At 40.6% G+C, this 144,179-nt stretch overlaps 4 protein-coding genes across 4 annotated transcripts in view; all 4 read left to right on the top strand.

Annotated features, from left to right (window-relative positions):
* The window catches only part of LOC139537231 (NALCN channel auxiliary factor 2-like), a 56,997-nt gene extending 2,942 nt beyond the window's left edge, over positions 1–54,055 (top strand). Inside the window, exons 2-3 of the mRNA XM_071338324.1 lie at positions 47,731–47,902; positions 50,891–54,055. Of these exons, the coding sequence (XP_071194425.1) occupies positions 47,731–47,902; positions 50,891–51,201 (483 nt within the window). The 3' untranslated portion in view covers positions 51,202–54,055. The remainder of the gene's footprint in view (positions 1–47,730; positions 47,903–50,890) is intronic.
* A 16,337-nt stretch (positions 54,056–70,392) lies between these two features.
* Positions 70,393–132,038, top strand: LOC139537233 (ectodysplasin-A-like). Its single transcript, XM_071338325.1, has 8 exons — positions 70,393–70,834; positions 107,622–107,730; positions 127,663–127,698; positions 127,972–128,157; positions 128,269–128,291; positions 128,380–128,431; positions 128,894–129,024; positions 129,704–132,038. The coding sequence occupies exons 1-8, from the start codon at positions 70,529–70,531 to the stop codon at positions 129,962–129,964; spliced, it is 1,104 nt and encodes a 367-aa protein (XP_071194426.1). The 5' UTR covers positions 70,393–70,528; the 3' UTR covers positions 129,965–132,038.
* Positions 132,039–136,593: 4,555 nt separating this feature from the next.
* LOC139537230 (protein Wnt-11-like) lies at positions 136,594–139,780 on the top strand. The gene is made up of 5 exons (XM_071338323.1): positions 136,594–136,834; positions 137,674–137,909; positions 138,030–138,307; positions 138,494–138,786; positions 138,944–139,780. The coding sequence occupies exons 1-5, from the start codon at positions 136,761–136,763 to the stop codon at positions 139,116–139,118; spliced, it is 1,056 nt and encodes a 351-aa protein (XP_071194424.1). The 5' UTR covers positions 136,594–136,760; the 3' UTR covers positions 139,119–139,780.
* A 2,426-nt stretch (positions 139,781–142,206) lies between these two features.
* Positions 142,207–144,179, top strand: part of LOC139537229 (immunoglobulin-binding protein 1-like) — a 5,936-nt gene continuing 3,963 nt past the window's right edge. The window contains exons 1-4 of the mRNA XM_071338322.1: positions 142,207–142,472; positions 142,906–143,208; positions 143,455–143,650; positions 143,748–143,824. Coding sequence (XP_071194423.1) covers positions 142,261–142,472; positions 142,906–143,208; positions 143,455–143,650; positions 143,748–143,824 — 788 coding nt within the window. The 5' untranslated portion in view covers positions 142,207–142,260. The remainder of the gene's footprint in view (positions 142,473–142,905; positions 143,209–143,454; positions 143,651–143,747; positions 143,825–144,179) is intronic.

Genomic DNA, 144,179 nt, shown 5'->3' with positions numbered 1-144,179 from the left:
TTAGTTCTCACATGTCTCATCTCCTTCGCTGTGGATATTCTTGTTTATATGATCATACACTGGGCTTATGTTGGTTGTAGAGCTTAAAATATGGAGACAGATAGAAGGTGACAGCCCATACAGGCTAATTCCTCATCTTTCCTCTTATGTAGGCTAGAGATGCTGTTATTTCAGACAGCCTCTCCAGGCCCTTGTCCAAAACTCCTAAAAGCCTTCCCCTGTGTGACAGAATTGTTGCTCTTTCCAAGGACAAACATTTTGCTCACAGTGTGACCTTACAGATCAGTCTTCTTTGGTGACGGGACACACAGTGATCCTTCGGGCATAACTGTTATTGATGGTGTCAACCTCTTGGTGGGGTCAGCTACAGATCATTTTCAGTTATGTTTTAACATTGCTAGTGCCAAGTCGTAGCTCCTCCCTCTAGGATGTAATGTATCCCCTGGCTACTACTTTACACAAATGAATGGACACATTTCATAGGTGCAGTGGATTAGAGGGGGATTGTCAGTCTAATGCTTGACTCATACACATTTACTCTTAAAACTGCTTTGTGTTTTGTAAAACTACTCTGTCCATACAACTATGAATTGTATAGTTCACATTTTTCCAGTTCAGTTTAACCTGTAGGCCTATCCCAGTTGTTTTCCTATTACCATATCGTTATCAGAGTAGAGTGTAGGGCTTGAAGGAGATGTTTGTTACCTTTTGATTTTACATACATATTTTCTAAGACCAGTTCTCACTATTTAAAACATGACATGGTCAATTATTTATGATCCCCTTCTGCTGCTGCTACAAAAAGGCAGCCAGTAAATACAGCCTAGTAGTGAACACTGTGTCTAATCAGAATCAATGTTTAATCACTGTTAATCTTATGTAACATCATCTTTCTTGTAGGAATAACAGGAGCAGCACCTGTGCACTCTGCTTTTAGATATGATAGTAGTCTACGCTTGTACATTCACTACACCAAGCTGCTTTGATACCTATTTCCTATTCCAGAAAGTAGGGAAAATATTGTAATCTTGAAGCTGCAATATGCAACTTTTTGGGCGAACCTACCAAATTCACATAGAAATGTGACTTATAGATCTGTCATTCTTATTGAAAGCAAGTCTAAGAAGCGGTAGATCTGTTCTATGTTATTTGTATGCTTCCTGTTCTTAAGTTTCGTTTTTGCGTCTTTTACTTTTGGTTTTGTACACCAGCTTAAAACAACTGAAAATACAATCTTTTTGGGGAATGGAAAATAGATTTGACAGCAGTTTAGATGGTACAAGGATTCTCTACACTATACTTGCTTGTTTTGTCACATAAACTGAAATTCGGTGAACTATTAGAATTGTAGCAACCAGGAAATGGCAGAACGATTTCTGCATAGTGCATCTTTAATGAGTACTGTTTATATTCAACCCATATTAATCCCTTTAACACATTTTCACACACGTTTTCAGCAATTTAATGTTTTCAGTTATTGGTGTGAATATGTGTACTTACTTATTGCATTATCAAATATACATCCTTTACATCGAAGTAAAATACTCCAAACAGCCACATGATAATTTGTGTACCAGAGGGCTGTGTTTTGGAAGTAACATGGCTGGCTCAAAGAGAGTGTCAGAGTATGAACCAGCTGACTCACAGCACGCTAGAATATCAATGAGGCAATGAGCTTCCTGAAGGATTTACAACAGGGTTGTCACGTACCCACACCCCTAGTATTAGTCCAGACCATTGGCTGCTGATTGGCATCATCTGACCAATAAAAGGGTGCTAACCTGGACCATCTCTTTCATAAGCTTGCGGTCATCCTTTACCACATGCATTGAGTAACAAGCATACTGCATCACATCTGTGCAGTGGATACCTGCAGTATAAGTAGAAACAACATCTTGCATTGTGATACCATGAAATTTCTCCTAAATGGAAGTCATATTGATACTAATAGTAACATTGCGAATTATGTGCTGCTACAGTCGTTGCCCTGATAGTTTTTGATATCTTCCTGAAAGCAGTGAAGCCTACAGGGCCCTACTGCTGATGAGTTATTATGTGCTTGCCTTCACGGAAGGCCATGCTGTCTGCCTGCTTATCACCCTGGTGAATGGGCTCCATCAGCTTTGTAATGTGGCCTCCCTCCGTTGTCCTGGATGGCAATATTATAAATGTGCTCACAGAGGAAAGTGGCACCACAGAGAGAAAGACCGTTTCTAACGTAAACAAAGGGATATTTTATTTATGCAGTTAATCAATTCCGTGCCTAACGTTTGAGGTTTTCAAGTAATATCTGATCTTGAGATTGTTTGTATTTTTTGATTTTGGCTTTGCATTTATATTATTCATTACACTTTGTTTATTTACTTACATTATTATTCAACCAAATTAATGGAATAATCTATGACTATTGTCAATTTAAGAAGCTTTTTTCCCCTCATGATTAAGGTTATAACAATCTTCAACAGCATATTGTGGCAACTTCTAATTTAATACAAAAGTATGTAGACAACCCTTCAAATTAGTGGATTCGGCTATTTGAGCCACACCCGTTGCAACACTCACTACCGAGTTCCAAACTGCCTCTGGAAGCAACATCAGCACAAGAACTGTTCGTCGGGAGCTTCATAAAAATGAGTTTCCATGGCCGGGCAGCCGCACACAAGCCTAAGATCACCATGCGCAATGCCAAGCGTCGGCTGGAGTAGTACAGTGGCTTGCTTTTCTATTTTGTTGCCTTACAACCTGAAATTAAAATATATTTTTTGAGGGGTTTGTATCATTTGATTTACACAACATGCCTACCACTTTGAAGATGCAAAATATTTTTTAATGTGAAACAAACAAGAAATAAGACAAAAAAACTGAAATCTTGAGCATTAATAACTATTCACCCGCTCCTTGGTCTTTATTTAATAAAACATTTTATTTCACCTTTATTTAACCAGGTAGGCTAGTTGAGAACAAGTTCTCATTTACAACTGCGACCTGGCCAAGAAAAAGCAAAGCAGTTCGACACATACAACAACACAGAGTTACACATGGAATAAACAAACATACAGTCAATAATACAGTAGAAAAAGTCTATATACAGTGTGTGCAAATGAGGTAGGATAAGGGGGGTAAGGAAATAGGCCATGGTGGCGAAGTAATTACAATACAGCAATTAAACACTGGAATGGTAGATGTGCAGAAGATGAATGTGCAAGTAGAGATACTGGGGTGCAAAGGAGCAAGATAAATAAATAATGGGGATGAGGTAGTTGGATGGGCTATTTACAGATGGGCTATGTACAGGTGCAGTGAACTGTGAGCTGCTCTGACAGCTGGTGCTTAAAGCTAGTGAGGGAGATATGAGTCTCCAGCTTTATGGTGCCACTTGCTTGGTGGTGCCCCTTGTTTAGTGGTGTTGCAGACTCTGGGGCTTTTCAGAACAGGTGTATATATACTGAGATCATGTGACACTTAGATTGCACACAGGTGGAAAAATTATGTGACTTCTGGAGGTAATTGGTTGCACTGGATCTTGTTTATGGGCTTCATAGCAAAGGGGTTGAATACATATGCACACACCACTTTTCCGTTTGTAATTTTTTTTAAACAAGTTATTTTTTTCTTTTCACTTCACCAATTTGGACTATTTTGTGTATATCCATTACATGAAATCCAAATAAAAATCTATTTAAATTACAGGTTGTAATGCAACATAACAACATAATAGGAAAAACGCCAAGGGGGATGAATACTTTTGCAAGGCACTGTATAAAGCTGACCGCCATTGGACTCTGGAGCAGTGGAAACGCTTACTCTGGAGTGATGAATCACTCTTCACCACCTGGCAGTCCGACAGACGAATCCGGGTTTGGCGGATGCCAGAAGAACGCTACCTGCTCTAATGCATAGTGCCAACTGTAAAGTTTGGTGAGGGAGGAATTATGGTCTGGGGCTGTTTTGCATGCTTCGGGCTCGGCCCCATAGTTCCAGTGAAGGGAATTCTTAACGCTACAGCATACAATGACATTCTAGGCAATTCTGTGCTTCCAACTTTGTGGCAACAGTTTGGGGAAGGCCCTTTCCTGTTTCAGCATGACAATGCCCCCATGCACAAAGCGGGGTCTATACAGAAATGGTTTGTCGAGATCGGTGTGGAAGAACTTGACTGGCCTGCACAGAGCCCTGACCTCAAGCCTATCGAACACCTTTGGGATGATTTGGAACGCCGACTGCAAGCCTGGCCTAATCGCCCAACATCTGTGCCCGACCTCACTAATGCTTTGGTGGCTGAATGGAAGCAAGTCCCTGCAGCAATGTTCCAACATCTAGTGGAAAGCCTTCCCAGAAGAATGGAGGCTGTTATAGCAGCAAAGGGTTACCAACTCCATGTTAATGCCATGATTTTGGAATGAGATGTTCGACGAGCTGGTGTCCACATACTTTTGGTCATGTAGTGTATTTAATAGTATAGTTTGAGGTGTCTATCTGAAAAAATATTTGTTGGTGACAAAGGTCAATATTGCTAGTTATAAAAGTTTTATTACACTTTCATTATGCTTGGGCATCATATAAAATCCCTTGTAAAAAACTGCAGAATTGGAGCAGTTTTATTTTCAAAAACAAATCTTTCTATGAACCAATTTCAATAATTAGATAAGATGAGTTTCAAACAGTTTTGGCATCAGCACTTCAAGTTGAAACAAACTCCAGAGAACACCTGATGACTAATTTACCGTAGAATACTGACACCTTGCATTTCAATTTGTTGCGCAAGGGCATTTTATTGAGTGAGATTGTATCCATCTGTGTTTATCTTAAGATTTGGCACAAATAACTTTGTATCAAAGGGTGCGAAGATACTGTGACAAATGGAATTATGTCACATTTTCACATTAGAGTGAGTTCCTCACGAAACCAGGACAAAAAGAGACCAAGATTTTTTTCACAAGATTTAATCCATAGAATGGTCTTTTGGAGGAAGGATTGTTGACATATATTTGACATTTGTATCTAAAAGCACAATTGAGAAATAATTAATCAAAGTTAGCATATTTATGACATTTTGGTCTCCTGCTACTTTGAGTTATGATCCAATTTGTAAGCATTGCAAACAGTGAACGTGAAATTGGATTCAAAATTCCCTCTGCTGGTGATTTGCAGAATGTGCAATAAAAATAAATCAAATAAAATCAAATTTGATTGGTCACATACACATGGTTAGCAGATGGTAATGCGAGTGTAGCGAAATGCTTGTGCTTCTAGTTCCGATAGTTCAGTAATATCTAACAAGTAATCTAAGAATTCCCCAACAACTACCTAATACGCACAAATCTAAAGGGGTGAATGAGAATATGTACATTTAAATATATGGATAAGCGATGGCCGAGCAGCCTAGGCAAGGTGTAATAGATGGTATAAAATGCAGTATATGATATGAGTAATGTAAGATATGCAAACATGATTAAAGTGGCATTATTTAAAGTGGCATTGTTTAAAGTGACTGGTGATCCATTTATTAAAGTGGGCAGCAGCCTCTCTGAGTTACTGATTGCTGTTTAGCAGTCTGATGGCCTTGAGATGGAAGCTGTTTTTCATTCTCTCGGTCCCAGCTTTGATGCACCTGTACTGACCTCGCCTTCTGGATGGTAGAGGTGTGAACAGGCAGTGGCTCGGGTGGTTGTTGTCCTTGATGATCTTTTTGGCCTTCCTGTGACATCGGGTGCTGTAGGTGTCATCGAGGGCAGGTAGTATGCCCCCGGTGATGCATTGTGCAGACCGCACCACCCTCTGAAGAGCATTGTGGTTGAAGGCGATGCAGTAGCCATACCAGGCTGTGATACATCCCGACAGGATGCTCTCGATTGTGCATCTGTAAAAGTTTGTCAGGGTTTTGGGTGACAAGCTAAATTTCTTCAGCCTCCTGAGGTTGAAGAGGCGCTGTTGCGCCTTCTTCACCACACTGTCTGTGTGGGTGGGCAATTTCAGTTTGTGTGTGATGTGTACACCGAGGAACTTTTCCACCTTCTCCACTGCTGTCCCCTCGATGTGGATAGGGGGGTGCTCCCTCTGCTGTTTCCTGAAATCCACGATCATCTCCTTTGTTTTGTTGACATTGAGTGAGAGGTTGTTTTCCTGACACTACACTCCGAATGCCCTCACCTCCTCCCTGTAGGCTGTCTCGTCGTTGTTGGTAATCAAGCCCACTACTGTTGTGTCGTCTGCAAACTTGATGATTGAGTTGTAGGCATGCATGGCCATGCAGTCATGGGTGAACAGGGACTACAGGAGGGGGCTGAGCACGCACCCTTGTGGGGCCCCAGTGTTGAGGGTCAGCGAAGTGGAGATGTTTCCTACCTTCACCACCTGGGGGCGGCCCGTCAGAACGTCAAGGACCCAATTGCACAGGGCAGGGTTGAGACCCAGGGCCTCCAGCTTTATGATGAGCTTGGAGGGTACTATGGTGTTGAATGCTGAGCTGTAGTCAATGATCAGCATTCATACATAGGTATTCCTCTTGTCCAGATGGGATAGGGCAGTGTGCAGTGTGATGGCGATTGCATCGTTGGAGTGGAATGCAAACTGAAATGGGTCTTGGGTGGCAGGTAAGGTGGAGGTGATATGATCCTTGACTAGTCTCTCAAAGCACTTCATAATGACAGAAGTAAGTGCTACGGGGCGGTAGTCATTTAGTTCAGTTATCTTTGCCATCTTGGGTACAGGAACTTGAAGCATGTGGGGGACAGCAGACTGGGATAGAGAACGATTGAATATATCCGTAAACACACCAGCCAGCTAGTCTGCGTATGCGCTGAGGACGTGACTAGGGATGCCGTCTGGGCCAGCAGCCTTGCGAGGGTTAAAACGTCTAAATGTTTCACTCACGTCGGCCACGGAATAGGAGAGGGGGCGCACTCCTTGTTAGCGGGCACTGTATTATCCTCAAAGCGGGCAAAGAAGGTGTTTAGTTTGTCTGGAAGCGTGACGTCGGTGTCCGGGACGTGGCTGGTTTTCTTTTTGTAGTCCGTGATTTCCTGTAGACCCTGCCACATACGTCTTGTGTCTGAGCCATTGCATTGCGACTCCACTTTGTCCCTGTACCAGTTTTGCGCGAATGCCACCATCCATCCACGGTTTCTGGTTAGGGTAGGTTTTAATAGTCACAGTGGGTACAACATCTCCAATGCACTTCCTTACTCACTCACCGAGTCAGCGTATAGATGTGATTGTTTACATTGTCTACAACAGGGTTCCCCAACTGGCATTTAGGTGATTTTATTTGGCGCCCCAAGTATTCGGAGAAAAAAAAGTAATAATATGTATTTTTATTGTTGGGCATAAAATACTATAAAAACACCAGCAAATCAGCTCCAAGTCATTTTTATTTTGGAAATCTGTTCCAAACTATTCCCACGCATAATAGAGAGATACAGTACCAGTCAAAAGTCTGGTCACACCTACTCATTCAAGGGATTTTCTTCATTTTTACTATTTTCTACATTGTAAAATAATAGTGAAGACATCACAACTATGAAATAACACATATGGAATCATGTAGTAACCAAAAAAGTGTTAAACAAATAAAAATATATTTTATATTTTTGATTCTTCAAAGTAGCCACCCTTTGCCTTGATGACAGCTTTGCACACTCTTGTATGTAAAGTGGTAGGCAACAAAGAAAGAGTGAGATATAACTAACTAACTTACTTAACCATTAGTTTGCCATGTTCACAGACTGTTTATTCTACTATTTTCAAACTGAGAGGACTGTGTTTTTAATCAGCTCTCCCATCTCAGGGTGCCTATTAGTGGAGGGGACGTGACTGTGGAACTCCTTTCTGCAAGGATCAGAGACTCACATTAAATGAAGACATCTCGCTCTGTTCCTCTTCCCCTAACTTTGCACATCTATCACCACTGTGGCCTATTTATTGCCTTTCCTCCCTTATCTTACCTCATTTGCACACACTGTATATAGACTTTTTTTCTATTGTGTTATTGACTGTATGTTTGTTTATTCCATGTGTAACTCTGTGTTGTTGTTTGTGTCGCACTGCTTTGCTTTATCTTGGCCAGGTCGCAGTTGTAAATGTGAACTTGTTCTCAACTAACCTACCTGGTTAAATACAGGTGAAATACATTTAAAAAACTTTGCATGCACAAGATTTTCAGGGTCATGACACAATTAACCATCATCCTCCCTCCAGAGTTGGCGTGTCCTTTATATGCTTTCAGTTAACACAGGGAAGTTCTTAATTCCCCATTCTCCAATTACCTTGTGTATCAGAGATACCTCTGCTGACTAGTTCGTGTGAACATGTTCCTATAGGGGTTCATTACACAGACTTCATAATGTTAACTGCCCAATCACACACCATTGTTCTTCCTCCAATAGTCTCTAGTTTCAAATTTCACATTTCATTAGTCGTATCAACATGATACACATGGTATACAACATCCAACGCAATGATTACTTACAGGTTCCTTCTCAACAATGCAACAACAATAAGAAATAAGAATACAAACATAATGTAAATGGCTCAGTAGAATAAATATAAAACAGGAAGGCACAATTTATAGTCCAATATTTACACGTGTTTTTGGGAAGGGGGGTTTGGGGGGCAAGTGTTTTCATTGTGCAGTATTTAACAATACTGATAAGTCTGGTAGCAGCAGTTGTGGTGCGTGTGTGTGGATGAGTGTGTGGATGATTGTATATCTGTATGGGTGTGGGTGTGAGTGAGTGCATGTGTGCTAAGGTGCAGAGAGTCAGTGCAGGTGGTCAGTCCAGTGCAAGTGTTCAGCAGTCTGATGGCTTGTAGGTAGAAACCGTCTCTGAGCCTATTGGTATCATACCTCATGCTCCGATACTGTCTGCTTAATATGGCTGCATCCCGCTACCGGGATCGATATGACAGCAGCCAGTGAAAGTGCAGGGCGCCAAATTCAAACAACAGAAATATCATAATTAAAATTCCTCAAACATACATGTGTCTTATATAATTTTAAAGGTAATCTTGTTGTTAATCCCACCAAAGTGTCAGATTTCAAATATACTTTTCACCGAAAGCACTACAAACGATTATGTTAGGTCACCACCAAACCACAATAAGCACGGACATTTTTCCAGCGAAAGATAGCTTTCACAAAAAGCAGAAATAGAGATAAAATGAATCACTAACCTTTGATTATCTTCATCAGATGACACTCATAGTGTCACGTTCTTGACCTTATTTCCTTTATTTTGTCTTTGTTTAGTATGGTCAGGACGTGAGCTGGGTGGGCATTCTATGTTATGTGTTTCTATGTTTAGGTTCATTGTTAATTAGCCTGATATGGTTCTCAATCAGGGGCAGGTGTTTTACGTTTCCTCTGAATGAGAACCATATTTAGGTAGGCTGTTCACACCGTTTGTTTGTGGGTGATTGTTCCTGTGTTAGTGTTTATGCCACACGGGACTGTTTCGTTTGTGAGTTTGTTCCTGTTCGTGCGTTCTTCGTTGTCTGTAAGTTCTCATGTTCAGGTCTGTTTACGTCGTTTATTGTTTTGTAGTTTGTTAAGAGTTTTTCGTGTTCGTCTTTCGTTAAATAAATCATTATGTCTTCATACCTCGCTGCATATTGGTCCGATCCTTGCTCCTCCTCAGACGAGGAGGAGAACGAACGTTACACATAGGACTTCATGTTACACAATACATGCATGTTTTGTTTGATAAAGTTCATATTTATAACAAAAAATCAGAGTTTACATTGGCGCGTTACATTCACTAGTTCCAAAAACATCAAGTGATTTTACATAGCCACATCGTTTCAACAGAAATACTCATCATAAATGTAGATGATAATACAAGTTATACACATGGAATTATAGATATACCTCTCCTTAATGCAACCGCTGTGTCAGATTTCAAAAAAACTTTACGGAAAAAGCAAATCATGCAATAATCTGAGACGGAGCTCAGAACAATAGCCAAATTAGCCGCCATGTTGGGGTCAACAGAAACCAGAAAATACATGATAAATGTTTCCTTACCTTTGATGAACTTCATCAGAATGCAGTCCTAGGAATCCCAGGTCCACAATAAATGCTTGATTTGTTCGATAATGTCCGTTATTTATATCCAATTAGCTACTTTGGTTAGCGCGTTAGCGGTAAACAATTCCAATGTCACAAAGCGCATCCACTATAACGTGACGAAATGTCCAAAAGTTCCGTAACAGTCAGTAGAAACATGTCAAACGATGTACTGAATCAATCTTTAGAATGTTGTTAACATACATCTTGAATAACGTTCCAACCGGAGAATTAGATTGACTTCAGAAGAGCGGTGGAACGGAGGTCCTCCTCATGTGAAGGCGCGTGTTCAATGCGTGGTCACCTCATGGCAGTGATTACTAATTCCTGTCTTCTTCGGCCCCCCTTCGCATTAGAGTCATCAGACAAAGTTCTATTGACTGTTGACATCTAGTGGAAGTCGTAGGAAGTGAAAACTCATCAATATCTCGCTGTAATTTCAATGAGAGCTTGGTTGAAAATCTGCTTCCTCAGAAACAATTTTAAACAGGAAGTGGAACTTCTCAGGTTTTTGCCTGCCATATGAGTGCTGTTATACTCACAGACATAATTCAAACAGTTTTAGAAACTTCAGAGTGTTTTCTATCCAATACGAATAATAATATGCATATATTAGCAACTGGGACTGAGGAGCAGGCAGTTTACTATGGGCACCTCTGTGCACCTTTCATCCAAGCTACTCAATACTGCCCCTGCAGCCATAAGAAGTTAACGGTAAGGGAGTGAACAGCTCATGGCTGGGGTGTGTGGGGTCCTTGATGATCCTGACGGCCATCCTCAGGCACCATTTTGAGTAGATGTTCTGAATGGGTGGGAGCACGGTCCCAGTGTTTTACTGGGCCATCATCACCTCCCGCTGGAGAGCCTTGAGGTCGCAGATGGAGCAATTCCCATACCAGGCCGTGATGCAACTGGTCAGGACTCTCTCGATGGTGCAGCGTTAGTATTTGGAGAGGACCCGGGGTGTCATGCTGAATTTCTTTAGCCGCCTTAGGAAGTAGAGATGCTGTTGCGCCCTTTTGACAAGAGTGTTAGTGTTGTTGGTCCATGTCAAGTCCTCAGTGATGTGGACACCGAGGAACTTGCTGACTCTCTAATGCAGTTTCATTGATGTGGATCGGGGCATGTTCCCTTCTCTGCTTCCTGAAGTCAACAATCAACTCCTTTGTTTTGCTGACGTTGAGGGAGAAGTTGTTGTCCTGGCACCACAATGCCAGTTCACTTACCTTCTCCCTATAGGCTGACCACTGCCGACAGTGTGAGACGATCAAACAAATGTTCAGAGCCCTTTTTTACTATGAGGCTGTGCTCTGTGTTAGGCCACCAGGGATAACATAGTATAGTAATGACCTTCTCTGCCCACAGCTGGTGTAACCCTCACAAGGTCTTGGTGTCTTTTCTGATTGGTGCCCACCTGGAAGAACCTGGGGCCTCATTTATAAACTGTGCGTACGTACAAAATATACCACAAAAATGTGCGTGCGGCAGATTTCACGCAAAAGTTAGCATTCATGCAAATTTTACTTGACAAGAGAATGTGCTCATCTCTCCGCAAACCTTAGACCATGCGGACACACATCTGCTAGTGGTTGAAATATTGTATTGCAAGCTGACAAGTAAGTGTTTTGTGCAAATGGGGGATATGATGAAAAGCTTATTCATAAAAAACGAGCGAAAAACACAGATTTATTTTTAGAATCTAAAATAATTAGACATAGGAATCTTATAATTAGACATACAGTACCAGTCAAAAAATGTGGACATACCTACTAATTCAATGTTTTTTCTTTATTTTTACTATTTTCTACATTGTAGAACAATACATTTTATATTTGAGATTCTTCAAAGTAACCAACCTTTGCCTTGATGACAGCTTTGCAGACTCTTGGCATTCTCTCAACCAGTTTCATGAGGTGGTCATCTGGAATGCATTTCAATTAGCAGCTGTGCCTTGTTAAAAGTTAATTTGTGGAATTGCTGTCCTTAAGGTGTTCTAACTAATCAATTGTGTTGTGACAAGGTAGGGGTGGTATACAGAAGATAACCCTATTTTTTTAAAGACCAAGTCCATAATATGGCAAGAACAACTCAAATAAGCAAAGAGAAAAGACCGTCCATCATTATTTTAAGACAGTGAAGGTCAGTCAATCCGGAAACTTTCAATAACTTTCTTCAAGTGAAGTCGCAAAAACCATCAAGCCCTATGATGAAACTGGCTCTCATTAGGACCACAACAGGAAAGTAAAATCCAGAGTTACCTCTGATGCAGAGGATAAGTTCATTGGAGTCACCCGCCTTAGAAATTGCAGCCCAAATAAATGCTTCACAGAGTTCAAGTAACAGACACATCTCAACATCAACTGTTCAGAAGAGACTGCGTGAATCAGGCCTTCATGGTCTAATTGCTGCAAAAAAAACACTACTAAAGGACACCAATAAGAAGAAGAGACTTGCTTGGGCCAAGAAACACGAGCAATGGACATTAGACCTGTGGAAATCTGTCCTTTGGTCTGATGAGTCCAAATTTGAGATTTTTGGTTCCAACCTCTGTGTCTTTGTGAGACGCAGAGTAGGTGAACGGATGATCTCTGCATGTGTGGTTCCCAAAGTGAAGCATGGAGGAGGAGGTGTGATGTGTGGGGGTGCTTTGCTTGTAACACTGTAGGTGATTTATTTAGAATTCAAGGCACACTTAACCAGCATGCCTACCACAGCATTCTGCAGCAATACGCCATCCCATCTAGTTTGCGCTTAGTGGGACCTCCAGGCTGTGTAAGGGCTATTTGACCAAGAAGGAGAGTGATGGAGTGCTGCATCAGATGACCTGACCTCCGCAATCACCGTACCTCAACCCAATTGAGATGGTTTGGGATGAGTTGGAACGCAGAGTGAAGGAAAAGCAGCCAACAACTGCTCAGTATATGTGGGAACTCTTTCAAGAAATTTGGAAAAGCATTCCAGGTGAAGCTGGTTGAGAGAATGCCAAGAGTGTGCAAAGGTTTCATCAAGGCAAAGGGTGGCTACTTTGAAGAATCTCAAATATAACACTTTGTTGCATCCCAAGTTATTCCATATGTGTTATTTCATAGTTTTGATGTCTTCACTATTATTCTACTATGTAGAAATTAGTAAAAATAAAGAAAAACCCTTTAATGAGTAGGTGTGACCTAGTAGCCTAGTAAATAGATAGGCTAAATATATTTCAAGTTTTGCAATATCATAAGCAGCACGGTTTATAATACCGGTATACAGTCGAATTTAACAGCTGATCTATTACATAGAAGTAGGCCTATGTATCAAGTTTCAAGTTTTTATTGTCATGTGCACAAGTACAGTGAACTGTAAGTGCTGTTATTGTGAAGTGGAAACGTCTAGAAGCAACAACATCTCAGCCGCGAAGTGGTTGCAAGCTCACAGAACGGGACCGCCGAGTGCTGAAGCTCGTAGCGCATAAACGTCTGTCCTCGGTTGCAACACTCACTACCGAGTTCCAAACTGCCTCTGGAAGCAACGTCAGCACAAGAACTGTTTATCGGAAGCTTCATGAAATGGGTTTCCATGGGCGAGCAGCCGCACACAAGCCTAAGATCACCATGCGCAATGCTAAGCGTCGGCTAGATTTGGGTAATGTTTTGCCGCCATTGGACTCTGGAGCAGTGGAAATGTGTTCTCTGGAGTGATGAATCACGCTTCACCATCTGGCAGTCCGACGGACCAATCCGGGTTTGGCAGATGCCAGGAGAACGCTACTTGCCCGTATGCATAGTGCCAACTGTAAAGTTTGGTGGAGGAGGAATAATGGTCTGGGGCTGTTTTTCATGGTTCGGGCTAGGCCCCGTAGTTCCAGTGAAGGGAAATCTTAACGCTACAGCATACGATGACATTCTAAATGATTCTGTGCTTCCAACTTTGTGGCAACAGTTTGGGGAAGGCACTCCTGTTTCAGCATGATAATCCCCCCGTGCACAAAGCGAGGTCCATACAGAAACATTTTGTTGAGATCGGTGTGGAAAAACATGACTGGCCTGCACAGAGTACTGACCTCAACTCTATCGAACACCTTTGGGATGAATTGTAACGTCAACTGCAAGCCAGGTCTAATCGCCCAACATCAATGCCCAACCTCACCTCCAGAAAGTGAGGTCAGTACAGATGCATCAAAGCTGGGACCGAGAGTCTGAAAAACAGCTTCTATCTCAAGGCCATCAGACTGTTAAATAGCCATCACTAGCACATTAGAGGCTGCTGCCTATATACATAGACTTGAAATCACTGGCCACTTTTTGGGGGGGGGGGTTTTAATGCTGGATGAATGGAAGTCTCTGCAGCAATGTACCAACATCTAGTGGAAAGCCTTCCAAGAAGAGTGGAGGCTATTATAGCAGCAAAGAGGGGACCAACTCCATATTAATGACCTATATTTTGGAATGAGATGTTAGACATGCAGGTGTTCACACACTGTTAGTCATGTAGTGTATTTGACAGTACGGGTAGGCTACAGTATTGCTGTGCGATAGGAGCATTTTCTATTTTCTATTTAATCACATAGCCTTTACCAATGCAGGACATATAAACCTAATGCCAATAGTTCCAAATTATACAGCAGATAAAGGGCGTTATTGTCACCATAAAAGGTGATTGGAGGCGTTTTCCAGGCAGAGTTTTAATGCTGTTCACTCGCGCACAGTTTTACGACAGGTCTGATTTATAATAGGAAACATGCATACAGACTGTATGTATGGCGAGCGCCAAGTTTATTAATCTTAATATTTTTTCCGGGAGCAGACTTTTCAGAAATGGCGCAGAAATATTGTGTAAAATTTACGGAATGGTTACAAATGAGGCACATTTACTTTCCACCTTGTCTCCTATGCAGCCCGCCTCTGCTTTAAGGGACATAGTGATCCATCATCTGTCAAGATCATTTTGTTTACTCATAATGTTCTTGCCAAAGCCAATCAGTTTGTTTACAGCTTAAAATCACTTGCAACACTGAATTCTTATGAAGCCCTATTTGTAACTTTAAGCAGTATACTATGACTTCTATGCTGCAACTAATCTGTATGGCAACTAGCAGAATGGACTGAACATGATCCTTTACTATCTATTTACCATAACCTTTACCAGATTTCATACATTTCATTCTGATTGCAATGAAAACTTTTGTCTTCAGCACGTAGTAGAATATTAACACCTGGAAGCTGGATCAACTTTTCTGGGGCTCCTGCCCTCTAAACCAGTACTGATAGGATTGTACTGTGGTGGTGGCATAACGCATGTCAGGAGAGGACTCCCATTTAGCTGATCAATGTAAGCTGTTAATGAATCCAATCACAGGGATGTTTAATGAGATCTATGGGGACTTCAGCATTACAGATTGACCTGTCACGCTTTAATGTCTTCATATGGCAGCAGTTACATTAGACTGCTTACTCAGATATGAAATTATGTTATATTTTGCCCCAGAGCAGTAACTGTCTGATATTCAGACCACTAGTTCCACCACTGAGGACGTCTGTGTGGGTGCTTGTGTGTGTGTGTCGTTTCTCTGCTACATGGATATTCCAAAGATCTTGACAACAGTTGTATAACAGTGTAGCTGTGTTAATTTACATGCAAATGTGATTCCCGTTACCATTGTCCAGACACCCCATCTCACATCACTGTAGGCTATGTGTGGCCTGTGCTCAACTGCTCCACTCCATGTGAATGGCCCTGGGTAGGGTCTGTCTATGAAATGTCTGCAGTCAGTCAGTGTTGTTATTGTATTCTGTGAGGTGTGGGTGGAAACTGTTTGCATGATCCGTTTCCTCAGTCTTTATTTAGCTGTCCAGGCAGCTGACTGTGTCTAAAGGAAGGGTTGGCAGTTCACAAGCTCCCAGCCTTCCCTCGGGACTCCCGTTCGGGGGAGTCTGCAGTTACCATAGATACGACAGTCCATGACTAGCAACCTTCCTTTGTATGGCTTAGAGAATAATCACAATTAGAAAGGATTTGTTTAAATTTAAACTAGCCTCTGAAGGGTTTACCGGCAATGCCCATTTTCAGATATTTAGATACCTTCGACTTGGTGCAGATGAGATAAGTGGTGAATGGTGATAGGGAGAGGATTGTTCAATTTATTATCAAGAATTGACAGAATTGACATAAATATTACTGTCACATTGATTAGATTGGCACCACTCAATCTGCAATAGTTTTTTTCTGGAAAATGTCTTGGGTGCATTGAGCTTGAAGTTCTATCATGGAGTATAACAGATTTGATTTCCCTTTTTAGAGATAAATGTCACGCCCTTACCATAGTTTGCTTTGTATGTTTCTTTTTTGTTTGGTCAGGGTGTGATCTGGGTGGGCATTCTATGTTGTATGTCTAGTTTGTCTATTTCTATGTGTTTGGCCTGATATGGTTCTCAATCAGAGGCAGGTGTTTGTCGTTGTCTCTGATTGGGAGCCATATTTAGGTAGCCTGTTTTGTCATTGTGGGTTGTGGGTGATTGTCTATGTGTAGTGTTTTGTGTCAGCACTATTATTCGATAGCTTCACGTTCGTTGTTTGTTATTTTTGTATAGTTCGTTCAGTGTTCTCTTTTCTAAATAAATTCAAGATGAACACTTACCATGCTGCATATTGGTCCTCCGATCCTTCCAACTACTCCTCCTCAGAAGAGGAGGAAGACGAACGTGACAATAAAGTAGAGTCAATATTAAACACCATCTCACAGTTAAAGGGATACTTCCGGATTTTGGCAATGATGTCCTTCATCTACTTCCGCAGAGTCAGATGAACTACTGGATACCATTTTTATGAATCTGTGTCCAGTATGAAAGAAGTTAGAGGTAGTTTTGTGAGCCACTGCTAACTGGCAAATACTGGAAGTCTATGGGTATCTGCTAGCATGATAGTCAAATCAAATTGTATTTGTCACATGCTTTGTAAACAAGCAGTGAAATGCTTATGGGCCCTTCCCAACAATGCAAAGAAAAATACAATTGAGAATGAATAGAAAAGTAATAAGATGTTATAATAAAAGTAATAATAAATACACAATGAGTAAGGATAACTTGGCTATATACATGGGATACCATTACCGAGTCAATATGCAGGTGTACGAGGTAATTGAGGTAGATATATACATATAACTAGGAATAGAGTGACAAGGCAAAAGGATAGATCGTAAACAGTTGCAGCAGCGTATGTGATGAGTCAAAAAAGTTAGTGCAAAAAGAATAAAAATGATTTTAACAGTCTTATGGCTTGGGGGTAGAAGCTGTTCAGGGTCCTGTTTGTTCCAGACTTGGTGATCGGTATCGCTTGCCGTGCGGTAGCAGAGAGAACAGTCTATGACTTGGGTGGCTGGAGTCTTTGACCATTTTTTGGGCCTTCCTCTGACACCGCCTGGCATAGAGGTCCTGGATGGCAGGGAGCTCGGACCCAGTGATGTACTGGGATGTACGCACTACCCTCTATAGTGCCTTGCGGTCGGATACGAAGCAGTTGCCATACCAAGCGGCGATGCAGCCAGTCAAGATGCTCTCAATGGTACAGCTGTAGAACTTCTTAGGGATCTGAGGGCCCATGTCAAATCTTTTCAGCCTCCTGAGGCGTTGTCATGCCCTGGTGTGTTTGGACCATGATAGATCCTTAAGGATGTGGACACCGAGGAACTTGAAACTCTCGACCCGCTCCACTACAGCCCATATTTGCATTTGAGGTTTGGTCCAAAAAAAGTTTGAGGTTTGAGCATAAAAGACACATTTTTATATAAGGAACTGGCAACTTGTAAACATTGAAATTAGGGCAGAACTTCAACTTAAATACATTGACCTAACCTGAGTAACAGGTTCTTACGTCAAACTAATTTCATCATAATCATCAAAACTCTGTATACGTTGAAATTGCTGATCATTTTACATAGAAACAAACAATATTTTTCATCCCATATTCAGTATATGTTGGTTGGGTGGTTGTAAATATGTTTAATTTTATATTTGATTACAAATATTTGATTTGACCTTGTTTCAATGTTGGTACTAAAATGTTATGTTTGAATCAATGACATTGTTTCAACGTCATGCCATCAACCTAAATAAAGAGGTACTGTATATTGAAATAAAATGTGAAGCCACAGTCCAAAGATTGACTCCTACTGGTATATGCAGTTCAGTAAGAAGGAATCCACCATCCAGATGCCTACCTCTGTGTACCCTGTTTAGCTTTGGAAACAAGCTGTGTACGTTTCAGCTGAGCAGGTTTCAGCTGAGGTATCATGTCAACACATTTAGACATTGATCAGCTTCCTCATTTGCGAAAACCACCTAAATAACATTGAATAGTTGAGAGTAACTCCTCATTTTTCTTACACAAGCTGTATGTGAAAGTCAATTCTTCTCTCCAATAACCGTGATCCAAATTCCATGACCGTCACAGCCCTACCTGTGTTTATTTTCTATTATGCCTGCTACAAGAAGTTGGTCATTATTAGTGGATGTGAACTTTGCTTGGTTCTGGCTACATTTTTTATGAAAAAGGGCATTTTCATAGAAAGACTTGAAAGCCAGATCAATGATTATTGCAAGCATGTTAAACTATTTTGATAATAATTTAATTATTAGTGGGTCTTATGGTTGTGGAAGGCTTATATTTAGCCCTGAGATTATTGCTGACTGTTTGAAATGCAGTGTTTTGAGCTTTAATTTGCAACACCGCTTATTTAGAGATTTTTTTTAAAATCGAGATATATATCGTGAATCGCCCATAAATTTGAAAAAAATCTAGATATGATCTTTAGGCCATATCGCCCAGCCCTATGTAGAGCCCTCTGGCAGCATTATGGAAAGTCACCCTTCCATCACATGTTTGCCCTTGATGCAATATAGAACATCAACATCAACATTTTATGCAGCAATGTGCCTTGAGCACGAGGGGAGAACGGTGCTTGTTGTTCACCTTGTGGGCTAATAGCCTACCTATAGCTATCAAAGTGCTAGCCTGGGGGGGTTCTTTCAGTCTGGAAAACCTCTTTCGACTGTGACACCATTCGGTGTAGCTGGTCAGTTCTAGTTAACAGAAAAGGAGTGAACGCAAAGTGTGTTGAAAAGAGAGGTAAGTTAGCAATTCCACCGAGATTCTATCCCCTTCCTCTTTTTGTCCTGTTGTCGCATAGAGATGTACAAAGTTTGCGAAGTTGAATCGGTCTCAATGGCACTGCCCATGCGCTCACAGACGCGATAATGGGATAGACACAATGTTGCGATCTCTATACATGTCTATGCGACAACGGGACAGAATAAGGAAGGGGCAGTGCAGGGTCATTGTCCTGTTAAAAAACAAATGATAGTCCCACAAAGCACAAAATCACAGACAGTGTCACCAGCAAAGCACCCCCACACCATCACACCTCATCCTCCATGCTTCACGGTGGGAACCACACATGCAGAGATCATCCGTTCACCTACTCTGCGTCTCACAAAGACACAGAGGTTGGAACCAGAAATCTCAAATTTGGACTCATCAGACAAAAGGACAGATTTCCACCGGTCTAGTGTCCATTTCTCGTGTTTCTTGGCCAAGGCAAGTCTCCTTTAGTAGTGGTTTTTTTGCAGCGATTCGACCATGAAGGCCTTTGTCACGCAATCTCCTCTGAACAGTTGATGTTGAGATGTGTCTCTTACTTGAACTCTGTGAAGCATTTATTTGGGCTGCAATCTGAGGTGCAGTTAACTCAAATGAACGTATCCTCTGCAGCAGAGGTAACTCTGCGTCTTCCTTTCCTGTGGCGGTCCTCATGAGAGCCATTTTCATCATTGCTCTTGATGGTTTTTGCGACTGCACTTGAAAAAACGTTCAAAGTTCTTGAAATTTTCCAGATTGACTGACCTTTATATATTAAAGTAATGATGGACTGTCATTTCTCTTTGCTTATTTGAGTTGTTCTTGCCATAATATGGACTTGGTCTTTTACCAAGTAGGGCTATCTTCTGTATACCACCCCTACCTTGCCACAACACAACTGATCGTCTCAAACGCATTAAGAATTAAGGAAATTCCACAAATTAACTTTTAACAATGCACACCTGTTATTTGAAATGCATTCCAGGTAACTACCCCGTGAAGCTGGTTGAGAGAATGCCAAGAGTGTGGAAAGCTGTCAAGGCAAACGGTGGCTACTTTGAAGAATCTCAAATATAAAATATACTTTATATAACACTTTTTTGGTTACTACATGATTCCATATTGTGTTATTTCATAGTTTTGATGTCTTCACTATTATTCTATAATGTAGAACATTTTAAAAATAAAGAAAAACCCTTGAATGAGTAGGTGTGTCCTAACTTTTGACTGGTACTATATATAGACACACCCTATGTGTTTGAACTTTTACTGAACTTGTCTGATGCTTTAAGTACGCTCTTTGATTAAATAATGAAGACACACTAATGACCCGAGGGAGCCAGAGATCAATATAGCCTAACCAGAAGAAAGAAACCTGTTTCTGAGCCTCCTCACGCTGCTGCTGGCCTTTGCAGATTCTTCCATTATGCTCCTGAAGTAACCCGGTAATATGCTACATCATCGGTCGGCAACCATTTCTATTTGGAGTGCCAATTTATCTTACCATTTCTACCAATCTGCATGCCAGTTATGATTTTCATATGCACATTTTCATGGAACAGTTTCACTTCTTTTAGAATAATATTTGTATCTCAAAATCATTGTGTGTGGTTAATCTACATTCAGTCTAAATCTATATAAAAATTATGCAAATCTAAAAGTAACCTGTATTGCCATTGCCAACTATGTAATAATAACCTACATAAATCCTACAAAAAAACATTGCAGCCTACAGGTAGAAAATATCCTGATAAAAATAAATATCCTTTAAATCACATTGGCTACGCATGGCCTGTCTGCAACGATCTTGAAACATTGTATCAACTATCAACTGAGTCACCCCAAAACTTTACCAAGCAAACTTCAAACATTGTATAAAATATTCTGGGCCCTCAGTTTCCTGTGCCAGTGAGCTCGAGACAGACACAGGTGTAGGCTATTTGTGGAAGGGATAAGAAGTAATCAGATATTTTATGACATTTCCACTGGATCAGAGCGTTACATTTTTTTGTTTCATGCCAAGTGGTTATCGAAAGAGAGAGAGCTGAAAATGTTGTTCAAATACTTTGAGGAACTATTGTCATTCTCAATTGATTCTAAAAACAGACTTTGTTTACTTGCTGTTTGAGGTGAAGAAAAAATACTTTGAGAAGCTCCACAGCTCATTAGTGGTGGTGAGTTAAGACAATCAGATATACTATCAGACATCCCCAAATGGGCACATTCATAGGCCTACAATTGCACGCAGGCCAGGTAGACTAGTCCTACTTCTATATGCGTAATCAGGTGTGCATCCTTACGCAACATAGACAGGAGCGTTTAACACAAAAGATGATGAATAAACGGACAAAACTCGTAAATGGAATGAAATTAACAAAAACTTGTTTCTCACAAGTGTAGTATAGGTTGTGAGTTCTACAAAACACATGTCCACTCTGACAATGAGAACGGTCAATTACTGTAATAAAAATATATTTAATGTATTAACAGAAATTACCATAACCAAACAAACATTGCAGATTAGAAATTATGTGAATTAATAGGTAAATGTCGGCTACTACTGGTGATGTATCTAATGGGGAATTGATAGACACAGTAAACAATGCACACAATGAAGTTATGAAACAATAAATACTCACAAAATGGTGGGAGAGAGCGCATTCTGGAGAGAGACGTGCCTTATTCATCTGAGCCACAATCCCCATATTCTTGGACCGTGGCCTCCTCAATGGATTAGTTCACTAAAACAGGCACAAATCACACAGGTGTCTCGTGTGCCATGAAAGAAAAAAAGTGTTCTATATTGCACTGTCAAAATGTACCGGTCTTCAAGGGTTTGCTGGTTTCATCGTTTGAGGCAAAAATAATACCTAAAGTTAGTGAGCTAGCTAGCTAACGATAGCAAACTTTTGGCTAGCTCTAATGGTAGGTACATCAACTGGTGAAAACTAGCCAAGTTAATTTACTTCTGTTGAAACGGGACAAAAAGGCTATAAAACATTTCCATACACACAACAGCACACTCTAATATACTTGTCCTCTTGCTCAGTTGTGCACCGGGGCCTCCCACTCCTCTTTCTATTCTGGTTAAAGCCAGTTTGCGCTGTTCTGTGAAGGGAGTAGTACAAAGCGTTGTACAAGATCTTCAGTTTCTTGGCAATTTCTCGCATGGAATAGCCTTCTTTTCTCAGAACAAGAATAGACTGACGAGTTTCAGAAGAAAGTCTTTGTTTCTGGCCATTTTGAGCCTGTAATCGAACCCACAAATGCTGATGCTCCAGATACTGAACTAGTCTAAAGAAGGCCAGTTTTATTGCTTCTTTAATCAGAACAACAGTTTTCAGCTGTGCTAACATAATTGCGAAAGGGTTTTCTAATGATCAATTAGCCTTTTAAATGATAAACTTGGATTAGCTAACACAACGTGCCATTGGAACACAGGAGTGATGGTTGCTGATAATGGGCCTATGTACGCCTATGTAGATATTCCATTAAAAAATCTGCCGTTTCCAGCTACAATAGTCATTTACAACATTAATGTCTACACTGTATTTCTGATCAATTTGGTGTTATTTTAATGGACCAAAAATGTGCTTTTCTTTCAAAAACAAGGACATTTCAAAGTGACCCCAAACTTTTGAATGGTACTGTATGTGAACAGACATTTTCAGTGAGGAAATATAGAAAGTCAAGGCACAGATCGTCTCTTACTGTCTCTCACCTCTCAGCAATCCTGTGCATAGCGACGTCAGAAACTATACCTGACTTCACTACTCTAGTCAATGCCCATCAGAGACTTCACTCCTCACACTGATTGAGTAGTTTAAATGTAATGTTGAGCTCTCTCTCTTTCTTGTGCATACCCGTTAACAAGAGTTCTGTCCGTGGTGCTGACCGTGGTGCTGAATGCACAGTGTACTTTCTCCTCTGTGTAGTTCATTGCATGTTTAACAATGAAAATACCTACCAAAAGGAGAACATGGATATGGTGTATTTCTGTGCATGTTAAAAATGTAAAATAAGTAGCATATCTGAATGTGATTTACAGTAGATATATCTGTCAACACAGTCATACACATGATGTATAATCCTGTAATATGATTCTGGCCCGCGATGGCAAAAATATATTCTAATGTGGCCCTCCATGGAAAATAATTGCCCAGGCCTTCTCTAAAGTCTAGATGATCCTATCCGCCAATCAGGGCTGTGTATGTATATATATTAACATTTGTATCAACACAATAATTTTCTTTTTTAAAAGACAGAAATACATACATTGACATTCATTGTATTGTTGAATGGGATGGCAAATTTAGAGGACAAAACAAAACTTAACTCACACATACAAAAATAATAAATACAAAAATCTTATTAGGTGGTACATATTATATGAAGACAGCATATAGTCATTACAATGTCACGTTCGTGTGTAGAGATGGACCAAGGCGCAGCGAATGTAGAGTTCCACATAATTTATTATAAAGTGAAACTTAGCAAAACAAACAATAAACAATAAACGAACAACAAACCATGACTACAGAGGTGCAACGTGCACTACTCAAAACAATATCCCATAAAACACAGGTGGAAAAAATGCTACTTAAGTATGATCCCCAATTAGAGACAACGATAGCCAGCTGCCTCTAATTGGGAATTATACTAAAACACCAACATAGAAAAAACAAACTAGAACCCCACATATAAACTAGACTAAACCCCTAGTCACGCCTTGACCTACTCTACCATAGAAAATAAAGGCTTTCTATGGTCAGGACGTGACATACAAGCAGTGTAGTTAAGCCAAATGTATATATTGAGTGGAGTACAGCACAGAGTAGCAGCAGTTCATCAACCCAGTTATGAAGCTGGACTAGACCATTTATCCTGTATAGGCTTCCATATTTTGTAAAACATTGGACTTCTATTGGAGGTATTGTATCGAATCTTTTCCATATGTATTACATTCCCTAAATCCTATAACCACATTTCAAAGGTAGGTACAGTCTCCAATTTCCAAAATTGCAATATGAGCCTTTTGGCTAATAGAGTACAAAGAGAGACAGCCTTCCCTTCCTGGTTATTCCCATCAACTGTACCAAACAGAGCGATCAATGGGTCTGGGGCTATAATTCTATCAAAGGCTTTAGATAAGTAATCAAAAATGAGAGCCCAGTAAGCATGTAACTTAGGACATGTCCAAAGCATGTGGGTCAAAGTCCCCTCCTCCTGCTTGCACCTCTCACACAGTGGTGAGGTGTCTGGGAATATTTTATGCAGGTTACATTACCTTTGAGTAATGTAACCTGTGTATCACCTTAAACTGAACAAGGTTGTGTCTGGCATTCACTGAACGGTGGTTTATATTCCTGAGAGCTTCTACTGAGGCCTCATCTGAGATTTCTGAACCAAGTTCCTGCTCCCAAGCCATTTTAATAGTGCCTGTGGATACCTCTATGTGGGCCTGTAGCACATCATACAGGTTAGAGACTGACCCTTTTGAATGGGGTTTGACAAGGATCAGGCTATCTAATGTAGAATTATTTGGTTTAATGCCATACTGTGGGATATGTGTCCTTAAGAAATTCCTGATTTGGAGGTATCTAAAAAAATATGTTGTTGGCAAGTTAAACTTACCCTGTAATTGTTGAAATGAAGCTAAATGACCATCAATGTATAAGTTACCGATTGTTGTGAGCCTCTTCTCCCTCCACTGTGAAAACACCATATCATTCAATGCATGGTGGAATGCATGATTCAGGCAAATTGGCCTGTCAATGTATACAGTGGGTATGTTAAGAAAATACCTAATCTGTTTCCAGATCGTAAGAGTGTGGCAAATGACTGGGTTAGAGTCATAAGTGGCTTTTTTCACATATGATGGACTATTAACAAGTGCAGGGAGTGAGGAACGTTGACAGGAGGCCTGCTCAATCAAAAGCCATGAAGGCATATCATTCTGTCGCATCCCAGGTAAACTTTCCCTCCAGAAAGACAGAATATTCAGATTAGCAGCCCAATAATACCATTTAAAGTGAGGAAGGCCAAAACCCCCCACTAACTTGTACTTGCATAAATGCTTCTTTGAAATTCTGGCTGCCTTCTTAGCCCATAAGAATGGAATTACTATTGAATCCAGTTTCTTAAAATAGCTTTGTGGTATGAAATTGGGTAGACATTGGAAGAGGTAAAGAAACCTGGGTAGGACAACCATTTTAATAGCGTTTATACAACCAAGGAGATAGGCAGAGTTTTCCAAAAATCTATATTTTGTTTTAGCTGATCAATTTTCATATCCCAATTCGTTTTCAATAGCTGATGAAGTTCTTGTCACTACGATGCCACGACTTGTGAACTTGTCCATCACTGTTCTAAATGGGGTAGAGTGCAGAAATTGCATATCCACAGGCCGTGATATCGGCATCAATTCGCTTTTTTGCCAGTTTATCTTGTAGCCCGAGAAGGAGCCACATGTATCTATCAAGTTAAGTAAGGGGGAATATAAGTTTTAGGCTTGGATAAAAAATAAAAGAACATCATCTGCATAGTGGGAAATGTTGTCCTGTGTGTCTTTTCTTTTAACGGGAGCTATATCGGCACTTACACTACTGAGAGTAGCAAGGGGGTCCATGGCTATAGCAAAGAGAGCAGGCGAAATAGGGCACCAGACTGAGTATTTCAATGGCAAAAGGAGGCTCAGGGAAATACATGATACAAATATATTGGAGTTATTTTCATGAAATAAACACACACAGTGATTTATTAGACATACTGTGATGATTTCAAAATACAATTAAAAAGACTGCATGGGGGCTTTAACAAGAACTTCCTACAACAACAGCTGGTTAGTGGACTTGGTGCACCATGCTATTATCAACATCAGGGCTTTTCCCGAAACCTAGCTATCTCCCTGTCTAGCTACATGTTGTTGTGTATGGAAATGTCTGATGAATGCCTATTTTGAAATAATGCTGATACTGCTAAAGCAAATTAATTACCAGTTCATTACAAACAATACACGTTGAAGAAAATATAATTTTCCTGGAGGCCTGTAGAAAAGAACAGCACTATTGCAAGCAAACATAAGAGAAAGCAGAAAAACAACCCCTGTCTCTGCGCTCATGCTTCTGCCCATCACTCTGAGTGAGTCATCTATTGGCAACTGACAAACCAACAAGGAGACACAGGGCAAAACTAATATGTCTCTACTCTGGCTGCTGCCTGGAAACCTCTCAGTAAGGAACTGTAGTATGCTATGGTCAGATACCTGTGTGTCACATTAATGTGTATCATGTGTTAATATGCCATTGTGCGAAGCACTGCATTATCCTGTAAGACTACTCACCCGAGTCATAGACTGTTCTCTCTGCCACCGCACAGCAAGCGGTACCGGAGTGCCAAGTCTAGGTCCAAAAAGGCTTCTTAACAGCTTCTACCCCCAAGCCATAAGACTCCTGAACAGCTAACCAAATGGTTACCCGGACTATTTGCATTGACTCCCCCCCCCCCCCCCCCCCCGCTATTTTTATTCTGCTGCTGCGCTCTGTTTATTATCTATGCGTAGTCACTTTACCTCGACTAACCTGTGCCCCCTAACATTGACTCTGTACCGGTACCCCCTATATATACAGTTGAAGTCAGAAGTTTACATACACTTAGTTTGGAGTCATTAAAACTCGTTTTTCATCCACTCCACAAATTTTTTGTTAACTATAGTTTTGGCAAGTCAATTAGGACATCTACTGTGTGCAGGACACAAGTAATTTGTCCAACAATTGTTTACAGACAGATTTCACTTATAATTCACTATATCACAATTCCAGCGGGTCAGAAGATTACATACACTAAGATGACTGTGCCTTTAAACAGCTTGGTAAATTCCAGAAAATGATGTCATGGCTTTAGAAGCTTCTAATAGGCTAATTGACATAATTTGAGTCAATTGGAGGTGTACCTGTGGATGTATTTCAAGGCCTACCTTCAAACTCAGTGCCTCTTTGCTTGACATCATGTGAAAATCTAAAGAAATCAGCCAAGACCTCAGAAAATAAATAGACCTCAACAAGTTTGGTTCATCCTTGGGAGCAATTTCCAAACGCCTGAAGGTACCACGTTCATCTGTACAAACAATAGTACGCAACTATAAACACCATGGGCCCACGCAGCCGTCATACTGCTCAGGAAGGAGACGCGTTCTATCTCCTAGAGATGAACGTACTTTGGTGCGAAAAGTTAAAATCAATCCCAGAACAACAGCAAAGGACCTTGTGAAGATGCTGGAGGAAACGGGTACAAAGTATCTATATCCACACTAAAACAAGTCCTATATCGACATAACCAGAAAGGCTTCTCAGCAAGGAAGAAGCCACTGCTCCAAAACCGCCATAAAAAAGCCAGACTACAGTTTGCAACGGCACATGGGGACAAAGATCGTACTTTTTGGAGAAATGTCCTCTGGTCTGATGAAACAAAATAGAACTCTTTCGCCATAATGACCATCGTTATGTTTGGAGGAAAAAGGGGGAGGTTTGCAAGCCAAACCACACTATCCCAACCATGAAGCACATTGGTGGCAGCATCATGTTGTTGGGGTGCTTTGCTGCAGGAGGGACTGGTGCACTTCACAAAATAGATGGTATCATGAGGCAGGAAAATTATGTGGATATATTGAAGCAACATCTCAAGACATCAGTCAGGAAGTTAAAGCTTGGTCGCAAATGGGTCTTCCAAATGGACAATGACCCCAAGCATACTTCCAAAGTTGTGGCAAAATGGCTTAAGGACAACAAAGTCAAGGTATTCGAGTGGCCATCACAAAGCCCTGACCTCAATCCTATAGAAAATGTGTGGGCTGAACTAAAAAAGTGTGTGTGAGCAAGGAGGCCTACAAACCTGACTCAGTTACACCAACTCTTGTCAGGAGGAATGGGCCAAAATTCACCCAACTTACTGTGGGAAGCTTGTGGAATGCTACCTGAAACGTTTGACCCAAGTTAAACAATTTAAAGGCAATGCTACCAAATACTAATTGAGTGTATGTAAACTTCTGACCCACTGGGAATGTGATGAAAGAAATAAAAGCTGAAATAAATAATTTTCTCTACTATTATTCTGACATTTCACATTCTTAAAATAAAGTGGTGATCCTAACTGACCTAAGAGAGGGCATTTTTACTAGGATTAAATGTCAGGAATTGTGAAAAACTGAGTTGAAATTTATTTGGCTAAGGTGTATGTAAACTTCCAACTTCAACTGTAGCCTTGTTACTGTTATTTTTTTGTTGCTCTTTAAAAAAAAATCTTCTATTTTCTTATTTTTTTCATTTTATTTATTTATTGTTTCCTTCAGTTTATTTAGTAAATACTTTCTTAACACTTATTTTTTCTTAAAACTGCTTTGTTGGTTAAAGGCTTGTAAGAAAGCATTTCCACTGTTGTATTCGGCGCGTGTGACAAATAAAATTTGATTTCATTTTAAAATTTGATTTGAGGTAGTATAGTCATACAGGGGGGGAAATTGATCACCTAATGATATAATGTTCAAGATCATCTCAATGCCACACAACATAATCTTGTGATCATTTAAAAATCAGAGAAGTTGACCCATCAGAAGGTCCTGATTTTTCTGGCTCATGCAGTTATTCTCTTTCCAACAATAAGGTGTTCCTTGGTCCAAGTCTCCAATGAGACTTGGTCTCTCTGATTAAGTAGGTGTGAAATGTTTAAGACAGCTGTATATTGGGCCATTTCCACCCCATTTATACACAGATAATTGCTTCACCTCACTATTACTCAGAAGGAACCCTGCAGTTAGTTGCAAAAGAGCTGCAGGGTAGGCCCATTGTCACCTCACCCCTTTAGTTATGAGAATAGATTTGAAAGAGAGCGAGAGAGAGAGAGCTCTTATAGCAGGACCTTCTATCCCCTTCAGTGATAAGAACGTATATGGGAGAGAGAGAGCTCTTATAGTCTTCAATAATATATTACTATTTCATACAGTATAGCCTTTTGTCCCAAAAGGGACAATATGGGGTAGCTAAGTAGATTCTAGATTGACAATAGATAATAAATACTGGAAAACAGATCTACTAAAGCTACTGCTGGACAATACTGCGCCATAATATACTTGACAATATCGCTTGTCGATGTCTCAACTGTGTTGGACTGAAACTGGACTGTGTTTTGTACCAACTGAGTGTGATCTGAGGTCACATTCGTAGCTGATACTTACTCCAAATGTTTATCTTGGAACAATTGATTTTACTTATCTGTGGTTCAGATAAGCAACCTCCCCTTTGCAACAAGCTATACCTATTGATTAAACAGCAAGCTAGGTGCACCACAGACAAGTGATATGCATTTTTTTCTCATCGCTAAAAGGATATGAAAAATACAATTGTAGAAGATTGAATAGGCAATACTATAATAAGCTGTATATACAGTACATTGAATACAACACACACACAATACTAGGAATTTCTAAACTTGTTTTGGCAACCTTTGAGGCTTATACTCTTAACTCACTCTCTGCTCTTTTCCTGAGCTGTGCATAATGACAGGTTTTACTGTGTAGTGGCAGGAGTGAAAATCACATCTGCTCTGAGAGACGTTAAGGCTGTCTGACCGCCTGCTGACTGTATTTATTTGAATGTATTAAGGATCCCTATTAGCTGCTGCTGCCTCTTCCTGGGGTCCAAACACATTAAGGCAGTTATAGACAATTTAAAATATTACATGACATTACATTTCATAACACTTTTCACAACACATTGTGTGTGCCCTCAGGCCACTACTCTACTATCACATATCTACAATTCAAAATCCATTTGTATGTGTGTGTAGAGTGTGTGACTTACCATGTGTCAATGCCTGTGTGTGTGTCTCTTCACAGTCCCCACTGTTCCATAAGGTGTATTTTTATCTGATTTTTTTATCTGATTCTACTGCTTGCATCAGTTACCTGATATGGAATAGAGTTTCATGTAGCCATGGCTCCATGTAGTACTGTGCGCCTCCCATAGTCTGTTCTTGACTTGGGGATTGTGAAGAGACCTTTGGTGGCGTGTCTTGTGTGGTATGTATGGGTGTCTGAGCTGTGTGCTAGTAGTTTAAACAGACAGCTCGGTGCATTCAGCATGTCAACACTTCTCACAAAAAAAATTGTGATGAAAATCAATCTCTCCTCCACTTTGAGCCATGAGAGATTTACATGCATATTATTATTTTTAGCTCTCCGTGTACATTTAAGGGCCAGCCGTGCTGCCCTGTTCTGAGCCAATTGTAATTTTCCTTTTAGGCTGCGTTTACACAGGCAGCCCAATTCTGATCTTATTTTCAACATTGGTCTTTTTACCAATCAGATCAGCTCTGAAAAAGATGCAATTTCCATAGACAAAAATTGGCATTAAAATGGCCTTACTGAATAGCTTAGTGACTTTCAATGTGGCACCATCATAGGATGCCATCTTTCCAACAAGTCAGTTCGCAAAATGTCTGCCCTGCTAGAGCTGCTCCGGTCAGCTGTAAGTGCTTTTATTGTAAAGTGGAAACGTCTAGGAGCAACAACGGCTCAGCCGCGAAGTGATAGGCCACACAAGCTCACAGAACGGTACCGCCAAGTGCTGAAGCGCGTAGCACATAAAAATTGTCTGTCTTCGGTTACAACACTCACTACCGAATTCCAAACGGCCTCTGGAAGCAGCCATGGAAACCATGGCTCGAGGGCCACTTCAGGATTTTGAAATTCAATGGAGGGCCGCATTTGTTGGCAGACCAATTGTTTGTTAAAATTTTGGGGAGCTTCCAGAGTGGCGCAGCGGTCTATGAGGCATCACCACAGACCTGGGTTCAATCCCAGGCTATGACACAGATTGCAGTGACTGGGAGACCCATGAGGCGGCGCACAATTGGTCCGGGTTAGGAGAGGGTTTGGCAGGCCGAGATTTCCTTGTCCCGTTGCGCTCTAGCAACTCCTGTGGCGGGCCGGGCGCATGCACACTGACATGGTCGCCAGGTGTAAGGTTTTTAATCCGACACATTGATGCGGCTGGCTCCCGGGTTAAGGGGGCATTGTGTCAAGAAGCTGAGTCGTGTTTCGTAGGACGCACGGCTCTCGGCCTTCGCCTCTCCCGAGTCCGTACAGGACAAGACTGTAACTACCAATTGGATCCCATGAAATTGGGGAGAAAAAATGGGTAAAAACAAAAGTACTTTTATTTTTAATTAAAAATAATGTATGTCTCGGCCGGATTGCCCCCCCCCCCTGTGCACAAAGTGAGGTTCATACAGAAGTGGTTTGTTGAGATCGGTGTGGAAGAACTTGACTGGCCTGCGCAGAGCCCTGACCTCAACCCCATCGGACACCTTTGGGATGAATTGTAACGCAGACTGTGAGCCAGGCCTAATCACCCAACATCAGTGCCCGACCTCACTAATGCTCTTGTGGCTGAATGGAAGCAAATCCCCTCAGCTATGTTCCAACATCTAGTGGAAAGCCTTCCATGAAGAGTGGAGGCTGTTATAGCAACAAAGGGGGGACCAACTTCTTATGCCCATGATTTTGGAATGAGATGTTCGACGAGTTGGTCATGTGGTGTACTTTGCTTTAATTGAATCTGCTCTGGATGCTTTCCTCCAGCATCACTTTCAGTCCTGGCCGAATATAGGACCTGCAGCAAATATGACTCATTACATTCTACCTCCACCTTTACATACTAGAAGCTATCTGTATACACAAAACCACCATGACACATTCTTCATGGGCTAACATTAAACACTATGTACATGTACAGGAAGCACACTATGACAGCATGAGAAGTACTGGATGACTGGTAAAAGGCTTATTTTCCCTGTATCTCTTATGACTTTCTATTGAGCACTTGAAGCATCAGTGATCTCATGCAGTTGACTGTCTCCAGCGTGTTAGAGTAGCCCTGTGCTGTACTGTGCTGTGTGTCTGTCTGCGGGGCTAGGCATGGAGCCAACTCATTGGGCTGTGTAAGGACAGCCAGCCAGGTTAGCAGGCCCACATTCAGAGCCAGGCAAGCGGCTAACACTCCTTAGTCTGAGACCCACACAAAGCCAGGTTGTCAGGTTAGCACACTTTGCTCTCCTTGAGTCTTTCACAGAGCACATTCAAAGCTAAACTAGCGTTTAGCACATCTAGGAGGCAGGCTATCACCTATATGTAGAACATAATTTAATGATTTGGACTTTGGGTTTGTTGATCATAATGTGCTCAATGTCTATTTGACCAAGAATTCAATCAATCTGATGCTGTCACTCGGAAAGCCATCTCAGTTATTTACACTGCTCTTTACACAACTGCTCACATAAAACTCACTAATGATGGAGGTTGAAGAATGTTTCATTTAAGGTCATTTATTAAGATTGTAGGAAAAAAATGGATTTGTGATTTTTCCCATTTCTAGGAATTATTTTTAATTATTGGATGGTAAACGGGAAATCATGTTTTATTGTCCTGATACCGAGCAATTAATTTTTGTCCACTCTTATGGACATTGGTTTTTGGTCTGTATCTTTGAGGCCATTCATGCCATTGGGGTAATTAATTCCTGTTGTGCCTTTGAGAGGACATTCTGGGCTTTTCAATGATATCACGTGTGAGGCTGTGACCTGGATAACTTTCTCTTCCTGGTTTTTCAGAATTGCTGCCAAACACAATTAGCACATTTTATGGTATAACAAAGGTTAGTGCGTGTAATTGTGTAATTATATTTTTTGTGAGTTTGATATTCAAATTGTTTATAGTAAGTAAATATCTCAAGAATAGTTTGGTGAGTTGTCAGATCAGTGTAATGTTTTTTTCACATTAAATAAATAAGAGCTTTTTTATAAATGTCCTCTGTAGTGGACATCAGGATGCGCCAACTATGGTTTTTACCTACTGAACCCATTTATTGTAATGTTAAGTGTTTCATATTTATTATCAACCAATTCCTTATGTCCACTACATAAAATAAACAATGTATAAAAATATGTGTTCACGTTTTATTTTCTTTGTAAAATATTTTTTTTTCACCCCAAACACTAATGTGATGTGAAACAAATAAAAATAACTGTTTTTGCTGGGTGTCAGGAGGATGACAACTAACAGCCACGCTGAATGTGATTTATGGCAACGTGAAACAGGGTTTCAGTGTAGCAGTGAGGACATCTGCTGGTGAAAAGAATACTACAGACAACTTTTGCTTTGACTTAGACTACTGCAGTATGTCGAACTACACTACAGTGTGCCCAAAGTCAAATCAAAACACACATTTCATAGAACTTCCCATGTCACGCCGTGTGGCCTCTAACTGTGGAGAGGATAGCTATGTGGAAGATAGGCTCGGTTTTAACAGTGTGTTGTTGACTGACTAGGGATGCCCAGGGCTGACTTTTTAATAGGCCTCATAAAAGGAAGACAGACCCATGATGTCATGAGAAAATCCATGGAATGGTCGTTAAAAAGCAGACATTTCTTTTGTCTTCTCTGCATCATTATACCCATATTGCTACAGAAGAGTAAAGAGCCCCCTATTAGCTAGAATAGTAAACTCCATCCAACTGTGTGCAGCACTTAAAGGTGATTCTGTTGTGTTCTTGTTCTCTATGCAATTTGTTTGGAGCCCACTGAAAAATGCCCTACAGTATGGTAGGTCAGCGCTATAGGTCTATGGCGGCATCAATCAAACTGGCCTAGACACAGTGTTGGCTGTGATCTCAGTGGTGGACATAGGTGTCCTTTAAAGTTCACTGTATGTCTCAGTTCATCATTGTGAAGTCAACTTACCCTTGCTAGATTGAAGTTTTCCAGATGCATCATCCAACATCTCCAAGTTCTAAAATGCTCCAGACGTTTATCCATGTTGAAAAGATAAACGTGTCTTGCGGTCGGGGAGACAGGCAGGTAAGAGGCTAAGGATAAGAGGAAAAATATGTCATTTCAAATCAAATTAAATTGATGGTAGAGGTGGTTAGAATAAATATTATGTTGGCAAAATAAATCAAATCAAATTGTTTTGGTCTCGTACACATATTTAGCAGGTGTTATCGCAGGTGGAGTGAAATGCTTGGGTTTCTAGCTCCAACAGTGCAGTAATACCTAACAGTACAAAACAATACACACAAATACAAAAACAAAAACAATACAAAGAAAGAACTTAAGAAATAAGCTAAAGTACTTATAAAAACAAACTATGAACCACATTTGACAGGTTCTGATATCAAAATCAAATCTAAAATAATCAATACTGATTGATTAATTGTATTATGGGTAAAACAATTTGTACAGTTTAAAGGTAGAGTCAGCGAAATGACGTTGCATGAGCAGCACCACAGATATTGTGATGAGTAAGATGCAAGACTTCGCTCTCACACAGTCACATATAGTATCTGCGCATGTGCATGGGTTCGCTTCACGCTCTTGCCATGTGGTAGCCACGGAACCAGAACAGTGGAGAGTTTAGCCACGAGCTCCAACACTCTTAGTTGTTGCTGAAATTGACCCTCTATGCTGTTTACTTTTGCATTCACGTCAGGGGTGCTGAACTACTATTTGAGAAGGTCCGGCCACACACATTTCCTAGGTGACAAATGTCCGGAGGGATACTTGTAAGTCGCTCTGGATAAGAGCGTCTGCTAAATGACTTAAATGTAAATGTAATACTGTCATTTATCAGCGTAGTAATTAGAGTTAGATAGAGGACTCATCTTTGTATCTGTGCCATTATAGCGTTTTTGACAGCATGGGCAGTAGTCCATTTTCTTCTTCACGATTAGCTAATCCCTCCTGATGACCCGGTTGGACATGACTCAAACAGGGTCACCATGAGGGATCAGCCAATGAAGTTGGAAGTCCCACCCAGTTGACTACACAGGAGGCTGCTGAGGGGAGAACAGCTCATAATAATGGCTGGAACTGAGCAAATGGAATGGCATCAAACATCTGGAAAACTTGTGTTTGATGTATTTGTTACCATTGATGTATTTGTTACCATTCAACTAATGTCATTGCTACGATCCCTTTCTCCCCAATTAAGGTGCCATCAACCTCCTGTGATTGACTACAATAAAATGGTGGACGCACTCAAGGGCGGACAAACTCTATCATTCTTTATGGCGTAGTAACAAACCCCCACCTCACGACCAATGTTTCCTCTACTTTTTTTCAGCACTGACAAAATTTCAGGTCTGCTGAGTGCAAACTTGAATATTGTGAAAATTCTGTGCAACTATGAGCGTTTACTGTGAACACTGAGGCTGTACCCGCTTTAAGTTACAGTTTTAACAGTGGCCAAGTAGGCTGCTGTGGCTATTTGATCATAATGTAGGCCTACCAGAGTGGCCTACCATGAAAAACAATGGAGAAAATGCATCCCATAACATTTTAACATGGGAATAGCTGTTCTGTCAGTAGCAGCAAATGTGTGGTGTTCAATGTAGGCCTGAGAAATGTACACATTTTGTGCTCTTGTAGGAAGCAATCACTACCCCATTGTTGACTAGACGTTAGCAATAACTGGGCTAATAACTCACTAACGAGCAAAGAATATTAACAAATGTATGCACAGGTGACTACATGCAGCTCTCGCTTTGATATCAAAACAAGCGCATCTACTCACGACCGCTCATGCTATAAAATAGTCCAGTTCAAAGTGAATGGCACAGATCCATATATGGCAATAGCTATTTGCAAAATCGCTTGCACAGTTAGTTTTGCATACTAAGTCTTGCATAGTTTGTTTTGTTTCGATATGTTACACCGAAAGAGTTTAATATTGCATTGATTCAAGCACAATTCCCACAGTAAAGGGAAACGTTGATAGTGTTAACTAAGGGGAAAACTCTAGAAAGTTGAAGTTCAATCTCATGCTTCTCTGCACGGGCTGATATTTCTTCTGCGTGCCAGTCCGAGGGGAGCTGCACACCTGCACATGCGTGCAGCTTAGAGGGAACATTGCTCGCAACCTGTTCACACCCCTCTTGTTGGCGGAAAGAAAATGTTGTGCCTTATTTTAACCTCATTTCCTACAATTCTACACATTTTGCTATGGAGCGGAGAGAACATTTAGCAATTTAAGCAAATTTCCTGCAATTCTACACATTTTGCCATGTCTTACGTGTGTGCAAAAAGTGTATTTATTTTTTCTCGGACCCGCTGTCCGTATTGACCCCATTATTGATACTGATCCTGATCCGGACCACCATCCGCCTGCTGGGTATGTATGATCTACGTCATATCACTGACGTTACCTTAAAAAAGGTATTTCAAAGTAACAAGAAACCCAGAGGATGACACATAAAAGCGTAAAAACACTGATTTCCATTGTGGTCCTAGGTGTAGGACACTAGATCTGTCCTAGAATCAGGCTAAGGGAACTGTATAAGCAGCAGCCTATCACATGGACACTCTCTCAAAGAACACTTACAGAACACGTGGGTGCGTTCAGTTCGATTAAACGTTTGTACGTTGAGTGACTGTTTATTTCCCCAAAACATTCTTCATCGTTCTTGAACAGACTTTGAGGTATGTTTGCTCTGTTTGGTGGATGTGGCAGGGAGTGGCTTAAAGCAATGAGTAATGTATTTAAAGGGCAGAGGTGCATTTGAAATCTTCATATATGCACAACCCAACCTCTCCCTGTTTTTCAACTGGCTTTTCAGAACAGCCGTTTCCGTTTAATTGAACGTTGCACATCATTTTTTTGTACTGAACGCAGCCCTGGCAGAGCTAGGTAGAAATACATGGGCCATGTTCTGTACGAAAAGTTTTGGAACGTTGCAGATAGAAATGCTATGAATAGAGTCGAGGTGATTCTTTATTCTACATGTCAGAGAGGCATGTTTGTTCTACATAGCATATTTCTATCTGAACATAACTTGTTTCCTGCTAAGCACACTCCTGGTGCCACTCTCGGTCTAAACCACAATGAGCAGGGGTGCACTTGACCAAATAACTGGTAACTTATTTTACCCAACACAGAGGCTATACAATGTCTAAACCAGGCATAGCACAATTTTCACAGGCCTTTCTCAAACAAACTGTTATATATCTCAACAAACTAATAATAAATATGGTATGAAAGTGACTTGTCGTTGACCAGGAAGTCGCCTTGTAGTTTTTACCCACAAACACTGATATAATTGTAAATATCTAAAATGACCATGTTTTCACAAATTTGATAAAATAATTGTCACGCCCAAAATTAGGGCAGAGACGGAAGAGGATCCCACTCCCTCATTTTTTCTGGTTCATATACAGTCAATGAAGTAAGCAGACCAGACCTACAGTAGCTGCTATCACATTGGTGTCTATAGGAGAGCAGAACGGAACACCCTATGAATGTCCCGCCTGGTTCAAGTCCTTTACAGTTTTTGAATGGGCTTCAAGCTTATATCATTAAATTTATGAAAATGGGGTCATTTAAGATATATGTAAAATTATATTGGTATTTGTGGATTAATTATCTTTACCCAATGCCTTCTATGTAGGTTTTCGATTACGAAAAAGACAATAACACAATCGAAACTAAATAAATCAACAAATAACATTTTACATATTTCTTAAATGACCACATTTTCATGAATTTGAAGCCTGAAAGCAGAACGGGACTTGAACCAGGAAGTAGGCGGGACTTTCATAGCGTACTGTGACAATTTTTGTTCAATGGTAAATGGCCTGAGTGGGACATCTTCATTTTTCCATCATCTTTGACTTGGGGACAGGACAAAATGACAGAACCCTTGGGGAAAAGGAGTGTGAGTGTCTCATGCATCCGATGGTGTACAAGCACACGTGCGCGGGCGCGTCTCGTATCGAGGGCCAAGCCCAGGCCACTGATACTTTTCAGCTTGTATTTACATAACAGTGGCTAACTGTGAACATGGGTTAACACCTTCTTCTTCTTCTATGGTATATTGGCGATCGCACAATTGAATGTGCATCCCGCCACCTACTGTGCGGGATGGAAACAAAATTGCCAAAAACGGTAACAAACTACCATAAAACTACCAAACTACAAATGAAAAAATTCAACAACTTTTCTGTTAAAAATCAAACTAATCTGATCCCTACACAGGCTCAAGGGAAACCTGGAAGGGCGGGTCTTCCAGCACCAGTACCCCTTGCAGGTCTTTAGATGTAAAATCCTTAATAAGTCCCAAAAACTTTTCTCCCGCAGTCACACAAATCTCCAGTTTCTTAGACTTCGTTGAGACTTGTGCCGTACGGTTTATAACTGTGGCAATGATAGCCACAAAATCCACCAAGGAATCTTTTGACTGGCAGCAAACATTTACTACAGGCTGTGGTGCATTAACTACCATATCTTCACTAGCATCACTTGTTTTCTCAATTATTTTAATAGCTGCCGCATAGGAGATTTGATTGACCGCTCTAACTTTTACCACCTCAATCTTCTTCACCCTTACAGGGAACTCCAGGAACTCGTGATCATGATCCCCATCACAATTGCAACACTCACTGTCGTCCTTCTACACATCGTTGTACTGTATACTCTGTCCGTCTGCACACACTGGGAACATGGCCAAATCCTTTACAATTTTTACACTGCAATGGTTTGGGGACAAAAGCTCAAAATCTTACATAACCAAGCTTCACATGCATAGGCATTTGCTCTTTATCAAAAAACAACAGGACCGACAGGCTCTCTTCTTTTCTCCATTCACCCAGCGGGTCAGACGCCGGGCACCAATAACACCAGGAATTCTCTTCAGGGATTCAACCTGAACATCCGATGTCACCCCGAGATGACTCCTTTGACGGCTGTGTAACGATTGTCTATTTCGTCCTCCTCAGACGAGGAGAGGCGAGAAGGATCGGACCAATATGCAGAGTGGTTCGTGCTCATGATGATTTATTAAAACCGAAACTGAACACTGAAATACAAAACAATAAACGAAGTGCAGAAAACCGAAACAGTACCGTGTGGTGAAAACACTAACACGGTAGACAAACACCCACAAAACACACGTGAAACCCAGGCTGCCTAAGTATGATTCTCAATCAGGGACAACGATTGACAGCTGCCTCTGATTGAGAATCATACCAGGCCGAACCCAAAATCCCAACATAGAAAACACACATAGACAACCCACCCCAACTTACGCCCTGACCATACTAAATAAATACAAAATAAAGGAAAATAAGGTCAGGAACGTGACAGGCTGCTCTCCTCCGAAGTTCAAAAGACAAAACTTCTGTTGTCCAGATTCTTTTGAGGCTCACTGCAATCTTGCTCTGTTCTTCAGAAAAACAATTAATCTAAAGAAGACCTCTCCTGGTTTTTTAATGACTACCTCATCTCTGTACCCCACACATACAATTATCTGTCAGTCGAACAGTGGATTTCAAACACAAATTCAACCATAAAGACCAGGGAGGTTTTCCAACGCCTCAGGTACATTTTTAAAAAGCAGACATTGAATATCCCTTTGAGCATGGTGAGGTTATTAATTACACTTTGGATGGTGTATCAATACACCCAGTCACTACAAAGATACAGGCGTCCTTACTAACTCAGTTGCCAGAGAGGAAGGAAACCGCTCAGGGATTTCACCACGAGGGCAATTTAATGGCTGTGATAGGAGAAAATTGAGGATGGATCAACAACCTTGTAGTTACTCTTAAATATTAACCTAACTGACAAAGTGAAAAGAAGGAATTCTGTACAGAATCAAAAATATTCAAAAACTTTGAAAATGTGGTAATTTAAGAAATATGCATCCTGTTTGCATATTAAGGCGCTAAAGTAAAACTGCTAGTAATTTGGCAAAGAAATTCACTTTTATGTCCTGAATACAAAGCGTTATGTTTCGGACAAATTCAACACATCACAGAGTACCACTCTTCATATTTTCAAGCATGGTGGTGGCTGCATTATGTTATGGGTATGCTTGTCATCTGCAAGGGCTGGAGAGTTTTTACAATAAAAATAAACAGAATAGAGCTAAGCACAGGCAAAATCCTAGAGGAAAACCTGGTTCAGTCTGCTTTCCAACAGACACTGCCTGCGAGACAAATACTGCAAGACAAAAACCTGGTTCAGTCTTCTAAACAAATACACCTTTCACCAGGACAATAACCTAAAACACAAGGTCAAGTATACACTGGAATTGCTTACCAAAATGACATTGAATGTTCCTTAGTTACAGTTTTGACTTAAATCAGATTGAAAATCGACGGCAAGACCTGAAAATGTCTGTTTAGCAATTATCAATAAAAAACTTGACAGAGCTTGTAGAATTATTTATTATGTGAAAATATTGTACATTGCAGGTGTGCAAAGTTCTTAGACCTAGCCAGAAAGACTCACAGCTGTAATCACTGCCAAAGGTGATTCTAACATGAAATGACTCAGGGGTTTGAATACTTAGTTAAATAAGATAGATTAATGTTTTATTTTTCATACATTTTTTACAAACATTGGAATTTTTCTTCACATTGATTTTTCTTCACTTTTTCTTCACTTTTTCCAAAGCAATTTACAGTCATGTGTGCATACATTTTACTTACAGGTGGTCCCAAGGATCAAACCCACTATCCTGGCGTTGCAAGCAAAAATTGTGTAAGAATGGATTAGATATCTTGTGCAGTAGGCTACACCATTATTATTCTATTCACTGGTCTAATCGCCTCATCTCTCGCAAGTATTTAATTTTGTATTGCAGAATTAGTATTGTGTTGCTATAGGTTGTACATACAAAACAGCCTCTAGCTCCTTTTTTTCTTACTCTGCTCAAGTGTCTTGTAAAACATGATGTTTGATAACGTCTTATGTTACAGAGTCACCTTCTGTGGTGTTAACTTATTTAATCAGATGGGTTCAGTTCTCTGAGCCCCCTTGTTCATGTGGATGTTGATGAGTTCCTTGATGGTCTTTGTCATTCTGGAAACACAATTCCAGCTAACCATCTGTCAGCAACATACTGCAGGTTAATGTGTATGGAAATGTAGTCAGGGAATTCCTCTCTCGTCTCTGTCTCTCTCAGGAGTGAGTGGGGTTTGTAATTGAAAGATGAACCGAGAAAGCATGCAGAGGGAGACACAGAACATTGGACAAAGTTGTAATATACTGTAGTGTTTAATGTATTGTGTTGTAATTGTGCAAGAAAATAATTGAGTATCTGTACTTAGATTTGTGTCGCAGCAGACATCCTAATCCTTTACAATGTTTACTCTTGGTGGGGCTGACTCATCTTCAGAATTGTATTATTTTATTTTACCATGTAAGTTGACTGAGAACACATTCCCATTTACAGCAACGACCTGGGGAATAGTTACAGGAGAGAGGAGGGGGATGAATGAGCCAATTGGAAACTGTTGATAGTTAGGTGACCATGATGGTACGAGGGACAGAAATTTACCCAGGACATTGGGATTAACACGCTTACTCATACGATAAGTGCCATGGGATCTTTAGTGACAACAGAGTCAGGACACCCGTTTTAACGTCCCATCCAAAAGACGGCACGCTACACAGGGCAATGTCTCCAATACTCCGTTGGGATATTTTTTTAGAGCAGAGGAAAGAGTGCCTCCTACTAGCCATCCAACACCACTTCCAGCAGCATCTAGTCTCCCATCCAGGGACCGACCAGTACCTACCCTTATCCTGTTGTGAATAAAGCAAAGACAGGTTGTAGTATTGTGTGTAGTGATGGGAGGCTGACCACATGATAAATAGAATGGCTGTGAAAGGCTCTGGATCATCCTGCTGCCATGACAGCGGTAGCCCTTGGCTCCACAGCAGAGTGAGGTGAAGAAACTGCTGTGGTCCTCTGTCTACATCACTGCTGCCCTGTTTCCTGTGCCTCTGTCTGTGGAGGGCTGCTGCTGCTGCCTTGCTCATATTAATATCTATATTTATCTCTCTTACTTAATCAAACACAGTGCCTGGTGGAGAGCTTCCTGAGTAGGATGAAGATGCACCCTGGCTTTCCTTTAGCTACATTGTACTGTACTCACTGTAGTTCACTGGCCCCATACAGTGCTTGTCTTACAGTGATTTACAGTGTGCATTACCACAGTGGCTGACTCAGTAAATTTCACTATAGGGTTCCATGGCTACAGCCCTGAAGTTTATTGGTCGCGTACAAATTTGCAGGTGTTATAGCAGCTGCAGTGAAATGCTTGTGTTACTAGCTCCAACAGTGCAGTAGAATGTCTTGTGTTACTAGCTCCAACAGTACAGTAGAATGTCTTGTGTTACAAGCTCCAACAGTGCAGTAGAATGTCTTGTGTTACTAGCTCCAACAGTGCAGTAGAGTGTCTTGTGTTACTAGCTCCAACAGTGCAGTAGAATGTCTTGTGTTACTAGCTCCAACAGTACAGTAGAATGTCTTGTGTTACAAGCTCCAACAGTGCAGTAGAATGTCTTGTGTTACTAGCTCCAACAGTGCAGTAGAGTGTCTTGTGTTACTAGCTCCAACAGTGCAGTAGAATGTCTTGTGTTACTAGCTCCAACAGTACAGTAGAATGTCTTGTGTTACAAGCTCCAACAGTGCAGTAGAATGTCTTGTGTTACTAGCTCCAACAGTGCAGTAGAATGTATTGTGTTACTAGCTCCAACAGTACAGTAGAATGTCTTGTGTTACTAGCTCCAACAGTGCAGTAGAATGTCTTGTGTTACAAGCTCCAATAGTGCAGTAGAATGTCTTGTGTTACAAGCTCTAACAGTGCAGTAGAATGTCTTGTGTTACAAGCTCCAACAGTACAGTAGAATGTCTTGTGTTACTAGCTCCAACAGTGCAGTAGAATGTCTTGTGTTACAAGCTCCAACAGTACAGTAGAATGTCTTGTGTTACTAGCTCCAACAGTGCAGTAGAATGTCTTGTGTTAGAAGCTCCAACAGTACAGTAGAATGTCTTGTGTTACTAGCTCCAACAGTGCAGTAGAATGTCTTGTGTTACAAGCTCCAACAGTACAGTAGAATGTCTTGTGTTACTAGCTCCAACAGTGCAGTAGAGTGTCTTGTGTTACTAGCTCCAACAGTGCAGTAGAATGTCTTGTGTTACAAGCTCCAACAGTGCAGTAGAATATCTTGTGTTACTAGCTCCAACAGTGCAGTAGAATGTCTTGTGTTACTAGCTCCAACAGTGCAGTAGATTGTCTTGTGTTACAAGCTCCAACAGTGCAGTAGAATGTCTTGTGTTACAAGCTCCAACAGTACAGTAGAATGTCTTGTGTTACAAGCTCCAACAGTGCAGTAGAATTTCTTGTGTTACAAGCTCCAACAGTGCAGTAGAATGTATTGTGTTACTAGCTCCAACAGTGCAGTAGAATGTCTTGTGTTACTAGCTCCAACAGTGCAGTAGATTGTCTTGTGTTACAAGCTCCAACAGTGCAGTAGAATGTCTTGTGTTACAAGCTCCAACAGTACAGTAGAATGTCTTGTGTTACAAGCTCCAACAGTGCAGTAGAATGTCTTGTGTTACAAGCTCCAACAGTGCAGTAGAATGTCTTGTGTTACAAGCTCCAACAGTGCAGTAGAATGTCTTGTCTTACAAGCTCCAACAGTACAGTAGAATGTCTTGTGTTACAAGCTCCAACAGTGCAGTAGAATGTCTTGTGTTACAAGCTCCAACAGTACAGTAGAATGTCTTGTGTTACAAGCTCCAACAGTACAGTAGAATGTCTTGTGTTACAAGCTCCAACAGTGCAGTAGAATGTCTCACAAATACTCAATAATCAAAACAAGAAATCAAGAAATGACTGAACAAGTCCAAGTAACTATCCAGAGTAGATTGTATTAGTCAGCATGTGTCAGAAAGAACCCAGAATCTAAATATGTGGTGTGTATAGACAGTATCTCATTTGGAAAGAAAATGGTATGTACAGTAGTACAGTGCCTTGCAAACGTATTCATCCCCCTTGGTGTTTTTCCAATTTAGTTGCATTACAACCTGTCATTTAAATGGATTTTATTTGGATTTCATGTAATGGACATACACAAAATAGTCCAAATTGGTGAAGTGAAATGAAAAAAAAGAACATGTTTTTTTTGTATGGGAAAGTGGTGCATGCATATGTATTCACCCCTTTGCTATGAAGCCCCTAAATAAGATCTAGTGCAACCAATTACCTTCAGAAGTCACATAATTAGTTAAATAAAGTCCACCTGTGTGCAATCTAAGTGTCACATGATCTGTCACATGATCTCAGTATATATACACCTGTTCTGAAAGGCCCCAGAGTCTGCAACACCACTAAGCAAGGGGCACCCCCAAGCAAGCGGCACCATGAAGACCAAAGAGCGCTCCAAACAGGTCAGGGACAAAGTTGTGGAGAATTACAGATCTGGGTTGGGTTATAAAAAAATATCAGAAACTTTGAACATCCCATGGAGCACCATTAAATCCATTATTAAAAAATGGAAAGAATATGTCACCACAACAAACCTGCCAAGAGAGCGCCGGCCACCAAAACTCACAGACCAGGCAAGGAGGGCATTAATCAGAGAGGCAACAAAGAGACCAAAGATAACCCTGAAGGAGCTGCAAAGCTCCACAGCGGAGATTGGAGTATCTGTCCATAGGACCACTTTAAGCTATACACTCCACGGAGCTGGCCACAGAATAGTGGCCAGACAAAAGCCATTGCTTAAAAAACAAAATAAGCAAACACGTTTGGTGTTCGCCAAAAGGCATGTGGGAGACTCCCCAAACATATGGAAGAAGGCACTCTGGTTCGATTAGACTTAAATGTAGCTTTTTGACCATCAAGGAAAACACTATGTCTGGCGCAAACCCAACACCTCTCATCACCCCGAGAACAACATCCCGACAGTGATGCATGGTGATGGCAGCATCATGCTGTGGGGATGTTTTCATCGGCAGGGACTGGGAAACTGGTCAGAATTGAAGGAATGATGGATGGTGCTAAATACAGGGAAATTCTTGAGGGAAACCTGTTTCAGTCTTCCAGAGATTTGAGACTGGGACGGAGGTTCACCTTCCAGCAGGACAATGGCCTTAAGCATACTGCTAAAGCAACACTTGAGTGGTTTAAGGGGAAACATTTAAATGTCTTGGAATGGCCTAGTCAAAGCCCAGACCTCAATCCAATTGAGAATCTGTGTTATGACTTAAAGATTGCTGTACACCAGCGGAACCCATCCAACTTGAAGGAGCTGGAGCAGTTTGCCTTGAAGAATGGGCAAAAATCCCAGTGTCTAGATGTGTCAAGCTTATAGAGACATACCCCAAGAGACTTGCAGCTGTAATTGCTGCAAAAGGTGGCTCTACAAACTATTGACTTTGGGGGGGTGAATAGTTATGCATGCTCAAGTTTTCAGTTTTTTTGTCTTATTTCTTGTTTGTTTCACATGAGTGGAAGGCATGTTGTGTAAATCAAATGATACAAACCCCCCCAAAATACATGTTAATTCCAGGTTTTAAGGCAACAAAATAGGAAAAAATGCCACGGGGGGTGAATACTTTCGCAAGCCACTGTAGGTATATTAGGATGAGCTATCTCGAGAATAAAGTATATACATACGCACATACGGTGATTAAGCAACAGTATATAAACAGAATATGAAGTGACCAGCATTCAATGACTCTATATACAGTGGGGCAAAAAAGTATTTAGTCAGTCACCAATTGTGCAAGTTCTCCCACTTAAAAAGATGAGAGAGGCCTGTAATTTTCAGCATAGGTACACTTCAACTATGACAAACAAAATGAGGGAAAAAAATCCAGAAAATCACATTGTAGGATTTTTAATGAATTTATTTGCAAATTATGGTGGAAAATAAGTATTTGGTCAATAACAAAAGTTTATCTCAATACTTTGTTATATACCCTTTGTTGGCAATGACAGAGGTCAAACGTTTTCTGTAAGTCTTCACAAGGTTTTCACACACTGTTGCTGGTATTTTGGCCCATTCCTCCATGCAGATCTCCTCTAGAGCAGTGATGTTTTGGGGCTGTTGCTGGGCAACACGGACTTTCAACTCCCTCCAAAGATTTTCTATGGGGTTGAGATCTGGAGACTGGCTAGGCCACTCCAGGACCTTGAAATGCTTCTTACAAAGCCACTCCTTCGTTGCCCGGGCGGTGTGTTTGGGATCATTGTCATGCTGAAAGACCCAGCCACGTTTCATCTTCAATGCCCTTGCTGATGGAAGGAGGTTTTCACTCAAAATCTCACAATACATGGCCCCATTCATTCTTTCCTTTACACGGATCAGTCATCCTGGTCCCTTTGCAGAAAAACAGCCCCAAAGCATGATGTTTCCAACCCCATGCTTCACAGTAGGTATGGTGTTCTTTGGATGCAACTCAGCATTCTTTGTCCTCCAAACACGACGAGTTGAGTTTTTACCAAAAAGTTATATTTTGGTTTCATCTGACCATATGACATTCTCCCAATCTTCTTCTGGATCATCCAAATGCTCTCTAACAAACTTCAGACGGGCCTGGACATGTACTGGCTTAAGCAGGGGGACACGTCTGGCACTGCAGGATTTGAGTCCCTGGCGGCGTAGTGTGTTACTGATGGTAGGCTTTGTTACTTTGGTCCCAGCTCTCTGCAGGTCATTCACTAGGTCCCCCCGTGTGGTTCTGGGATTTTTGCTCACCGTTCTTGTGATCATTTTGACCCCACGGGGTGAGATCTTGCGTGGAGCCCCAGATCGAGGGAGATTATCAGTGGTCTTGTATGTCTTCCATTTCCTAATAATTGCTCCCACAGTTGATTTCTTCAAACCAAGCTGCTTACCTATTGCAGATTCAGTCTTCCCAGCCTGGTGCAGGTCTACAATTTTGTTTCTGGTGTCCTTTGACAGCTCTTTGGTCTTGGCCATAGTGGAGTTTGGAGTGTGACTGTTTGAGGTTGTGGACAGGTGTCTTTTATACTGATAACAAGTTCAAACAGGTGCCATTAATACAGGTAACGAGTGGAGGACAGAGGAGCCTCTTAAAGAAGAAGTTACAGGTCTGTGAGAGCCAGAAATCTTGCTTGTTTGTAGGTGACCAAATACTTATTTTCCACCATAATTTGCAAATAAATTCATAAAAAATCCTACAATGTGATTTTCTGGATTTTTTTCCCTCATTTTGTCTGTCATAGTTGAAGTGTACCTGTGATGAAAATTACAGGCCTCTCTCATCTTTTTAAGTGGGAGAACTTGCACAATTGGTGGCTGACTAAATACTTTTTTGCCCCACTGTACATGGGGCATTAGTATTAAGGTGCAGGGCAGAGTCCTGGGCAGGTAGCCAACTACTGTAGTGATAGCTGTTCAACAGTCTGATGGCCTGGAGATGGCCTTGACAAAGTGTATACTGGGTTGGCTTTGTTTTTGCAAAGTTTTCTATCACTGTAGTCAGCCCAATTTGTATCATTTGTCCCCTTATAGAGGATTCACTATAGCTACCCATTGCCACCTCAGCAGAAAATAGATGTTTGTAGTAGCTGCTGCCCTAATACTGTAGAAATGGTTTTAATGTCCATCAATTAGCCTCAATTACACTGCAATGACAAAAACCTGCTGTGTGTGAAAGCTGCCAGGCGCTGTGCTCTTCTCTTGCAGTCAGTCTACAAAGCCTGGTTATGCTCAGAATACTTCAACGCCACCCAGAGCCAGTGTCAACACAGGATTCCCTGCAAGCAATATTGTCTGGAGGTCCAGACCATGTGCCCCTTTGTGTTACCAGACAATGACGACTTGGTCTACGGAGGACTATCCAGTTTCATCTGTACAGGTACAGTATGATTGGTGCCTTGAGTGGCATTTAGTAGTTTTTGTTGTTACCGTTTTTCTCTCAAGCTCGTGTATTTTCACAGAAACTGTGGGCCGATTCCACACCAGGAAGGCCTGAAAATATTTTGGATATCTCAGATTGTTTTATAACTAGCTCCTTGTTCTATCTGTGCCCGTAGTTGACAGTAGCTGCCATTACCTCAGCAACGGAAAATCTGTTGTCCAGATCCTTTTGAGGCTCACTGCAATCTTCCTATGTTCTTCAGAAATGCAATGAATCAAAATAAGGCCACTCCTGGTCACTCTGACACACTCCACTATTCCCAGCGCATACTAACCATTTTCGACACCTCAAACACCCCACATATGCATCCTTATTCAACAAACGCATCCCAACAAGAAGCAATTCATACACATATCCATATTTTAGAAAATGTACTTTTTGTTCCAGTTATCGATTCTACTGTTGTCCATTCAGAACATTCGTCTACACCAACTTTGCTCACCAACTTTGCTTGATTCGAACTCATCATCCACTTCCGCCACCTTTCCCAAGCACACCCTACTATAGGCCTTTCTTTCGCGTGAGGGGGGAGTCAAATTACGGAGGACTTTCTGGGACTACTCAAGAAAAATCTTCACTAGTACCTGCAACCTGGTTCAGGTTATCAGTCAACCTACCAGGGTAGTTACAAACAGCACAGGAATGAAATCATTAACATGTACTGATCACATCTTTACTCATGCTTGAAAGCGGTATCCAGATGCAGTGACCACAAAATAATAGCCATATCTAGGAAAACCAAAGTTCCAAAGCCTGGGCCTAATATAGTGTATAAGAGGTCATACAATATGTTTTGTAGTGATTCCTATGTTGTTCATGTAAAGAATATCTGTTGGTCCGTGGTGCAACCAGACGTTGCACTTGACACATTTATGAAATGACTCATTCCAGTTACTAATAAGTATGTACCCATTAAGAAAATGACTGTAAAAACTGTTCAATCCCAGTGGATTGATGAGGAATTGAAAAATTGTATGGTTGAGAGGGATGAGGCAAAAGGAATGCCTAATAAGTCTGGCTGCACAACCGATTATTACATGTACTGCAAATTGAGAAATCATGTGACTAAACTGAATAAAAAGAATAAGAAACTACACTATGAAACAAAGATAAATGACATAAAGAATGATAGTAAAAAGCTTTGGAGCACCTTCAATGAAATTTGGGGAAAAAAGGCAAACTCAGCTCCATCATTCATTGAATCAGATGGCTTATTCATTACAAAACTGACTGATATTGCCAACTACTCTAATTATTTTTTAATTGGCAAGATTAGCAAACTTAGGCATGACATGCCAGCAACAAACACTGACACTACACATCCAAGTATATCTGACCAAATTAAGAAAGACAAGAATTGTAATTCTGAAAAGTTGAGTATGGAAGAGGTGAAAAAATTATTGTTGTCTATCAACAATGACAAGCCACCGGAGTCTGACATCTTGGATGGAAAATGACTGAGGATAATAGCGGACGATATTGCCACTCCTATTTGCCATATCTTCAATTTAAGCCTACTAGAAAGTGTGTGCCCTCCATTCTGGAGGGAAGTAAAATTCATTCCGCTACCTAAGAATAGTAAAGCGCTCTTTACTGGTTCAAATAGCAGACCAATCAGCCTGTTACCAACCCTTAGTAAAGTTTTGGAAAAAATAGTGTTTGACCAAGTACAATGCTAATTTACAGTAAACAAATTGACAACAGACTTTCAGCACGCTTATAGGGAAGGACCTTCCTAACTCAGTTGACAGAGAGGAAGGAAACCGCTCAGGGATTTTACCATAAGACCAATGAGTTAATGGCTGTGATAGTAGAAAACTGAGGATGGATCAACAACATTGTAGTTACTCCACAATACTAACCTAATTGACAGAGTGAAAAGAAGAAACATGCATTCTGTTTGCAATAAGGCACTAAAGTAAAACTGAAAAAAATTTGGAAAATAAATTAACTTTTCGTCCTCAATACAAGGTGTTATGTTTGGGGCAAATCCAATTCAACACATTACTGAGTACCACTCTCCATATTTTCCAGCATAGTGGTGGCTGCATCATATTATGGGCATGCTTGTAATCATTAAGAACTGGGGAGTTTTTCAGGATAGAAAATAAATGGAATGGAGCTCAGCACATGCAAAATCCCAGAGGAAAACCTGGTTCAGTCTGCTTTCCACCAGACACTGGTATATGAATTTACCTTTCAGCAGGACAATAACGTAAAACACAAGTTGCTTACCAAGAAGGCAGTGAATGTTCCTGAGTGGCCATGTTACAGTTTTTACTTAAATCTACATGAAAATCTATGGCAAGACATGAAAAGGGTTTTCTAGCAATGATCAACAACCAATTTGACAGAGCTTGAAGAATTTTGAAAAGAATAATGGACAAATGTTGCGCAATCCAGGTGTGGAAAGCTTTTAGCCAGAAAGCCTCACTGCTGTAACCGCTGCTTCTACAAAGTATTGACTCAGGGGTGTGAATACTTATGTAAATGTCATATTTCTGTATTTCATTTTTAAAAAATGTGCAACAATTTCCAAAAATAAATATTCACTTTGTATTGTTTGTAGATTGGTAAAAAATATATATATATTTAATCCGTTTTTAATTCAGGCTGTAAAACAACAAAATGTGGAATAAGTCAAGGAGTATGAATACTTTCAGAAGGCACTGTATAGGTCTAGAAAGGGCCTATAAGGGCCACTTTCATCGTTACTTTCCAAAAAATTGTGATACAAATGTGAAAAGCAGGTCAAACATCATTCCTCCCAGTGAAGTTTCTATGTGAGAATTGCCAGAACATTCTGAGATACCAAAAATATTTTCGGGCTTTCCTGGGGTGGAATCGCCTGGTATCTTGTTGTTTGTTGTCATCTGAAAAACTAATCTGGATCTGAAATATGTTTCTTCTCTGTGTGTGATGCAGGGCTACTAGAAAACCATTTAACCAATGCAGACCCAGAGTGTTGTGATGTCAGATGGAGTGGCTGCGACCCCTCTGTGGGGGCGGCGTGCGCCCTGACACAGCTTCCAGGGTCGTCGTCGTGGCAGCGGCGCAGCTCCCCGCCCGTGTCAGCTGCATCGCGGCTGTGCAGCAGCAGACTAAGACTGTGTGTTCTGGTCCTCATCCTGCTGCACACTGTCGTCTCCTTCTCCACTGTCCAGAGCAGTGGCGCTGTGGGCCTGGAGGCCATGGTACCCCTGCCATTGGAGGAGAGCTCTGCCCGAGAGGAGTGACTGATTATGAACAAGATTTTCTACTGTTCCCTGCCTCCAGTCTACAGAGACCCCTTCCTTCACAGTACCTGAGGAGTGAGGCGTTTATAACCCTCTCTCTCCATCCAGTCCCCTCCACAGGACATCAGGAATGAGGAGGTTATACACCGCTCCAGGGCAGGCTACAGGTCGGTATACCTCCTCACCCTCCACCACACTGGAGGAGTGGCGAAGCACGGGCCCTCCCCTACCTCGACACAGAGAGGTATGGAGGTGGATGAGGTTTCGAAACTGAGAACCAGACATGTCTCACATGTAAGGAGGACATGAAAGGGCATAGGGAAAGAGAGGCGGGTCTCCTATCATGCCAGGGCCCAGAGGAAGCGTCGATTTTATAACTGAAAGAGGTACTGTATGCTGTTTATGAGAAGGGTTTGGGTACAAATGGCCTTTTTCAAGTTTTATCACTACTCTATTTAATGAGTTGAGTGATGTTTTTGGGGATTTACGTATGAGGTTGGGTGTTGAGTTTGTGAACTGCACAGTGGGGAAAAGTATGAGTTGCAGGCTCGTATGCTATTTTTTTTTATCTGTGTGTGTGTGTGTGTGTGTGTGTGTGTGTGTGTGTGTGTGTGTGTGTGTGTGTGTGTGTGTGTGTGTGTGTGTGTGTGTGTGTGTGTGTGTGTGTGTGTGTGTGTGTGTGTGTGTGTGTGTGTGTGTGTGTGTGTGAATACAGTGAAGAAGTCAGCAATATAATGTATATGACCCAACACAAATCAGATGACCATTACATCTTCCAAGCTAACAGAATACGCACAACAAATACTTTGTTTGGCTCAGAGTAAATATTATTCTTATTCTCAGTACCACTACCCTCATTATCATACACCAAGTAGAATCAGTTCATGGAAGTATTGGATTACAGATCCTAATCAAAGGTAAACCATGTTGTTTTTGATAGATGTCAGAAGTACACTACTAATGCTGTGGAGGAACATGTGTTTATGCAAAGCTGATTGAAACGAGTTGAAACCCCCACTGGGTCTCTAATCGCTTACAGAAGGCACATGATTGTGCAATGGAAGACTGTCTGTGTTATAACTACACCAATCATTTCTTACTCATAAAACAGACAATTTACCACGTATTACACATAACAAAGACCCAGAGTGATAATTGGAGCAGAATGTTATCATGGCTGAATGTCTAAGAAATGTTCAAGATGTGAATGCATCGCGTCATCAAAAAACTGAGGCATGTGTCTTTGCCCTCAATGTCTTCTTGTGTGTTCATTACATTCATGGTGAAATACAGTGATTACAGTATTTGGAAAGAACCAAAACTTTATAAATATACTTCTAAATATTAGAGATATAGAAAAAGATCCACCTTGATTTATTCATAGGCAATCTGTTGGAAAAAAGCGGTTTTGTTATTTGTAAAGACAAGCTAGAGCATGATTATATAAATGGTTCTCATATGTTTCTGATTTCTTGGATTGAATACTTCTGACCTCTCTTTTCCTGGCATAATTTGTGTATTATTCTTACAAATAGTTGGTTAAATTTGGGCTTGTATTTGGGAAGCTGAAATAAAATAACTGTCTTCCAACGTGACAAATTGATTCACAAATAGGAATTGTGAATAATTTTTTTTCTTACAAAGTATTCCTGTGTTCACCTACCAAACAGATACTGTATGTGACCTTGGTCTACCAGAATACAGGCATATTGTTTATGTCCTAACAAAACTATCTTAACTATTTTACTATTGAAAAACTATATCATAGCACAGGTTTTTACAGAGTATAGTATACAGTATGTATATGAATTTAACTGGGATTTGAATGTCTGAGTGTTTTAGTAATATAAACAAATCAGAGATCTATGAGATGCATGAGATTCAGATTATTTATTTATCTAAAATAAAATATATTATAAACTTGGTGGTTCGAGCCCTGAATGCTGATTGGTTGAAAGCCGTGGTATATCAGACTGTATACCACAATATGCCCCCAAAAATATTTGTACTGTTCTAATTACGTTGGTAACCGGTTTATAATAGCAATAAGGCAACTCTGGTGTTTGTGGTACATGGCCAATATACCACGGCTAAAGGCTATATCCAGGCCCTAAGAACAGCCCTTAGCCGTGGTATATTGGCTATATACCACACCCACTCGTGCCTTATTGCTTAATTATATCACTGTAGCCTTTAATGCCCACAATGAATTAGTAAGAACTAATCTCATGTCAGTCTGATGAACTGCTAGTTTCTTTTGCTAAAAGTGCAATATTTTGTTTTCGACAGCCTGTGTTGTTTCATTTAATATCTAGCGGACATTGTCGGCATGCTGATTATAAACTGGTTTAAGATGCCAAACACTCTAAAAGAGACAACCATGTTGATAACTGCAACTTGGGATTGGAAATCTTGCCTGCCTTATATGACTAACGTGTATAACATTGTATGGTCTCTCCATTTCCAAAAAGGTCACTTGTACCCTTCTCTCTCCTATGTCAGTCATGGCTGTTGCTTATCCGTTAGAATGTAAAGGAATGGTACCTCAATCAGAGAAGGGAAAAGGGGTATAAATCTACACTGGTGTCCTAAGCCTGTATGCTGTGAGGGGACTACTTCTTATGCCATTTTATACACTGTGCTTTAATGTTTATAACTTTTTGCACTAGTTCTAATAACTTTGTTTTCCTGAGATTTGTTTTAAAACTGTGCTTACTAATTCCGTTCTAAAACAAATATTATCCCATATCTGTGTTTCTAGTTGTATATGTAATCTGTTTTCTGTTTCTATTGTATTTTGGGCGGAGCAGTGCTCACTGTTAAAGCCCAATAAAGTAATACAATCGTTCATTAACAGACTCTCTTTTTTGTGAGGGGTTAAATAAAAGATTTAGCTGTTTGTCATTTTACAATCTTATACATCCCGAATGTCTTTTCAGTTAGACACATTTAAAATTAAGGTTAGCACAACCCTTGTAATCATGCCTCGAAATATATCAGTTGGTAGGTCACATACAGTGGCTTGCGAAAGTATTCACCCCCCTGGGCATTTTTCCTATTTTTTTGCCTTAAAACCTGGAATTAAAATAGATTTTTGGGGGGATTTGTATCATTTGATTTACACAACATGCCTACCATTTTGAAGATGCAAAATATTTTTTATTATGAAACAAACAAGAAATAAGACAAAAAAACACATTTTGCAGCAATTACAGCTGCAAGTCTCTTGGGGTATGTCTTTATAAGCTTGGCACATCGAGCCACTGGGATTTTTTCCCCATTCTTCAAGGCAAAACTGCTCCAGCTCCTTCAAATTGGATGGGTTCCGCTGGTGTACAGCAATCTTTAAGTCATAACACAGATTCTCAATTGGATTGAGGTCTGGGATTTGACTAGGCCATTCCAAGACATTTAAATGTTTCCCCTTAAACCACTCGAGTGTTGCTTTAGCAGTATGCTTAGGGCCATTGTCCTGCTGGAAGGTGAACCTCCGTCCCAGTCTCAAATCTCTGGAAGACTGAAACAGGTTTCCCTCAAGAATTTCACTGTATTTAGCGCCATCCATCATTCCTTCAATTCTGACCAGTTTCCCAGTCCCTGCCGATGAAAACATCCCCACAGCATGATGCTGCCACCACCATGCTTCACTGTGGGGATGTTGTTCTCGGGGTGATGAGAGGTGTTGGGTTTGCGCCAGACGTAGTGTTTTCCTTGATGGTCAAAAAGCTACATTTTTGTCTCATCTGACCAGAGTACCTTCTTCCATATGTTTGGGGAGTCTCCCACATGCCTTTTGGCATACACCAAACATGTTTGCTTATTTTGTTCTTTAAGCAATGGCTTTTTTCTGTCTACTCTCCCATAAAGCCCAGCTCTGTGGAGTGTACGGCTTAAAGTGGTCCTATGGACAGATACTCCAATCTCCGCTGTGGTGCTTTGCAGCTCCTTCAGGGTTATCTTTGGTCTCTTTGTTGCATCTCCGATTAATGCCCTCCTTGCCTGGTCCGTGAGTTTTGGTGGGCTGCCCTCTCGTGGCAGGTTTGTTGTGGTGCCATATTCTTTCCATTTTTTAATAATGGATTTCATGGTGCTCCGTGGAATGTTCAAAGTTTCAGATATTTTTTTATAACCCAACCCTGATCTGTACTTCGCCACAACTTTGTCCCTGACCTGTTTGGAGAGTTCCTTGGTCTTCATGGTGCCTCTTGCTTAGTGGTGTTGCAGACTCTGGGGCCTTTCAGAACAGGTGTATGTATACTGAGATTATGTGACAGATCATGTGACACTTAGATTGCACACAGGTGGACTTTATTTAACTAAATATGTGACTTCTGAAGGTAATTGGTTCCACCAGATCTTATTTAGGGGCTTCATAGCAAAAGGGCTGAATACATATGCACGCACCACTTTTCCGGGGTTTTTTTGTTGAATTTTTTTAAACAATTTTTTTTTAAATGTTCACTTCACCAATTTGAACTATTTTGTGTATGTCCGTTACATGAAATCCAAATAAAAATCTATTTAAATTACAGGTTGTAATGCAACAAAATAGGAAAAACACCAAGGGGGATGAATACTTTTACAAGGCACTGTAACAAGTCATAGAATCTGTGTTACTCTGTATCACCAGTAGGGAGAGCCATTGTTAAGTGAGAATTGTGAGAGAAAGTATGCTGTATATTTGTGAGAACTGTCTGCAGCACCATACTATTTCTGCATCAATATCAGTGAAAAGGTTTTATACTGATTACTGTGAAACAAAATGATTTAACTTCCTACTGACATCTGACATCATAGTCCCACATTCCTGGAACAACAACAAATAGACTCCAAATCACATTTCAAATTTGATGTGTATCAATATATATACACAAGCTAACTGCCTAAGAAAACAAAATCTGATGTATGTATAAGTATGTGACCTATGTTCTTAACAAACCAACCTATTTTAAAATTGATATTTTCATTTCACTTTCAAACACTGGAGTGAGCAACCACATTAGCATGGTCAAGTGTTACATACATGGTACACCTTTTGAATATTCCTGTCCTTGTGAATGATGCATAAGTAGTCTCCAACATTATTTGGTGATACTGTGTACAGTATATCCACTTTGGCAGCAGTTGTGTCTGATTGATTTTGCAATAATGTTCTATAATTGTTCTATTTCTCTTCAAACAGTACAGTATGTGGGCCTGGTCTCTCCAATACATCTGTTCTGTTGACGTCTGTCAGATGTTGAGAGAATTAATGGATCACAGCAAATGTTCACATCAGAAAGGGTCTCTGTGCTCTGTTGTATTGATGTTCAAATCTCATTCTCAACATTGGATCTAATAAAGTTACTCTAAAAGCATGATCCATTCCCAATGCTGGAAAGTGATGAAAGGCACATTTATATTAAACTTGTTTTAATGCTCTTGGAATGGTGCTGCTGCTACAGAAAGTCCTCTCTAAAGTTAATACTTTCAGGAACAGACATGGCCCATGGATGATATAGGGGTACATCTGTGGGACAGCCACGTTGGTGTTGGGACAGGGACAAAGGATCCATGATTTAAAGTATGTTCCCCACTGTTTTATTTTGTCACTGTATTAACTATGACCTTCCCAAATAAAATCAAACTTTATTTGTCACATGCGCCGAATACAACAAGTGTAGACCTTAACGTGAAATGCTTACTTACAAGCCCTTAACCAACAGTGCAGTTCAAGAAGAGTTAAGAAAAATATTGCCCAAATGAACTAAAGCAGAAAATAATAAATAATTAAAAGTAACACAATAACAATAACGAGGCTATATACAGGAGGTACCGGTACCGAGTCAGTGTGCGGGGGTACAGGTCATGTCCACCCGCCGCTGTCATGTCTACAAATATGGATCACTATATAGAAACATGAAAACATCTTGTTAACACTGGAGTTATTCTTGTGCACATTGAATAGAAATAATATGCGTCAGTGATAGTTTTGCTTGGATTTACATACTATTAGCACCACTGAATGTTAGTGGGTGATAGACAAAGGTTGTCTATGGGATTCTACGCTGGAATTGATGCTTTACTATTTTATGACAGTGATGGGCAATCCTTACCCTAAGGGGCCTTGGTGTCTGCATGCTCACGAGGTTGCCTACGAATCCACAACAGATCTAGACTTGGAAAACTAGATGGAGTCACTTACTGCCTATTGTGCCGAAACAATGACAAAACAGAAACCAGCCAATCCTGAAGCTTTCCTGTGGTTTTCCAGGTTGGCCAACTATATATCTATGGCCACTGTTAATGTGTTGATAAAATAAAGACAACACATAATGTAACTCTATGACCAGAGAGATTACATCAACTAGGAAGCATATTGGTCACAGTCAATGTTTTACACCATTACTGCACATGAGAAGAGATTATTGTGGTTGACAGTCATTTTGCACACTGTCCTTTCCAGTGAGAGGCCAGAGGCGCTATGGCATTCAAATAGAGAGAGGCTAGTCAGACGTCAAACGGCTAATGTTACTGGGAGTATATGAGGTCGTTCATCAAATCCCTGAAACTAACAACAACTAAAAGAGATCTAGGTACTGTATTAATGTATGCTGAAGGCCTTGACATTGTGTTTGCTTTTCACTAAGAAGTCATTAGATGGGTGAGGGGGTGGGGCTTCAGGGATACTACATTGATCTTTTTAGTGGGCATGAGGAAATTATTACAATCTCCTGTTTAAAGAAATATATATACAGTACCAGTCAAAACTTTGGACACACCTACTCATTCAAGGGTTTTTCTTTATTTTTACTATTTTCTACAACGTAGAATAATAGTGAAGACATCAAAACTATGAAATAACACATTTGGAATCATGTAGTAACCAAAAAAGTGTTAAACAGATCTAAATATATTTTAGATTTTAGTTTCTTCACAGTAGCCACCCTTTGCCTTGATGACAGCTTTGCACACGCTTGCCATTCTCTCAACCAGCTTCACCTGGAATGCTTTTCCAACAGTCTTGAAGGAGTTCCCACATATGCTGAGCACTTGTTGGCTGCTTTTCCTTCACCCTGCGGTCCAACTCACCCCAAACTATCTCAATTAAGTTGAGGTCAGGTGATTGTGGTCAGCTGATTCAGCCTACTCTGCGTCTCACAAAGACACGGTGGTTGGAACCAAAAATCTCAAATTTGGACTCATCAGACCAAAGGACAGATTTCTACCGGTCTAATGTCCATTGCTCATGTTTCTTGGCCCAACCAAGTCTCTTCTTCTTATTGGTGTCCTTTAGTAGTGTTTTCTCTGCAGCAATTCGAACATGAAGGCCTGATTCACGCAGTCTCCTCTGAACAGTTGATGTTGAGATGTGTCTGTTACTGGAACTCTGTGAAGAATTTATTTGGGCTGCAATTTCTGAGGTGCAGTTAACTCTAATGAACTTATCCTCTGCAGCAGAGGTAACTCTGGGTCTTCCTTTCATGAGTGCCAGTTTCATCATAGTGCTTGATGGTTTTTGCGATTGCACTTGAAGAAACTTTCAAATTTCTTGACATTTTCTGGATTTACTGACCTTCATGTCTTAATCTTACGGCTGAGATCCCGTTAACGGGATCGATATGACAACAGCCAGTGAAAGTGCAGGGCGCCAAATTCAAAACAACAGAAATCTCATAATTAAAATTCCTCAGACATACAAGTATTTTAAACAATTTTAAAGATAAACTCGTTGTTAATCCCACCACAGTGTCCGATTTCAAAAAGACTTTACGACGAAAGCACACCAAACGATTATGTTAGGTCTGCACCTAGTCACAGAAAAACCCAGCCATTTTTCCAGCCAAAGAGAGGAGTCACAAAAAGCAGAAATAGAGATAAAATGAATCACTAACCTTTGATGATCATCTTTACACAATACATGTATGTTTTGTTCGATAAAGTTCATATTTATATCCAAAAATCTTAATTTACATTGGCGCATTATGTTCAGTAATGTTTTGCCTCCAAAACATCCGGTGATTTTGCAGAGGGCCACATCAATTTACAGAATTACTCATAATAAACATTGATAAAAGATACAAGTATTAAACATGGAACTTTTGATAAACTTCTCCTTAATGCAACCACTGTGTCAGATTTTTTTTAAACTACGAAAAAAGCACACCATGCTATAATCTGAGTACGGCACTCAGAGCCCCAATAAGCCATAAAGATATCCGCCATATTTTGGAGTCAACAGAAGTCAGAAATAGCATTATAAATATTCACTTACCTTTGATGGTCTTCATCAGAATGCACTCCCAGGAATCCCAGTTCCACAATAAATGTTTGTTTTGTTTGATATAGTCCATCATTTATGTCCAAATACCTTCATTTTGTTTGTGCGTTCAGTCCAGTAATCCAAATTCATGACCCGCAGGTCAGACGAAAAGTCAAACAATTCCATTACAGTTTGTAGAAACATATCAAACGATTTATAGAATCAATCTTTAGGATGTTTTTAACATAAATCTTCAATAATGTAATGCAATGGAAAGCAGGTTGCTCTCACGTGTGTGCGTAATGTTCAGCTCATGCCAGACACCTGACTCCAAGAGCTCTCCTTCCCTCATTCTTCACAGTAGAAGCATCAAACAAGGTTCTAAAGACTGTTGACATCTAGTGGACGCCTTAGGAAGTGCAATATGACCAATATCCCACTGTATATTGGATAGGCAAACCTACAAACCTCAGATTTCCCACTTTCTGGTTGGATTTTTTCTCAGGTTTTTGCCTGCCATATGAGTTCTGTTATACTCACAGACATCATTCAAACAGTTTTAGAAACTTCAGAGTGTTTTCTATCCAAATCTACTAATAATATGCATATCTTAGCCTCTGAGCCTGAGTAGCAGGCAGTTTACTCTTGGCACCTTTTCATCTAAGATACTCAATACTGCCACCCAGCCATATGAAGTTAAAGTAATGATGGAGGGTCATTTCTCTTTGCTTATTTTAGCTGTTCTTGCCATAATATGGTCTTGGTATTTTACCAAATAGTGCTATCATCTGTACACCACCCCTAACTTGTCACAACACAACTGATTGGCTCAAACACAAATTCCACAAATTAACTTTTAACAAGGCACACCTGTTAATTGAAATGCATTCCAGATGACTACCTCATGAAGCTGGTTGAGAGAATGCCAAGAGTGTGCAAAGCTGTCATCAAGGCAAAGGGTGGCTACTTTGAAGAATCTCAAATATAAAATATATTTTGATTTGTTTAACACTTTTTTGGTTACTACATGATTCCATATGTGCTATTTAAATAAAGAAAAACCCTTGAATGAGTGGGTGTGTCCAAACTTTTGACTGGTACTGTATATATTATAACCAAACACATTCCTTGATATTTGAAGTCTCTCAGCCAACTGTGACAGATGCCTAGAAAGGAGTGAGCTGGGTAGCATACGCTCTCTCTCCCTTTGCCAAGAGCTGACGGATCCTGCTGTTTCAAAGGGACCCTAACACTTTGAGGCTTATACATAGCTCTGACATGGATGGGGCTCAGCACTGGAAAGTGTTGGGAGTGGAAAACCAGTCCCAGTTCAATTCCCTTCACCTCCACAGGTCCACTGAGATACTCCTGATGACCTGTGTGTGTGTGTGTGTGTGTGTGTGTGTGTGTGTGTGTGTGTGTGTGTGTGTGTGTGTGTGTGTGTGTGTGTGTGTGTGTGTGTGTGTGTGTGTGTGTGTGTGTGTGTGTGTGAAGGGATGGAAATATATTGCTCTACATATTTACTATTACGCCTTTTTTAACACTCTAAAGAGGTCAGCTCCATGCTTTGAGAAGGCCTGGTATTTCTTCAGCTGTTGATATTGTAATAATGTTGTGGGTATGATCAGTGAGTAGCAATGGGGCTGTGGGCATATGCCCAGAATAGAGATGTCAACAATATAATTGACATTGCATGACTCCAAGATTGTTGATGCACCAATAGTGTAACAGCATAAGATCCATAGTTTTTGTCCATATTTCTTAGGGGACCCTAATTAGTGGTGAATATGTGAAAGCTATAGAAGCGTCTCTTAGTCATGATCAGATGAGAGCCTTTGTCCAGAAGGTCCATACTGTACCACAGGAGGTTGGTGGCACCTTCATTTTGAAGAACGGGCTCGTGGTAATGACTGGAGCGCAATCATGGAATGGTATCAAATACATCAAATATATGGTTTCCTGGTGTTTGATGCCATTCCATTTGCCCCATTCCAGCCATTATTATGAGCCGTTCTCCCCTCAGCAGCCTCCACCGTGTAAGTAGTGAAACTTGTGATGATGATGCATGGCTAAGCATTCAGAATGTGTCTTTGAAATACATGTATTATGTGTGGTCTCAGGTAAGCCATAATCTTGACCTCTAACAGGTTGCATTATATTAAAGACATAGCTCTCTCTCTCCTTTCTCTCTCTGTCTCTCTCTGCAGCATGTAAGAAGACACATGTAGGTTGTTTCAATTTTCTAACGTATTGTGAAGTGGAATCTATGTGGAAAATACATTGCATTTAGAAAATGAATCAACGTCAACTGTTGTTTTGAGGGTGAAATTTCAACCACAGGGTTATGTCACCATGGCAACCAATTTTCAACATAGACAAGCCTTGAATTTATACCTTTGAAACAACTTCAGATCTTCAACATTATATCCACTATCAGAAAAAAACTATAGGCTGGGCAGCACCTCCTACTGGAGAGCTGATCTATCTACAACTATGCATTTGGTCATCCAGGGTTTTAACTGGCTTTGATATTTGTCACTACCAATGTGCTATTGTGAGAATGATTATTGACTGATCTCTTAACTTTTGCTATCAAAGTTATTCCATATGGTAGGTTTAACAGAGCAAATTAAATGTAACCATACCACACTGAACAAACATACAAACGCAACATGCAACAATTTCATAGAGTTTACTAAGTTACAGTTCATATAAGGAAGTCAGTCAATTTAAATAAATTAATTAGGCCATGATCTATGGATTTCACATGACTGGGAATACAGATATACACCTGTTGGTCACAGATACCTTAAAAAAAAGTAGTGATGTGGATCAGAAAATCGGTCAGTATCTGCTGTGACCACCATTTGCCTCATGCATCGCAACACATCTCCTTTAAATATCTCCTTTAAGCCAGCAGCATACCACCCTGCATCCCACTGCTGGCTTGCTTCTGAAGGTCCTTAGATGGGAGACCAGACACTGCTGGAAGTGGTGTTGGAGGGCCAGTAGGAGGCACTCTTTCCTCAGATCTAAAAAAATAGCCCCAGGGCAGTGATTGGGAACACTGACCTGTGTAGGGTGTCGTCTTTCGGATGAGACGTTAAACGGGTGTCCTGACTCTCTGTGGTCACTAAAGATCCTATGGCACTTATTGTAAGAGTAGGGGTGTTAACCCTGGTGTCCTGGCTAAATTCCCAAGCTGTCCCTCATGCCATCATGGTCACCTAATCATCCCCAGCTTACAATTGGCTCATTCATGCCCCTCCTCTCCCCTGTAACTATTCCCCAGGTTGTTGCTGTAAATGAGAATGTGTTCTCAGTCAATTTACCTGGTAAAATAAAAGTATTTGATCAGGCTGTTGATTGTGGCATGAGGAATGTTGTCCCACTCCTCTTCAATCGCAGTGTGAAGTTGCTGGATATTGGTGGGAACTGGAACATGCTGTCGTACATGTCAATCCAGAACATCCCAAACACACTGAACAAAAATAAAAACTATATATAGTGCATTTGAAAAGTATTCAGACCCATTGACTTTTTCCACATTTTGTTACGTTTCAGCCTTATTCTAAATTGGATTAAATAAATAAACATTCTCATCAATCTACACACAATAACCCATAATGACAAAGCGAAAACAGGTTTTTATAATTTTTGGGACATTTATTAAAAATTAAAAACCCAAATACCTTATTTACATAAGTATTCAGACCCTTCGCTATGACACCCGAAATTGAGTTTAGGTGCATCCTGTTTCCATTGATCATCCTTGAGATGTTTCTACAACTTGACTGGAGTCCACCTGTGGAAAATTCAATTGATTGGACAGGATTTGGAAAGGCACACAGCTGTCTACATAAGGTAAAATCAAATGAAATCAAATGTTATCGTTCACATACACGTGTTCAGCAGATGTTATTGCGGGTGTAGCAAAATGCTTCAGATTCTAGATCTAACAGTGCAGTAATATCTAACAGTAATATCTAACAATTTCACAAAAATACGCACAAATCTAAAGTAAAGGAACGGAATTAACAATATATAAATATTGGGCGAGCAATGTTAGAGCAGCATAGACTTAGATACAGTAGAATAGGATATAATACAGTATATACTGTACATATGCAATGATTAATGCAAAATATATAAACATTATTAAAGTGTCTAGTGTTCCATTAATAAAGTGGCCAGTGATTCTAAGTCTATGTATATAGGGTTGCAGCCTCTAATGTGCTAGTGCTGACTATTTAACAGAATGTAACAGTCTGATGGCCTTGAGATAGAAGCTGTTTTTCAGTCTCTCGGTCCCAGCTTTGATGTACCTGTACTGACCTCACCTTCTAGATGATAGCGGGGTGAAGAGGCAGTGGCTCGGGTGGTTGTTGGCCCTGATGATCTTTTTGGCCTTCCTGTGACATCGGGTGCTGCAAGTGTCCTGGAGGACAGGTCGTTTTCCCCCGGTGATGCGTTGGGCAGACCGCACCACCCTCTGGAGAGCCCTGCGGTTGCGGGCGGTGCAGTTGCCGTACCAGGCGGTGATACAGCCCGACAGGATGCTCTCAATTGTGCATCTGTAAAAGTTGGTGAGGGTTTTAGGTGACAAGCCAAATCTATTCAGCCTCCTGAGGTTGAAGAGGCGCTGTTGCGCCTTCTTCACCACACTGTCTGTGTAGGTGGACCATTTCAGTTTATCAGTGATATGTACGCCAAAGAACTTGAAGCTTTCAACCTTCTCCACTGCGGTTCCATCGGTGTGGATGGGGGGTGCTCCCTCTGTTGTTTCCTGAAGTCCACGATCAACTAATTTGTTTTGATGACGTTGGGTGAGAGGTTATTTTCCTGGCATCACACTCCCAGGGCCCTCACCTCTCTGTAGGCTGTCTCGTCATTGTTGGTAATCAGGCCTACTACTGTTGTGTCGTCTGCAAACTTGATGATTGAGTTGGAGGCATGCAAGGCCACACAGTCATGGGTGAACAGGGAGTACAGGAGGGGGCTGAGCACGTATCCTTGTGGGGCACCAGTGTTGAGTATCAGCGAAGTGGAGGTGTTTTTTCCTACCTTAACCACCTGGGGGTTCTCAGTTAATTGTGCAGACAGGAATAAATATATCATGATTCCTTATGTGTTATTTCATAGTTTTGATGTCTTCACTATTATTCTACAATATAGAAAATAGTACAAATAAAGAAAAACCCTTGAATGAGTAGGTGTTCTAAAACTTTTGGCCCGTAGTGTATATACTGTATTCTATTTTACTCTATCTTAGTCTATGCCGCTCTGACATTACTCGTCCATATATTTATATATTCTTAATTCCATTCCACTTTCCTTAGATTTGTGTGTATTGGGTATATGTTGTGAAATTAATAGATATTACTTGTTGATAGATATTACTGCACTATCGGAGCTAGAAACACAAGCATTTCGCTACACATGCAATAACATCTGCTAAACACGTGTATGTGACCAATAAAATTTGATTTGTTAAAAGTTAATTTGTGGAATTTCTTTCCTTCTTAATGCATTTGCGCCGATCAGTTGTGTTGTGACAAGGTAGGGGTGATATACAGAAGATAGCCCTATTTGGTAAAAGACCAAGTCCATATTATGGCAAGAACAGCTAAAATAAGCAAAGAGAAATGACCATCATTACTTTAAGACATGAAGGTCAGTCAATACGGAATATTTCAAAAACTTAGAAAGCTTCTTCAAGTGCAGTCGCAAAAACCATCAAGCACTATGATGAAACTGTCACTCATGAGGATCGCCATAGGAAAAGAAAACCCAGAGTTACCTCTGCTGCAGAGGATAAGTTCATCAGAGTTAACTGCACCTCAGATTGCAGTCCAAATAAATGACTCAGAGCTCAAGTAACAGACACATCTCAACATCAACTGTTCAGAGGAGTCTGCGTGAATCAGGCCTTCATGGTCGAATTGCTGCAAAGAAAACACTACTAAAGGACACCAATAATAAGAAGAGACGTGCTTGGGTCAAGAAACACGAGCAATGGACATTAGACCGGTGGAAATCTGTCCTTTGGTCTGATGAGTCCAAATTTGAGATTTTTAGTTCCAACCACCGTGTCTTTGTGAGACGCAAACTAGGTGAACGGATGATCTCCGCATGTGTGGTTCCCACCGTGAAGCATGGAGGAGGAGGTGTGATGGTGTCGGGGTGCTTTGCTGGTGACACTGTGATTTATTTTAGAATTCAAGGCACACTTAACCAGCATGGCTAGCACAGCACTCTGCAGCAATACGCCATCCCATCTGGTTTGCGCTTAGTGGGACTACCATTTGTTTTTCAACAGGACAATGACCCAACACACCTCCAGGCTTTGTAAGGCTTATTTGACCAAGAAGGAGAGTGATGGAGTGCTCCATCAGATGACCTGGCCTCCACAATCACCTGACCTCAACCCAATTGAGATGATTTGGGATGAGTTGGACTACAGAGTGAAGGAAAAGCAGCCAACAAGTGCTCAGCATATGTGGGAAGACTGTTGGAAAAGCATTCCAGGTGAAGACGGTTGAGAGAATGCCAAGAGTGTGCAAAGCTGTCATCAAGGCAAAGGGTGGCTACTTTTAAGACTCTCAAATATATTTAGATTTGTTTAACACTTTTTTGGTTTCTACATGATTCCATATGTGTTATTTCATAGTTTTGACTTCTTCACTATTATTCTGCAATATAGAAAATAATAAAAAATAAAGAAAAACCCTTGAATGAGTAGGTGTGTCCAAACTGGTACTGTATATACGGTGCATTCCGAATGTATTCAGACACCTTCACTTTTTCCACCTTCTGTTACATTACAGCCTTATTCTAAAATTGATTATATAGTTTTTTCCCTCATCAATCTACACACAATACCCCATAACGACAAAGCAAAAATAGTTTTTTATATATTCTTTCCAAATGTATAACATTTTTAAACGGAAATATCACTTTTACATAGGTATTCAGACCCTTTACTCAGTACTTTGTTGATGCACCTTTGGCAGCGATTACAGCCTTCTTGGGTATGTCTTCTTGGGTATGACGCTACAAGCTTGGCACACCTGTATTTGGCGAGTTTCTCCCATTCCTCTCTGCAGATCCTCTCAAGCTCTGTCAGGTTGGATGGGGAGCGTCACTGCACAGCTATTTGTAGGTCTCTCCAGAGATATTCGATCAGGTTCAAGTCCGGGCTCTGGCTGGGCCACTCAAGGACATTCAGAGACTTGTCCCGAAGCCACTCCTGCGTTGTCTTGGCTGTGTGCTTAGGGTCGTTGTCCTGTTGGAAGGGGAACCTTCGACCCAGTCTGAAGTCCTGAGCGCTCTGGAGCAGGTTTTCATCAAGGATCTCTCTGTACTTTGCTCCATTCATCTTTCCCTCGATCCTGACTAGTCTCCCAGTCCCTGCCACTGAAAAACATCCCCACACCATGCTTCACCGTAGGGATGGTGCCAGGTTTCCTCCAGATTTGACGCTTACCATTCAGGCCAAAAAGCAATCTGGATTTCATCAGACCAGAGAACCTTGTTTCTCATGGTCTGAGAGTCTTTAGGTGCCTTTTGGCAAACTCCAAGCAGGCTGTCATGTTCCTTTTACTGAGGAATGTCTTCCGTCTGGCCACTCTACCATAAAGGCCTGATTGGTGCAGTGCTGCAGAGATGATTGTCCTTCTGGAAGGTTCTCCCATCTCCACAGAGGAACTCTGGACCTCTGTCAGAGTGACCACCTCCCTGACCAAGGCCATTCTCCCCTGATTTATCAGTTTGGCCGGATGGCCAGCTCTTGGAAGAGTCTTGGTGGTTCCAAACTTCTTCCAAGAATGATGGAGGCCACTGTGTTCTTGGGAATCTTCAATGCTGCACAATCCTGTCTCTGAGCTTTACGGACAATTCCTTCAACACCATGGCTTGGTTTTTGCTCTGACATACAGTGTCAACTGTGGAACATTATATAGACTGGTGTATGCCTTTCCAAATCATGTCCAATCAATTGAATTTACTACAGGTGGATTCCAATCAACTTGAAGAAACATCTCAAGGATGTTCAATGGAAATAGGATGCACCTGAGCTCAGTTTCTCGTCTCATAGCAAAGGGTTCTGAATACTTATGTAAATAAGATATTTCTGTTTTTGTCATTTTAATACATTTGCAAAGAAAATCAAAAAACGTTTTTTGCTTTGTCATTATGGGGTATTGTGTGTAGATTGATGAGAAAAACATTTATGTAATTTATGTAATCAAATTTAACGTAAAACATTTTGGGAAAAGTCTGAAAACTTTCCGAGTGCACATATACAGTATATATATATAAATACAGTTGAAGTAGGAAGTTTACATACACCTTAGCCAAATACATTTAAACTCAGTTTTTCACAATTCCTGACATTTAATCCTAGTACAAATTCCCTGTTTTAGGTCACTTAGGATCACCACTTTATTTTAAGAATGTGAAATGTCAGAATAATAGTAGAGATTTATTTAAGCTTTTATTTCTTTCATCACATTCCATGTGGGTCAGAAGTTTAAATACACTCAATTAGTATTTGGTAGCATTGCCTTTAAATTGTTTAATTTGGGTCAAACGTTTCAGGTAGCCTTCCACAAGCTTCCCACAATAAGTTGGGTGAATTTTGGCCCATTCCTGCTGACAGAGCTGGTGTAACTGAGTCAGGTTTGTAGGCGTCCTACATGCCTTTTCAGTTCTGCCCACAAATGTTCTATAGGATTGAGATCAGGGCTTTGTGATGGCCACTCCAATACCTTGACTTTGTTGTCCTTAAGCCATTTTGCCACAACTTTGGAAGTATGCTTGGGGTCATTGTCCATTTGGAAGACTCATTTGCGACCAAGATTTAACTTCCTGATTGATGTCTTGAAATGTTCATCAGACCAGAGGACATTTCTCCAAAAAAGTACGATATTTGTCCCCATGTGCAGTTGCGAACCGTAGTCTGGCTTTTTTATGGCGGTTTTGGAGCAGTGGCTTCTTCCTTGCTGAGCAGCCTTTCAGGTTTTGTCGATATAGGACTCGTTTTACTGTGGATATAGATACTTTTGTACCTGTTTCCTCCAACATCTTCACAAGGTCCTTTGCTGTTGTCCTGGGATTGATTTGCACTTTTTGCACTAAAGTACGTTTATCTCTTGGAGACAGAACGTGTTTCCTTCCTGAGCGGTATGACGGCTGCGTGGTCCCATGGTGTTTATCCTTGCGGACTATTGTTTGTACAGATGAACGTGGTACCTTCAGGCGTTTGGAAATTGCTCTCAAGGAAGAACCAGACTTGTGGAGGCCTACAAAAAATATTCTGAGGTCTTGGCTGATTTCTTTTGATTTTCCTATAATGTCAAGCAAAGAGGCACTGAGTTTGAAGGTAGGCCTTGAAATACATCCACAAGTACACCTTCAATTGACTCAAATTATGTCAATTGACCTATTACTTCGAAAGCCATGAATTCATTTTCTGGAATTTTCCAAGCTGTTTAAGGCACAGTCAACTTAGTGTATGTAAACTTCTGACCCACTGGAATTGTGATACAGTGAATTATAAGTGAATAATCTGTCTGTAAACAATTGTTGGAAAAATTACTCGTGTCAAACACAAAGTAGATGTCCTAACTGACTTCCCAAAACTATAGTTTGTTTTAACAAGAAATTTGTGGAGTGGTTGAAAAACGAGTTTTAATGACTCCAACCTAAGTGTATGTAAACTTCCGACTTCAACTGTATATATACATATATTTATATATATACATATATTTGTTTTGTTTTTTTGTAGCTTTTTGTGTTGCTTCTCTAAAAAACTACTAGCGACCTAGCAATTTTATTATATTGACTTTAGCTAGCCCAGACAGGTTCCCAATCTCATAATCTCATAACTAGCTACAAAGAAGCCATTTCAGTCTATCAATCAAATTAGAATAGCTATATTAGCTGGCATGCCTGCTGGCAAGGTTGTTAGTCTTTAGAAAAGCAAGCAATTACTAAATGTATTGAATAAGACTCAGATTCCTTTTAATATTTATCCCAGATTTGAGATAAAATGCAGAGAAGCATATTTCGTAAAAAATATATAAATAAATAAACAGTAAATCAATAAACAGTCGGGAAGATACCGACAGCTCAAAAAAACAAAACATTTTTTATAGAGTTAAGCATCATGATTATTGCTCTAAATTCTCCAACTTCCAGATGGTGTCCGGAACACCGGAACAGCCATCCTCATGTACTTTTTGTCCCTTCAGATTTTGGGGGTGCATGATGCCCCTGATAACGCATTAAGGGCTCTATTCAATTCATATCGCGGACGTTCAGCGTTACAGAGTGATTGAAATTTAAAGGCAATCTTCCCTCGTTAGTGCATTCACGGTAAATGTTGCATATGTCGGTACAATCGGAAATTGCCTTTACATTTATATTGCGCAATCTTTAACACTTCAGTTATACAGATTGAATAGAGCTCTAAATTGTTGTATAAATATAAAATATCTGGCATATTCCCATTTGAACTTTGTTGTGCTTTTAAATGGTTGAATGCCCAGTGATAACACATTTAGACGACAACTAAACCAAAAATCTGACATTGTTTTTCCATTGGAATTTTGTTGGACTTTTAGATGGTTGAAGGCATAGTGATAACACATTAGGAATTCAACAAACTCTGTATGTCTTTTATGAGTGGGTAAATAAAGGTTGAAATCTCATTGATCAACGTCTCAAGCAAATATGATCCACATTTCAACGTTGAAATTACGTGATGTGGCCAGTGGTGGGATGTTCTGGTTTTGGCTGATCTATCACGCCACACGACCCGGACAGCATTCATCCATGTACTTTTCAATGGAGTGGCACGTAATAGGCGCAGCCCAATCAGATACAAGAGGGGCGGATCTTTCGAAAAGGATTGCTTTAAGTTACCGTATCAGTGTGGGTTACCGTACCGTCCCCCTGCCTTGATGTGGATGGAGATAACTGTCGATGTGCGAACGTTTGAGCATCAGACAGCTCAGGTTAGGGCCATAGCATCATAGACAAAGCCTAGTATGCTGAAATAGCAACGACTGAAAGTATTTAGACATGGCACCTACATCTATGTCTGAGAAGTTTGCACACATAGAGGAGATTGACTTGAAAGAGTCTACTTGCATTTGCAGGAAACATTGTAACAACTGTAAAATCTTCTTGGGATTTTTCGTCTTATCCCTTTCATTGCATCTAGTAACGCTTTTCTGTTATTTGGACCTGAGATCGGAGGTGAAACGGGAGATTCTCCAGAAGAACAGAGAGGAGACAGTGTCACCGGCCGCAGACGATATGAATGACCGATATTCTCCAGTATTCCAGCTGTTGGATATCAGCTACCCAACTGATCTACAGCCACAGGTAGGTTAATTATCGGCTCTTTAATAGCGTAATAACATATATTTACATTTTGTAAGAATTCATATAAATACACATAAGAGGACCAAGGTGTAGCCCACACCAAATTATTTTCACTTGTAGGATGTTGAAACAACATGTGGCAATTTCTGTCAATTCCGATGAAAGGATGTGTATGATGAATATTTACTGCCATCAGTTAGACACTTTAATTTGTCCTTGATCAGACACAATAATACAGTATATTGGTCAGTGTTTCTCAGATAAGGACTACTTAGGCTTTGTTTTATTATGATACAGTCTAGTTGCCTGTTGGCAGTATAGCTAGTTTCACGGTTGAGGTGCCCAATTGTTTATTGTTGCTTGAGATGGATAATGGTTAATAATGCTTTTGGTGCAAGTATTTTTTCCAAAGTGGCTTAGCGAGGATTTGAATAGTGAGTGTATGGTTTAAGTGACCTGATGGTGCATGTTGAGACGAGCAGACATCTACAGTAGAGAATACTGCCTGCATGCCATCAGCATGTGGCACAGTAAGATTCCACCCATCCACTCCAAGTATTAACAAGCCACTCTCACATTTTAATGCATTGGCATATTATAATGCCTTACAATTTCTTAATTGACTTCAGAAAAAACCTGGGGCCATTTGAGTTGTTACTCGAATCAAATCCTAAAAGTAGCTAAAGTTCTCTTGTCAGCTATTCTTTAAGCCTGTGGATTGACAGCATGGGAGAGAGAATGCTCCCACCTGTCTGAGGCAGCGGTGTAAGATGGCTCTGCCAAATGTGCTTGGTTTAGAAAATATCCTTTTACAGAGGCATGGTCAGCCATGTTAAAAATACAGCTGCACAGAAACACCATGGCAGTAAAATGAGACTAAGTGGATGCCTTTCAATTACACATAAATTACACCAACAATTCTGCAATGTTAAGATCTATCTGGCCCTCATCTATGTTATAATCAGATGAGATGAGAAAAGTTTATTGGTTTGTTTGTGATCATGTCGCTCTGAATTCTCCAGAATCCACATTGTTGTCTTTGACCTTGCTACAGCTGCAAAAGTACTACACGGCACAACTGGTTGCTCATATCTAAAGATTACCATAGTACCAAAAAAATCCTCAGCTTTTAAGTTCAGTCACTATGTTTTTTGTAGGCCTGTGGATGGTTTATTCATAGAGGTTTATTTAGAGAAAAACACTTCAAAAATCCCAAATGAGATTGTAAATGAACTAAAGCAGGTAAATGACCCCCCGCTTCGTCATTTCAACTTCCCCGGGCATTGTGGCTTGTCTCCAGAGCTCAGTGTGAAATCTCTGGCTAGCAGAGTTAGCTCCACAAAAGATCCAGTGCCAACCCTCAACATCACTATTAAATCAAACTGTGTGCTCTGTTGGAGTATGAGATTTCTTACAGGATATTACCTTAATAGCAACATTGTGCACGCAATTAATAACATCCACACAATTACTCAACTCCATTAAAATGTATCTTTGTGGGAGAATGTACACATGGCTATAAATGTTAATAGAGACAGGCAAATATTTGAAGTGAGAGACCTTTAGAGATGATTTAGGTCCCATATTTAGAAATATCTGTGAAAGATGTGATTACGGATGTGTGTATTGTTTCTGTTGTTTATATTTGTCTGTAGTGTAAATTGCATTGGGTCCTTATTACCTTAGATTTAAGCAAAGGCCCAACCTGAACCAAAGAACCATCCAGGGGGTATGTGGTCAGGGTTCAATCTGAGGGCTGTAGTTATAGACGTTAGGGACTGTCATTTTACATAATCTTTTGTAATACCCACCAATCAAGCTCATAAAACATAAGTAAACATCCCTGATAGTGAACTGTAGATGTGTGGTCAAGAACGATGTGCTTATTTTAGCTGTAGGTTTTAATAGACTTATTTGGAATGATTTCAAAGGAACAGTGGGCCTCAGGCCATATTTGTTACTGGGGACAGGTGTCAAGACTATTACAAGTTTTGTTCTGCTTGCAAGGGAGTTAGGAAAGAATGTTTGAATGTCCATAATTGTCAATTATGTTTCCCATGATATGCACCTGCTTCTATTTAGATTAACTTGAGGGTGTAGCTAGTGGTTACACAGATGTTATTTTCTTTCTTATGGGAAGCTATCCATACAAACAAAACATTTTGTGTCTTTCGGTATGTTTAGAAAACAGAGGAGAGACTAAGAGTTACTGCTAACTAAAGAAATTAGTCAAGAAAGCTAAAATTGTTTCCTGTTGAGTATTATTTTGAAGGTGAAAGCTTTTTATATCATAAAGGGATTTACCTCTTGCATGAGACTGGACACAATAGCTCATGTTCATTGCTTCTCCCTCTTGGAGCTACTAATTAGATCGACCAAACAGTTTCTAACCTGAGTCATGACTTAAGACCGTGTTAGCCCACAGAGCTAAAGTCTAGGCAATGGTATTAGCCTTGGGAACTAAATCAAGTCTCTAGGTCTCAGGCAAGGTTATTCATCATATCAGGGTATTTCACAGAACCACCACTGCAATACTTCAACCCCATTCAACCTCCTCCTCCTCTCCAGCAGCAGCTAATATACATCAACTGTATGTTCCAAATCACATGCAACTATTTTCGAAGGAGACTAATATTGAGCAATCATATAGCAGTAAATGGATGGCTTTCCCTTAGAATTCTATTCAACATTTTGGGACAAAGTAGGCCCCCTATTTACACAAATGACAACACACATCACTCAATTCAGTACTTCCTAGTTCCATGAGTCAAACAGTTATTTCAGTTAAATTAAAACCAGGAAAATCTGGAGAGTCCCCTGCTGATTATAGACCCATAAATGTAATCAATTGTGACAATAAAATAATAACAAAGCTTATAAGCAATAGAATGGCAAAAGTCTTACCAGACTTGATACATATCAATCAAACAGGGTTTATTAAAAATAGACACTTACAAACAAATACAAGAACATGTTTCAGTTTAATACAATAAGCAAAAAAACCAAGATATAGATTAATCAATAATGGCTGTTAAAGCCGAATAGGCTTTTGACCGCCTTGAATGACCTTTTCTATTCAAAACATTGGAAGCTTTCAACTTTTCAGCTGAAATACATGTCATTCAAATATTGTATAAATGTCCTAAAGCAATAAATATACACAAATAATACATTATCTCTATAAAATTGCTTTAGAAAGGGACGCAAGACAGGGATGTCCCCTCTCCCCCCTCCTGTTTACAGTGGCAGTTGAACCGCTTGCAGAAAGACAGGACCCAAACGTAACAGGTATGGTAAACATGAATATAAACTAAACTTATTTGAATATAATCTCCTGATATACCTGGCCAATATTGAAAACTCAATGCCCCCTTTGCTAAAACTTACGACATATAGTTAAATGCATTAAAGAGGAACAATGGGTGCATATTGTCCCCAGAATCTTTTCGTGTGTCGATTTTCAAAGGATAAATCTAAGAACATTAACAGCTTCATAGTTAAGAACACTATAACAATATGGAAGAAAATGAAACTCTCACGCTGGTATAAAGAATTTTGGATACAGGGGCAGGAATACACAATAGGGGTTTTTAATACACCCAAAACAAACACGTATACAAAAACACGGGTCTGTACCCAAACAAAAAAGCGAGGGTAAACCTAGTTGACCGACACGGGACGATACCCGTAATACACAATATATATAGCATGCAGCATAACAGCTGCACCAACGCATAGGTACTCACACCACCAACAGACATGGGAACAATAACCGACAAAGACAGAGGGAACAGAGGGAACATATATAACATACTAATCATGGGAAATAGGAATCAGGTGTGTGTAATCAGACAAGAAAGTCCGGGGTTGATGATAATGAATCCTGTTATGTGAAGCCTAGAAAGCCGGTGACGTAGACCTCTGGAACTGGTAAACAGAATGAGCATCAGTAGCGGGCGATCCGTGACAATATCTCCCCACCGATGCGGGACGACACCAGGGGTGCCGTGTGTGATGTGTGTTTGTCTGTACCCAAACAAAAAAGCGAGGTTAAACCTCGTTGACCGACACGGGATGATACCGGTAATAAACAATATATAAATATATACAGTGCCTTGCAAAAGTATTCACTCCCCTCGGCGTTTTTCCTATTTAGTTGCATTACAACCTGTAATTTAAATGGATTTTAATTTGGATTTCATGTAATGGACATATACAAAATAGTCCAAAATGGTGAAGTGAATTTAAAATGTCACATGATCTCAGTATATATACACCTGTTCTGAAAGTCTGCAACACCACTAAGCAAGGGGCACCACCAAGCAAGCGGAACTTTGCTCCACAGCGGAGATTGGAGTATCTGTCCATAGGACCACTTTAAGCCGTACACTCCACAGAGCTGGGCTTTACGGAAGAGTGGACAGAAAAAAATAAGCAAACATGTTTGGTGTTCGCCAAAAGGCATGTGGGAGACTCCCCAAACATATGGAAGAAGGTACTCAGGTCAGATGAGACTAAAATTGAGCTTTTTGGCCATCAAGGAAACGCTATGTCTGGCGCAAACCCAACACGTCTCATCACCCCGAGAACACCATCCCCACAGTGAAGCATGATGGTGGCAGCATCATGCTGTGGGGATGTTTTTCATCTGCAGGTACTGGGAAACTGGTCAGAATTGAAGGAATTATGGATGGCTCTAAATACAAGGAAATTCTTGAGGGAAACCTATTTCAGTCTTCCAGAGATTTGAGACTGGGACGGAGGTTCACCTTCCAGCAAGGACAATGACCCTAAGCATACTGCTAAAGCAACACTTGAGTGGTTTAAGGGGAAACATTTAAATGTCTTGGAATGGCCTAGTCAAAGCCCAGACCTCAATCCAATTGAGAATCTGTGGTATGACTTAAAGATTACTGTACACCAACGTAACCCATCCAACTTGAAGGAGCTGGAGCAGTTTTGCCTTGAAGAATGGGCAAAAATCCCATTGACTAGATGTGCCAAGCTTATAGAGATATACTCCAAGAGACCTGCAGCTGTAATTGCTGCAAAAGGTGGTTCTACAAAGTATTAACTTTTGGGTGTGAATAGTTATGCTCGCTCAAGTTTTGTGTTTTTTTGTCTTATTTTTTGTTTGTTTCACAATAAAAAATATTTTGCATCTTCAAAGTGGTAGGCATGTTGTGTAAATCAAATGATACAAACCCCCCCAAAATCTATTTTAATTCCAGGGTGTAAGGCAACAAAATAGGAAAAATGCCAAGGGGGTGAATACTTTCGCAAGCCACTGTAGGCCATTTTTCCATATTGTAGGATATCAAAGAGGGTTGCACGCGCCAGTGACCTTTTCACTCATCCAGTTGTTACATAAGATCCAACTTCATAATGATAGTGATAGTAGCTCATTTACTATTAGATAGTTCAAACATTTGACCTTCATTTCCTAGTAGTCCTCGAGAGCTATGGACCTCCATGACATAGAACAGTTAGAGACCAAGGTGCAGCATTCTACATGAATTGTGGTGCCTGCAGATAGACCAGCCAAGAGGGAGTTACAGTTCAGTTTAGGAAGTACTAAGCTTTGACACAAACTTATTCAACTAAAAATAATTAATTGTCAATTTGTCATATTATCAACAGGCACACAGTAGAACAGTATAGTAGTGTTTGTGGTATTTAGCTAGCCACAATTTGTCCTTTATTTTTCACACTTCTATTTTCAGACCAAGCATGAATGTTTTATTATTGCTCTTTTCTGGTGAGGCAGTTTGTGCAATTACTTGAGAGAGGAATTCCCGTAAAACTGTTGTCTCTCTGTCCTCTGAACGGGGACCAAAGCCTCTTTAAGACAGTGTTTGTACAAAAGGCAGGATTACATTTGCTTAAGTTTAGAAGAGCAATAGGATGCCATTCTGGATTTTGTCCTTTTGGTGGGTAAATCAATTTGTTGTGTAACTAGAACACATCCTTATGACAGGTCTGTGCATTATAAATTAATACCACTTGAGAGATACAAATTTGAGCTTTATACTGACTTGAGGTCTGTGCATGTACACTCAGAAAAAAAGGTTACGGTTAGGGTACATTATTGTTCCCTGGGGTACAGAAATATTAAAATACACATACTGTAATGTACCTTCAGAGTTACAGAGTATGATCTCACATAGTACAGTTCAGTACCTTTTAGGATACATATGCAGATAATCTAGTATCATGGCAAATGTTTTAACCCAATATTTTGAATATAAAGGTACAATCATTTCAGGTGTGGCTTAGTGGCTTTCAGTTAGTTATTTTCTATTACCCGAGAGTGGAAGTGCTGTACCAGTTTAAGTGCTCTATGGTTATGTTAATTCAAGTTTGAGCATGTCTGCTACCAGTTCTGAAGTCTTTATAAAAGCTTACATTAGAGCATGTGACAATTAAGAGCTGTAATTCATATTGTAGCAACCTTAACCCAACTCTACATGTGAGGGACATGGTATAGATATGTATTATCCTAATAAAATACCAAAATACCCCCCCAAAAAATAGAGAAGTGGTACATTTTGGCCACTTTAAAGAAACAAATGGCTATGTCACTGGTGGTACCTTAAAAGGGCACATTTGTACAATTTGGATATTTTAAGGTACAAACTGCAAGAGTACAGTCAACGTACCTTACAGGGTATGACCGGTTGATCTCCAAGGCATTCCTAGTCGATCGCCTAGCATTTCTGTAAAAAACGCTAAAGCCTTGCGTTCCTATTTTTATTTATTAATCTCGCACTATTGGTGGTAGGTGCACCCAATTCAGCTGCCCTGCGTGCCGGGTAGGCAAAGTTTTCCCATTTTGAACCATTTCATGTGTATGAAGGTACAAACTCTGCCTTTCCAGCAGGTCCCTAGAGCAAATCAAGTGCATTATAGGTCTACCGCTGGCCAATCAGATGGCTCAGATTACCGTGTCTGCAGTAACATAGCAGGCGTAAAAGAAAGCCAAAGCAAAGTTGACACTGTGATTTTTCTAAACTTTTAAAACCATGACTAACGAGACTGTCAATGAATACAGCAAAGAGCAGCTGTTTTTATGAGTGAGTTCATGTTTAAGTTTTTACTCAGCACTGTCAACACTTTTTATTCAACACTTTTATAAGCCACAAAATGTGCATTGTTCTTACTTCCACTGGCACTATAACCAGCACTGCAGCTGTAATGAATGAGTAGGAAAGTGTATCGATAGGCTTGCGTTGTTATTATTAGCGGCTTTGGTCTTTTTTAATACGGAGGAATATTTCACTTTCTCTGTTCATAGAAGTATGACAATGAATTTGTGCATGAGGCAGAAATAATGCTGTGCGACTCGAGTTCAACTGGAGGAAGACAGTGTTCCATTTTGGTCAGTGTCAGTGGAGGAAAGGGAGAGCGGAGGGATGTTGAGAGGTGGACTCTCAGTATGCTGCTCTCTCCCTCCATTGAGACTGACAATCACATGCAGGTTCCAGCAGCCCAGTAAAATTTTTATAAAAAGCGAATGATTTAAGTGTATGCTTACTCAGCTGTGCCTCCCAAGTAATACAGCAACTCATCTAATACCAGTGTGATCATATGGCCTACCTCAAATACTGAAATATTTTTTTTTTTAAATGGTCCAAACAACAATGCATTGGCAGGGCAATTCAAGCAAAGCCAATATGCAGTGATAATGTAGGTTAATGTTGTTTAAGTTTTTTAAGTCATGTTCCAAAAAATAAATCTAAGACATAGATCTCGGCTTGCATTTTGCCTCAGAAAGTTATCTTGACTCAGAAAAGGTTGGTGACCACTGCACTACAGTGACAAGCATTTGTACCACTTTAAGTACAATTCGGTACCTTTTTTTCTGACTGTTGCCTAATTCAAATGTAACAAGTCTGAGCGGAAAGAGATTAGGAAGTGATTATACATGATTATACAGTTAAATAAAGGTTCAATAAAAAGTATAAAAAATGATCTGAAAGGCCTTACTTGTTGGATGTTAATGTGTATGAGCCTCCCAAATTCTTAACATTATTATGGAGGTGATTGTTCAAAACAAAATGTATCTCATTCTCACAAGACCATCACGACCACCTCCCTTCTATCCTCCCTCCACCTCCCTCTCAGATAGTGATCATAGCAACTTCCTGGGCCAATTGCTGGACCTACATCCAACCTAAGGCACTATACAGCATGTATTATAAACCTCAACTGCACTGTAATGTCTATTAGCGTATTAATTGCATTACCCATAGATGTTCATGTAATGCGAAACATTGAATGGCACCAACACTGATTACAAATGCTAAAGTTTATCTTTGATTAATATATATTTGCATCCATATAATAACAATGTACTGAAGCCAAAATGTAAATGATGAACACTGCTATTAGATCAATCAAATAAATAATATACATAGTCTACATTTTCTCAGCATAGATCGTCGTAGTGGTTTGAGTTTGGAAAGACACTACAGATGTAGGATCTTAAATTGAGCCAGTTTGCTACAGCAGGAATATACTCCTATAGCAACAGGAAATGTCAATTATTATGTGGATTATAATTAATGGACATTTTTGTAGGGATTCATAAAACCTTCTGAAAATCAAGTCTGACATTTCTAAGTGGAAATTACAAACTTCAGAAGCTTACAGTACAAGTTAAAAATGTCCTGCATTGCAGGAAGATTCTCCTGCAACAGGGTGATCAAATTAAGATCCTACATCTGTATGAAAAATAGAGGAGTAGTGAAAGCATGTTGTCAACCTTGCTGCAGAACAGATGTGGGGCCACATTTACGAAACATGTTTCATGTGGTTTTCTGGTTGCCCCAAATTGGAATTGTTTTAAAGCCACAACACACAGAAACTGTCCCAGGAGGAAGGGTAGGGTGAGCACTTGGAGGAAAAAATAGGGGGGATGAGGTAGCAGGTGGAAAAACATATTTGCCAAATTGCTGACAGGTGCTCCACAGCCTTGGTTAGAAGGTTCAAATAGAAAACACAGCATGGGGAATTGAACAAGCTTTCAGAATTTGGCTAAGAGCCACTCAAAGCAAGATGTGACCTTTTTAGCTACCTAGCACCAAGTTGTTGGGATATTTGTTGGAATTGTCTTTGTGTATATTTATTTAAGTGTGAGGGCTACAGTTTTTAGGTTCAATGTCAATTGATTGGTCGCTGTTCATACTGTAGTTTGGTACAGAAGAATGTTAAGTGAATTGAGCTAGACATATTATGGGGTTTCATGATAGGTACTGATCTGAGCATGAATGTGTTACCTCAGCTGACTAATAGATCAGACTTCAGCCTTACATATGAGGTCATGTCAAGCAATTCCACTTGTTCAACACAGGAGATCAACATGCACCAGCTAGGGCTTGACTTGAGATTTGATCATGGGTTCATGTTAGGGTTGAATCATTTCCCAGTATTTTACAAATATTCCATCCCGAGAATAAATCCCTTTTCTCCCGGATAACCCAGTATTTGCAGCCAAAACCGGAAGTGTCATTCTAAAGCATATAAAGCATATATGTCTGGATTTGATTAGAGCTTTGATCGGCATGAAAATTCAAGCCTGATGCTACCTGAGCCCGATGAGGCATACATTAAATACCTTTTATGAGCCCTACATTAAAGATATTTTATGATCCCAAGCCCCAAAAAAGCCCAAATGATTGTGCCATTATCCAATACATGGCCTATGATATGTAGGCTACCGCACATTACGCCTGACAGAAAAACATAAAGGCCCAAAGATGTAGCTATGCTCTCTTGGGTAAGTAAATGAAACAAGCTCCAGTAGGCTAATCTTTTTGAGTGTGGACTGTAGCCAGTTACTGTACTGTATTGTATTATACTGTATTATATGGATTGGAATGACGAACCTCGTTCAAACCATGAAGCTGGGAGCGAACATGCGATGCTGGTGCAGGACATGCGGCCAACAAAGTTACAATTATAGGCTAGTGAATTTGATTTAAAATTTGACATGTAATAGGGTCTATTTTACATTTTTATAATTAGTAGGCTGACGGAAATATAGGCTACCTTTCATAATATTTCCCCTAATGTCGTGCGACTGGTATTAGCCTACCTCCTTTCTCTCTCTATTGTTGCTTCATTCCTTCCTCGCTTTCAACAGTTAAATGAAATAAGTTTCGTTTTCCTTAAATTCATAATTGTAATGACATGCTTGAATAATATAGGGTCTGAATAAATAACTGCTATAGCACGTTCTCACACGCACGTTCTCTCTTCTTTCAAACTCCTGTGAGTTCTATTTGCTGCTGTATTTAACATTCAGCAAACAAGAGCGTGCATCCCTCTTCGAATAGTCTATTTGTATAAGAAATGCTTTAAAAGATGTCCAGCAAGCTATTTCTAGTCTAGCTTTTCCTGGGACAGCAAGAGCTAAGGAGCGTTTTTTAAGAAGAGAGGCTAGCGGAGCGCAGGTGCCGAGGCTATAAATTAGAAGCGTCTGCATAACAAATCATTCATTAGCTAAATATAAGACCAATACTGCATTTCATGTATTGCCTGAAAGAGGTAGGCAAGGACATATATATATCTTGAACAGGATTATGCCTATCTATTTTGGGTTCAATTGGAATGGAATTGATAGAGAGAAAGGCTGAAAGAGAGTGCTCGCATGCGCACTGATTTAAAGCAACGATATTCGAGTGATAGGCCGTTTTAAAACTCTGCAGATGCAACTAAAAAAAATGCATCTTTACAATGAAAAAAATAGGGTGACCCCTAAAGCCAGATGGAGATGTGTAAATTAGAGGTGTATTCAGTCCTTATTTTACTGTAGCATAGGCTAAGCTGCAACAAATGTAGTCCTTCCTTTCACAAGAAAAAAAGTTACCATGATGAGATAATACATGCATTGTGAACTGCGCTCCATACTGAGATGAGCTGTCTGTTCCCACCCTGAGCGTTGATGAGTGATCCTGCAGATAGAGTAAGCCAAGGGCCTGTAGAGAAGCCAGATTTAGACTTCACATGTAATTTAACAGTTCCATGTAACGTCATGCTGTTCATATGAATAATTGATTATAATTGACCGGTTTCTCTCAGTTATTTATCCCAGGAAAAGGAGTGGGTTTGGGTGGAGCAATTCGTTTACCAATCGGTAAACCGGTTGGAGCAATTCGACCCTAGTTCATGTTCAAAGTGATCAATCTGAAACGTTGTGTAATGATGACCTATGCTCACTTAATGCTCTTTTTATAAATGAAGGCCCATGTTCTTAAGGCACTCATTCATCTACTGTATCTTTAATCCTTAAAAGCCTGTGCCTTCAAAATAATGTGTATTTTGGAGGGGGGAGGGTTACTTTTAATGAACCCTGTAAAATCTGGTATTAAAAACTGAAACTAAGAAAACACTGGGCCAACAAAAAGCATGATCCTCTGTTAAAGATGTTGAAAACATTCCAGGCTTTTATTTGAAACAACTAGATGGTCATATGCAGTTAGACTGCCTTGAAATAATATAGAACAGTTTGAAAACATTTTGCCATCTCCAGAGTCTTCTTCTGTGAGGCTCTCTGTTAAGAGTGATTTGGGAAAGCTAATTTTCACAGATAACTGAGCTGTCTGATATTTCAAAAACGAAAGTAGATGAAATTGTTATGAATGATTTGTCTCATGGACCAGGATTCTCTGAAAACCCAATGACATTCTCTTTCTCAAAAGTAAACATTCATAAAGGACCAGGATTCTCTGAAAACCCAATGACATTCTCTTTCTCAAAAGTAAACATTCATAAAGGACCAGGATTCTCTGAAAACCCAATGACATTCTCTTTCTCAAAAGTAAACATTCATAAAGGACCAGGATTCTCTGAAAACCCAATGACATTCTCTTTCTCAAAAGTAAACATTCATAAATAAATATATTATTTTGAGAAAAGTTCATGTTTTCCACAAATTGTATCTCTTGTCCTCTTTTGTCTTTTGATGTCATAGAGACAGCGGATTATGACAGTGTCATTTGTAATGAGCCAGCATCTTCATTTCTCGCAGAGCAATGTCCAAAGGCCTTCGTGACTGCCTTACTGAAAGCAGCTGTGAGACATTACTGGGACTAGATGAGATAAGGCGTGTCTGAGACGTCCCAGGCCCTTTGTTGATATGCAAAGTGTTTGATGTCAGTTTCAGTGCAGCTAGGCTTATGGGGAGAAAAAAACAAACGTGTCATGTCGGAAAGCCTTATATTACTTATGTTTTACAGAGCACATCTCAGTTTGTCTTTCTTTGTGATTTAGTCCAATTTTAGAGAGCTATAAAACTAAATTACAGTGAACAGGGGGTTCCCTTTTTGATTTGTAGTATCTACAGAAGGTACAAGAGCTTTGCTAGAAAAGAGGAAGTTAAAGAACATACGAGAGACTATGCAGCATTGACATAGTGGAGGGCATATTCAGTGGCCATCTTGTGACCTACACATATTCAGAAGTCAAGAGCCAGCATTCCTGAGTTGTCAATCATTTACTTTTGACAGTGTTGGGAGATTTAATCAAATGTACATCTGCACCTGGGTCTACTTTCAAACTAATGAGCACATTTAGATGTAAATAAAGTGAAGCTTCCTAGATATGTTTGGATTTAAATTGCATGTAGTTGTGCAAACATGCAAGTGTTGTAATTGTTGTAGACCACACATTCTAAATTCTCTGAAACAAGTTGGCCTCATCATCACACAATGTTGTGGCTTTACTATGTGTGTGGCCGACTTTACAAGATGCCAGGATAAATAATCTGACTCATTATGAATTATGACCTGTTTCATTTCTTAAATGTCCTAATTGATGTAGACTATTCAAATGAGCTACAAGGAAATTAATTGATTCTTTACTAGATTACATACAGATGTTGGACTGAAGTATAATTTTATTTCAGGAAAAGCAAAGGCACAAGATAAAAAAATATTTTATATTACTTCAACAGATATATGTTTTATCTTTGAAATCTCATCATCAATCAGATGATTTTCAAACTGACTCTCACCATTCATCGCCCTTGTAGGCTACTCTTCAACACGAATACCATATGCTAAGATTCTAATATTGTCTGATGTTACTTTCCTGTGCCAATTATTCTAAACATTTTTCTATGATTGTATGATAAATCAATTAGTTCCCAGTTCGCAGGTAGGTGCGAGTGCACACTTGATGACAGCATGCCTTGCATATTGGATTGTGATATGGCAGCTGAAATGAGTTGTTTAAATATATTGGGAGTTATTAAAGAGTTACTGCCAGTGACCGTGTTTTACCATTGATTCAGTTTGCCAACCTGCCAAAACATTGGCTTCTATAAAGCTGCAGCTTCAGCTGCCAGTCACTATTCTGTGAGCAGGTGAAGGTGTAAATAGCCAGTACCTCTCAGTGTCAAGCTTTGGCTTTCTTTCTGGTTGTTGCTCCCTGCTATTTCACCGTGATCAGCGTGGCAACTATAAACTCACACCGTTGCGGTCATCCATGGCCAAGACTTAGAGTCTGCATGAGGATGACCAAATTACTTGGGATTAGTGATTAAAATAGAAAAACTGAGAGCTTCAAACTTGCATTAACATTTCTCCTGAGAGGTCAAGAATGCGGTGGTCTTGAACTGTATGTTTGGGGGCTTCAAGGTTAAATCTGAAAGAGAACATGCTTTTCCCCTGGTATATTAATGTACTCTTAAACTCAGTGACACATAATCCTATTTTATTATTTCTGGCCTTATATACTAATTTATATTTGATTCTCCATGTAATATGTGAATTGGCTGTCTACATCCTAGAGTATTGCATGTCTATTTGATTTGATTTATTTCTTATCCACTTACTGGAGTGTTTTTTTATTAACTTCCCCCATGTGTATGGGTCCTTAAGCCCAAATTCAAAATCTGTTATCAAACCATCTCTAGAACAAAGTGCAGCTGATTGCCAACCCTGCAATTATTTGAGGTTTATTCCATTGCTTAGTCAATAAGGGAATTCTGGTTTCTGGCGTTTTGTGGGAACAATTGGTGCTTGGGAGTAGTTAGAATAACATTTTCGCAATATACATTTTCATAGTTTGAAGAAAGAGCCCAATGAGTCATATGACAGGCATCTTGGCTATTGTTTAAAGAGGCTAGATACTGTTTGTTGTGTTCAGACAGAGGAAAACCCAGTACTTAAGAAAATGTATTCTCATAACTCTTGCTGAAAGAGACCAGTCTTTGTTTGAAGTCTTCTTGGAGTGTGTTGACATGACCATAGTAACACTGATTCCCAAAGCAGCACTGGATGGTCTCGTTCAATCAGATTACAACAATGAAGGCTAGTCACTCACAACTTTCATAAAGTCACAATTAAGACTTCCTAATGAAAGCAATTTCAAGCTGGCCATAACGAACTGAACGGAAAAAGATTGAGAATCACTATGAATTTTGTTTGGAGTAGAATCACAATGGACTAGATCCCAAATATTTACTGTGCGTGGTTCAGTAACTGTGAAGACCTCACACTAATCTGTCACATAGCTGGTTCATGTTTTAAAACGTTTTCATCAGGGGTTTGATCCAATACATTTTGTATGTAATTGTCAAGACTATTTTCCCTTCTTTTGAGGTTTTCTCATGGTTAGTTGCAGCTTTTAAATTTTATATAAAGCTAATTACAGTTGAAGTCGGAAGTTTGCATACACCTTAGCCAAATACATTTAAACTCAGTTTTTCACAATTCCTGACATTTAATCCTAGTAAAAAAATTCTCTGTCTTAAGTCAGTTAGAATAACCACTTTATTTTAAGAATGTGAAATGTCAGAATAATAGTAGAGAGAATCATTTATTTCAGCTTTTATTTATTTCATCACATTCCCAGTGGGTCAGAAGTTTACATACACTCAATTAGTATTTGGTAGCATTGCCTTTAAATTGTTTAACTTGGGTCAAATGTTTTGGGTAGCCTTCCATAAGCTTCCCACAATAAGTTGGGTGAATTTTGGCCCATTCCTCCTGACAGCTTGACAGAGCTGGTGTGAAATTGAGTCAGGTTTGTAGGCCTCCTTGCTCGCACACACTTTTTCAGTTCTGCCCACAAATTTTCTATAGGATGAGGTCAGGGCTTTGTGATGGCCACTCCAATACCTTGACTATGTTGTCCTTAAGCCATTTTGCACAATTTTGGAAGTATGCTTGGGGTCATTGTCCATTTGGAAGACCCATTTGCGACCAAGTTTTAACTTCCTGACTGATGTCCTGAGATGTTGCTTCAATATATCCACATAATTGTCCTTTCCTCATTATGCAATCTATTTTGTGAAGTGCACCAGTCCCTCCTGCAGCAAAGCACCCCCACAACATGATGCTGCCACCCCTGTGCTTCACAGTTGGGATGGTGTTCTTCGGCTTGCAAGCCTCCCCCTTTTTCCTCCAAAGAAAACGATGGTCATTATGGCCAAACAGTGCTATTTTTGTTTCATCAGACCAGAGGACATTTCTCCAAGATGTACGATCTTTGTCCCCATGTGCAGTTGCGAACCGTAGTCTGGCTTTTTTATGGCTGTTTTGGAGCAGTGGCCTCTTCCTTGCTGAGCGGCCTTTCAGGTTATGTCGATATAGGACTCGTTTTACTGTGGATATAGATACTTTTGTACCTGTTTTCCTCCAGCATCTTCACAAGGTTCTTTGCTGTTGTTCTGGGATTGATTTGCACTTTTTGCACCAAAGTACGTTCATCTCTAGGAGATAGAACGCGTCTCCTTCCTGAGCAGTATGACCGCTGCGTGGTCCCATGGTGTTTATACTTGCGTACTATTGTTTGTAGAGATGAACTTGGTACCTTCAGGCGTTTGGAAATTGCTCCCAAGGATGAACCAGACTTGTGGAGGTCTACAATTTTGGGGGGAAGGTCTTGGCTGATTTCTTTTGATTTCCCCATGATGTCAAGCAAATAGGCACCAAGTTTGAAGGTAGGCCTTGAAATACATCCACAGTTACACCTCCAATTGACTCAAATTATGTCAATTAGCCTATCAGAAGCTTCTAAAGCCATGACATAATTTTCTGGAATTTTCCTAGCTGTTTAAGGCACAGTCAACTTAGTGTATGTAAACTTCTGACCCACTGGAATTGTGATACAGTGAAATTTAAGTGAAATAATCTGTCTGTAAACAATTGTTAGAAAAATGACTTGTGACATGCACAAAGTAGATGTCCTAACTGACTTGCCAAAACTATAGTTTGTTAACAAGAAATTTGTGGAGTGGTTGAAAAAGCGAGTTTTAATGACTCCAACCTAAGTGTATGTAAACTTCCGACTTCAACTGTATATTGGTTTGAAGAAGGCATAGCTGCTGGGTCTCAACCCAGTGCAGGCTCATGCCCCACATGCTTTTGGTCAAACCCTATTCATTTCCTATGACAAAAAATTGATGGCTTTTGAAAATTGTCGTGGCACAACAGTGTGTTTATTAAGTGTAACCAAATCCTGTTTCTTGTAAAGAGGGCAAATCCGCAAGAGAGTCACAAACAGATACAGATGAGTTTTTCAAAGCTGTGGCTTTTGCTACTGCGATGACAAGGGAGTGTGTAGTTCCTCCACATCGGCCGGCAGTGCAGTTGAACTGATGTGACAGAACAGAGACAAAGAAGGGCTATCCCCATTATCTCACCATGGCACTGCCACAGTCACACATAGCCTCCCATCAGTTGGTCTTTGCAGGATTCTCTCATCGTAGTACAGTCTTTGTATTCTAACACTGCTAAACATATAATAGGGTAATGAACCCCATCCACCACCCCTGTGTTGCACAGACCTCGGTGATGCATAGCTGTTATTTTGGGTAGGAATGCCAAAATGTTTACTCATAGAGGCTTTCAGCTCACCATGGTTCTCATTGTGAGGATAGTTTACTGCTCAAAATCTATTGTTTGATTTTAGAATCTCTTTTGCAGTAAATTCCCATCATATCTGACTGTTTTAATCAAAGCTGTTTGGTTTCTGGAGGACAAAGATGTATTCATTGATTCTTGTTGTTTCTGACCAAGTGACTATTGGGCAATCATTGTTCACTGGCCAAAAGACTCCTTTCATGTTGTTGGTAGGCTCCTGATATTGAGACCATCAGTAGACTAGAGATGCATCAGCCTTCATTTTGTTGAGAATTGTTGTGTCTCAGAAGGCCTGATCAGTAAACTATTACTTCATATCAATAAGATATTCATAAATATCTCAGTTTGTTATCATTTCTCATCTCGTTGTGCACTGTTCTTCATGTTTCATGAACGCAATGTCAAATATTCATTGGGACCAGATGGCAATAAACACTTGTGCAGCTGTAAATGTTTTACTACACACTTATTTGCACAGATGGCAGTATTAAACAATCCTGATTATGGGTTCAGGTGGATTGCTCTCTCCGTTGAACTCCAGGGGACTATCATTGGACTCTGTCATGAGTGATGCTTTAAATTAAATCATCATCATGCACTTTTAGGAAACAAGGTGCTATCTAGAACCTAAAATGGTTCTTCGGCTGTCCCCATAGGAGAACCCTTTGAAGACCATTTCTGGTTCCAGGAAGGACCCTTTCCACAGAGGGTACTACATGGACCCAAAAAGGGTTCTACCTGGAACCTAAAAAGGTTCTCCTATGGGGGCAGCCGAAGAACCACTTTGGAACCCTTTTTTCTAAGAGTGTGGGTAATGTCCCATACAATTCTTGATTGTCGAATACTGTTCTCTGACATTGTTGTTTTACACCCTATTCCTACTGTATGATAGTATTTTCTAGTGGCAAAAATGTACAATACTTTTTTGGTATTCTGTAAATTGTTGAGGAGAAGGAGCACAGTTCGTAGCGGGTGAAATCTGTAGGCTGCTTATAATGGAAGATGGTTGGTTTTCTGTGCTGTGATGTAGACTAGCGTCGCAGTACAGCTGTGTACCATCTGGCCAGGGCTGCAGACTGGTGCAACATCTGGAGCTCTGTGGACAGACAAGTCTCTCTCTCTCTTTTCTCCACTGTACTTTATCTCGGCTAATACTGGGCTTGTGAGGTGAGAACATGTTCACGTCTGGTCAAGTGCTCTAGCTGTAACCTCTCATCCAGTGTGAGCCTCGGTTGCTGATGACTGTCATTATGCCACTGAGCACACCACCACCAGGTTCTCTTCTCTTATGAGTCCCTGGGAAATGGATATGATTAGCTGGATAAGAACTCTCATAAACTCAAGGTTAAAGGGTGGATTATGAATACAATGTTAAAAATAGAGGTCGACCGATTATGATTTTTCAACGCCGATACCGATTATTGGAGGACCAAAAAAGCCGCTACCGATTAATCGGACAATTTTTATTTATTTATTTGTAATAATGACAATTACTACAATACTGAATGAACACTTATTTTAACTTAATATAATACATCAATAAAATCAATTTAGCCTCAAATAAATAATGAAACATGTTCAATTTGTTTTAAATAATGCAAAAACAAAGTGTTGGAGAAGAAAGTAAAAGTGAAATATGTGCCATGTAAGAAAGCTAACGTTTAAGTTCCTTGCTCAGAACATGAGAACATATGAAAGCTGGTGGTAACATGAGTCTTCAATATTCCCAGGTAAGAAGTTTTAGGTTGTAGTTATTATAGGAATTATAGGACTATTTCTCTCTATACGATTTGTATTTCATATACCTTTGACTATTGGATGTTCTTATAGGCACTTTAGTATTGCCAGTGTAACAGTATAGCTTCCATCCCTCTCCTCGCCGCTACCTGGGCTCAAACCAGGAACACATCGACAACAGCCACCCTCGAAGCAGCGTTACCCATGCAGAGCAAGGGGAACAACTACTCCAAGTCTCAGAGCGAGTGACGTTTGAAACGCTATTAGCGCGCACCCCGCTAACTAGCTAGCCATTTCACATCGGTTACACCAGCCTAATCTCGGGTGTTGATAGGCTTGAATTCATAAACAGCAGAGCTGCTGGCAAAATGCACAAAAGTGCTGTTTGAATGAATGCTTACGAGCGTGCTGGTGCCCACCATCGCTCGGTCAGACTGCTCTATCAAATCAGACTTAATTATAACATAATAACACACAGAAATACGAGCCTTAGGTCATTAATATGGTCGAATCCGGAAACTATCATCTCGAAAACAAAACATTTATTCTTTCAGTGAAATACGGAACCGTTCCGTATTTTATCTAACGGGTGGCATCCATCAGTCTAAATATTCCTGTTACATTGCACAACCTTCAATGTTATGTCATAATTACGTAAAATTCTGGAAAATTAGTTCGCAATGAGCCAGGCGGCCCAAACTGTTGCATATACCCTGACTCTGCGTGCAATGAACGCAAGAGAAGTGACACAATTTCACATGGTTAATATTGCCTGCTAACCTGGATTTCTTTTAGCTAAATATGCAGGTTTAAAAATATATACTTCTGTGTATTGATTTTAAGAAAGGCATTGATGTTTATGGTTAGGTACACGTTGGAGCAACGACAGTCCTTTTTCGCGAATGCGCACTGCAACGATTATATGCAACGCAGGACACGCTAGATAAACTAGTAATATCATCAACCATGTGTAGTTATAACTAGTGATTATGATTGATTGTTTTTTATAAGATAAGTTTAATGCTAGCTAGCAACTTACCTTGGCTTCTTACTACATTCGCGTAACAGGCGGGCTTCTCGTGAGGCAGGTGGTTAGAGCGTTGGACTAGTTAACCGTAAGGTTGCAAGATTTAATCCCTGAGCTGACAAGGTAAAAATCTGTCATTCTGCCCCTGAACAAGGCAGTTAACCCACCGTTCCTAGGCCGTCATTGAAAATAAGAATGTGTTCTTAACTGACTTGCCTAGTTAAATAAAGAATTTTAAAAAACATTTCCGATTTCCGAATTGTTATGAAAACTTTAAATCGGCGCTAATTAATCGTCCATTCCGATTAATCGGTCGACCTCTCGTTAAAAACGAAAGCCAAGAATAGAGCTTCTTAGACCATATCAAGTGAGGCCATGATGATCACATAATCAAATTGTGTTGGTCACATACACATATTTAGCAGATGTTATTGCGAGTCTAGCGAAATGCTTGTGTTCCTAGCTCCGATAGTGCATTAATATCTAACAATTCATAACAATACACACACATCTAAAAGTAAAATAATGGAATTAAGAAATATATAAATATTAGGACGAGCAGTGTCGAGGTGGCATTGACTAAAATACAGTATATACATATGAAATGAGTAAAGTAATATGTAAACATTATTAAAGTGACTAGTGTTCCATTATTAAAGTGACCAGTGATTCCATGTATATGTACAGTTGAAGTCGGAAGTTTACATAGCCAAATACATTTCAACTCTGTTTTTTTCACAATTACTGACATTTAATCCTAGTAAAAATTCCCTGTATTAGGTCAGTTAAGATCACCACTTTATTTTAAGAATGTGAAATGTCAGAATAATAGTAGAGAGAATAATTTATTTCAGCTTTTATTTCTTTCATCACATTCCCAGTGGGTCAGAAGTTTACATACACTCAATTAGTATTTGGTAGCATTGCCTTTAAATTGTTTAACTTGGATCAAACGTTTCGGGTAGCCTTCCACAAGCTTCCCACAATAAATTGGGTGAATTTTGGCCCATTCCTCCTGACAGAGCTGGTGTAACTGAGTCAGGTTTGTAGGCCTCCTTGCTCGCACATGCGTTTCCAGTTCTGCCCACAAATGTTCTATAGGATTGAGGTCAGGGCTTTGTGATGGCCACTCCAATACCTTCACTTTGTTGTCCTTAAGCCATTTTGCCACAACTTTGGAAGTATGCTTGGGGTCATTGTCAATTTGGAAGACCCATTTGCGACCAAGCTTTAACTTCCTGACTAATGTCTTGAGCTGTTGCTTCAATATATCCACATAATTTTCCTGCTTCATGATGCCATCTGTTTTGTGAAGTGCACCAGTCCCTTCTGCAGCAAAGCACCACAACATGATGCTGCCACCCCCGTGCTTCACGGTTGGGATGGTGTTCTTCGGCTTGCAAGCCTCCCCCTTTTTCCTCCAATCATAACGATGGTCATTATGGCCAAGCAGTTCTATTTTTGTTTCATCAGACCAGAAGACATTTCTCCAAGATGTACGATCTTTGTCCCCGTGTGCAGTTGCAAACCGTAGTCTGGCTTTTTTATGGCGGTTTTGGAGCAGTGGCCTCTTCCTTGCTGAGCAGCCTTTCAGGTTATGTCGAGATAGGGCTTGCTTTTGTACCTGTTTCCTCCAGCATCTTCACAAGGTCCTTTGCTGTTGTTCTGGGATTGATTTGCACTTTTTGCACCAAAGTATATTCATCTCTAGGAGACAGAACGCGTCTCCATCCTCAGCGGTATGATGGCTGCGTGTGCCCATGGTGTTTATACTTGCATACTATTGGTTGTACAGATGTACGTGGTACCTTCAGGCATTTGGAAATTGCTCCCAAGGATCAACCAGACTTGTGGAGGTCTACAATTTTTGGGGGGAGGTCTTGGCTGATTTCTTTTGATTTTCCCATGATGTCAAGCAAAGAGGCACTGAGTTTGAAGGTAGGCCTTGAAATACATCCACAGGTATACCTCCAATTGACTCAAATGATGTCAATTAGCCTATCAGAAGCTTCTAAAGCCATGACATTATTTTCTGGAATTTTCCAAGCTGTTTAAAGGCACAGTCAACTTAGTGTATGTAAACCTTTGACCCACTGGAGTTGTGATACAGTGAATTATAAATGAAGTAATCTGTCTGTAAACAATTGTTGGAAAAATTACTTGTGTCATGCACAAAGTAGATGTCCTAACCGACTTGCCAAAACTATAGTTTGTTAACAAGGAATTGGAACCCTTTTGTGGAGTGGTTGAAAAATGAGTTTTAATGACTCCAACCTAAGTGTATGTAAACTTCCGACTTCAAATGTATATAGGGCAGCAACCTCTAAGGTGCAGGGTTGAGTAACCGGGTGGTAGACGGCTAGTAACCGGGTGGTGACCGGCTAGTAACATCATTGTTCACATATATCTCCGGTGTCGCCTGGATTTTCTGTCTGCAGAGTTACAGAACCATGTGTCATCGTTATTGCTGCTGCGTAGAAACGTTGCGTGCTTTGCTTAACTTGGCAGGCTGCGTGAACAGGAATCTGCATACTATTAGAAATGGCTGGAGTCAGTGCATGATCTGGATGAAGGAGGAAAGGGGAACAATGTCCAAACCTCTTCTGTGGTTCTTCTTTCAATGTCTCTGTGTTAGTCTGACCACACTCATATCTAAGGAATCACAATAACACTGATGCGATGCAAGATTCTGACAGTATGTGTGATTAAAGTAGTCTGGGGAATGCCCTTTAAGATAAGTGACCCATATCTTTTACCATTGCTTTATCACTGATGTCTTATGGTTAGTCTGACTTGTTGGGCCGATGCTGTACATGGTGAATCAATTGAATTGTATAGTACTTTTCACTTGATTTAAGAATGTTCAATATATAGCGCCCAATACCCAACACATGTTGTTGCATTCAGTTTGTGCAATACTGTATAAGAGGGGAACAGTGCTCTCTACTCATGTAGACAGTAGACTCCACTTGAGCATCCCGTCTACACTATTGTTCTTTATATGTCTTATGGCATTCCTACTGATAGCTAGAGCGGTGATGAATACTGAAGTCTGTTGACTCCTAAGTACAAAGGCTCTAATATGCTGTATGTGGGACTTTCTCATTGTGCTTAAACTGTTCAATCTCCAGAGGCCTGTAACATGAGTTTAATTCTGACTTCATAGTGAGACAATCAGAAAGGCTTGTCTGGGCTGTACCATGACCGTTTCTGACATCTCAGTGGATCTGGTTGGTTGCCTGTGGTGCTGAAATGACATAATGACTCACAAAAGCAGAAGATGTTGAATTGGTTTGTGTCCTGGAATTAATATAAAGAGAGTCATTCTCCTCAACCACAGTCACTTACTGTGGGCTTACTCACCCATTCTCCATGGAAGTCACAAACTTCCTGAGAACACTCCACGCCGGGGAATCCTTTTTGAGGCACTGTACTGTAGCTACTGCCAGCATGGTTACGATGATTGAGTCTCTGAATACAAATGCATCTCAGTGCAACCCCTGATGTGCCTCCCTTCATGGCTCACTCCCCCTACTCCACCCTACACATAACCCCTGATGCGCCTCCCTTCATGGCTCACTCCCCCTACTCCACCCTACACATAACCCCTGATGCGCCTCCCTTCATGGCTCACTCCCCCTACTCCACCCTACACACAACCCCTGATGCGCCTCCCTTCATGGCTCACTCCCCCTACTCCACCCTACACACAACCCCTGATGCGCCTCCCTTCATGGCTCACTCCCCCTACTCCACCCTACACACAACCCCTGATGCGCCTCCCTTCATGGCTCACTCCCCCTACTCCACCCTACACATAACCCCTGATGCGCCTCCCTTCATGGCTCACTCCCCCTACTCCACCCTACACATAACCCCTGATGCGCCTCCCTTCATGGCTCACTCCCCCTACTCCACCCTACACATAACCCCTGATGCGCCTCCCTTCATGGCTCACTCCCCCTACTCCACCCTACACATAACCCCTGATGCGCCTCCCTTCATGGCTCACTCCCCCTACTCCACCCTACACATAACCCCTGATGCGCCTCCCTTCATGGCTCACTCCCCCTACTCCACCCTACACACAACCCCTGATGCGCCTCCCTTCATGGCTCACTCCCCCTACTCCACCCTACACACAACCCCTGATGCGCCTCCCTTCATGGCTCACTCCCCCTACTCCACCCTACACACAACCCCTGATGCGCCTCCCTTCATGGCTCACTCCCCCTACTCCACCCTACACATAACCCCTGATGCGCCTCCCTTCATGGCTCACTCCCCCTACTCCACCCTACACATAACCCCTGATGCGCCTCCCTTCATGGCTCACTCCCCCTACTCCACCCTACACACAACCCCTGATGCGCCTCCCTTCATGGCTCACTCCCCCTACTCCACCCTACACATAACCCCTGATGCGCCTCCCTTCATGGCTCACTCCCCCTACTCCACCCTACACACAACCCCTGATGCGTCTCCCTTCATGGCTCACTCCCCCTACTCCACCCTACACACAACCCCTGATGCGCCTCCCTTCATGGCTCACTCCCCCTACTCCACCCTACACACAACCCCTGATGCGCCTCCCTTCATGGCTCACTCCCCCTACTCCACCCTACACATAACCCCTGATGCGCCTCCCTTCATGGCTCACTCCCCCTACTCCACCCTACACACAACCCCTGATGCGCCTCCCTTCATGGCTCACTCCCCCTACTCCACCCTACACATAACCCCTGATGCGCCTCCCTTCATGGCTCACTCCCCCTACTCCACCCTACACACAACCCCTGATGCGCCTCCCTTCATGGCTCACTCCCCCTACTCCACCCTACACACAACCCCTGATGCGCCTCCCTTCATGGCTCACTCCCCCTACTCCACCCTACACACAACCCCTGATGCGCCTCCCTTCATGGCTCACTCCCCCTACTCCACCCTACACACAACCCCTGATGCGCCTCCCTTCATGGCTCACTCCCCCTACTCCACCCTACACACAACCCCTGATGCGCCTCCCTTCATGGCTCACTCCCCCTACTCCACCCTACACATAACCCCTGATGCGCCTCCCTTCATGGCTCACTCCCCCTACTCCACCCTACACATAACCCCTGATGCGCCTCCCTTCATGGCTCACTCCCCCTACTCCACCCTACACATAACCCCTGATGCGCCTCCCTTCATGGCTCACTCCCCCTACTCCACCCTACACATAACCCCTGATGCGCCTCCCTTCATGGCTCACTCCCCCTACTCCACCCTACACACAACCCCTGATGCGCCTCCCTTCATGGCTCACTCCCCCTACTCCACCCTACACATAACCCCTGATGCGCCTCCCTTCATGGCTCACTCCCCCTACTCCACCCTACACATAACCCCTGATGCGCCTCCCTTCATGGCTCACTCCCCCTACTCCACCCTACACATAACTGATGATGCTCAGACATTTGCACACGCTTTTCCAAAGTTATGGGTTAAAATTAAGTTTGAATCAGTTGAGATCTTTAATAGTGCCCATCCACAGTGTTTTTTGACTGAGTCAATACACCACTCTGTGTCTGTGCCAAATGCTATACAGTTTTCCAATAGGGATTCCACGCATATTGGTTGTAGTATAACTGTTAGCTATTAACTAGTAGTTACTAGACATGTCAAGTGATTTAAGTTCATCCCCTTTGAAATCTGATGTTTCATAGTCATATTGTTGATGTTTTATGAAATGTTTGAAATTACGTGAGCAATAGTGTGCCAGAAATGATTTCCTATGATTGACAGTTGGCTTACATGAGAGCACTTGGACAAGGGTGAATGCTGTTAACACTCAAACATTTGGCCTTACATGGACCCAGTGCCCAGTTCAAACATGGGCCTCTGAGAATGGTGTCTGCAGACTGGTTCATGTAAGGCAGTGGGCTTCAAGACATGTTTCATTCCCCTTCTTTACAACAGTCGTTAACATCTCCATGATCTCTACATATACAATAGATTCTGTGCAGTATAAACAATTGCAGTTGTGTTTATTCTTTGAATCATTCATGCGGAAGGTCATGAAATGTTCCACACATTCATTGCGGGTGTTTTTATGGGCTGTTCACAACATAATGACTAACTACATTTTTCATGATATAAAAACACTACTCATGAAGACACACTTGGGTTTGTACGACAAGTGAAAATAAATATGAAGGCAGAGGAAGCTACTGTGAAACATGCCCACACATACAGGGTAATCACTCTACCTCTCAGTCCCAGTGTTCCAAGCAATGCTAAACATATTGGCCAAAGAAACATTTTTGTAATAAATGATGAACATGTTTTCCATTCATTTAACTCAAACTACCAACCATACAGTAGGCCTTCTACCTCTCCAAAAGCTTCTTATCACAATCATCTTGTGGTGTCTAAACATTTGATCAAACACCAGCGTTGCTGAAAACGAGATCCTTCTTGATCCTATTCCAGCAATAACAAACAAGCAACCTTGCATACATATATTGTAATTTTTGAAAAATCTAGATGTCTTCAGTTTCCATGTATTATGAATGAGTAGAGCTGCTATCCAACATGTATCTGATAACTGAAATCTGTGGACCAGCATGGCACGCATAACAGATAGAATATGAATCAATAGACCAGTATCCCCGGGCTCTAGTGTTCCTCCCATGGCTCCTCTTCCCCAAAATCATTCCCAAAAGTGATAGCACTACCCGCTGTGCCAAAAATGCTTGACGTGTCACTGCAGGACTGAATTTAGGACGATTTTGGAATCAGTCATGTGTTTTATTCCCATATGTACATACTTTTCCACTCCAATGTCACATAATCATTCAGTCTGACCCCTCATCAACGTTACATGCTGTTTAGACAGAGGGGGAATACATTTTTCACACTGCACACACCAACATAAAGAATAGAACAGTGTTAGCCTTCGTCAAGAATAAGACTCTGGGTGGTCTGTTTGCAGCAGTGATGAGGAATAAGTCAAATCTCTCGTGTTTTTCTACCCACTGTCTCTCCGGTCCCCTCAGGGGTTGGCGTGTTTGGCTGGGCTGTGGGCTCCCTTTTGGGCTTGGCCCCTGAGCAGAACACGTATCTGACAGAGGAGCCGTTAAATCAAGCCCCAGACACAAGTGCATGACCCACTCTAGGGACAACACACAGGGGACATGCTGACTTGACCTCAAGCTCCAGATGTGGACTTGTTGTAACCTTATGATCCAGGCATCATTCAATGTCTTTCAATCAATGCAACCTTTTCTCTCAGCTCATGGCAAAATGTGTAGAATTGTAGGAATTTGCTGTTTTCCCCAAAAAATCCCTTGCGTGGGGGACCCGCGAAACTGCGGTACACCACTTCTTTCAATCCTGGTTCGTGCAGGGAAGAATATCAGACTAATTAAAGTTGTTATAAAAAAGATTTATGCTGAAATTATGTATGCATGCTTGCTTGCCAATGTAGGCACAGCAGGTCTGCATTTGTTTGATACTCTACGTGTTGCCAAACACAAAACCGAGGTTATAGCAGGCAGTGACTCATTGGAAACATGCCTACTCAGCTTGTCCCAGTATCAGGCATCATACGCAAACAAGTGCTAAACAAAGTATGGTAAACACCCCTTGTTATGCTAAGAGACCTTCCTGGTCTCTTGACTGTTTGGAGTTCAGTTGAGTACATCCTTCCAGTCCCAGTCCCAGCCGCACTACTAGAAACAGGGTCAAAGGTCTGTAAAAAAAAAGAAAGTATGGTCCACAGATCTCATTTGTTCTGAACAACCCTTTAACTGGAACAGAATATGGAAAAATATGACCTTGGCATCCTGTAATCGGAACCATCAACTTATACTGTACATTGTAAGTTTGTTCACAGAATGTATTCAGTCGTGGAAAAAGCGCCCAATTGTCATAAAAGTAAAGATACCTTAATAGAAAATGACTCAAGTAAAAGTGAAAGTCACCCAGTAAAATCCTACTTGAGTAAAAGTCTAGAAGTATCTGGTTTTAAATACTCTTAAGTATCAAAAGTAAAAGTATAAATCATTTAAAATTCCTTATATTAAGCAAACCAGACAGCACCATTGTCTAGTTTTTTTATTTATTTATGATAGCCAGGGGCACACTCCAACACTCGGACATAATTTTCATATGCAGCATGTGTTTAGTGAGTCCGCCAGATCAGATGCAGTAGGGATGACCAGGGATGTTCTCTTGATAAGTGTGTGAATTAGACAATTTTCTGTCCTGCTAAGCATTCAAAATGTAACGAGTACTTTTGGGAGTCAGGGAAAATGTATGGAGTAAAAACTTCATAATATTCTTTACGAATGTAGTGAAGTAGCCTCCCGAGTGGCGCGGTGGTCTACGGCACTGCATCGCAGTGTTAGCTGCAGTGTCGTCCAGGTTAGGGGAGGTTTTGGCCGGCAGGGATGTCCTTGTCCCATCGCGCACTAGCGACTCCTGTGGCGGGCCGACACAGTCGCCAGGTTGCGGTGTTTCCTCCGACACATTGGTGCGGCTGGCTTCCGGGTTAAGTGGGCATTGTGTGAAGAAGCAGTGCGGCTTGGTTGGGTTGTGTTTCGGAAGACGCACTACTCTCGACCTTCGCCTCTCCCGAGTCCATACGAAAGTTGCAGCGATGAGTGAAAACTGTAACTACCAATTGGATACCACAAAATTGGGGGTAAAAGGGTATAAAAAAAGGAACGTAGTGAAGTAAAAGTTGTGAAAAATAGTAAAGTACAGATACCCCAAAAAACGACTTAAGTAGTACTTCCAAGTACTTTACACCGCTAACTGTATTTAACACAAGCAAACATTTTACAATGAAATTGGCCCCAACTCCCAACTGTTCACTGTGTCCCCTAAATCAGGTAGGCACATTCCTTCATATGATGTGGGAGTGCGTTGCAGTTAAATGCTTCTGGGGCAAAGTTACAAATTTCATTAAATAGTGCCTGAATGTAAATTGTCAATGTTTTGCATCTATTATGTTACTTAACGATAATAGCTCCTTGAATCTCTCAATCAATCAGAGACGATTACTGCTGGCAGGCAGCACTGCCGCAAAAAAAAGATGTTGGCTCTTAGATGACAATCACCTCACTCTCTCCCGATTCACCAGTAGATACAGTTACTATTAGAAGTTATAACATTATAATTATCGACAGTGAGAAGAAATGGTGCTAGTCAACGAACAATTGAGACCTGGACAAATATACTTGACTCTGTAAAGAATAATCTCAGCTAAAGCTCAACACACAAATAAAAAATCCATAAAGGCCAAAACATACAGTACATATAACAACAACAAACAAAAAATATATATATACACAATTGAAGTTGGATGTTTACATACACCTTAGCCAAATACATTTAAACTCAGTTTTTCACAATTCCTGACATTTAATCCTAGTAAGAATTCCCTGTTTTGGGTCAGTTAGGATCATCACTTTATTTTAAGAATGTGAAATGTCAGAATAATAGTAGAGAGAATGATTTATTTCAGCTTTTATTTATTTCATCACATTCCCAGTGGGTCAGAAGTTTACATACACTCAATTAGTATTTGGTAGCATTGCCTTTAAATTGTTTAACTTGGGTCAAACGTTTCGGGTAGCCTTCCACAAGCTTCCCACAATAAGTTGGGTGAATTTTGGCCCATTCCTCCTGACAGAGCTGGTGTAACTGAGTCAGGTTTGTAGGGCTCCTTGCTCGCACACGCTTTTCAGTTCTGCCCACAAATGTTCTATGGGTTTGAGGTCAGGGCTTTGTGATGGCCACTCCAATACCTTGACTTTGTTGTCCTTAGCCATTTTGCCACAACTTCGGAAGTATACTTGGGGTCATTGTCCATTTGGAAGACCCATTTGCGACCAAGCTTTAACTTCCTGACTGATGTCTTGAGATGTTGTTTCAATATATCATAATTTTCCTGCCTCATGATGCCATCTGTTTTGTGAAGTGCACCAGTCCCTCCTGCAGCAAAGCACCCCCACAACATGATGCTGCCACCCCTGTGCTTCACGGTTAGAATGGTGTTCTTTGGCTTGCAAGCCTCCCCCTTTTTCCTCCAAACATACCGATGGTCATTATGACCAAACAGTTCTATTTTTCTTTCGTCAGACCAGAGGACATTTCTCCAAAAAGTGCGATCTTTGTCCCCGTGTGCAGTTGCACACCGTAGTCTGGCTTTTTTTATGGCTGTTTTGGAGCAGTGGCCTCTTCCTTGCTGAGCGGCCTTTCAGGTTATGTCGAAATAGGACTCGTTTTACTGTGGATATCGATCATTTTGTACCTGTTTCCTCCAGCATCTTCACAAGGTCCTTTGCTGTTGTTCTGGGATAGATTTGCACTTTTCGCACTAAAGTACGTTCATGTCTAGGAGACAGAATGCATCTCCTTCCTGAGCGGTATGACGGCTGCGTGGTCCCATTGTGTTCACACTTGCGTGCTATTGTCTGTACAGATGATTGCGGTACCTTCAGGCATTTGGAAATTGCTCCCAAGGATGAACCAGACTTGTGGAGGTCTACAATTTTTTTTCTGAGGTCTTGGCTGATTTCTTTTGATTTCCACATGATGTCAAGCAAAGAGGCACTGAGTTTGAAGGTAGGCCTTGAAATACATCCACAGGTACACCTCCAATTGACTCAAATTATGTCATTTAGCCTATCAGAAGCTTCTAAAGCCATGACATCATTTTTTGGAATTTTCCAAGCTGTTTAAAGGCACAGTCAACTTAGTGTATGTAAACTTCTGACCCACTGGAATTGTGATACAGTGAATTATAAGTGAAATAATCTGTCTGTAAACAATTGTTGGAAAAATTACTTGTGTCATGCACAAAGTAGATGTCCTAACCGACTTACCAAAGCTATAGTTTGTTAACAAGAAATTTGTGGAGTGGTTGAAAAACCCCTGTATGTATTATTTCTGTTTATACTGAATGTATTATTACTTAAACCCCTGTATGTATTATTACTGTTTATACTGAATGTATTATTACTTAAACCCCTGTGTCTTGTTTTGCACGCTTTGTACAAAATAATAAAATGCAGTACTACAGGATATTTCTTAACGTAGCTCTTTATTAGCTAGCTATAACTTGCATGTTCACGTATCTCCAACCATGATCATCTGACCATGACCTAACCATCTGAGTGGTCTTAACCAATCATAGCACAGTATGATACGGTGGTAAAATGCATCCAATTATAATTCAGTATGTTTACACATATGAATATTACACCCTGTATGTATTATTACTGTTTATACTGAATGTATTATTACTTAAACCCCTGTATGTATTATTTCTGTTTATACTGAATGTATTATTACTTAAACTCCTGTATGTATTATTTCTGTTTATACTGAATGTAGTATTACTTAAACCCCTGTATGTATTATTTCTGTTTATACTGAATGTATTATTACTTAAACCCCTGTATGTATTATTACTGTTTATACTGAATGTAGTATTACTTAAACCCCTGTATGTATTATTACTGTTTATACTGAATGTAGTATTACTTAAACCCCTGTATGTATTATTTCTGTTTATACTGAATGTAGTATTACTTAAACCCCTGTATGTATTTCTTACTGTTATTTTTATTTTGAGTGGCAGCCTATGGGAAGATGTTTTCTAAACATATACATTGAAATGGTTAGTGTACCTGTAACCCCCCCCCCCCAAAATACAAATGTGGTCCAAAAAAAAGAAGAAAGAGAGGTATGTACTCTGATCTCCCCTATTACAGCGCGATGAATGAGATGGCAATGTCCGCCATCAGTATAAAAGGTGCAATTTAAAACGCACCTGGAAACGCCACCTGTATAGAAATGCTCCATGTCTCACGGCAGACTCATGTTGCATAGTCTAGACAATGCGTCTCACCAGCCTTTCAGAGAACCGGCGCATTAGGTTAGCATTTGGCAGGTCAGCATCTATTCTGGTGGTGGTGATACTTCCCACACCGCCCCAGACCACACTGGGTTATTCTAATATTGGATATGTCTCTCTACTCTCTCTCTCTCTCTCTCTCTCTCTCTCTCTCTCTCTCTCTCTCTCTCTCTCTCTCTCTCTCTCTCTCTCTCTCTCTCTCTCTCTCTCTCTCTCTCTCTCTCTCTCTCTCTCTCTCTCTCTCTCTCTCTCTCTCTCTCTCTCTCTCTCTCTCTCTCTCTCTCTCTCTCTCTCTCTCTCTCTCTCTCTCTCTCTCTCTCTCTCTCTCTCTCTCTCTCTCTCTCTCTCTCTCTCTCTCTCTCTCTCTCTCTCTCTCTCTCTCTCTCTCTCTCTCTCTCTGATTTACTTTGAGCCTCTTTACACTTACTAAACTTTGCGTAAAAATACATATACAAACTTGTGTACTTGCTACGTCTCGACCTCTACCTCTGGAGGTAGAACACGACACTAGCCCGACAGTTGCCCCCTTGAAGCAGGGCAGTGTAAACAGAAGTGTCTTGTTGAGCCAACACTCCTACTGTATAAATGGTAATAGCAGAGCAATGTTGAAATGTATAGACATTTTCCTCATATTTGAGACTTGTTTTGTTGTTTTTAGCTGAAACTGCAGTATCAGCCTGCTACATTCTGAAATTGTCGCACTGAGCCACGTAAAACTACGGAAGCCCATCATACAAATAGGATATATTTTTTCATTTGTAACATTGTGTGGTGTTTTCCTGGGTCCCAGAGTTTTTCCTGATCTGGCTAACCTAACCAATTCCGGACCCTAGTTGTAGCGTATGACATAGTAATACATCACTGTTTTTTTTTTAAACGGTTCTATATGGGCTATGATAGGACCAGATAATTTTTCTAATAAGGACATACAGTATGTTGTTGTTTTTTACTAGTGGAAAAACTCCTGGCCCTAGGGAGAATGAAAACATTACAACCATTTACACAGACAAAGAGACAACAATTGCTATTAGACAATAAAACTAACAAGGCTGAGTTCGCTGTATGCAGAGTTGCATCTTGTAGGCCTTTGAATCTGTATATAAAAATATACTCAGAGTATGTTATCACTATTGTGTTGATTGATTCATTCCAGTCAATAATTCTGGATTAAAAAGGTCTCGGTAGCCAAGCCACCCGAACGAAGTGTGAATATAAACCACATTTAATCACATTCACATTTTCTCAGAACACAAATGGGCCTATTTTAGGCTATAAATACATAGCTTAGGCTATAAAAACATGACGTTACGTTTCCCCTTGCCGGGTCCAGATGGGATCAGAGTGCATAGGCTTCTCTAGGCTACCTGCAGCTGTGGTTGTTATCAGTAGATTACAGTTGATCAGACTGAAGCACAGACTAATTGTTCATGTTGACAAATATTTTTGGGTGGTGGGTATGGGCTTCTATATCAAACTGCTCTTCACAAATCTGCAGTGAATTAACTTATACTCACATTTCCAGCCACAATATGCTTATACCACATGTAATGATATTGATGAAAATGACGTCTGGTTTGTTGTAATGTTGTAAGGTAGGCCTACTGTAATATTCGTATGAGGGGGTTAATCGGCTAAAGTTACATGATGAAGACATGCTGTTAGCAACTCTGTGATTTTGTTTTGAAGTTAAAATGTAACGAGTGTAGCCTACAGACGAGAAAATAAACCCTTTAAATGTCTGCACATGCTTGTGAATTGTTGCATTATTCAAGAGTGTAATGTTATTGTATTATTCAATAGTGTAATATGTTTTGGACATTGTTTAATAGTTTGTGCTAACTGGCTAGCAGCTACTGTGCTATTTACATTCAATTTGAGCTGCGGACCAAGAATGTGGCATTGCCAGCCACAACAAAAAGTAAGGCAAGGATGTAATGTGAATTGAAAGGTAGAATTCTCTTTTGCCATCCCGCTCCTCAGACTCTCCTTCATATCTCATAGTGGGAATAGGGATGCCTCTGTTCCCCTGTTCCCCTGTTGCTTTACACAGTCTCTCCCCCACACCTCATTCTGTAGGCCTATGATCTTATTTTGCACTTGTCTAATGAATCACTACCTCCAAGCTGCAGTTGTTCCCTCATTTGATCCTTTTCCAACTTGTGTGCACACTTCACATACTACAAGGTAGCATCAAAGTAGAGGCTTATATTGGAGTATGTACTATAAAATAGATTGTATTGTAAAAGGATTTGAAACAAGACAGTAGATTGTGTGTCACTGAGAACAGTTTGTTTTGCCTAGTTTCTCCTGGGGGGGGATTTCATAATAGAACTCTAAGTACATATTTGTAATATTCGTGCCTTGGGCATCACATGTTTCGTTTTCACATGTCTTTATGCAACCTGAATATGACAACTGCTGTAGAATATAATGAACACAGTTTACCTAACAGCAGATTGTTGGTTTTACCCATCCCACTGAAAGACAATATCTGCTCAGAGAGCATGTACTCCTGTCAAATGTTGAGACCTTAATTCTTAAACCAGTAAGTGTGCAACCCAATACGTTTAAGGACCGCTGCTTGTGTGATCGTTTTAAGACCTCAAATGACTTTTCATTAATAATCTTGTCCAACAACATTGTGTTTTTTCTCGCTACTGGCTGTGTTTGCTGATATCTTGTTTCAGATGTGCATATATGTTTGATTGATATGAAGATAAAGCTCAGTGAATGGCAGGATGTAGTGATCGTCTGTTGGGGGAATCATATAACATTACATCATAGTTCCTGTCATCCCATACTTATAATTTAGCTTGGACTGAGGATATCCTCTGTAATCATTGGATGGAAGCCACTTGTTAGATTGACTTTTAGCTGGAATTCTAGTTGTGCAAGGACAATTAATGACTCAAACTCACCCACATCATCTGTAGTGGGTGTTGTAAGGCACTTCATTTTTATAAAATGTTATTATGTATATACACTGAGTGTACATGATATAGACTGACCAGGTGATTCCAGGTGGAAGCTATGATCCGTTATTCATGTCACCTGTTAAATCCAATTCAATCAGTGTAGATGAAGGGGAGGAGACAATTGAAATAAGGATGTTAAGCCTTGAGACAATTGAGACATGGATTGTGTATGTGTGCAATTCAGAGCGTGAATGGACAAGACAAAACATTTAAGTGCCTTTGAACGGGGTATGGTAGTAGGTGCCAGGCGCACTGCTTTGTGTGTGTCAAGAACTGCAACGCTGCTGGGTTTTTCACGCTCAACAGTTTCCTGTGTGTATCAAGAATGGTCCACCACCCAAAGGACATCCAGCCAACTTGACACAACTGTGGGAAGCATTGAAGTCAACATTAGCCAGCATCCCTGTGGAATGCTTTCGACACCTTGTAGAGTCCACGCCTCAACGAATTTAGGCTGTTTTGAGGACAAAATATTAGGACGGTGTTCTTAATGTTTTGTACACTCAGTGTTGAATTTCTATCATAAAGGTGGGCAGCAGCATATGGAAAAGTACTTGGTGAGAGTCATGTTGACACAAAGCTGAGGTTCAGAGGTCTTGTCTCAGGCTCTACAGACTGTAATGAGTGCCTGTCAGGTTAGCTGAAGTTTTGGCCATCCTCTCCCTTTACGGGCTGGCTGGGATATCAAAGGCCCCGCTGATAAACAAAATAAACTCCCAGCACTGCTTTCACCCTTTATTGTCCTGCCCGGTTTTAATGTCGGCCAGGTGCAGAGTTAAGCACAAACTCCAGCATTTTTTAAGCCGGCATGCAACGAGCAGAGCATCCATAGAAGCCTGCCTGTTGTTGGTATCACTCAGCTACAGAACATACCTGCTAAATAAAGCCATTGATATTACATTTTATTTGGAGTACATACTGTATGTTAATGGAATGTAGTCCATTGGTTACTGTTCTCATGTAATATTCCTGTCCTTAAAGCCAATGCTTTAGAGTACTGTACAGTCTCTAATGTAGGTTGTAAGTACCCTGATATCAGTGCAGTATCCATATAGAGCTGAACTCTATAAACGTTGACACGCATGTACCAGCACATGAGACTCACCTCTGGAGAGTATAATGATAGTTGGTGGAAGTGGACAATCACCCCAAAGGAATGCAGAGGGGCCATAAAATGAAACCATTGGCTGGGAGTGATGTGAGGTCATTCTTATTGTTCACGTTTGGCAAGCCCTAGTCTCTCTGGCCAATTTTCACATCATTTTACAGGTACGGTATTGCCTTTATCAGCATTACTCTTTTATGTAGGACTTTTTAAACAGTAGTTTGAAGACACGTTTATGGAAGACTGAACTAGTGAAAAGTGAACTATAGTGCCCTCTAATATTTTGGAGGCAGAACTCCCCTATAACTGTTTGCCCAGGCATTATCTCAGCGGGCTAACACATTCTTGTGGCACGCAGATGACCCATGTTCAAACCCAGTCAAAAGTAATGTTTCTTTGCCTGTCTTAAGGTCATTGGTGGACTTTTGAAATTGATGGCTACTGCTTTCTATTGTCATAAAATGTGCTATTTTCAATGAGTAATCAATACCACACTATCAAGTAGGAACCATGGAAACGAGCGGCCTGCTCCTACTATCCATCAGATAGAGACTCTGCCTGGGTTTGGTTTTCTGCATCTTGTACCATTCACATAAGCCTGATGCTTTCCATCAATGGAATCATGTTTTCACGTTGTTTCCCCTGGAGTTGGGCATGCGACTAAAACGTTAACCTTTCTCCCTCTCCCCTATTCCCTATCCCCTATTCCCTCTCCCCTATTCCCTCTCCCCTATTCCCTATCCCCTCTTCTTAGTATCTGTAGAGAGGAACTCTGCTGATCGCGTTGCAGTTTGGTCTAATTTATGTTCCACAAGTGCAGGTCTCATAAATACTCAAAGTGAACAAAGCCAAGTAATTCCATCCTGTGTCAACAAAAGCCAAAATACAGACACAAATCTAATCCATCCCAGCAGGGTTCCAGTCTGGATATGAAATATCAGTTGAAAAAACATAAAGTTTTTCTCCTTTTCCATACATTGCCCCTGATTTCCATAAATGGTATGAGATAATATGAACACACTTCGTATATCTTATGCAAGTTCTCATGACTGGCAAGTTAAGAGGTCCTACAGAGGCTTGAAATTATAAAGGCTCCATTGCAAACTACAGTTCTATTTCAATTTTACAGCTCTTTTTTTTGTATCCCTCACTGACCAACAGAATAGATTGCCTCTGGGGAACAGTGAGGAAAACTCTCACCTCACAGAAGACAGAGAAAATGCCGTCCATCGCACCAAAAGGAGCCAGCAGAATAAACGACTTGATTCAGGTATGGATTCTTTTTCAGAGCAATGATTTCATTACATTCAGAGAATGCCTTAAACTTTAATGTTCTAATTAATTTGATGGCTGGACGGATGGGTATACATCAAAGTTTTTCCTCCAGGGAAAAGTCTCATGTAATCAAGACAGCAGGGACAGAGCAGGCCTGAACCCTGTATGCTGCAAGGTTCATGGTCGGGGTGGTATTTCTTGTAACGCCAGCGATGTTTTGTTTACAGAGGCTGGATCTGTGCACTTTGGGAGGGAAATGTTGTTCCCCACTTTTATGCTGTTGGTATGAAACCAGACCTTAAGTAATTATTTTTGCGGCCATTCTCCTGGTTTCTTGGTTTGACAGGGGTGAGCACTGGGTTTTTTGATGTGGTGTTCAATTCAAAGCCTGAGATGCATTGCATGTGTACATTTACAATGCAGTAATTAGTTTGGGCACTCTGTCATTAGAGAGGGTTTTAGTCTCTCTTCTCCCTCTCTCTCTCTCACTCACTCGCTCTCTCTCTCATTCCTCATTCCATTGTGGGCTACTGCTGCTTAGATATCAGTTGAAGTGAGTCTACATACCTTAGCTTCACACACATTAAGGTTGGAAAGATCCTGCCAGGATCAGGTTTGGCTAGTGAGGCAATGTTCCTTTCCTCTGATTACCTCCAGTAAGGCAAGGCTGAGGAGATGATTTACATGTGTTTTGAAAGCCGCCCCTTTCTGCTCTGAGGAATTATTTACATGTAAATGTGGTGCAGTTCCAATGTTGTGTTTTCAGTGGAGAGATACTATAGGGATGAAATGGTGCTGTGATCCCAGATGGAGAGCTGCTCTTTTGGCTTAATGCTGAAGATCTCCCCTTATGGACACTAATGATGTGTCTGTCACCAAGCACATTTAGGGAATAGGATATTCGGGGCTCTATTTTAACAAACTTAACGCAATGGTAAATCTAATCTAAGCGCAATAGTTCTGGAGGTATGTCAGAAATATTTTTTGCTATTTTCATAGCAGGGGCAGGTAGGTAGGTAGCCTAGCGGTTAAGAGCGTTGGACCTGTAACTGAAAGGTAACTGGTTTCAATCCCTGAGCTGACTATTTGAAAAATCTGTTGATGTGCCCTTGAGCAAGTTGCTCTGGATAAGAGCGTCTGCAAAATGTTTTTTAAAAAATTTATATTTTCACTGGACTGAAATGACACCAGACTATCCATGTATGATCACACGGCTCAGGCTTAGGGCACTTCCGCCTACATCAAAACCAGACGAGATGCTCGTGCGGTGAGCAAACCTTCTGTGACACCTGATCTGTTTTGGTCTCTATCACCTTTGGTTTAAGAGACAAAGCAGGAAGAAGGGAGGGAACCCAACCCCTTCTGTGTTTTCTTCATGTGGAGCTTAAGCAATGTATTGAGGGTGGCATTGATCATTACAAGCACAGAATGTTTGTGATTTTTCACCTGCACAAAGAGTGCGGGGTCACCGCTGTAACAGGTAGAAGTGGGATCGCTGGGATACATGCCCCTACACAGATGGCTGCTGCTGTTGAAAGGAAAAGCTTCATGTTCACCTGTCGTTCCTACTCATTATCATCACCTACATGTGTCACTGAATTTAATCACAGAGATGTATTCACACCGCAAAGCCCATCTGTCTTCACTTCACAGTCAAATGTCATCAAGGCTAACATCCATTTTTTATTCCAAGGTGTTTATTCATTCTTTCTGGAGTGTACAGTTTGTGGTTGCATTGGAAATGGATTGTGAGAGTGAGTCATGAGCCTGGAGTCCTTGTATGCTCTGTGTACCATAATGTAAACTGAAACACTCAGCATGACGACTGTCAGAATAACATATGTAGACATTCCGTTAGTCTTCAGAATATGTCCGTTTTATGCCCTGGATATGCCTTCTCTCTGTCTCACTGCAAAGTGGAGTTGTCAGTTTTATAGGGGATATCTTTAAACACAGACAGATCTGAGGGCCGAGACTGCAGTGTTACTAAATCAGAGGCCTATTACGTCAAATAATTGTCTGTTTTGTCGCAAAGTCCTCTCTCATAGTTATACTGTTATATATCACGGCTGTATGTGGTTCATCACAGTACACCTCTAATATAACTGCCAACTTGGTTTGGTCCTCTGCACATACAGTATTTCATGTGTGGAGAATATATTGTACTTTTCCTTCAGAAAGTATTCATACCCCTTGACTTATTCCACATTTTGTTGTCTTACACCCTGAATTCAAAATGGATTCAATAGATTTTATTTCTCACCCATCTACACGCAATACCCCATAATGACAAAGTGAAAACCTGTTTTTAGAAATTTTTGCAAATGTATTGAAAATGAAATACAGAAATATCTCATTTACATTCACACCCCTGAGTCAATACATGTTAGAAGCACCTTTGGCAGCGATTACAGCCGTGACTCTTTCTGGGTAAGTCTCTTAAGAGCTTTCCACACCTGGATTGTGCAACATTTGTCCATAATCTTTTTCTAAATTCTTCAAGCTCTATCAAATTGGTCTTTGATCATTGCTAGACAACCATTTTCAGGTTTTGCCATAGATTTTCAAAGCAATTTAAGTCAAGACTGTAACTCAGTCACTCAGGAACATTCACTGCCTTCTTGGTAAGCAACTCCAGTGTTGATTTGGCCTTGTGTCTTAGGTTATTGTCCTGCTGAAAGCTGAATTCATCTCCCAGTGTCTGGTGGAAAGTAGACTGAAACAGGTTTTCCTCTAGGATATTGCCGGTCTTAGCTCCATTCCATTTCTTTTTTAATGTGTTGTATTGGATTTGCCCCAAACATAACACTTTGTATTCCGAACGGAAAGGTCATTTTTTTGCCAATTTTTGCAGTTTTACTTGAATGTCTTATTGCAAACAGAATGCATGTTTTGGAATATTTGTATTCTGTACAGGCTTTCTTCTTTTCACTCTGTCAATTAGGTTAGTATTGTGGAGTAAATGCAATGTTGTTGATCCATCCTCATTTTTCTCCTATCACAGCCATTAAACTATTTTTAAAGTCACTATTGGCCTTATGGAAAAATCCCTGAGCAATTTCCTTCCTCTCCAGTAACTGAGTTAGGTAGGACATCTGTATCTTTGAAGTGACTGGGTGTATTGATACACCATCCAAAGTGTAATTAATAACTTCACTATGCTCAAAGGGATATTCAATGTATTTTTTTTACCCATCTACTGTACCAATAGGTGCCTTTCTTTTCTTTGGTCTTTGTGGTTGAATCTGTGTTTGAAATTCACTGCTTGACTGAGGGACCTTACAGATAACTATATGTTTGGGGTACAGAGATGTGTGGGGTACAGGTAGTCATTCAAAAATCATGTTAAACACTATTATTGCACACAAAGTGAGTCACCATAACAAAGGGGTTGAATACTTATTGACTCAAGACATTTCAGCTTTTCATTTTTTATGAATTCTATTCATCAAAAATCATAATTCCACTTTAACATTATGGGGTATTATCTGTAGGCCAGTGACAAAAAATCTCAACGCACTAAATCCATTTTAAATTCAGGCTGTAACAAAACAAAATGTGGAAAAAGTCAAGGGGTGTATATACTTTCTGAAGGCACTGTACCTCACAAATCCACCAAGGTCAATTACTTGCCTGAGGCAGGCTGAAAATACAATAAAGCAGCTTAATGTAATCTTCGGTCTCCCAGTGTCATTTGAAACACTGCTGTGTAATGGCCCGCAACCGATCAGCCCTCCTACTGTGAGACCTGTCCAAATTGCAATAATGAAGCTGCTGGCTAACTTCACTCTTTTTAAATAAAATTAGCCAGAGAGATGACAGATTGACCCATTGGCTCATCTCCTTGTTCTCCCCCTCCCCTCTCTGCTTGTATTAGGTTCCCCGGGGCACCCATGTACTCTGACAGCATTACATGACAAGGCCTTTGACAGGACTGGGAGCACCAACTCACTACATTAGATAATGCTGTTTTTCCCCTTCGCATGGAGCAGGGGAGAGCAGAGCTAATTTTAAGATGTGGCCATTGGCTGACTCATTGTCTTCAATAACAGCCATTTAAAGATCATTTGATTTCAACTTAATATCCATTACATTTCTTGGACATTACTTTAACGGATCAAGCAGCCCCGGTCAAAAGGTCTTTCCAAATTAGGCAACAAGACAGACGATGTTATCGAACAAGCTGAGTATAGATTTATTAATTAATAGATATAATAAGAATTTGGGGGGTGCTTATAGTTGTATGTAATAGAATGTAGTTTTTTTGCATATCCCAACTCCCCCTGAGACACCTGCAGGGAGTGAGGTCACAGTTGTACAGCACCCCTGGAGCAATTAGGATTAAGGACTATGCTTAAGGTTACAATGATAGATTATTTTTTACCTTGTCCAGTATTTGAACCAGCAACCTTGCGGTTACTGGCCCAACACTCTAACTTTGAGGCTACCTGGATATGTGAGTTTAGCTCTACATTATAAACATATTCAATTAAGACTGAGCTTTAAAGCAAAGATCAACAATCTCAGGCCTAAGGAATGAATGTTAACAATTTCCCCCACCTGCTTTCTGACAGGTCTGTCCTTCTTTCATTTTGATTAAAATGAAGAAAGACCATGCCATGAATCACAGTCTGAGCTCGGAGGTTAGAGCTGCACTGTGCAGGATCCATGCAGTATGAAATTACACAAAGCAGATCCTATTCCATTTGGACAACTGGTGAGGGCTTCTTGGCAGTCAGAGCGATTTTTGTGCAATGCCAAGGTTTACTTTGTGCCTTTAATTCGATTTTTTTGTGGAAAGACGTGTTGCAATGTGTACGGTTTGTACTTACAAAAGAAACAGAAAGCTAAAATCTTTTCCCAACATTGGGCTATTTTGGAGTAGTAGCTATGTTGAGCAAGCATGAATACTCCCAACCCAGAGTGTTTGACATGTTGAGTGTTTTCACGCAGTGACTCCCTTAATGTTCTCTTTTTGATCCATTTGATCACCATAATATCTGGTTTCTGTTCTCTTGCTGCTAGATTTCAATTCACTAATAACACAGAGGAATTGAGTGAGAGACTGGTATGTAACTAGAATTGAGTGTATCCCAATGTGTTTTTTTGACACATCCCAGCTAGCACATTTGCTTCCTTGAAAGTTGTGGAAACATACGTTTTTGGTTGCCCATTAGTTCTGGGAACGAAGCCATAAGTTTCCTGACCGGTAAGACTAAATGTTTTTTAAATGTTCTGAAAACGGATCTGAAAATTTTGCCTGTTCTGGGAACATACATTTTTAGTTTGCAGGGAGGTTCTGAGAACATTTTACTATGGTTCCCTGAATGTTTTCCTGGGAGGTTGTATTAACTTTCTGAGAAGGTAAGGTAATTAAAAAACATTCTGAGAACATGTTTCAATAAGACTGCTAGCTTAGGTTAACTGTTTTGAACTCTAAGCACAGATAGGACACATGGAATCATCCAAAGATGATGCAATCTCTATTGCACTCCACACTGCCCTTCCCCACCTGGACGGAAGGAACACCTATGTGAGAATGCTATTCATTGACTAAAGCTCAGCGTTCAACACCATAGCGCCCTCAAAGCTCATCAATAAACTAAGGACCCTGGGACTAAACACCTCCCTCTGCAACTGGATCCTGGACTTCCTGACGGTCTGCCCCCAGGTGGTAAGGGTAGGTAACAACACATCCGCCACACTGATCCTCAACACAGGGGCCCCTCAGGGGTTCGTGCTCAGTCCCCTCCTGTACTCCCTGTTCACTCATGACTGCACGGTAAGGCACGACTCCAACACCATCATTAAGTTTGCCAATGACACAACAGTGGTAGGCCTGATCACCGACAACGACGAGACAGCCTAGAGGGAGGAGGTCAGAGACCTGGCCGTGTGGTGCCAGGACAACTACCTCTCCCTCAATGTGATCAGGACAAAGGAGATGATTGTGGACTAAAGGAAAAAGAGGACCGAGCATGCCCCCATTCTCATCGATGGGGCTGCAGTGGAGCAGGTTGAGAGCTTCAAGTTCCTTGGTGTCCACATCACCAACAAACTAACATGGTCAAAGCACACCAAGACAGTCGTGAAGAGGGCACGACAAAACCTATTCCCTCTCAGGAGACTGAAAAGATTTGGCATGGGTCCTCAGATCCTCAAAAGGTTCTACAGCTGCACCATCGAGAGCATCCTGAGTGGTTGCATCACTGCCTGGTATGGCAACTTCTCGGCCTCTGACCGCAAGGCACTACAGAGGGCAGTGCGAACGGCCCAGTACATCACTGGGGCCAATCTTCCTGCCATCCAGGACCTCTATACGAGGCGGTGTCAGAGGAAGGCCCTAAAAATTGTCAAAGGCTCCAGCCACCCTAGCCATAGACTGTTCTCTCTGCTACCGCATGGCAAGCGCTACCGGAGCACCAAGTCTAGGTCCAAGAGGCTTCTAAACAGCTTCTACCCCCAAGCCATAAGACTCCTAAACACCTAATTAAATGGCTACCCAGACTATTTGCATTGCCCCCCCCTCCCCCTCTTTACACCGCTGCTACTCTCTCTTGTTATCATCTATGCATAGTCACTTCAATAACTCTACATACATGTACATATTACCTCAACTATTGACTCTGTACCGGTACCCCCCTGTATATAGTCTTGCTATTGTTATTTTACTGCTGCTCTTTAATTACTTGTTACTTTTATTTCTTGTTCTTATCCGTGTTTTTTAAAGCTGCATTGTCGATTAGGGGCTCGCAAGTAAGCATTTCACTATAAGGTCTACATCTGTTGTATTCGGCGCATGTGACTAATACAATTTTATTTGAAATGTATTTGCTTAGGCACTAATCATGCAAACACATTTCTTTGTTTATTGTGGAATGGCATCTGTGAGATTCAAACCTATGATTTTCTGTTCTGTAGCCATGGAATTACTCTACTGTGCCACCAGGATGGAGCTAGCATGCCATGTTTTTTTTAACTCACACAAAGCTGTTCATTTTTGTCTATTCAAAATGACAAAATTTCTAAGGAAACAAACACTAATTAAGATCAGGTGTGGCCAATTAGTGGGCGTGTTCAACACACCAGAACACACTTTACAAGATAGAGGATAGAGTTTGTTGATGCTGAGAACGGAATGTATATGTTTTTAAATAACATTTTTAGAATGTTCTCTGAACGTTACTAAAGTTTTCTTGTGTTTTTTATGGAATGTTTTCTTAATGTTTTGGGGACATTACTTTAAATAGAACCATGAGGAAACCTGTTGGAAACATTATGCTTAAGTACTGAAATTCCCACAGAACAACTTTGTTTCTTAACATTCTTACAACAACTTGAGGACATACATTTAAATAGAACAATGAGAAAATCTATTGGAAACGTTATGCTGAAGTTTTATTTTTATTTTTACTTAACCTTTATTTAACTGAAGTACTGAAATTCTGACAGAAGAACATTGTTTCTTAATGTTTTCCCGAACTATTTGAGAACATTCCCAACATAAAACAAGTTGGAGAACGTTCCTAGAACATTACCAAAAATGGAATTAAATGTAACCATGTTTGACATTTTAGTAAACCTTCTGTTATAGTAATAAAATACCAAGAAAATAATGTTTTTTTTGTCCAGTTCCTTAAATGTGCTGAGAATGTTCCAGAGCCAAGCAACAATCCTGCACCATTCCCAGAAAGTTGTGGAAAGGTTGTATACAAAATAACCATATGACAACCACTCTCTCACCAAGTTCTAAGAAACATATGGTTCTCAGAACGTTATGTGCTAGCTGGGATACTAACAAACATCATAGCTAAATATGCTTTTGGCAGTGTGATGTGACATCTGACATATGCCAGACTGTGCAAACTGCTAGTAAGAAAAGTGTCTGTCACATGTAACCAAAATAACTGAGGTTACCCCAGTGCAAATGTTTTGTATTGATTCCAAATGGTAGACCGACCTAAGGACCATGTGTACCTTTTGATGGTAAACAGTTAACACTACAGTGTGGGATACAGCAGTCTTCAGCTGTTTAACCATTACTGGATGTGTTAATGATGGAAGTCAATCAGCTGGCCCTGGGAGAGGACTTGAAAGAGCCCTCTGCGTTATCAGACCAAAGGAGCTGGTACTGAAGCATTTGCCAAAATAATAATTTCTCTTTCATGTCAGATGCACTTTGCCTTCATAAATATGCAGTTTGCCTTTGCAAGCCATTTCACAGCAGATGTGTTTTTGTAGTACGTGTTGTGAAAATGTGTTTTCAATGTTGGCCCTCTTTGATGCTAATTTGTTCCATTCATTAAAGCATTTTACCACTTTTTTGTCACAATCTGTTTACAGATGGGGATTCTTTTCAGAAATCAATTCTCATGACTGTACGGCCATTAGAGCTGTGTCACACTGGGGACAGCCTTGTTCTCTCTCTTTGTTGTTTTGTTCCCCTGCCTCTCCATAACACATTGACCAGTATTTATTACCCATATCCCCACCCATAAAATTCCCTGTGCACCTCTAGAGGCTGTGCTGCTGAGCCATGTGCTTAAGTGGGGACACCTGTTGTAAAAACAGCTGAGTAATGAGCATTGTGTGTGTGTGTGTGTGTGTGTGTGTAATGGAGCTCATCTGGCCCAGGACCTGTACCAGGGTGATGGGTTGGAGTGATCATCATGTGCTCCCCAGCAACAAGAGTCAACTTGTTGCTGGGGAGAATGTATGATGCTGAAAATGACCACGATTTCTTCAGCAACATGTACCGCTAGTCTATTGTCAAGGCAGGGTGTGTTCAATGCTGTGGACATGTTGATCTTTCGTGACAACATTTTGTGGCTGACAACCTGAACTTAAAACATACTGATGGCTATAGAGTAAAAGGGCTTAAGCTTTACTGCAACTATCTATCTACTGGTAACAAACTATCCATGTTGACTGATATAGTACAGTCGTGAGAGTAAGCAGACACACTTGGGATGGAGGAGAGAATGTTTTTTAAGCATCAGTGATTCCGTCTCACTCTCCAACTATTGCATGTTTCATCCAAACCAAGCAAAGAAGTGTTAAGTTCTACATTATACACATAGTACAATCTGTCAATATACACAGAACTTCTCAGTGAAAATAGACATATTTTTGTACTTTCTCACATAGAGTCTTATGCATATAGTTATTTTGGTACTGATATAAAAATATAGAGCACAAATATTTTACCTGATTGATGATTAATCAACATATATATTTTTTTAACTATCTGTTTGCTGATGTCCCTGTCCCTCTCTTTGCCCCACACATCAACAAGAGTCACCCAAGAAGCATCCTTACCAATCGCACCACAAAAGCCACAACCTTTGCAGAGCAAGGGAAACAACTCCTTCCATGGTCTCAGAGCGAGTGACGTCACCAATTGAAACATTGCTAGCGCGTATCATTAACTAGCCAGCCATTTCACACCGGTTACACTCTTTGCCGCAGCAACCCGGCAGAGCCTAACTGAGTGATCCGGATTACGGTACCAATGTAACAGTAGGCCTATTGCTTCCATCACTCTCCATGCCTGAACCTGGACTTGAACCAGGGACCCTCTGCACACATCAACAACAGTCACCCACAAAGCATCGTTACCTATCGCTCCACAAAAGCTACGGCCCTTGCGGAGCAAGGGAAAAAACAACTTCAAGATCTCAAAGTGAGTGACATCACCGATGGAAACGCTACTAGTGCACACAACTAACTAGCGAGCCATTTCACACCGGTTACACTGTGAGGTTGCTGAAGGCTTTTTTTAATCTCAAATCAAATCAAAGTTTATTGGTCGCGTACACAGATTTGCAGATGATATCGCAGGTGCAGCCGAAATGCTTACAGTGCAATAATATCTAGCAATACAATAACAATACACACGTAATTTTAAAATTATAAGTTGACAAATATCAGAAATATCAGAACGAGCAATATCATAACGAGCAATGTCAGAGTCCAGTTTATAAATATATATACATATGTCACTCCTGTCACGGATCCCTCCGGAACTTTCATTACGCACACCTGTCCCGTATTCCCACTGATTAGTACTTGTATAAGTGTGCCCTTTGGTTTCCATTGGGCAGTCGATTATTGTTACAATGTCGTGTAGTGCGTGTGAATACCTGTGCTGTGTGTTTTGGCTTTCGTGCCATTGTGGATTGCGCAGATGATTACGTGTCTCGTCCCGTGTGTTAATCATTGTGCTCGTGTGTTATTTATTCGAGGTACTCCTTGCTCTTTTGTTTTGGGTTTCTACCCTGTGTTTTGTTACGTGTTTGTTTGGTCTTCGTCTCCTTGCTTTTACACGGCACGCCGTAATTTGGGCTTCATTTAAAAAACTATTACGCATTCCTGCGCCTGTCTCCCGATCTTTCATACCAACATGACAGAATAATCAACCCTAAAGGGAGACAGAGGGAATGGCCCGTCCGACGACGCTGCGACTGGTCCGTCCGGCGCCGCCGCAACTTCGGCAGCTGCAACTTGGTCGTCCAACGTCGCCGCAACGGGTCCGTCCTACGACGCAACTTCAGCAGCTGCAACTGGCCCGTCCGACACCGCCACAACTGGTCCGTCTGATGCTACTGGTCCGTCCGACTTCGCCGCAACTTCGGCAGTGGCATCAGGTCCTGATCGACCCGCACTGCATTCCTGTGATTGTCCTAGAGGCCGGTGTCGTTGCGCTGCTAGTGCAGAGCCTCAGAGGGGGGGGTACTGTCACGGATCCCTCCAGAACTATCATTACGTACACCTGTCCCCTATTCCCACTGATTAGTACTTGTATAAGTATGCCCTTTGGTTTCCATTGGGTGGTCGATTATTGTTACTATGTCCGTTGGTGTGTATGAGTACCTGTGCTGTGTGTTTTGGCTTTTGTGCCATTGTGGTTAGCGCAGATGATTACGGGTCTCGTACCGTGTGTTAATCATTGGCGCGTGTGTTATTTATTCGAGGTACTCCTTGCTCTTTTGTTTTGGGTTTCTACCCTGTGTTTTGTTACGTGTTTGTTTGGTCTTCGGGGGAAAGAATTTTTACACGGCACACCGTAATTTGGGCTTAATAATAACCCCTATTACGCATTCCTGTGCCTGTCTCCCGATCTTTCATACCAATGTGACAACTCCCTTTGGTTCCTTCCCCAGGCGTCATTGTTTCTTTTCCAGTGTCATGTCTGTGCATTGTTCGTGTTTGGTATTATGTTATGTTTATTTATTAAAACACTCACTCCCTGAACTTGCTTCCTGACTCTCAGCGCACACATTACAAAATGACGACTCAACAAAGGGAAGCATCAGGGAGTGGTTTTTTTGTGTTGGGGTGATGTCGGTCCGAGTGTTGGAGCCGGAGCTACCTGGGAGGCCTCAGCAGGTTTGTAGGCTCCCATGCCTCAGCGGGTTCGATAGGCTCCCATGCCTAAGCTGGGTGAACAGGTTCCCGTGCCTCAACCGAGGCAACTGGGGAGGTCTCAGCCGGCTCATCAGGCACTCACTCCTCAGCCGGTTTTTCAGGTTTCTGCACCTCCGCAGAGGTGACCGGTCCGCTACTGATCCCCGGGATCGTCATCTTGGTCGGCGTCCTGCGGCTGGAGCCGCGCGTTGGGGAGGGGGTACTGTCACGTGTGCTCCCTCTCCGGCCTCTTGGTCACCAGGCTGCACGTTAAGGCGCACACCTGTCACCAGCGTTACGCGCATAATGATACTCACCTGGACTCCATCACCTCCTTGATTACCTGCCTTTTATATATCACTCCCTTTGGTTTCTTCCCCAGTGGTCATTGTTTCTGTTTCATGTCTGTGCGTTGTCCGTGTTTCTTGATTTGTATTATGTTCCATTTATTTATTAAAACACCCGACTCTCAGTGCACATCGTTACATTGTTAAAGTGACCAGTGTTCAATGTTTCTATATACAGTGCCTTCAGAAAGTATTCATACCCCTTGACTTATTCCAACATTTTGTTGTGTTACAGCCTGAGTTTAAAATGGATTCAATAGATTTATTTTCTCAACCATCTACACACAATACACCATGACAAAGTGAAAACATGTTTTTAGACATTTTAGCACATTTTTGAAAATGAAATACAGGAATATCAAGTATTCACACCCCTGAGTCAATAGATATTAGAATCAACTTTGGCAGCGATTACAGCTGTGTCTTCCTGGGTAAGTCTCTAAGAGCATTGCACACCTGGATTGTAAAATATTTGCACATTATTCTTTTTTTTTTTATTCTTCAAGCTCTGTCAAATTGGTTGTTGATCATTGCTAGACAGCCATTTTCAATTCTTGCCATAGATTTTTAAGCCGATTTAAGTCAAAACTGTAACTAAGCCACTCAGGAACATTAGATGTCATCTTATACACAGCAACTCCAGTGTATTTGGCCTTGTGTTTTAGGTTATTGTCCTGCTGAAAGGTAAATTTGTCTCCCAGTGTCTGTTGGAAAGCAGACTGAACCAGGTTTTCCTCTAGGATTTTGCCTGTGCTTAGCTCTATTCCGTTTATTTTTATCCTAAAAAACTCCTTAGTCCTTGCCGATTGCAAGCATACCCATAACATGATGCAGCCACTACCATGCCGGACGTAAAGTTAATTTCTTTGCAACATTTTGCAGTTTTACTTTAATGCCTTATTGCAAGTAGGATGCATGTTTTGGAATATTTTTATGCTCTACAGGCTTTCTTCTTTTCACTCTGTCATTTAGGTTAATATTGTGTAGTAACTACAATGTGAAATCCCTGAGCGGTTTCCTTTCTCTCCGGAAACTAAGTTAGGAAGGACGCCTGTATCTTTGTAGTGAATGGACCATCCAAAGTGTAATTAATAACTTCACTACGCTCAGATGTTTACACATCTACCAATAGGTGCCCTTCTTTGTGAGGCATTGGAAAAACTCCCTGGTCTTTGTGGTTGAATCTGTGTTTGAAATTCACTGCTCGACTGAGGGCCCTTACAGATAATTGCATGTGTGGGGTACAGAGATGAGGTAGTCATTCATAAATGATGTTAAACATTATTATATCATGGCATTGTTGAATACATTTTTCTGATTGGCTTGAAGGGCATTCTGGGCATTCATTATTTCCCTATAACACACAGTATATTTGCACGGTAGAATTGAATGGCTGTAGTTCATTCTTACATGTTCTATGTTTGAGCTGCTTTTGTCGAATTGAAAATATTATTGGCATTGTTGAATTCGATTTTTTATAATGGCAAGCTAGGTAGGACTGATGGTTTGATTAGCTAAACTTGCAAGTCTGTTTGTTTGGTTACCACACCGACTATTGTAGCTATCTAGTAAACTTGCTAGCTACTTCAGTGGAACTTGAACACATTTTTACCTGCAAATTAACACATTTAGTAGCAGCAAATCTGTTAAATTATAGCCATGGTATGAAAGGGATGATTAACTCGGGGCTCTATACGTTCTATGAAAGACAATGCAACTCCGTGAAAGGTCAGTTCCACGACGCGCTACACACCTTCCACGTAATTTATAATTTTTTCCATAGAACCCATAGCCCCTCGTTGATTATCCCTTACTTATTGAACACAGAGTGAGTCCCTGCAACTTATTATGTGACTTGTTAAGCACATTTTTACTCCTGAACTTATTTAGGCTTGCCATAACAAAAGGGTTGAATACTTATTGACTCAAGACATTTCAGCTTTTCATTTGTAATTACAGTGGCTTGCGAAAGTATTCACCTCCCTGGGCAAACAAGAAATAAGACAAAAAACAGAACTTGAGCATGCATAACTATTCACCCCCCCAAAGTCAATAGTTTGTAGAGCCACCTTTTGCAGCAATTACAGCTGCAAGTCTCTTGGGGTATGTCTCTATAAGCTTGGCACATCTAGCCACTGGGATTTTTGCCCATTCATCAAGGCAAAACTGCTCCAGCTCCTTCAAGTTGGATGGGTTCCACTAGTGTACAGCAATCTTTAAGTCATAACACAGATTCTCAATTAGATTGAGGTCTGGGCTTTGACTAGGCCATTCCAAGACATTTAAATGTTTCCCCTTAAACCACTCAAGTGTTGCTTTAGCAGTATGCTTAGGGCCATTGTCCTGCTGGAAGGTGAACCTCCGTCCCAGTCTCAAATCTCTGGAAGACTGAAACAGGTTTCCCTCAAGAATTTCCCTGTATTTAGCGCCATCCATCATTCCTTAATTTCTGACCAGTTTCCCAGTCCCTGTCGATGAAAAACATCCGCACAGCATGATGCTGCCACCACCATGCTTCACTGTGAGGATGGTGTTCTCGGGGTGATGACACGTGTTGGGCCAGACATAGCATTTTCCTTGATGGCCAAAAAGCTAAATTTTTGTCTCATCTGACCAGAATACCTTCTTCCATATGTTTGGGGAGTCGCCCTCGTTGCTTTTGGCGAACACCAAACGTGTTTGCTTATTTTTTCCTTTAAGCAATGGCATTTGTCTGGCCACTCTTCCATAAAGCCCAGCTCTGTGGAGTGTATGGCTTAAAGTGGTCCTATGGACAGATACTCCAATCTGTAGAGCTTTGCAGCTCCTTCAGGGTTATCTTTGGTCTCTTTGTTGCCTCTCTGATTAATGCCCTCCTTGCCTGGTCCGTGAGTTTTGGTGGGCTGCCCTCTCTTGGCAGGTTTGTTGTGATGCCATATTCTTACCATTTTTAAATAATGGATTTAATGGTGTTCCGTAGGATGTTCAAAGTTTCAGATATGTGTTTATAACCCAACCCTGATCTGTACTTCTCCACAACTTTGTTCCTGACCTGTTTGGAGAGCTCCTTGGTCTTCATGGTGCCGCTTGCGTGGTGGTGCCCCTTGCTTAGTGGTGTTGCAGACTCTGGGACCTTTCAGAACAGGTGTATATATACTGAGATCATGTGACAGATCATGTGACACTTAGATTGCACACAGGTGGACTTTATTTAACTAATTATGTGACTTCTGAAGGTAATTGGTTGCACCAGATCTTATTTAGGTGCTTCATAGCAAAGGGGGTGAATACATATGCACGCACCACTTTTCAGTTTTTTATTGTTTTGAATTTTTTGAAACAAGTTATTTTTTTTCATTTCACTTCACCAATTTGGACTATTTTGTGTATGTCTGTTACATGAAATCCAAATGAAAATCTATTTCAATTACAGGTTGTAATGCAACAAAATAGGAAAAACACCAAGGGGGATGAATGCTTTTTCAAGGCACTGTAAATAGTAAAAAATTCAAAAAACATAATTCCACTTTGACATTGTGGGGTATTGTGTGGGGTATTGACACAAAATCGGAAATTGAATCAATGTTAAATTCATGCAGTAACACAACAAAATGTGGGAAAAGTCAAGGGGTGTGAATACATTCTGAAGGCACTGTACATGGCGCAGACGTCTCTAAGGTGCAGGGGAGTCCCAGGTGGTAGCGGGCTAGTGACAGTCTCTAAGGTGCAGGGGAGTACCAGGTGGTAGCAGGCTAGTGACTGTCTCTAAGGTGCCAGGCAGAGTACCGGGCGGTGGCTGACTAGTGATGGTCTGTTGAACAAGCTGTTGTTTCAGTCTCTCGGTCCTGTCTTTGATACACCTGTACTGTCTGTCTGCATGATGGTAGCAGAGTGAACAGACCGTGACTTGGGTGCCTTAGGTTCTTCTTGGCCTTCCTATGACACCGGGTGCTGTATATGTCCTGGAGGGCAGGCAGTGTTTCCCCGGTGATGCGTTGGGCTGACCGCACCACCTCTGGAGAGCCATGCTGTTGCAGGCGAAGTAGTTGCAGTACCAGGCGGTACAGCCCAATGCATCAGTACCAGGCGATGCAGCCTGAAAGAATGCTCTAGATTGTGCATCTATAGAAGTTGGTGAAATCAACTGTGCTCCTAGCTTTCTATTCCTCTTTCCAGTAAAACAGTCATTTCCTAGATGGCTGCCAATGAAAACAAAGTAAAAACGTGTTATCACTGATCCAACAAATGTGTAAGTTGTTTAATGAGTAATTCTCATTTGGCTCTTTTCTGGCTATGACCAATTCAGTGATTTCTTTGCTAGGATTTTGTGCAGATGAATTACTGGGTGGTGCTGTAGGTGAACAGTTTCCCTTAATATGAGGAGCACTTCTATCTTCTTTATACAATATAGTTCCTGCGTGTAAAGTTTTTGATATTTTAGCACAGTTGGGCCTGTATGCACATTTGACAAACCAAAGGAAGATCCAGTGAATTGGAATGTTTTGGAGTCTGTTCCGTGTGCGGTCAATTTTTTTCGTCTTCACTGTAGAGTTATTCACCATTCGGATGCATAGTTAGCCATGGTATACATTTATTTTGCTCATCAAAGAAACTATTGAACTCATTTGGTAAGAAAGTAATCTGGAATAAATACAAACTTGAAAGCTAGTGTCTTAAGCAAATTGTTCTTCATACTTTTGAACGCTTATGAATTGAGAAAAATAGATTAGGTGAGAAGACATCTAGACAACATTAAGAAACAATGGTAATTAAAACAGCAAAATTATGACATTTATTGAAAAAAGACTTCTAAGCCAAACAGGCACACATGTATATCACAGGTTTTACAATGTGATTGACAGTCTTCTTGCGTATTTTCACTTAGTTGCTGCACAGATGTTGTTTATATGAGTTGAGCAAGTTTGTTCAGGTATTCTTTTCAAATTGTATAATTGCAGCGCTTTGGATGGGTCCATTCTTGCAATTCAACTACAAGAAACGACGTGTGCTGTGCAGACATTACAGGCCATTTTACTTTGACTGTCCATCCTAGACTCTGATACGGGTCCAGTAACATCCAAGTCTTATTGTTTTTGGAGTCCTAACATTAATTTCATTGTGTTCAGCCAGTCCCATGCTTGCAGTACCTGGCAGCTATGAAAGCTGTGGTTAGGGAAGTTGTTTTTGGGAAACCCTAACACACTCTTATACAAAGAAACAGCTCCAAATATACCACAGAGCACAGCAGTGGGCACAGTGCCACGGCATCTCTCACTATTAATTAATAACAAGTGTTTCATATCAGGGCCCTCATGGGCTTGCCTGGCTACCCAGACTCTGGCCAAATGCTATGGCCAAACGCTACGCCCACAGATGTTAGTTTCTTCTCCGCAATGAGTCTGGATTTGAGTACCTCCCCGACCCTTAACCGAATGCGAACAAATTTGGGCCATCTGATTGGTCCTGAAACCGATGGGTTGGGTCAGAGCCAGAACACACATGGTGAAGCAGCAGTTTTAAAATGTGTAATTGGCTTTGACACTCTGATTGGTTAGAGACGATCCAATCGCTGATGACTTTGTTTAGTTTTGTACAATGCCCCTCATGCTCCTTATCACCACAACTGACTTCAATGATGGCAGTCTCAAACTGAAGTATGTAGCAAACGACAGATCAGCTGAAGAATTTAGTGTGAGTCGTCAGGCTTTCATGGGCACAATGATTGGGATTTTTGAACATCTCTTGAAAGTAATTTATTTCTGAAAGTTTGTTCGAAAATATTCCTCTAACTTTTGGAATGTGACATATCTCCAGATTTGCTTTCTTGAAAGTTGTTTTTATGACGCATGTAACACACAATGCTCTTAGGTTATTTTCATTCCATGTCAAAACTTGGAAGAAAAGCTTCTCAAAGGATGGCAAACTCAAACTCTCTGTTTGTGTTGTTTGACATAGCCAACGCAACTGCAACTAGTGTTGCAAAGGGAGGGTATATTACTGGAAACTTTAGAAGTTTACCAATAAACTACCAGAATTTTGTTAACTTTCAGGGATTTTATGTAATCCATCACAAGACATCTAGTGGCCTTTTGGGTACTTCAGTCATCTGTAATTATCTCTTGCCCACTGTGTGGGTTTATCACATGAAAAATAAATGAAACAATTAAATACGATGATTTTAAAATTTAAAATAGAATGACAAAGCTGTAAAAAAAATATAATGCCATTGTTGATTAGATGATCTTTTCATTAATTAGACTATTTGGTCTAGAAACTCATGTAATAGATATAATAAATTAATGCAATATATGAATACATTTTTTAAAAGTTATTCAAGTATAAATTACCAAAGTTACGATAGATTGTCATATATTTTCTCTTCATTACCAAAATTAAGTTTCCGGTAACTTTAGTAAATTACCGGTATCTTTACAACCCTAACTGCAACATACAGCAGTATAAACAATGAAAACCACCTTTAAAGATATTTTCCTCAAATCAGAAAAATTCCTGAGTCTTTCAATTATAATTACTCCCAGACCACCTCCTGCTCGCCTGTGATACACAGACAAAGACTTTTGGCATTTCAGATGTTTCACTCCTAACGTGTTCCAGATTTTATATCACTCATGAAAGATTTTTTAGGAGAAAATCTATTTATGTCTCAAGACGTTATCTTGATACAGTACATATACAAGGAATGGAGAGATAATGGCTGCCCTCGGAAAACTACGCCTTCTAATTTTATGGACAGACAATTTTTAAATCGTATTTGTTGAGAGTAAATCATATTCATTTCAGGACAATAGCATGTTGATTCCTTTTCAGTTGGGTTCACCTTGTGTTAGGCACAAACCACCTCAAGCTAACTCTAATCATATGCTCTGCATGCTTCTACAGTAATATATGACTCTATATTTTTAGTTATACAACGGGTGGGTCTAATCCTGAATGCTTATTGGTTAAAACCACATTCCAGCCGGTGTCTATTTCACAAGTTTTCACGGGCTAAATCTATGACGTTAAAAGGCCTATTTACTCTGTTCCATCTGACTGCGCAATCCACGTTTCATCAGCCCAGCCAGGCAATTTATAAACTTGATCTCCACTATAAAAAACATCTACACATTATCTCACATTTCTTTTAGACTAATATTTAGATTTCTACAGCGGAGATTTGTATAAACCTTGCTATCTGTCTCTCCGACATTTGCAACATTGTTTCCATATTCAAATTCGATCTCCAACTGTCCCATAATAATGAAGTGTCGGGAGTCGGGGCCAGACAGACAGGTAGGCAGCGATTCTCAGCCAGTTGAAATTATGAATCAGCTGGCATAATTTTTGGGATATATACAAAGAAATGCCAATTGAAAAAAGGTCAAACGAAACGAAAAGCTGCTAGTTTGCAGTCTTTCCAGCTTCAGTTTGAAGTGATTGTGTTAGCTGTGTTGTTGGCTAGCTGCTCTGAACATCAGTGTCCTGACGAGAGAGCACATTTTCTATGCCAGGCGAAATCGCTCCTTATTAGCTCATTGTTATAGATGTGTCCAAATAAATGTCACTAGAAAACAGCTTAAACAAATGCAAATGCAGCTACTGTTGTTATTCTGGCTGCACTGTTTGATGTGACTGTAAGTTAGCCGTAGTTGACTAGCTAGCAAGTAAGGGATAAGAACTTTGCCAGCCAGTATAGCAATGGAACATTTAGAACGAACGATCGGGTCGCGTCCATAGATACAGAACAAAAAGACTGAACGATTGGGTCGCGTCTCTGGCAACTGAATCGATAGAATGAACTTTTTGTGTCGGGACTATATATTGTGTTAGGATTAAATAGTATGAATAAATTCATCAAAATAAAAATGTTAATGAAGATATGTCAATCATTATTTGAATATGTTGGTAACCAGTAATAATGCCCTCGAAGCCAGAGTTTGGAGGATATATTGGCACGGTTTGCTAACAACACCCGTGCCAATATATCCTCCAAACACCGTCTTCTCGGGCCTTATCACTTAATTCTGCAATCTAGACTAGGGGAGAGATGAGATGGAAAGCTGTAAAGACATATCTTTGAGAACAGAAGTGGCATATCTTGTGCTGGGGGGAGTGTTTTCAACCTGTATTGTACTGCATCTGCACCCACCTTAACTTGTTTGATTCTCTATAACTGTATGTTCTATCTCTTTCAGAATCACATGGAAACAAACGGAAAGAAAGGAAAAAAGGTAAAGTTCACAAAATAATTTATACTCTACATCTACACCTAAATTCTGTCAAAAACTATTTGTGTATTTTTTTCATTAGTCCACTGGTAATACAGTCCCAAAATATTTCAAGAAGCAAAGTGTCACCATCCACATCACCATGGTGATGCAAAATTTAAGTGAACGCTTCCATTGCTACAGGTGATGGTGCAGAGAGGAGGAGGTTGTTTGTATTTTCATTTATGTCATAGTACTCACTAATTCAGATTTCTTTCCATGTCTTGTTTTTTTTAGGCAAGAAAGGCCCTCCTGGTGCACCTGGCCCCCCAGGCCCTCCAGGGCCACAGGGGCCACCAGGTATTCCTGGCATCCCAGGTATCCCTGGGAACAACGCCATGGGTCCCTCAGGACCACCCGGACCGCCAGGCCCTGCTGGACCCCCAGGGCCACAGGGACCCCCTGGTCTTCAAGGACCCTCAGGTACCTCCTCAGTTTCATTCCCTTTGGGCCAAATCCTGATTTGAGATGTATTTGTGTTTTTCAACCTTTCTTAAAAAAACTGACATTGTAATTGTTTCTTAATCTGTACAGGGGGAAGAGTCAGAGATAGCCAGGTATGTTACCCTTTCAATGTTCTGATGATGAATTGTATTTATGTATGTCCACTTTTCGAGGAATCTATTCTTTCTTGTTGTGTTACAGCCTGCTGTGGTACATCTCCAAGGCCAGGAAACAACAATACAGGTCAAGGAAGGTAAGAGTTAAATTTTAGATACTCTGGTCACATCACTTAATGGATGAAAACAAGCCAAATTTACTGTCAGAAATCATTCTTAAGAAGTATCTTATTTGTTATTTGTTCCTCTAAGAATAAATCTGAATAGAAGGTCACGAAAAAGATGTGTGCTCATCGATGGGACAGAAGTCTCTGTGTTGATATGATTCTGGACAGTCAGATAGCTGTTTTGCTCCACAGTTGCACACACATCAGTTTTGTCCTGAGTCTGTACGGGAGTTGCAGCGATGAGACAAGACTGTAACTCCCAATTGGATCCCACGAAAAAGGGGAGATAAAAAACAAGAATTCACTGCTGGAGAAAAACACGCATATTGTATTTACTGTAGTTTCTTTTTTGACAATGCAACAATGAAGAACCCTGTCTGTAATTGTATGGCAACGACGGATGTTAAGTGACTGCCCTTTTCTCACGCTGAGATCTTTCAGAAGGCGTACTGAGAAACTGGAAAATGATATCCATGCATCACAAGGTGTTCAAGATGCACTCGAGATCTGGGGAGCTAGAGGTGCTGGTAGATGGTACCTACTTCATCTATAGTCAGGTAGAAGTGAGTATGGTCTTGGGCCTAACTCTTCCTATCGCCTGCATGTCACTCGTCCTTTCTCTCTGCAGTCCCAGTGGATTATGCTATCTCAATGGTTAGGCCAAAATATCTAAATTGGCTGTTGTAAGGCCTACCATACTAAGGCATAATCTATAAAGACTCCTTAGCTTTGAGCCTAAACTTTCTTATTCAGAAATCCAAATTAGATTTCCCCATGAAATGACTTTTGCAAGTATTCAATTGAAATGATCTGGCATACTGTAGGCTACATTTCTCAGAACCCAGGTGGTTGATTTTGTCAGTGCTCTTGGCTGCAGAGGGAAATGTCTGGATGAGTGAAGTGAATGTATTGCATGCCCTTCAATGTGATCCACCTTGTACAAAGTGGATCATATTCTGTGGTAATTTGCCCAGTTTGCCTGCTATATTTTATGATTGTAAATAAAACCATTGTTAATTACCTATTAAGTTATATAAGTAGTCTAGTTCATTATCTGCATGCTCATGCTCTTACTTTGAACCAGAAAGGGTTCTTCAATGGGTTCTCCTATGGGGAAGGCCGAAGAACCCTTATAGGTTCTGGATAGCACCTTTTTTTCTAAGAGTGCATATTTGTGTTATTCCCTCTGAATTAAACACAATATTTATAGCATGTTTGTCTCCACATAACTTTTACTGCCAGGTTTACTACCTCAACTTCACTGACATTGCTAGCTATGAGGTGATGGTGGACAAGACGCCATTCCTGCGCTGTACACGGAGCATCGAGACTGGACAGCGCAAGTTCAACACCTGCTACACGGCTGGGGTGTGTCTGCTGCGTGCCCGGCAGAAGATCTCCATCAGGATGGTGTACGAGGACACCTCCATTAGCATGACCAACCACACCACCTTCCTGGGGAGCATCCGACTCGGGGAGGCCCCCCCAGCCAGCCACTCCTGAAGAAGCAGACACAGGCCCACCAAACTGACTGTCAAATCAGGACCCAACCCTCAACCAGCCCCAACCCTCAACCACCATATCCATCTATGGTTTGTGGGAGTCTCCACCGACTCTACTCTGCCTCTACTACCATCACCACCATCTATCACATATCGACCAATGAGGAGATGAGAAGGCCCACCTACTCCTGAGTTGACATGTACAGTACATACAGTATCCACCCTCAGGCTGGGCCAGGCCCCGTCCTCAGGCTACTACTGAGCTGATAGGTCCCACCCTACCTGATATTAGGGTGTAATGATGTAATGATATTAACCCACTGCCTGTTATCTCTGAGTGGAAGATTCTTTCCAAGTGATGATGACTCTGATCTTCGGTGCTGATTATGGACAAATATGCACCCAACTTGCAAGCATTAAGAAAGGGAGGAGTTGCTGATTTTTTTAGGAAGAAAAATACATTAGGCTTTACTTCTAGAATAGTGCATTTATTGGGAATAACTTGGTTTCCCTGATCATAACATGCTTGAGAAACCAAGATTGACAGGAGTCATTCAAGTCTCCACTAAAATAACTGTCTGTCATGGCAAAGTACATAAAACACCTGTTATATATTATTAAACAACTGTAGAATGCTTGTTTTTATCTACCAAACTAAACCTATTTGGAGAAGTGAATGTGATTGTTGGTGTTGTATCAATCCACTGAGTCATATAGGTCGTTAGGTAACATGGGTACATACTGTAAAAGCTTTTGAATACAATATAGAAATACAACGTGTGAGAGTTCTCTGATGAATTGAACATGCACAGCTGAAGCACACACATTTCTCTGTTAGAATGTGCACTGATTAAAACAAATTATTGATCTGTAGGCAAATATATCCCTCTCCCTCTCTCTACCTCTCTCTCTTTCTCTCTCTCTCTGTTAAATAACAAGGTCTTTATGGATGTTTCTTTTATGTTTCAAATGAAGTTGTTTGTCAAATATGGAATCACCCAGATTAATACTGTAGATTTATTTTTCCAAATTACTAACATGACCTAAAATGACATTCTTCATGTTACTATGTTGACCGGTCATGATCCCAAGGCTTGTCATGGACGCCATTATATTTCTTTGCTTTTTTTAGTTCTTCTTTGGTTTGTTTGAAATAACCAATTCACTTGTCATTCCCTTTGAGCTGAACCAGTCATGTCCTGTTTCTGGAAGGCCATTTGTGTTTCAGTTTTTCTCCGAAGAATTTCGTCTTTCCATATACATAGGCAGCTTGAATCTTTTGTGAATATCACACACAGTCAAAACATTTTTCAGCATATAACTCCTTTGCATGTTCATGTTTATATGTGAGTGAACACATTAGTCTTTAAGGAAGCATTTAAGGGCACAGATTATCTGTCAACATGCAGTTTCTGGATGTTTATGCAACTGCTCTGCACTGTCCATGTATTGTAAATACTACAGGGTTTGGTCAATCACCATGCAGTCAACCTTCTGGAAAACTGGTGACAAAAGCAGAATCATGTCCAGTTGTTTTTAATTAGTTTGATAACCGTTATGGAAGGAAAGATAGATAAGACAATTACCAAGGGAAGTTCAAATGTATTTCTTTCCAGTTATTATGGGAAATTCTACATCATCCATAATGTCTGCAATACGAGTTGGTATCAAACATTACAACTTTCAGTTTAGAAACGTGCCAAAAAGGGCAGTGAGTGTACCATGTTCTTGTAGTATTACTTTAGTTGTGTAGCAATCAGAATTAGTTTGGTTCAATTCAGTGCTTAGAATGGTTCATTCTCCAATTCATGCTTTGTGATTAAATTCAATGCCTGAGTCAAGTTGAGTCAAGATAGAATTGTCCCAAACTCTGGTAGCTATAGTCCTTTTAATTCAAACACTGTTTAGTTGAAGTGTTTCAATACATTGTGGTATGTATTTTGATATGAATTATTTGGATTGTTTGTAGGTAAATAGGGTATAATTGTTTCCCTGCTTTGTTGACTAATATGTACATTTGTATACTCTGTTGTGATTGTAAATATGTATATAAAATAGAATTCTGTTTTTGTAAATTGTATTGATTTATATTATTATTATTATTTTAATTCACAGTTGTTATATAACATAGTATTTTGTAACAACACTTATGGCAGTTGTTAAAAGAAAGAAGTGAAAAGAAGATCCTACTGTATTGATCTACTGGGGTATATATTGACATACTAAGGAATATATTGCTTCTTTAAAATACAGCAAATATACTCTATGCAGCTTCCAGCAAGTTACTTTGAGCAGGTTTGATGCAGGCTAGATGCTGTTTCCTTTCCACCCATGGGGGCCATGGACATACTTAGTGTGACTTTGGAAGCGTAACCTCAATCAACCAGCGTTAAACAACACACTCCTTTTCACCTCATTTATGACTTTATTTACTTAACAAAAGGCACATCTCAATAGGTGGTCCAGGTATCCTCATGACCTGGCGCTATTGCTCTATTGTTCCTGCAAGCAAGGGGGGAAGCCGATGAAATCAGAGTGCAACTCCTTGAACGGCCAACTCCTTGAACGGCCAACTCCTTGAATGGCCACCTCTTTGAAGTTGGCAGTTGTGTCTAAAAACACTTTTTTACCCTCAAGAGTGTGTACATGAATGTATATAAACTTGGGATTTTGTTTTTCAACAGGAAAAGTTCAAAAATAGCTGGAGTCCATCTTTAACATGTGTTTTTTGTCATCTGATAAAGATGATACAATCACTCTCTGATTGAGACAGTAGATGTGGATTCTATGGCACTGGAAAGTGCATCCTTCTGTTTCACCACTACCAGAAATTCTAAACTGTATTGTCTTTCCACAGAGTTAGACTGGGCTGGGGCCTCCCTAGATCAAGGACAGTGAAGGAACTGTTCACATCGTTAAATTAAGCATCAAAGGAAGAAGAATGCGTTGAAGTACAGCGTAATGCCAGCCTGTCTAATGACAACTATGGAGCCATTACTGGAGCCACATTTTGTTGATGTACAGTGCCCCCTTTTGGTAAGAAATCAAATTCAGAAAAGTTTAGAAACAGAGAGGACTCATTATTTAAGTGTAATAAATAAACACACTTGTGGCATAGGAGCATGTATTTGAGTACCATCTCTAAAATAGGAATATTTGGTAAAAATGCAATAATGATTGAAACTCACTATTAACTTTGGAACCCTGATTTGATATGGGAAGAACCAAAATGTAGGACGAATCGACATTTTTGTCAGGTCATTTTGAAAGAAATTAAAATCAATGCCTATTTGCTCTTATCAGTTGTAAATATGCCCTTTTAGCAAAGACTTCAAACGTCTGCCTCTCCAACACGCAATACACACTATCTGTAATTTTGTGTGTGTAAGCTATACTCTCATTCCTTTGGTGGATTCCAGGAATAAGCATTCTAAGAAGAATGAATAGAGGAACAGGAAGGGCAAGCCTTTGCATGCCAGTTCACACCTCAAAATTCACCTTTCATAAACATGAATGATTTCTCACCTCTCAAGACTCCTAACACCCAATCCAAAGCTGGGTATCCAACAAAAGGAAGGATTTGCTTTGGGGTAAAATAGTTCTCACCGGGTTCTCAGAACAGAAAGAGGCGGAGGGGAGGGGCTGTTCCGGGGGCAGAGGAGGGGCAAAGAAACTACCCTTCAATTCAGAATTACATATGGTAGGTGAGAGCAAACATGACAACCTGCACTCAGGGGTAGACGTAACATAGTAAATGTACAGTGGCTTGCGAAAGTATTCACCCCCAAAAAAAGTTATTATTTTGTAGAGCAACCTTTTGCAGCAATTACAGCTGCAAGTCTCTTGGGGTATGTCTCTATAAGCTTGGCACATCTAGCCACTGGGATTTTTGCCCATTCTTCAAGGCAAAACTGCTCCAGCTCCTTCAAGTTGGATGGGTTCCGCTGATGAACAGCCATCTTTAAGACATAACACAGATTCTCAATTGGATTGAGGTCTAGGCTTTGACTAGGCCATTCCAAGACATTTAAATGTTTCCCCTTAAACCACTCGAGTGTTGCTTTAGCGGTATGCTTAGGGCCATTGTCCTGCTGGAAGGTGAACCTCCGTCCCAGTCTCAAATCTCTGGAAGACTGAAACAGGTTTCCCTCAAGAATTTCCCTGTATTTAGCGCCATCCATCATTCCTTCAATTCTGACCAGTTTCCCAGTCCCTGCCGATGAAAACATCCCCACAGCATGATGCTGCCACCACCATGCTTCACTGTGAGGATGGTGTTCTCGGGGTAATGAGAGGTGTTGGCTTTGTTGAGAGGTGTGAGCTTCCTAGATGTTCACATAATACGCCTACCCATCCACCCCAACCAACCACCCTACTTTCATTTTTGCATTAAGTAACCTTCTGTCTTATGTAACCGCACAAAACGTGACATATACTAATTTGAGTGTCCCAGATGTATGTTTACTATGTTACATCTTCTCTATGAGACCAGGCTGGACAAAAGTAGCTCACATGCCCCACTGGAGAGAAAATTAGTTTTGTTTTGACAGTGAATATTTTGTTTCTATAATGAGACTTGGAGTTATTAATCAACCAAGTGTAATATGAGATGCCACATGGGAACAAGCAATCAGCCAAATAATAATCGTACAACTTTAAGCATAAAGAAAATCATTGAACTGATAAAACAAAAACAGAGGACATGCTGAAGCTACAATATGAGCCTCAAAGATGGACGTGATTTGTTTCTGATAGACTGAGCTTGATGAGACAGACAACCCTTAGCACACAGTGGCAGAAATGTGCTGCTATTCAGGGTCCTTGCTGGTGTTAGAAAATCAGTAATCTCACCACAGGGTTACAGAGCATTTCTTGTTTTGGCTGAAAACAGAAATGATGGTTCTGCCAAAAAGTGCTAGGATAGGCTACTGAGGAAGAAATGGTATACAGTATATCAAAGTACAAATATGAACATCTTACATGCACAATACTGAATCGCCATCCTTTGCTGATTATTTGTGAATAGATTAATACAAATGTAGAAGTAATGATAGTGAAATTAGGAGGGGCAATACCACTGGACCCCTAGTTCCTTTAAAAGAAACTTAACAAACATTACCTCTACATGTTCCCATTGACAGTATTCTGGCAAAGCCTTACCATAAGACTACATATAAGACAAAGGTCAGCCTATCTCACGGAGGGAATATAATAGGGGGTAGATAAACACAATTTTGAATGATCTTCTCACTAAGGCACACTGACATCCCCTGGAAACCCTCGTTCAACCATTAATCCTCTGCTCATACCACATGCAGATAATCAACCGTTTATACGCTCTTATTTGACCATGCTAGTGAAATAAATCCCTGTTTATCATTCCCTGTTTTCTTTGTTGATAAGGATTAGTGGGTAGCCTTTATTATAAGTCAATTTTTATTTTTTATTTAACCTTTATTAACTAGGCAAGTCAGTTAAGAGCAAATTCTTATTAACAATGACGGCCTAGGAACAGTGGGTTATGCCTTGTTCAGGGGAAGAACGGCAGATTTTTAGCTTGTCAGCTCAGGGAGGCTATAGTGTGATTCTATCAGGGAGACTAATGTGTATAGCACACATAAACACACACTTGAAAACGGATAGCATCGAAGTATCAGACTGTGAGAATGGTTAAATTCTTCTGTTCTGTATTGGTTGTAAGAATAATTTAGTTCCTCGATAATGGCCCATGTTAATTGGATTAGTTGAGCTAATTGTTTAGCGCGTCAATCCGTCAATCGTTGCCGTTCAGTCGTTAATATATACAAACCAAGAGTGGATCAATCGTTTTGTTTGTCCATTAATCTAACGTAGATCAAACATAACTGGTTTCGAGACCTTTACATACCTACATCTAATCTACCTGTTTAATTTATTGAGGAACATTTAGGTCAATGCATAGCATAGGACATGCAAATAGAAGGCTCGTCGGGGATTTGAACGAGGGACCTCACGCACCCTACACGATAATCATACCCCTAGACTACCGAGATATTAAAAGTTGTAAAAAAGCAAACCTGTAGTCCAATTTAAAATCATAGTTAGAACGTTGTAATGTCACTATGACGCGCGCGTAATCTGGACATCAATCACGGATCTGCGCAATTTCAGCGATTTAGGGAAGTCTAATTATCAAGGCTATTCTCATAGTTCATGGGCTGTTTACAAAATAGGCTTTCAGATATCATATAAACACAGAGATCCAACATAAATGTTATATTATTGTAAAATTGTTGAGAATATTTTACTGGCAAAGGTTATGTTGTCAGATTGTCACACAGATTAGATTAGAATGTTGCAGATGTGTTTTCAAAGGAAATCTTCAAAAGACTTTAGGCCAGGGCTAGTTAATAGAAGTGTTGCATATTAATGAATGGCTTTATCCCGCTTTAGCCTACATGTCTAACACTTTGTATAGGCTATATATAAAGGATAACTGCTAATAGGCATATGTTACAGTTCCATCCCCGTGAATTCACAAAATTAGAATTTGATCCGTGTAGCTGTGTTCATTCCATGGTTCATTCACAAATCGCTAATTTAATGGGGCGTGGCTATCGTGGCGGCGACATAAGAAGACTCCCTGGAGCTGAGGTCACACCACCAGTGGCTTGTATCTTATAGTAGGGCCATACCTCCAGACTCATAGGCTAAATAAAACGATACTATCACTGAATAATCACATCGGACTACTAAAGGAGTCGTTTGGAGCTTAATTTTTGTACATTTTAGGCAGAGGATTCACACATTTGTTTACAATGAAATTCCACATGGATTTATTTCTATTGACATTTATTGTGAACGCGAACGGCTCTGCTGCTATATATTGGCTGTAAGTATTCCATTCGTGTGTAGCTATAGGTCAAATCAAATCAAAGTGTATTGGTCGTGTAGACAGATTTGCAGGTGTTATAGCAGGTGCAAATAAATGTGCAGTAGAATGTCTAGAAAAGACAATACAAATACACAAATGGCCTAACAAAAAAACGAAAGAAATCAAGAAATGTCAGAACGAGTCCAATTAACAATCCAAAGTAGATATATTAGAGTGAGCAGTGTCAGAATCAATAATAGGACTATAGCCTAAATATAAATACGTGGTGTGTATAGACAGTATATAATTTGGAAAATAAAATGATATGTACAGTAGTAGGTATATTATGATGAGAATACAGAATATAGTGAGTAAACAACAGTATATAAACAGTATATGAAGTGGCCAGTGTTCAATGTCGGGCTATCTATTCAGAGCAGAGGCCTATGCTACTATGCTACCTTGTCTACATACTGTTTTACCCACTTCTTATGTATATACTGTATTCTAGTCAAGGCTCATCCTATATAACTACTGCAGTACACACCATTTCTATTCATATACTGTCCATAATGTCCATAATGTCCAATGCTCGTTCTAATGTTTCTATATTTCTTAATTATTTTATTTTGGGGGGATTTGTGTGTCTTGTGTTGTATTTTTAGTTATTACTGCACTGTTGGAGCTAGAAACATACGCATTTCGCTACACCAGCAATAACATCTGCAAAATATGTGTAGCCGACGCTACCAATAAAATTGTATTTGATTTATTGAAAAAAAATCATGACTTGTATTTGTTCATTTGAAACATCTATATGCCATATCAAATAGCTGATGAGTTTTGTATCTTTTCAGTGGACTTACTGTAAATGGGAGTTCTTTAGGCTGGAATCAAACTAATCATTGCAAGCTGCTAGACGCGTTGGCCCATGAGCAATTGCAACTTTGTCGGCGAAATCTTGAGTTGATGCACAGTATTGTCCACGCCGCCAAGATGACCAAAAATACATGTCAGAACACCTTCGGTGACATGCGGTGGAACTGTTCCTCTGTTGAAAAAGCCCCTCGTTTTACACCAGATTTAGCAAAGGGTAAGCTAAAGAAACTTTGGAAATGTAGGCCTATCTTGAAAATGTTATAATATATTGTGGCCAATTAAATTATGTGATTTGGGATTTTCTGTGACTTGCATTAATTTAACTGTATTGCAGGCACCAGGGAGTCTGCGTTTGTGTTCTCACTAGCTTCTGCCGTAGTGAGTCACTCCATCGCCAGAGCCTGCTCTTCTGGAGAGCTCCCCAGCTGCTCGTGCGCCCCAGCCCCTGCTGAACAGGCCGGGCCCGACTTCAAATGGGGAGGATGTGGCGATAACCTGCGCTATGGTCTCCAAATGGGATCTGCCTTTTCTGATGCACCGATGAGAAACAGCAGATCTGGCTCTCAGCCGTTCAGACTAATGAACTTGCACAATAATGCAGTTGGAAGACAGGTAATGGTTGAATTTTTGCATACACGTGCATAATTACGCACAAGTTATTGTGCCATTGTTTTTCATGGAACTCCTGTTTAGCTAACGGTTTAAAAAAAAAACATGATAAACAACATATTCTATTCTATAATTAATATTTGCAGAACGTGGCAACACATTTTAATATTATTTTTGCTCTACTTTCAGGCACTTATTGATGCCCAGGAGACCAATTGCAAATGCCATGGGGTGTCTGGGTCCTGCTCTGTCAAAACATGTTGGAAGGGCCTCCATGATATTAATCACATTGCCATGGATCTCAAATCCAAGTACCTGTCTGCCACCAAGGTGATCCATCGTCATCTTGGGACAAGGAAGCAGTTGGTCCCCAGAGAGTTGGATTTTCGACCAGTGAGAGAGAGTGATTTGGTCTACCTGATCAGCTCTTCGGATTACTGCACACACAATGAGAAACATGGCTCACTCGGCACACAGAACAGGTATGATTTTGTTTCTCTCAATGTAACAGTGGAAATTGTCATTTTTACTGTACCTTTGACACTTCGAAGGTCGAACTTAAGGTGATCCTCTCCCCATTCATATTTTTTAGTTATATAGTGAGGTTTATTGATTGGAACATCATTTTTTTGTCTCCAGGCAGTGCAATAAGACATCCAACGACAGTGGGAGTTGCAATATAATGTGCTGTGGTCGCGGCTACAATGCCTTCACTGAGAGGATTGTGGAGAGATGCCAGTGCAAGTACCACTGGTGCTGCTATGTCACCTGCAAGAGGTGTGAAAGGACAGTGGAGAGATATGTATGCAAATAAACTTTGCATAGAGACAATTGAGTGAACATGAAGCACTATTTTAACCACCATATCTTGTCAAGCTGTGCTGGCCCAGGTCACCTGACCTGACTCCCCGTGTAGTAGTACGTAGTCTGCAGGCTACAGTACAATAAAAAACAAGAGGAACAACTCACATACAATACCAAAGATAAGCAGATGGATCTGGACTCCTCTGTTACCTGTTTTAAAGAGACTGGAGGAGGGCACTACTGTGAAAAATATTGTGTTACTTGAAGAGAAAATGTGATTGATTGGGAGCTGTTAGCTATTCATGCTTGATTAGTAATATGTTCCTCAATAGAAGATTAGTTGAATTGATGACATAGGAGGTACCCTAAATGCAAACCGTCCAGTCAGCTTTAAGTTGTTCAACTGACACTGAAAAGCTTTTAATAATTTACATCTTACTCATTAACTAAATTGCCAATGAGAGGATGAATAGCTGATGGATCTAATTTCAATGTCCATTTTAGTCAAAAGCGGCTAATGCCATATACTCCTCAGTTTAGGTACATTCTGATCATAGGAATACAGAATACATTTTAGCTGTATTTTTTGTTTTTATTAATACATTAGGCCTGTTGATGTACATAAGTGCAATTTTATATTTATTTCTATTAAAAAACTACACAAAAATGTTACATGTGTCTTGTTAAGTTTTAACCATCTGTGTATGAGACTGCCAATGGCAGGTGTTGCTAAACTTGTAGGCCTAATTTGCCTTCGGCAAACCAAATAGTAATAGTAGTATTTATGCAGCAGAGGCTGTAGTAACATGACACAATAGCAAATCCACACTTTCATTCTTTCTACAGAATATCAGGCTCAAGCTGTTTTTATACCATCCACAGTGGCTAAAAGGTCGATAGTGGTACTTCAATCTCAGGGAAAGATTTAAGGCAAGTGCCTCAGCTGCCTCATCATTATTTCTTTTAAAGATTGATTACTATTATAAACAAGAAGATTACATATATACTGTCAAACTAAATTATATGGAATTTGTCAGTGGTCAAAGGTTATCTTTCTGTGTTGGAGTATTTCATATATGATTGATGGTTGCAGCACATAGGTCCTATTTTGGTGGAAATGTGTGGACAAGTATTTACAATAGGGCTGTTGTTAGTCTTTCACATGTTTTGAAACCCTCCCACGCAGCCATGGAGACTATTTACAAAATAAACAGGTGTTTAAATTCTTGCTGCCTCCAAAATAAAGTCATGTTTTCTTTTAGCCTGCCGTGTTGAGGAGCTAATTACAGAAAGAAAAAACTAAACAGTGTGCAATCTTTGATTAAAATTGAATAGAATTGTATAGACTGCAGTACGGTGGAAAGGGTAGACTTACTACCTAATTAGCTCTGCCTACACTATGGGGAGGGGGATGCATTGAGAGGGACATGTTGCACATTTGCTGCAATGAACTTCACTAGGCACTATTCCATTATACTGTTTCAAATGACTTACTAGTTTTTCATAGACTGGTTAAAAAAATCACAGTTCATCTTCATGGGACTTCCAGAGGACCACTGTCCCAGAGCAAAACATAGGCCATGGGAACCAGTAGATTAATTGCACTTGTAGAGCCTTGTTTATGGTGAGCCTCTTATTTCCTCCCAGATGACAGAAATGGAAAAAACGTTTTGATGTTTGTTTGAAAAGTGGGGTAGATCAAATCAAATGTTATTTGTCACATGCCTCGAATACAACAGGTGTAGGTAGACCTTACCGTGAAATGCTTACTTATAAGCCCTTAACCAACAATGCAGTTCAAGAAATAGAGTTTAAGAAAATATTTACTAAATAAACTAAAGTAAAAAATTTAATAAAAAGTAGCACAATAAAATAACAATAACGAGGCTATATACAGGGGATACCGGTACCGAGTCAATGTGCGGGGGTGCAGGGTAGTCAAGGTAATTTGTACATATAGGTAGGGTAAAGTGACTAGGCATACAATAGATAATAAATAGCGAGTAGCAGCAGTGTAAAAACAGAGGGGTGGGGTCAAAGTAAATTGTCTGGGTGGCCATTTGATTAATTGTTCAGCAGTCTTATGGCTTGGGGGTAGAAGCTGTTAAGGGGCCTTTTGGACCTAGACTTGGGGCTCCGGTACCGCTTGCCGTGCAGTAATGAAGAGACAGCCTATAGGGAGGTCAGAGACCTGGCAGTGTGGTGCCAGGACAACAACCTCTCTCTCAACGTAAGCAAGACAAAGGAGCTGATCGTGGACTACAGGAAAAGGAGGGCCGAACACACCCCCATTCACATCGATGGGGCTGTAGTGGAGCAGGTCGAGAGTTTCTAGTTCCTTGGTGTTCTGACTTGGTGGTGCACATGTAGCCTATAGCTTGCTTTAGAGAAATGTCATTATCAAATATTGTAAGAGCTTTCATTGTCTAATTATATGCCACCTTTATTTATCCTATGGTTCTGACTTGGTGTACAGGGAGAATACTGTAAGAATGGGCCATGTTCTGAATTCTGTCTCTGTACATTTTAAAAAGTGCTGAAGAAATAGTTATATTGACTACGTCTGTCTTAGCTCGCTCATTAATGTCTTCATCGAAATTATGGATTGCCTCTTATCTGCTCATCATTCTCTTATGCCATAGTTTGTACATGTCAATCGTCAGTAGGAACAACATTTGTTCAAGCAAGTCAGTTATGTTTTTTTAAAAGGCAGTAAATGAGGCTGAATTAACTTTTTCGCTGCCAGACAATTAAGGCTCCGCTTATAGCCAGGTGTAGCGGTGGTAAGGATTCACTCCATTGTGCTGAAAAGAAAACTCTGCTGTTGGAACAGCTTAATTTAGGCTCTAACAGTATGTGGGCACCGTTTGTCACCATTATAGTGCAATTCATGTATTGTGTAATGTTGTGTTATGTAGTGGCTTTGCTACATGCTAAAATCGCCACTGCACGTGTGGCCTTAGAAATACGGACCAAAAGCGAATTATGTCCATTAGAGGACACACATGCATTGCTGGGTCTCAGGAGAACATTTGTCAAAACAGCCATTGAAAACACAGTAAACTTCTCTACGCTCATAAATAAATAAAGTGAGCGTAGGATAAATACGGAAGCCGATAGTAGTCATTACATCGAAAACGTTGTAAAAAAAAATGGCTGCCGTAGAAAGCACTAACATGTCATTAATGCAGTCAGAAGAACCGCTTAAACTATCTGATTTATTAGATCGAGGATGGAAACTATATGAGGAGGTGGACACCACAAATGATCCCATCGCAGCCACCCATATCCAGGTCAAAATCAAGCGTGGGATAACGCAACTTGAAGTGGCAACGCGAATGGTGGCCCAACTCGACTTGTTCAGGTGACGTTACTAACGTCGTTAACGCTACCCAGCAGCTACCAAACTACACAGACTGCTTCTCTAGCAATGACGACTAGCCAGATTCACATGTATCAAATTGTGAGGACAGCTAGATAACAAACAGATTCCAGCGTAAAGTTGTTTGACCGTTTAGCTAGCTACTTTACTAGGCTGTCGTAAACAAGCTAACAACCTAGCTCCAGTAGCAAGCTAACCTAAGCTAAGGTAAGGCCATGCAATGAAGGTGATGCTGCATGTCCAGTGCGTTCAAATGTGTGTATCAGGAAAGTGTCCGTACTCATTCTGGAATCTAATTTTAAGGTGGAACGTCAGTTGAAGGCTCAACAGTTTGCAATGTTTCTCCACATCATAAGCTAGTTCTAATGTATAGTTATGATCATCAAGGTTAATCTTGTTTATGTTTGTTTTTCAGCCGAAATGAGGATTTGGAGGAGGTAGCAACCACAGATCTGAAGTATCTTATGTTGCCTGCCTTCCTGGGGGCTCTAACTATGAAGCAAGTGAACCTGGCAAAACGACTAGATCACGTTCAGATAGCTAGATGTTACTTTTTGGACTTCTTGAAAAGATGTAAGGAGTATAACATATCAAAGTTTGAACTACCCAAAATCATTGAAAACTCTGCTGACATACCAGAAGAAGAATCTGCAAATGGGCAACCCAAACCTCCAGACCTAATTGCGATGGCAACAGTTAGAGCGGCAAAGATAGAAAGGTATATTAAACATCTGCATTTCAATTACAATTTTAACAATTAGAACAATCATTGTTTTGATTGAGCACTGCACAAGTCAAATTTAGGCCAACCTACCTATGCTTGAAGGTCTAGTACCTGTCACGCACCTCTTAAAATATGTTATGTCCCTCACCTATTTAACAAATTAAAGATCTATCTTATTCATTTCATAATGGCAATTAATCTGCACCCAAATTGTTCTAACTTATTTATTATACTCTGCAGATACAAACAGAGGAAGGACACAGAGGCCAAGCTATCAGAGATCAAGGCAGCAGTGGACAGTGGGCAGGCAGACGACGAGATAGTCCGAAACTTTTACCTCCTCAATGTGAGGAAATGGATTGCTGTATCCCTGGAGGAGATAGAGAGCATTGACCAGGAAATGGAGATTTTGACCAGGATGGATGTTCTAAAACAGGTACCTGGATTTGAAGATGTAACTAATGCCATTCATTCACCAATGTCTCATTGAAAGAGTGTGTTTTTCTTATGCGCTGTATCTTTTCCATGTGCAGAGTTCAGCAGAGCCATTACACTCTAAAAGGCCTCCCATGAAACCCTTCATTCTCACCAAAGATGCTGTTCAGGCCCGGTAGGCACCTGCTCAAACGTATCATTTATTTTCTCCTTCTGATAATTGCCGTTTTCCTGCTCACAAAATAAGTACTCTGTCCAACCTCCCTTGTCAACAGTACATAGCTACTTGCTTAAAATATCACATGAAATAAATAGTTGATTAATGTGTAATTAAAGGGATATCTTGTTTTTTAACACGTTAGACCTAATTTTATGTGTGTACATACATGCATACAATACCAGTCAAACGTTTGGACACCTACTCATTCAAGTTTTTTTTTTAAATTTGTACTGTTTTCTACATTGTAGAATAAAAGTGAAGCCATCAAAACTATGAAATAACACATGGAATCATGTAATAACCAAAAATC

This window comes from Salvelinus alpinus, chromosome 13 (assembly GCF_045679555.1).
Source record: "Salvelinus alpinus chromosome 13, SLU_Salpinus.1, whole genome shotgun sequence".
NCBI classification, from domain to species: Eukaryota; Metazoa; Chordata; class Actinopteri; order Salmoniformes; family Salmonidae; genus Salvelinus; species Salvelinus alpinus.
Note: the sequence above shows the minus strand (reverse complement) of the source record. Positions and strands in the feature narration are given on the sequence as shown.

What these genes read in the sequence shown, in the direction of transcription:
- LOC139537233 (XM_071338325.1), top strand. Translation starts at nt 70,529, where the DNA reads ATGGCACCTACATCTATGTCTGAGAAGTTTGCACACATAGAGGAGATT. An exon ending in TGGTCTTCAAGGACCCTCAG is followed by an intron (nt 128,158 to 128,268) that starts GTACCTCCTCAG and finishes TAATCTGTACAG; the next exon opens with GGGGAAGAGTCAGAGATAGC. An exon ending in TCATCTATAGTCAGGTAGAA is followed by an intron (nt 129,025 to 129,703) that starts GTGAGTATGGTC and finishes TTTTACTGCCAG; the next exon opens with GTTTACTACCTCAACTTCAC.
- LOC139537230 (XM_071338323.1), top strand. Translation starts at nt 136,761, where the DNA reads ATGAAATTCCACATGGATTTATTTCTATTGACATTTATTGTGAACGCG. An exon ending in ATAATGCAGTTGGAAGACAG is followed by an intron (nt 138,308 to 138,493) that starts GTAATGGTTGAA and finishes CTCTACTTTCAG; the next exon opens with GCACTTATTGATGCCCAGGA. An exon ending in TCACTCGGCACACAGAACAG is followed by an intron (nt 138,787 to 138,943) that starts GTATGATTTTGT and finishes TTTTGTCTCCAG; the next exon opens with GCAGTGCAATAAGACATCCA.